The sequence below is a fragment of the Urocitellus parryii genome, chromosome 5 (assembly GCF_045843805.1).
Source record: "Urocitellus parryii isolate mUroPar1 chromosome 5, mUroPar1.hap1, whole genome shotgun sequence".
Classification (NCBI taxonomy): Eukaryota; Metazoa; Chordata; class Mammalia; order Rodentia; family Sciuridae; genus Urocitellus; species Urocitellus parryii.
Genome location: NC_135535.1, coordinates 33115744 through 33259922, shown reverse-complemented (window position 1 = coordinate 33259922; position 144179 = coordinate 33115744). Strand labels below are relative to the sequence as shown.

At 34.0% G+C, this 144179-nt stretch overlaps 2 protein-coding genes across 2 annotated transcripts; one reads left to right on the top strand and one right to left on the bottom strand.

Annotated features, from left to right (window-relative positions):
* Positions 1–35484: 35484 nt before the first annotated feature.
* Positions 35485–69740, bottom strand: Rassf9 (Ras association domain family member 9). The gene is made up of 2 exons (XM_026391423.2): positions 69694–69740; positions 35485–36745 (listed from the first exon to the last, which is right to left on the bottom strand). Exons 1-2 carry the CDS (start codon positions 69738–69740, stop codon positions 35485–35487), a joined length of 1308 nt encoding a protein of 435 aa, XP_026247208.1.
* A 22069-nt stretch (positions 69741–91809) lies between these two features.
* On the top strand, positions 91810–101205 carry Nts (neurotensin). Its single transcript, XM_026391434.2, has 4 exons — positions 91810–91882; positions 94087–94148; positions 97933–98157; positions 101053–101205. Exons 1-4 carry the CDS (start codon positions 91810–91812, stop codon positions 101203–101205), a joined length of 513 nt encoding a protein of 170 aa, XP_026247219.1.
* The last annotated feature ends 42974 nt before the right edge of the window (positions 101206–144179 follow it).

Genomic DNA, 144179 nt, shown 5'->3' with positions numbered 1-144179 from the left:
AAAAAAAAAAAAAAAAATCTTCCTTGGCCCTAGCTTTACATGCACTTTTCTGGCCAAACTGCAAGTTTTTAAAATTCTTTAGTTCTGCTTTCTAATCCCAATTCTCACAGTAAACTGCCAGCCATATCTATGCCACTGACTGAATGCTGTACTGCTTTGAATTTTTCTCTGCCAGATTACTTAGTTCATCACCTTTAAATTCAGCCTCAGTCTGAGGACATGGGCAAAATGTAGACAAGTTCTTTGCCAGAATGTTACACAGGTGATCTCTAGCACAACTCCCAATAGAGTTCTCATTTCTTCTGAAGCCTCATGAGCACAGGATGCATTCCAGTCAGTATTCTGGTCTGATCTTCTAACAGAATTTCCCATTAAGCTCCACTTACAACATTCTAAAGATATTCCAGCTTGCATCTCTAAACTTTTCAAAATTACTCCCTTACATACCAGTTTCTAATTCTTCTGAGCCACATGATTAGGTTAGTCATAGTGACTGGTATGTAGTCATTTCTTCATACCAATTTCTGTTTCAGCCAACTTTTGCATTGGTGTGACCTAAACAACTTAGTGAAGGAAAAGTTGATTTGGCATTTACAGTTTCAGAGGTCTTAGTCCATAGACAGCTAGCTCTATGGCTCTGGACCCAAGGTGAAGCAGCACATCAGTGGGGAAGGACCCATTGGATAATGACAGGGTCAGTAAGAAGAAAGAGAGAGAGAAAGATGAGGTGAAAGAGACACAGGGAAGGTGCACCTATCCAGGGCATGCCTCAGTGACCTACCTCTTCTAACTATGCCCCACCTGCCTAAAGTGTCCAGTCAGTCAGTCCTCTGAATTCAAACCACCTCTGAATATCCTTGCATTAACAGGAACTTTTGAAGGACATCTCATATCCAAACCATTAGAGAGACTCAATAAAAGTTAAGTTAAACAATAAAGAGCATTCAAACACTTATCACTAAGTGAGGTTCATGGAGAGAGTTCAGTGAATAAGAAATACAAAGTAATAACTCAGGAAAAGTATTATATAACACCCTGTGTATCCTCAACATATTACATGTGTCTACAATGAGACTCACCTTTTAGAGAGAAATGAATATAGTTTAGTCATTAGGTTCCAGTTAAATGGAGGTGAGAAATCACATTTACCTGCTCAGATGCAGGAAATTCAGAAACTGCAGACCTCAAAAAATGCTAGAGCAGGAAGGAGGCCATAAAGAGGAGATGTAAGGCCCTGGATTAGCATCTTTCAGACTCTCCAATCATATCAGTCACTCTTCGTCTGTGGCTAGGAATGAAAGGCAATGATTACAACTCCAGGGATTTCCCTTTAGATGGACAGAAACATCAGGATTGAACGTAATGTAGAATTTTTTTTTTCTTTTTTGGTAACTCTTAAGGCTGTGTTACCTGTGCATATTTTCCAAAAGAAATTTCTGCTAAAAACAATGAGAAATTTCTACATTTCTCTATAGTTCTCTTTGTTCAGTTTCTTCTTGAAAGAGTATACCATTTTTGATGCTGTTCTAGATCAAGATGCTCACTGTCTTTTATATAAAATATGAGGAACAGGTCAAGGCAGATAAGATTTTGATAAAAGGAAGCTAAATCTCAGCTACCCTAATGCGTCAGCAGCCTATGTGAAAGAAGAAGTTAGTATTAACAAGAAATGTGTTTATCTTAAAGTTATTTCACTCTGATAGCAGATAGAATGTTAACCTTTCCTTCATTTTATGGTTTGGAATGGGAATGTCTCCCAACACATAGAATGTCCCATGAGTTGAAGCCTTGGTCCCCATGAAATAATGTTCTGAGATGTGTTTTTTGTGAAGTGATTGAATCTCAAGGGCTTTAAGTTTATCAATGGTTTAATCCACTGAGGGATTCATTGTTAAATGAGAGGTTTTGGAAACTCTGAGGCGGAACCTAGTTGAAGGGAGTGAGACCTTGGGAGCATGTCCTTGGAGACCATATCTCGTCTCAGGCCCCTGCCTCTCTTATCTGCTTTGCTGATAACAAGAGGTAAGCAACTTTGCTTTGACACACCTTTCCACCATGATATACTGCTTCACCACAGACACGGAAACAATGGAGCTGGCTCACCTAGACTAAAACCTCTGAGACTGAGCCAAAAAAAAAAAAGAAGAAAAAAATTTTTTCCTCCTTGAAGTAGTTTTTCTCAGTGTCTTTGTCACATCAACAAAAAGCTGATTAACACACTTCATAACCACCTTACCAGCATAAAATCAGAAGAAACTGATAATTTTTTTTTTTCTCAACTCAGTAGAGGGAAGTGGGATGCAATCAGATAACTGAATGGCTTCCTCAGAGGAGAATTGGGCTGGGGATTCTCAGTCCTTCCAAACTTCCAATGCATAGCTGTGCTGTTTTCGTTAAACACCTGCAAAATATTGTTTCATGGGGAAAAATGTTAAGTCCACTCTCTTATAATAAAATGTTTGATTGTGATTTTTTTTTTTATTAAGATACCATTGTAGCCCTTCTACTGGCAATAGAGCTTCAGGTGGATCCAATATTGTATCTTCTTCTTTGAGTTCTTTCAGCAGTCCTATTAGCACCTGCCTTTATTTCAGGTTGTATCAGGAAAATTAGAGGAAACATCTTGTAAATAAGAAAGGACATTTATTTGGGTTTCATCCCAATATTCTACAGTGATTAGTTTTTATTGTTCATACGTAACAATGCGTTTAAAGTCTGATAAGTAATAATGATAATATGAAATAATGATAGTTAATAATTCAAAAGATTATAGGAGACAACTAGGAAATTGTCTCTTGCCACTTTTTACTATACTTAGTCTTTTGTCATTTTCATAATTTTTTCCTAATTTTTTTTTCACACACTCTTTGATAAATTCCCTTTTGGGAAGTTTGTTTCCTGTTTTCATGTACATTTTATCCTAATTTTCTTTTAAGTTGCTATAGCAAATTTATTATAACAGAAGGTAGGCAAGGATAGTTACTAACTTATGAAAATTTCATAAGGATTATAGAGTTGACACTTAGGGAAATATAATGATCCTACATGCACATGCATGTACTGAAAGAGCCTCAAAAACATTTTATCATGATTTTTTTAAAGTATAATTTATATTTTTTGTTTTGGAATGATTTCATATTAATGAGGATATCATATTTAGACAAAATGATAAAAATTATATTCAAATTTTTTCAAGTTGTTGAAAGTGTTTATGGCTAGATGGAAAGGATTACCAGACAATTCTTGGTTTTGCACTGTGTAATAGAAGGTCTACAAAGAATATAACAAGCAGTAATAGATTAACTTGTAAAGAATTAAATGTACAAAAATCAAAATATGTCAAATTGAATTATGTATATATTTGTGCTGTATACAGTTGTTGATATTAAATGATGTTCATTAGTTTTCATCAAATCTCCTCTCTTGCTATGGTTGCCTCTACTCTTTTGAAGTTATAGCAATGCCTGTAGAAGTTAGAATGGTTTCAAATCTGACTTATTCAAAGTGTTTAAAACAAATAGGATTTGTTTTATTTTCAAGTAACAATCCAGTGAGGTTGGTACAGCTCTTTAAAGAAACGAACAAGGGCCTCAACTCCCACAAGCTTCTTCCTCTATATGGGTAATTTCCCTACCAAGGCAACTCTGGGTATCTTTGACTAAGGTCCTTATAGTAAGAAAATAATATATCTGCTATTGTATTGTCATTCTACAGAAATGAGTTACAATTCCAACACTGCATAATAACTGTGCAGATTTCTACATTTATATTGCCTAAGATGTATGTGTAAAATATATGAAACAGGCAGATTTCAGGTTTATAAAAGGAGAGACTTTTATTCAGTAGCATACAGCAAAGACTCAAAATTGTGTGTTTTAAATTATCATTCCAGGTAATTCTGGTACAAATGTTTTGTAGATTACTGTTTAGAAAATACCAGTAAACTCTAGTAAAGGTCACTGAAGATTCTTTCCAATTTGGTGAGTGGAGTTCAGAAATAATTGGTATTTAGATTTATTAGAGCTTTTTCTTCAATTTCTTATAATTTTATTTTTTAACTCTCTCATAACATCTTTTCTCCTTTTTTTTCCTTCTGTTTTTATATTCACAACTCCATGATTCACCACAATCTCTGCCATTTCCAAAACCAACAAAAGTGATTGAATGGACTTTAATAATTGTTTTTTCATCTTTATTGATTCTTAGATAAGAATCATTGATTCCAGACATCAGTCTGTAACATATCTTGACAATGTTACTTATCATTAATTTTAATAACTTCAAATTATGTCTGAAAACAGCAATGCATTATGTTTCCAGTTTGAGAGCATGCATGCATAGTCTTCAGAGTTGCTGGGCAAAGAAACGCTCTCCCTACCCTCTACCACCCAACACACATTTTTTTCTTTCAACACACATCTTTCCTTTGATGTTGGTACTGATTTTAGAAAATACCATTTTCACTCTGTCATTGCGTAGATACATTAGTGTTCCATAAAGGATGTAGAGGGGATTAGGAGTTATAGAACACTATAAGTTGCTCTGTTTGTGACCCATATTCAGGAACATGCTGGAGCAGGCTCCTGCTGGCTGGGTAGAGCCAGTCATTGTATCTAGAGCCAACTGAGTGCTCAGTGGCATCAGGTTGATACTTAGAAATTGGTCATGATGGATACATTCTATACCACAGAAATTGGAACATGGTACAGATTAGGTTTTTTACTTGTTTGTTTTAGGTTTTTCTGTTTGTCAATTCCTATTTTGGTGAGCGAACAGATATGAATGTCAAGTTTACCCACATTTGCTGACCTTCAACCTTTTCATACAAGGTGCCTTTTTATTCCTGTTGCTACAGATTAGGAAGCTAATTAAGAACAATGCATCTTGTAGAGGAAATGAAGTCATTGTCTCTAATTCGCTGAGAATAATTTATAAATGTTCACTAAAATAAATACAACTGGGGTCCTTATTGGCTTAGGGGCATGGTTCTTGTCAAAAGTCAGTCTAGCAAAGGTAGAGAAGAAGAAAAAAGGAGAAGGGAAGGAGGGAAGGGTGGAACTAGATGACATCAATAAAAATCTAGACATGCTTTGTTTTAATTTTATTGCAAATTTTAAAACAAAGAAAAAAACAGGATTAGATTCTGAAGATCTGAAATAGAATCTTTCTTAATCAAATAAAGTGAAAATGAACAACATTTCTTAAATGCCATAACTAGTTTCCGGTAAAAAAAAAAAAATCCTGATTAAATTGAAACTATTTTCTCATCCTTCTCCAACAGATGAAATCAGGTATTTTTGAGGGACAGAACAACTATAGAGAATAAAGGTGTGGAATGACTCAGAAACACAGTGACTCAGAAAAGTGATTTACTATGTTCTATAGGATACATAGTTGAGATCATCACAGTGGAAAATATTGATTTGCTTATAAGAAAGTATAAAGTCAGAACTGAGTCAACCCTCAAAGAATACACCACTACAGAATGATGCCCTATAAAATCCTACAAAGACAAGCTGTGTTGTTAATCAGCCTCCACACAACCTAGTTTTGCAAGAAGCTCTTGGCTTATGCTAGAGTCAGCTATCCTTAAGTCAACAAGGTATATTAACAGTGAAGAAATATGTTTATAGTTGTTTTTGTTGGTGAGGATACCTTAGAATGCTGAAAGCAGGTTGCGTATTGCAAGATTGGAAGAACTACTAAATTAGCACTCCAAAAATAACAGTCTCATGTGATTGATAAATTACAACACATTGACTGTGGTTAAAAGCTTCTATTTAGTAAATCAATCTAGATACAAATGATATACCATGTAAGAAACTTTTAAAGAATTTCTCAACAGAGAACATGAGTTTAGAAAATAAACATTCCAGAAAGACATTGTAAAGAATTCAGCACCATCCCTTCCAAAACAACCTAACATTATTCACAGTTATTTTTCTGTGAATATTCAGTTGGATCAGATGCAATATTAATATATAACTTAGAAACAACACAAAGACTGAAATGAATATTTCATGAACCAGATAAGGTCAGTCAAAAGAATTTAATCACTTTGTATGTATACACAAATTAAATTATTTTAATTTTTTGTTCAAATCTGTCTCAGTATATATCTAGCTCCTTTCACTTTTATCTCTACACACCCAGCAAGAAATCTTTCATAATGTCAATATTATTATTATTATTATTATTTACTTTTTTGAGTGTGAGAGAGAGAGAGAATTTTTTAATATTTATTTTTTAGTTTTATCTGCAGACAAAACATCTTTGTATGTGGTGCTGAGGATTGAACCCGGGCCGCATGCATGCCAGGCAAGCGTGCTACCGCTTGAGCCACATCCCCAGCCCAATATTATTATTATTATTATTAACATCATCAAATGTACTTCTGAAGACTGATAAACTGGACTACTGAAAAAGCAGTGGAAAATTAGTCCATATTGTGCATTAAGTTTTATTCTTCATTCAACAGAAACCTAATCTTAAGTATAGAAGTAAAACTGCAGGACAAATTTCACATTAATTGGATGAAAATAACATAGGCATTAAGAAAGGCTCTAGGGCTTATAATACTGTTTAAATCTTGCTTTCTACTTCTCTCTGTATTTTGGCTACATTCTCTGTTACTAAAGACAATCTTTCTCATGTGGTAGAGAAAATGGGTAAAACAAGCACTGAGTATCCTTCCTGCACTGGGAACCCAGAGCTAGGAATAATTCATATTCATCCTTGCAAAAAAATAATGTTCTATCTTTGATTAAATTATATGCTCATCCTCTAAAACAATCACTGGACAGGATAATGAGGCAGGATAATGAGTCTTTTACCTTCTCCTAAATCTGGGAGTGGTTTGGATAAAATGATTGACAGATTCCCCCTATTACCAAAAAAAAAAAAAAAAGAAAGAAAAAGAAAGAAAAAGGAAGAAAAAAACTTTTCTCAAAGATAGAGGGTTAAAAGGAAGACAAAAAATCAAGAGATGCTAACTATACCGTTCAACAAATTATGCAGATATGATTTCTGGTATATTTAGCTTCCCCACAAAACCAGATATTTCATAGTTTTCTCCAATTCATACATAAATTGTTGGTGAATATAACAAGTTTTGTTTTCAACATGTTTCTTCTTCACATACATAATTCTAATTGCTTCATGAGTTTGAGTAGATTTCTCTCATTTGCAGCCGAGAAACCTAATTGATAAACTTTTTCATATTTAGTTCAATTCATTATAAATATTCCAAATGAGAAAAAATAAAGCAGGTCTGAGTTTTGATTAATTTCATTAAATCTTATTTTTTCATTTGTATTTATTTTAATCTCTTTGCCTTCCTCTTTTTGCTTCCAGCTTTTTGAGAGCAGCAATGCCCAAGATTAAGCATGCAAGGTTCTTACAGCACTGTTAGATGATGTATTGCTCAATTTTCTATCCAGTTGGTGAAAGAAAATCTGAGTACTATTAGCTTGGACTTTATTAGAAAATTCTGAGAAAAAGTGCTTTCTAGGAACATTTTGTCTTGGAAAATGAAGAAAGAATTTCATAATGTTTTACCAAGATGAGGTTGTAAAATTTCAGCTAGTCTTGGGAATTATTAGTCAGAGTCAGTTCTAAAATGAAAAAAAAATATATTGTTCTATGTATTGATAGTTCTTATAGTCAAACCAAATTTATCAATAAAGATGAAAGGAAGAGTTGGGAGCTAAATTATGGTTCAGTGTGGTAGAAAGAATAGTGGTATGAGGCAGACGTGGGGTTGGGCTCCAAATTTCTTAATAGGACACCTATAGCACAAGAGTTAAAATCAAGAATCAACAAATGGGACATATTCAAACTAAAAAGTTTTTTTCTCAGCAAGAGAAATAATGAGAGAGGTAAATAGGGAGCCTACATCCTGGGAACAAATTTTTACCCCTCACACTTCAGATAGAGCTCTAATCTCCAGAGTATTCAAAGAACTCAAAAAAATTAAACAACAAGAAAACAAATAACCCAATCAACAAATGGGCAAAGGATCTGAACAGACACTTCTCAGAGGAGGTTATACAATCAATCAACAAGTACACTCTAAGATACGATCTCACTCAAGTAAGAATGGCAGCCATTATGAAGTCAAACAATAGCAAGTGCTGGCGAGGATGTGGGGGAAAAAGTACACTTGTACGTTGCTGGTGGGACTGCAAATTGGTTCAGCCAATTTAGAAAGCAGTATGGAGATTCCATGGAAAGCTGGGAATGGAACCACCATTTGACCCAGCTATTCCCCTTCTCGGACTATACCCAAAAGACCCAAAGAGAGCATACTACAGGGACACAGCTACATCAATGTTCATAGCAGCACAATTCACAATAGCTAGACTGTGGAACCAACCTAGATGCCCTTTAATAGATGAATGGATAAAAAACTTGGCATTTATACACAATGGAATATTACTCAGCAATAAAAATTAACAAAATCATGGCATTTGCAGGGAAATAGATGGCATTAGAGCAGATTATGCTAAGTGAAGCTAGCCAATTCCTAAAAAACAAATGCCGAATGTCTTCTTTGATATAAGGGGGGTGACTCAAAACAGAGTAGGGAGGAAGAGCATGAGAAGAAGATTACCACTAAACATGGATGAGAGGTGGGTGGGAATGGGAGGGAGAAGGGGAATTGCACAGAAGATGGAAGGAGACCCTCATTGCTATACAAAATTACATATCTGATGGTGTGAGGGGGAAGGAAAAAAAGAGAGAGAGAAATGTGTCACAGTAGATTAGGTAGAGAGAGGTGATGGGAGGGGAGGGGAGTGGAGGGGGGATAGGAAGGGAAGCAGAATACAACAGACACTAGTATTGCTGTATGTATAAACGTGGCTGTATAACCAATGTGATCCTGCAACGTGTACACGTGGAAAAATAAGAATTCATACCCCATTTGAATCAAATGTATGATATGTCAAGATCATTGTATTGTCTTGAGCAACTAATAAAAAAAAAAAAACAACTCTGTGTTTTACTGTCCTATTCACCCCACCTCCAACAATCACATTTTCCAGAGGCATCCCATTGACATTTAGATTTCTTGTCTCTTATGTCTTCCTAGCTTATTCAGAGAAGTGGTAGCCCTGAGGATGATCTTTCAGGCTTATGCAATCTAGCCTGAAGTTTCCTCTCTGCCTGTCAACCACCAAGTCCTTTTAGCATTTTTCCAGCTACCCTCTCTTCCTTACTGTTGTGCAAGCACATTTTGCCTACAGTTCAGGTTATGCATCATTTATCTAGCTTTTCATCCCTCACAAGAGCAACTTAGAAAAGTTCATTTTGAACATGGTTCAGGGTTCAGTCCATGGTCAGCTGACTTCATTGCTCTGAGACCTAGAAAGACAAAAAATCCACCTCATTGTTGCTAGGAAGCAGAGAGGAAAGAGAGGGGGTGGGGAGGAGACACAGGACAAGATATCATCCCCAAGGGCACACCCTCAGTGACCCACATTCTTCAGTCATTTCCCACCTGTCTACAGTTACCACCAGTACACTAGTCCTTTCAAATTATTAGTTCAGCAAGTGGATTAATCCACTGATTAGTTTATAGCACTCATATCTAATGATTTCACTTTTTTTTCAAAATATAAATGTATTTTTATTACTGCAATTTGTTTTTTTTTTTTTAGTTACAGATGGTCCCAATACCTTTATTTATTTATTTTTATGTGGTACTGAGGATCAAACGCACCAGGCAAACACTCTATCACTGAGCCCCAACCCCAGCCCTCTGCAATTATATTTGTTCCTTTTTTTATCCTCTTTTTCCCAGAAATTTCTCACATTTTTCTTATTTGCCCCAAACAAAAAGATAAGAGTTTTCATTTAAACTCCATAGATGATTTTTAATGTAACCAATTATAAAAATAGGGGCTGGGGATATAGCCCAGTTGGTAGAGTGCTTGCTTGCATGCACAAGGCCAGCCTCCTCATAATCGCCCGAGTTGAAAGCTTCATTTCCTTTTTCTTTTTCACGAATAGCAAGTAAACCCCTGTCCTTCTCAGTTAGACCTAGAAATAAATATTAAGTGCTATATGTGAAAGTATAATGTTTTAAAGTTTAAATCCATGAATACTTTTATGCAGTGCTGGGGATCAAATCCAGAGACTCACACATACCAGGTAAGTGCTCTACCACAGAACTACCCCTGGCCACCAAGAGTGCTTATTCTAACTGAAGTAGAAACAGTAAATAAAATAAAAGGTTTCCTAAGCAGGATATTTTCCCTTTTTTAATTAGAAATTCAGCATTTTTGAGGATTTAAGGTGGTTTTTTTCGTTTGTTTTTGTTTTTGTTTTTATGGTGCTGGGGATTGAACCCAGGGCCTTGTGCATGATTTCACTTCTTCTAACACAGGAGCTTTGAGAGACTACTCATCTCCAAGCCATAACATGTACTTTCTCCCTCAGTTTGAAATGTTCTGTGCCCTATTATCTGCACAACTTGCTAATTTGCTTCCTTCAGGTATCTTATATAAATTTGGCCACACTCCTGTAAAATTCTTTGCTTTCTCATAGTAAACACCACCATCTAACACACTGAGTGTTCTGTTTATATTCTATCGCCATTCACTATGATATCCGCTATATGAGGACAGGGACAATATTTTGTTCACTGTCATGTCCTCAGAAATACATAGTCTCTCAAAAATAGATACTTCATGAAAGAATAGATATCTACGAGGAAAAAGTAAATGGAATAGTGGCATTTATGATTTACACTGTAGCAATCAAATATAATTGTTTAAAACTATTGTCATTAATCATTTTCATTTCAAACATTGTGGGCTTTATTTTAAATAAAGTAAATATGAGTATATTTATATTTCTTCTAGTTTGGTGACCTTGAGAAAGTATTCTTTCAATATGAAACTTCAGGTGAGACTCTAGCCCTAGCCAACATCTTGATTATACCCTTGTGAGAACTTCTGAAGTAGGAAACTCAGGTAAGCTGTTTCCGGGTTCCTGATTCACAAAAGCTGGGGAAAAATAAATTCATATTACTTTTATGCTGCTAAATTTTTGATTATTCGTTATACACAACAGATAACTAATATTGGTTATGAATTTATATGTACATAGAACTTGAAATAAATTTTTCTGATTTTCTCAGTTTCTGTTTTTTATTTTTATTTATTTTTTCCCCATGGTTGAGGACTGAACCCAGGGCCTTGTGCATGCTAGGCAAGTGCTCTGCCACTGAGCTAAATCCCCAACCTCTCTGATGTTTTCTAAAGACTTTTTTATTTACTTATTTTTGATTGTGTAGAATTTTATTAGCAAAATATAGTTTCTTCTAAAATAAAATGTTCTTAATTCTCAAAGGAATCATCACCCAGATCTGAGCTATCAAAAATTTCTAAAGCTTTTTCTTTTATTAATGTAAGGAGATGGTATAAAAAAATCCTATCATAAATTATATCTAAAGTTCAAACATGTTTTTTTTTTATTGTACTCCATTGGTGTCCACATGTTGTATTTTATTGTTTCTAAAAGAAGCTACTTTTCTGTAAAACTTTCCATTTTCAATGTCTCTTGGGGCCTTTTTTGACAGTTTATTCTACTTATTTTGGTTTTGACACATCTCTTAGATAATTCTTTGCCCACATAATCTCTCACTACCCCCTTATTTTTTCTGTCAATGTGATTCATATTATTTTTCTTTGATGTACTCAAAAAATTTTCCCCACAGCGATATGTGAATCTTTCCTCTTTTATTTAGCTAAAACCTTGTATTCCAAAGAAACAACGCCAAATATCATCAAAGTTTTAGTGATTACTGTTATATTTCAGCAACATTCAACTAATATGTTTGTGTCACAACACGACAGTAGACATTTCTAAAAACAAGACACATGAAGCATTGATCATGAGAAAGCCTTGGCCATAACTAAAACCAGTACAGGTTAGAGGTCAAAGCCAAGATGATCAATCTATAATTTCTCCAAACATCCATAACTGGAAGCAGGAGGTCAGTGGAAAGGGTACCTTTGTGTCAAATATATTATGTCCAGTTTTCAGCAAGTGAAGATTGAAAATAGAGAATCTTGTTATCTTTTTAAAATTTTTTAATTTGTTCTTTTTAGTTATACATGACAGTAGAATGTAGTTTAGCAAATTTATACATACATAGAGTATAACTTATCCTATTTTGGACCCCACTCTTGTATTTGTACATCAAGCAGAGTTACCTTGGTCATGAACTCAAATACAAGGCAGTTTCATCTTAGAAAGCAGATGTTTATTATGCCATTTTCTGCTATTGGTGAATAAATTAAATTTCTCTATAACCAAATGTTTATTGTAAACCTGGCCTGAATTATTCTTTTTTTTTTTAGATTAGTGAAAGAAAAATACTAAATTTCTTTCTCCTACCACTTAGTAATATGTCTCTAACTACAACCTGAAACTTAATTATGTATCTTCAATATAATGTAACTCAAAACTATCCATTATTTATTCTTGGAACTCCTTACCAGTAACTAAAAGGAAATAAGAAAAACAACTATGATTTATGCATTCCTGAACAACAAAAATGCTTCTTGTATTCCTTCATGTTACTTTCACCACAAGAACTAACCTTAAATTCAGCAGATATATTTTACTAGAAATGATTAATTTCCTCATTTTATTCATGGTCAACTGTTAGTTTAAGCTAAATGAAATAGCGGTTTTAAAAATTGAAAAATGTTTTAATAGCAATAATTCTAATATGGCTTAACCTAGCAGAATACCTGATTTCCAATTATCTTTTTTTTAAGAAATTTTAATCTTATTTGGTGTTTTTATTGATCTGAAATGTATATTTACTTCCCATATTGTTTTAATATCCATGGAACACCTTTGCATATGAGATTTTGTTTTTCCCAAACTCAATTATAATAACATTTTCAACATATCTCCAGAATTTTCACATCACAATATTATAGATAACAACTAACTTGCCTCTCAATCCAGGTGTGGGCTTACATAGGCAGCAGAATCATATTTCTATTTCAGTTGTCTATTCTTAATTACATATGAGCACATGAGTCAGTCTTTTAAAACCAGAACTGAACTTTCCTTGGTATCCATTGAACATGTGATCAAATTGATTTTTTTCAGTATTGCAAATATATAAGATAATTATAGAGTTAGAAGACAAACTTTGAACTGGGTATGGTGGCACATGCCTGTAAACTCAGCAGCTTAAAAAAACTGGGGGTTGGGCTTGGTGGTTCATGCCTATAATCCCAGTGGGTTGAGGAGGATCTTGAGTTCAAAGCCAGCCTCAGAAATGGTGAGGCCCTATGTAAACTTGTCTCTAAATAAAATACAAAAAATAGGGCTGGGGATGTGGTTCATTGGTTGAGTGTCCCTGAGATTAATCCTCAGTACCAATAAAAAAAAAAAAAAAAAAGGAAGAAAAGAAAAGGAGGCAAAAAGATCACAAGTCTGAAGCCAGACTTGGCAACTTAGATCTTATCTTGAAATAAAATTTCAAAAAGGACTGAGGATGTTCCCAGTGGTGAAGCATTTGATTAGCACATGTAAAGCCCTGGCTTTAATCCACAGGGCTTTAATTAAAAAAAAAAAAAAAAGGTGGGGAAATAAATTTGGAACATTAAAATTTAAAGCATCTAAGTAGAATACAGAAGAATGCAAAGTGTTAGCGCTAACTGAATCTAATGATGTTTCATTTAATTCCTTTAACAATACAAAACTTAGAACATATAAAAAACCAAATAAAAAATTAAAGTAAGTTTCTATGTAGAATACCTCTATTAATTATATATAATTTTTAGATTGTTTTGCTATATATTTATATAAATCTATACATGTACAGGCATCATATCTTGTATGGGGGTGTTGCATAGAAAAAGTATATAGTTAATGGCACTATTAACAATCTTTTCCTAAATTCTTGTTACTGTAGTAATCTTTATCATGCTTTTATCTATAAATGTTTCAAGGTAAGCACTACATAACAATTATTCTCTAATTTTTTTGAAATCTGATTATTGTATGTTTAGTTTTTGATAGTAAACAAATACATGCTTCAATTTATATAAAGTCAAAAATAAATAAGGCCAGAAAAAAATTCTAGACTAATTTCTTAATCAGAAAAAATAATGGCTGAACCTACAATTTAAATTGAACTATAACCCAAAATAGTTCATGAAATTCTATTTTGGTGGATATTTCTACATGTAACAGAAGAAAAGGAAGTTCAATAACAACAAATTTGAACATTTTTTATGTTCAGTGAAGCAGGTGTTGTTAGTTTTTATCATTATCTTGCGAGTATGAGCTTGTGTTAGTCAGCTTTCCATCTCTATGACAAAATGCTTGAGATAATCAGCTTATAAACATGAGAGATTTACTTTGATTCATGGTTTCAGAGGTTTTATTTGATGGTTACTTGTCCCTGTTGCAATGGACCTGTGGTGAGACCATAAATCATGGCAGAAGCCCATGGCGAAAGAGATTAGTCACTTCATGGTTGCTGGGGAGTGAAAGGAGGAAGAAGAGTGACTGGATTTCCAATATCATCTTCCAGGCATGCCTCCAAAGACCCAACTTCCTTCCAGAAGATTCCACTTTTTAAAAGTTCTACCATAACCCAGCAGTGTCACAGACTGGGTTTCAAGACTTTAACACATGGGCCTTTAGGAGACATTCAAGATCCAAATTAGAGTAGTGTTCTTATATGAGATATTCTTAAATCTTTTAATATGTTAACATTAATGTGCATTGTCAATATCTAATGTCAGAGAAAAGAATGACATTTTGGAAATTTTCGGCCATGAAAGACATGACTAGTATTTAAATGAGAAATTCTTGGCACATGCTTGTATAAAAATATTAAAAAAAAATTCTTGAATGCTTAGCCTGCTGTTTCTTGCAGTAGATTCTATTTAGTGGTCTATGTAGATCACATTAAGTCTTTTGTAGATTTTCTAACATCATAGCTTTATATGCCTTTAAACTTTTAAGCCTAGTGGCCTTTCCTCCCCTAATCATTAGTCCCTAAGGTATTTTGGCATGGATTTCTTAATCATAAACTTGGAATTTTTCTCTTTTATCATTTATTCTATCCTATGTCTTTCCCTTCTTTACTTAAATTAACAATTCCCAATTATTTCACATCTCAGTATTTCCGTGCACTTTCTTCTTTTCCCTACTTTGGATTTCTTTAATCAATATAACTGATTGAATCTCTATTAAGCATTTTTACAATATGCTTAATACTCCTATAGAATACTTCAGAATCTATAAAATTTTATGGTCTGTAGATTTTCCTCTATTTTCTATTTTCCTTGTCAGTTTCTAAATACTTGTTATTCAAACAGAAATCTTATTTCACAGTTATCCTATGCCCAACTTCGCTAAGCACAGAGCCTTATTGAAAGGTACGTCAAAACTATGCTAATGAGTTTATCATAAATTCTTCTCATAAGTCTTCACCAAGGCCCCCTGCTACTATGAAATCTCTGTGTGTGCTGTTGATAACATTACCAAACTTTGCACATAAACTTAGGTCTTCTTGAGTTTCCTGAAAGTGCTTATCCCACTTTGAAACAATAATAATCTTGATTTCTAAATTTCAGAGAATCCTAATTTTCCAAGAACAAAGCTTCTCTATTGTCAGGGCTAATCATTTGCCTGCATTTTGCATCTCATTGTTTCTTACATTCCCCAGGGTTTTTTTCATCAACCTTTCCTTTTATATACATCTCCAACCTTTCTGAACATTTGATCTTTTTTTCCCTTCATCTTAAACTGTGCACAGGTTTATCATAACATAAAATACCTAACTCCTTGGTTTTCTTTCTTCCCCACTCCCAGACCACTTCTTTTCCAAAGACGAGTTTCACATGAACTAATTCTCCTTTTCCAACATCGGTTCTCTCAATCCATGGCAATATGATCTTTGCCACATTCCTGAAAGTGATTCTTTCCTCAACAGTTAATTTACTTATCAGCACACCTGAAACCTTCTTTCAGTCCTCATACAAATTGTGTGTGAACAGTAGGCCCATTGAGTATCCTTTCCTACGTGACTTCTTATTTTATTGTTCTTGTTTGGCCTTTAAGATCTTGCAGTATCCAGTTTTCCCTACCTATCTGGGGCCTCATCTCTGTCTGCTTTGCTAACTCAGCACTTATTATGTCTATTTATTGACCCCACCAAGTGGTGATCTCACCCATCTGTATCTATGACTTCAAATCACATCCTCCATGGCAGTGCTGCCTCTCCTTGGCTGTGAGCTGGGAAGAATTATAAACTATTGATGACTAGATCTACTTCCAATGATTCAAACTTAATTGGTCTGAGTGTAGCCTAGATACTGGGATTCTAACCATCTTTGAAAAGTCTTTTTGAACAGACAAGGCACAAGGCTGCTGCTGGTGAATTTTCTCTTCATTAACAACTGATTTATCCATTTTAACAAGGCCCCGACATTGGTAAATTATAGTTTTTAATTTCTTATCTGTTCTTAATTATATAAAGTCTAAATCAATTTACAATTTTATATTTTTGGTCAATTTTTTTTTTTTTTGGTGGGGAGGGTTGTACTGGGGATTGAATTCAGGGGCACACAACCACTGAGCTATAACCTAAGCCCTATTTTATATATATATATTTAATTTCAAGACAGAGTCATGCGAATTTTCAAATAATTTTCTACACATAATTGTGCAGAAAGTTTCTCATATCTCTCTCTAATTCCAACTGTCACCACCTTTTAACAATCCTCATTGAGTCCCAGTTAGACTTTGGTAATATCATCCACTCATTATATTCTTCAGAATAACATTCTCAGAAAACAATTTGATCATTTTATTGCCTAATCAAATTAAATTCAAGTTCACGGACCTTTTCTTTTTCACCTTTCCCAAATCTGTTTACCCAAACTAGGCTTCTCAATTTTTTGCTCCTTCATTCATCTTTGTTTTCCTTTATAGTGATTTTTTTTTCTCTAAATCTAACTCCCCAAGACACTCAAAGTCCAAAATAAGCTCTTTAACATTATGAATTAAGTTTAAAATGTAGTGGTATTGTCATGGAACATTTGATGATTCTCTTTTGGCCTGAATTTTTTGTTTGTTTTAATCTAAAACGTTGAGATGATAATCTCTCATAGTTGTGAAATTGAAATGAGATAATGATTGCAAAATCCTTAGCTAAATAATATTAGATTCCTTTCCTAATTGATTCTTGCTTTCATGAAGGCTTCCTTAAATTTCTATCACGTTACATTTTATTATCATCACTCAGCTCTTTTATGGTTGTTTGTCTTGCCTCTTCAATAAGCTCTTAGAGAATACATTCCTGTCTTGAATCATACTTCTTTTGTGTCTACCAGTGTACTTAATGTGTATTATATTCATTGCAGGCTTATCAAATATTTGTTGTTTTCATGTTACTAAGTAAATTATGAAATCTCTACTAAAATAAAAACCAAAATCTTGCAAGTCTAAATTGTGAAGGATTTTATGGGTGCTTCTAATTTGTGGCAGAAATTGAAAGTAAAACAAAGACATGTAACTCTTAGTATTTGAAAAGAGAATGCAAAACAAAGAAAGGAAAAATAAATCAATGAAAAAAAATGGACAATTAAATGATTTTGAAAATTAAAATGTATGCATAGTATAGGAAAGCAGAGAATTTTTTTTTTCATGCCTATAATGTTAAACATATGGAAGTTCTTGGGGGGTAAAAAAAAAGAAATCTGTTGTGCCTGTAAAATGTAAGAAAATTGTCTTTAACTGTGTTTCATATGAGTTATTGTTATGATATCATGAATGGAGGAAGCTTTTTGAAAGTTTGGAAAGCTTCAAAGCAGTACTCCACTTAAGGTGACATCATAGGAATGTAGACAGTGATGATCACTTGCCTAGCATATATACAATTTTATGTTTTATCACCAGCAATGCAAAAACATTAATTAATGGCAATAATAATAATAAGGTCAGATTATCATAATATGTACATATTGTGCCAATGTGTTTTTCATATTGTACCAATGTGTTTTTCCCAGATTTAGAATGTTCAATTTACTGTTGCAATTTCCTTTTATTTTTCCTGTGTTTTGTTTTATTTTGCTTTTAAAAAACATCAACAAGAAAATCTCTTGTGTTGCTCTAAAAATAGCCAATGAGATAAGATTGTCCCATGTCAACCTAGGCCCACAGCTTATGTTTAAACATCAAAATGAAAAATACCATGTGATTCTACCTTTTATGATGGTGCATGCTAATTATGTTCAGTTAACTTGAAATTGAAATAGCTGTGCTTTCATTTTTTATTTGTTTCTGGTTGTGATTTAAAATTTAGAGTTTTGGAAGATGTTATCAAAATAAACTCTTGTTTTAAGCTTTTGGGGGGTGAAAAAAGCATGCAAAGGTCAGGTATTGTTTATTAGAAACATACAAATATGTCTCTCATACTATATCTATTTTACTGGACAAAGGACTTTTTCTAATTGTTGTTTCTCTTTGAAGTACACAATCTCCTCTAAATGTACAAAGAACCATCTTCTGGTCCAAGGTAACTGATTCCATTTTTTATAAGAATCTATTTTTGTGCGAATTCCTAGGGTACCAAAGCTAAAAGTCTTGCAGAAAATTTACCACAGTCTCAGCTAAAATAGTATTTTTCAAACCCACCAAAGATTATTGCTAAATCCAGGGAAGTAAAGTATTTTTATTCTCCAGTTTGGAAAACACGGATTGTTCCTGTGTCATGTAGCTGTTGGAGTCAGAATTTTCATAATATTTTCATGGAAGCTACCAGCAAAATCTGCAAGTCATGTTGATTTGAGGTTTTGGGGGAGGTTTGGACTCTTGATCAACACAGGTAATGGAAGTTTCCTTTGTACAAAGTGATTGGCTTCCCATTGAAACAGGAGAAATTTGTTTTGTAGTCTACACTCTCTGCTGGAAGTTTGCTATCAAACCAGTGTTTGAACATCTCAACTTGTAAAAGAGATTTTGCTATTTTCACATCCAATAGGATACATTAATGTGAAAAGAAAAGCAGCAAGTGATAGGGGCAGTGGAGGCCCCATAGCCAACTGCTACTGCCACTAATCTCTTGTTAGTTACGACTTTTTTGTTCTCCTATCATTTAGTTTACATGCTATTATCTATTCTCCTCCCCTCCCTTCTCTGCTGAATGAACTACCTGAAGTTCAGGCTTATCCAAGTTCTCTTCACCCATCCCTAGAGTTGTATGCTTTAACTTTCAGACTAAATCCCAAGATGTCTCTATCATAATTAGAGTACAGTCAACTTTTAATTATCTACTATAATGAGTTCTAATGGGACAACCTGAATAAACAAATAGGTTTAGAGATTTCACCCTGCATGAATGGTCCTATGGTGTCCCTTGGGAGTGGCAGAAAGGACAGGATGAGGGAAACAGGCAGGCTGACTCCACAGTGTGACTCATGCTGCATAGGGAGGCTTCACAGAGGACCTCTGGAACATGGCTGTATCACTCCCTTCTCAAAGATTTAATAACCGACAACCTAAAAGCCTCTAGCAACAAACATTTATTGATCAAATGAATGAATGAGATAATTTTCTTGATATGGTTCCAGAAGAGAGGGTTCTTCTACCATTGCCATCATTAAGCTTGGAGTAAATAATGTAATCACTGAGGAAACACTATGATAATAAAAACTCTTAACTAAGGAACCTACTTATTTAAATGTGATACATTCATGTTAGGAGCTTATAAATCATGGGTGACCCATACTGAGATATATTATCTGTGATACAAGAACAGACAACAATGAAACATTTAAAACTTAAAGTTAAATGAAATTATGTTTATATAAATGAAACCCAATACATAAAACATTCAAAAACTATTCCTCTTCTGCTCTTTTAAAAACAGCTGCTGATTTTCTTGTAGTAAATATATAGAAAAATGTGAACTATTCAGGAAGGTGAAAGGTACATATTTCCTAATTGTGCTATTGGTTACAAAATGACTGATGTAATATAAATTCAGTCGACATTTATTAAATACTTGTCAATTATTGCCATATTTCTAGTGAAGGAGAAAGGAAAGTCAGATAAACAAAGATAAACATGACACCCCACATTTTCATTAGTAAATTCTCTGGATAGTGTATGAATTATGGAAGGATTCAGTTGGTGGTTTAGGCACTTCTGAAGTTACAAGATACTTTTCTATCATTTCTGTTTCCTTGTCTTCCTCCCCACAAAAGAAGAAAACAACACTAAAAAAAAAAAATATTATAATTAAGCTGCATCTGAGTAGGATTTTTATTTATTTATTTATTTCAGAACTGGACCAGCAAGTGATCCAGTAGTACCAACACTGTGAGAATCTAATTTTCTAGAAATTACATGTGGAAAGAGAGATAAAAACATTGGGAGTTCAGGGATTGAAATCTTTATAACAATTCTACTATTATCTACCTATAAAACTTAAGCTGTGTGCAATTCTTTCTACTCTTGTAATTTGAGAGGTTTGAACTGCATGAATTCTTCAATTTCTCCCAGATCCAAGTGGAAAAGGTTACAATTAAAAAAAAAAAAAAAAAAGACAGGATTTTTTTGGGCAAATACCCAGATGTCAAAGGTTAAGGGGCCCTATGATGCGGAATGAGAGAATACCATAGAGTGAGTGAGGAGTCTAAGAAGATTCTGGGGGTATCCAATTTGGATAACTGATATCTGTTTAACAATTCTAGAGAAGTTAACTATTAATTCTCCCAAATACAGGCAAAAGGAGGAGAAAGCAGCAGAGCCTGGGTGATTTACATATGTAACATCTGAGCCTGATTGCCTGGGAAAGGTATAACTAATATTTTTTTTTTCTTTTTACCCCTGACTTGTATATTCTTGTTCAAGCCATCTACAGAAATTCCCCTGGCATGATGCATAAAAACTCATTACTCAGCATGGAGAAAACATACACTCTTCAAGCCTCATTTAATTTGTATCTACAAGGAATGATGAATACTCTTAAGCATGGCCTCTAATTATGAATGTAAGATAGTAGGGTAAAGCTTAACGCATTGACCACCCGTGAGCATAGCTGATGGCTGTATTTAGTGCAATGACATGGAGACAGAGACTGATAGGGCAGGTTTCCACTGTGATTCCAGGGTGATGGAGGCCTTCACAAAACACAAAGACTATTTAGAATGACACATCATTGCCTCAAGGCTTTGAGTATTCAACTCCTAAATCACACTCTAGTTTTATTATCATATATGGGAAGTTTCTTATTTATTTGTTTGTGTTGTATGAAAAATTGGAAATATTTTAAATTCAAGATGAGCAGAGAGTTTTATCTTTTAATTTAGAAACTCTTCATTTTTTAATCGTTGCATTCATATTTAATGTGGGACATGATAGCCATGTAATAATATTCCTACTGTTATATTAAATTAAATTTGGCCTAAATCTGTCTCTCTATGTAGCAGACTGTGACCTAATATTATTTGTAAATAAACTGAAATCTCTTTCAAGAGTATAATCTTGTAACCAGTAACTTTGATTTAGCCAATTACAGTAGCCGGCTTTCAACCAATCACAGACAGGAAACTGCTGAGTGTCTAAATAAGGCAAATCTTGAACTGTAAGGAATCAGGATATTTCTGTGTGTCAACTCTTTTACTGTATAAACACTGCTTGTCTCTACAGATCTAGGAGGTGCTTTCTTCGCCTGTGCATGGTGTCCTTTAATTCATGAATCCTTTCTTTGTTTAAATAAACACTGCTAAACCTAATTTGCCAAAAATGATCAATTAATAATATGAATGGGATTTTTATCATCTGAATGGCCAGCATGTTGATTGCTAAAATAATCTTTTCAAAACTGAAATATGATAAAAGTCACATCTGTTTTTTTTTTCCAACTATACTTTATCCAAAATGTAACTCCTTCCATGTCAAAGCTTAATCACAAATTATCTCCAATCCAGCTCAATAGAACTGAAGTAATATCAGAGGAAGATGAACAAATGTCCATGATAATTATGTATATATAATTTGAAAATTTTCAATAAATATTCTTAAATATTGTAGGTAACCTAATTAATATGTCAGAATTCATTTCTAAAGTGCATCTTGATTTAAATGTCACATGTGTCTTTCTAAAATTGTTTTGCCTTACTTTGAATAACCTGACTATCCCCATCATCTCTGGCCTTCTGGAATTATCTTTCATTCTGATAGTCAAATAAAAACACTTGAAGTCCTACTCTTATGTACTTTAGGGAATAAATGTATCTCCCCAATATTTCCTAGGATTATTAAATGTCAGGGAAATTCAATGCTTCTGTCCTTTTTGTTCCATGTTTATTTTCCTCTATTAGGTATCTTTGGAAGGTTTTCATTTGTCTTGTTTGAAATCACATTGGGAGAGTTTTGTTAACTTAAATTTACATCCTCACCTTGTTTGCCAAGTCTTTAACAAATATGCCTCTATGTGATACCAACCTACAGGTATTGCTTTATAGTATCCAGAATCACAAAGACTTGGAAAATATTAGTGTCTTGTAGTGTTCCAAACCACGTTCAAACAAATAACAAGTTACTTCACTGAGATAAGACAAATGTTCTTTGAGAAGAGAATATTCTGGGGTGTGTTTGAAAGCTCTGTTTACAAACAGTAGCAATGTATTTTGTTTGTATTTGGTGTTGAAGACAAACATATTTTTTAAAACATTGGTTTAATACTTTTTTGGAGTCTAATTTTTATATATTTATTTAAGACTAAAGTTTGTATTCATTTTAACTTTTTCATAGATTCTTATGAAACAATTTGTATTCACCAGTAATAGACAGGCATATTGCACAGAACATTCTGTAGCAGCATAAAAATAAGGACACAACAAGAGAAACTAAGAAACTTTTGTATATACATATACATATATTTTACCCCGAAACAGTAGAATTAAATTTATACCAAATGATTTAAATATTTTGTATGCTCATATGACAGTTATAACCTCCATACACTAAAAAAAGGAAAACACAACCCAGAAATTTTTATTTCTTTTTATACTAGTTACACATAGTAGTCAGGTTCATTCATACATTAATGGAATTTGATTTCAGTTCATATTACCCCTTTCCCTCCCCACATTTTCCTTTATCTCCTCTCCTCTCTTCCTTTTGCTCATCTATTGATTTATTTTTGATTTGTGAAATTCCATGTAGTATATTTATATATACACATAGCATGATTTTAAAAAAAATTCATTCCACATTTCCCCTCCTTTACTATCCTTCCTTTCAACCTCTCTATCTCCATATTCTACTGCAGTGATCTTCTGTGTGTCTTTATGATGCCCAGTCCTCCACTCCTCCTTTCCTTTATTTTGTTCTAGCTTCCATATAGGGGAAAACATTTGACCCTTGATTTTCTTGCTCAGGTTTATTTTACTTAGTATGATACTTTCCATTTCCATCCACTTACCAGCAAATGCCATAATTTCATTCTTCTTTATGGCTCAGTAAAACTCCATTGTGTATATATACCACAATTCCTTAATCTATTATCTATTGATGGGCATCTGAGCTGATTCCATAATTTGTCTATTGTGAATTGTGCTGCTATAACCATTAAGGTGGCTGTAACACTATAGCCCACTGATTTTAGTTCTTTTGAATAAAACTGAAGAATAAAACTGAAGAAGCATTCTTAGCTTTTTGAGGAATTTTCTTTGTGCTTTCCAGAGTGGTTATAATAGTCTGCAGTTCCACCAGCAATGTATCAGTGTATATTCTTCACCACATCCTTACCAGCACTTATTATTGTTTGTGTTCTTGATAATTGCCATTCTGACTGAAGGGTGATGAAATCTTATGATAGTGTTTATTTGCATTTTCATGATTGCTAGAGTTGTTGAACATATTCCATTTATATGTTGGCCATTTGTGTTTCTTCTTTTGAGAAATGTCTGTTTAGTTCTTTGTCTATTTATTGAATGGGTTATTATTTGTGGGGGGGGTGTTAAATTGTTAGTGCTCTTTATATATTCTGGATATTAACTCCCTGTCAGAGAAGCAGCTAGCAAAAATTTTCTCCCTTTCTCTCTGTTAACACTCGTGATTCCTTTGCTGAACAGAAGCTTTCTAATTTGATGGCAAGAATCAAATTATTGATTCTTGGTGGTATTTCTTGCACTGTAGGGGTCTTTTTGAGGAAGTTGGTGCCAATATCAAGATGATGAAGTGTTGAGCTTATAATTTCTTCCAGCAGTTGCAAGGATTCTGGTCTAATTTATACCTTTGATTCATTTGGACTGACTTTTCAGAACACAGTATTTTACAATGATTATAGTACACTGAACATGTCACCCATCCATTGGGTTCTCCCATGTTATTTTTGTTTCTCTGCTCATCATTTTATTTCCTTGGGTTTCTTTCTTCTCCGCTTTTTCTAGTGGATAGACATAGAATCATCTTCTTCATTCTCCAAAATATTATTAATACAATCTTAAGCACAGAAAAGATACTATTGAAATTTGAGGATAAAGTCATGTAAATGAATCTCAGAGAAGGAAAAATTCAATTCAAATGTCAGACCTCAAAATTCACTGGTAATTCCTCACAGGGAATCACGTGTTTAACATCACCTCCTGAGGCGGTGCGTATCATGGGATTATCTGTTCATCTTTGACAAAGTTTCTTTTTTTCCATTTTAACTTCCTTTCTTTAGAAATTTTCATTCTCTACTATGAGTGTACTTATACTCTGCATAAGTACCTAAACTAACCATCATAAAGCATTTGGATAAATTTTTACCTTTGCCTTTATAAAGTATTCCTTTGCATAGCAATTAATTTTTTCCTAGCTACATTTATATACTAAAAAAACCTTTTGAAACATTTTGTATGCCTCTGTTGGTAACTGGGGTCTTGATTCTGTCACTTGAAGTTATCTGTTATTGCAATAGTAAAATGTACAGTACTATGCTTATAATAATGCAGACTTGCTCAAAGCAGTTTTTAAGGAATAAAAGAAATGATACATGCTATGGTATTTTTAACCAATAATTATGTAACTTTATTTTTCTATGTTATATTAGAAGTTAAGGTCTAACTCTTTTAGTTAAGAATCATTGTGTTGCTCTCATTCACTTTTGAACATTTTTTATGACTACTTCATATGAACATAAAGTACTGACCTTCCTAATATATATTTATAAATGTGAATTCTTTATTTTGAGAAAAACATTGAATATAAAAAATCTGTACTTTTTTTTGCTCTATCTTCATTTCTTAACAGAATTAAGTTAAATATTATAAGAAATTATTTTTTCCTGAAAATTTCAGATTTTTCTTGGGGTGGGGGGGACTAGGAATTGAACTCAGGAACACTCAACCACTGAGCCACATCCCCAGTCCTATCATGTATTTTATTTAGAGACAGGGTCTCACTGAGTTGCTTAGTGCCTCATTTTTTGTTGAGGCTGGCTTTGAGCTTATAATCCTCTGGTCTCAGCCCCCCACGCAGCTGGGATTACAAGCGTGTGACACTGCATTCGGCACAAATATCAGATATTTTTGACAAATTGTCATTTGGTACCTGAGAGAGAGAGAGTTTTTAGGACACATAAATAATTCATACTAACCTCTCTTGATTTTGAAAATTCTCTCATCTATTCTGAGATACTTGGCAATTTCTACTGACTTTAGTTACATTGTCTGTTCTTTGCAAAGTAAATCCTTAATGATCAAATATAGTGCACATTTATGATAGCTTTTTTGGTCTTACAAAACTTTCAGTTGTTGATCCACATCAAATAGAAGCATGTCATTATCCTTTAAGAAAGTGTGCATGCATTGCTTACAAGACATGTACTATATTTCATCTCATAGCTCTATTTCTGTTGATTTTTCAACTCACAACCTTTTTCCTTCAATAATGAAACCCCACTGTATACCAAATGAGATGGTAGCTATTTTTCATGGTACATATCTTTTCTTTAAGCATTTCAAAAAGTCAGATTTTATTATCAGTTCAATTTTCCCATTGAGAAAATTCAAGCACAAAGTAGTTGAATAATTTAACTAAATCACGCAGATAACAATGACTGAAACCATGTTTGAACTGAGGTTTGTGAAGGGATCTGTCTTAGCTCTTTTGCAGAATAGGTCACATATAATTTGAGCCAACTAAAACAACACTTTCATACAGTTTATTTTCATTTTAGTGGTGTACTTGAGGAAAAGAGCATAAAGCACACAAAAATATTTGTAGTACTCACATGATAGCAGGTGTTCCCACAATGTCCTAATTTCATCTAAAAATGGCACCTTAGATTAAGCAGCATTTAACAAAAAGGCAACAAGTTTTCTATCCTTGACCATCCATAGACTCTAGAGAAATTTTGAATAGGTTTTTGTTCCCAGGTCACCTTTGACATAGGACCCTAAAATTTTCTGTCCCCTCCACCCAAGCCAATGAACTCTCTCAGTCTTCTTGGGAATACTTGTTTGTCACATCACTCATTTCAGTGTGGCAAATTCTTCAGTCACCAGCTCTGCTAGAATTAATAAGCCATACTCTTTGGTCTTTGCTTTAGAATCAATTGTGTGGCTATTTAAAAACACAGAAGCCAGGGCTGCAATCCAGACGTCCTGAATCATATTCTCCAGGGTGAAGTTCAGGAATCTTTATCTTTAACAGGGACCCTTTGTGGTTTGTTGTGGAGACAAGTTTAGAAATTCCCTCAGAAAGACTATGACTCAGGTTGACCTAAAATTTAAGTCTCTAACTCAGGACAGAGCTCTTCTTAATCTGTCCTACTTCTGAATGATAAATCCCAGTGAACATTATTAACTGCATCCCAAATAAAAGTGCTGTTCCTCAAAAGTATTTGACATTTATGTATTTTATAATCATTTATAAGATGATCTTAGGGTTGGTATATGGTGGTATCAACAAGAGATATATAGCTCTGTCATCCACCTTGGATTCTTTCTCTTCTAAATTAAAGATAATTTAGATTTTTAGTCAATGAGCTAAACTTGAAAAACAGAAAAGTAACTAACAACCACAATGTTTCTCACTTGTACTTACTAAAGTAGAAATGACTTCACATATGAAAAGTTGATGCTAATGAACAATAAAATCTGTTTTAATTTTGAAAAGCTACCAAATTTTCCTCATCTCTTTCCTGGGGTTTGGCAAATGCTACTTAGAAGAAAAAAAATGAAAAGATTTAAAATCGCAATGTGGAATAGAAAAAACTTAATTTCAAAGTGAACACCTAAGAGTACCTGTGTATATGTGCTATGTTATAAAAAAAATAGGAAGGGAAAGAGGTTGTGTTCATTCTGAATTCAATATGTGAGCAATACTTTACACATGGGTAGAAGTTTAACTTTTATTATTTACAATAATAATAGTCAACATTTAGAGAACAACTTTTGTGTTCTAGAAACTGTTCTATGTGCCTTGGTTACATGTCTCATTTTATTAACATTAATTGGCAAATATGAGGTATTTATCTCTGTTAGACACTGGAAAGATAAAATAAATAACGGGTTAATATCCTCCATTTCCCTTTGTAGGATAGCTTTTCTGTCCTGGAAATACAAATGATGTTCTTTTTTCCTGACGACCTTTGGCTTAGTACTCTAGAGCCTTCTAATTTTTTTCAAGCCAACCGGCTCTCTCAGTCACCTTGGGAACACTAACACATCCACAACTCTTGTCTGTGAAGGGTGATGGCAACACCCCTAAAGCCTACCCTAACTAATTTGGAAATAAATGAGATATAAAATGTTGGGAGAAGCAGAATTGTATTAACTCCCTCCTTCTCACTTATAGGGTATTCCACATAAGGATAAAATATGCTACACAAGGATAAAATAAAAAGAATAGAGATGTGAACAATAAGAAAATACCTAGTATTTGTTGTGCACATATCAAATCCACACAAAGTATTATCTAGGATAATTTAATTTATTCAACTTTTTCTTTCCTTCATTAAAATTATTTTATGGCTAAGAACCTGACTTCTAGATTCAAATGGCTTTCTTACAGCATTCAGTTTTGCAGATCCCTTGTCATTATTCGTCACTCTCTATCTATTTTAAACCTGTAAAAGTCTTAAAAGAGTCTCGGCAAAGAAATAAGAAAGGCAGAAGAAATTGTATGCAGGAAACATTATTTTTTTTGTGTGTGTGGTACCAGGGATTGAACTCTGGAGCACTTGAACAGTGAGCCACGTCTACAGCCATTTTTTGTATTTTATTTAGAGACAGGGTCTCATGAGTCACTTACCACCTTGCTTTTGCTGAGTCTGGCTTTGAACTTGCTATCCTCCTAATTCAGCCTCCTGAGCTCCTGGGATCATAGATGTGCACCACTTCACCTAGAACACATTGTTTTTAAATGATAAAGATTCTGTATTTTGAAGTATTTATGGTGAAAAATGAACATATTGTGTGCTAAATTATCACTTTAATATAAAATTTCTGAGTAAGAAATTATGCATTTCCAATTCCATATAGATTTGCTTCTTGCCATGGTGGTTTTTATTTTTCTGTAACACGTTTAATGTACTAAAATTCATTTATTTTAAAATACTTTTCTTTGTTGTGTGGTCCAGTAACCATCAGTAACATTTTAGTACTGGGTTTGTAACTTGCTATCATCTTTAAAGGTAAAATAAGTACTTTCACGTATATGTGTTTTCACAAATGTTGTGATATTTTCTTGCTATTTACTACCAACTATAGGAGTACTTATGAAAAGCTGTGAATTTGAAGGTCAGTGAGCTGTATCAGTATTCTCAAATTGCTTTCCATTGTGTTGTACTTGAAATTGGTATAATTGTTTCATTATTTAGTAAATATATTCAGTAGAATTGATCAAGTCAATGGATAATTAGACTACCTGAATTCCTCACAAATAGAGATAGTGAAAATTATTCTGTTAAAACCCTAACTTATTCTTAATCCCCATATTTATGTCCCATACCCTTAAATTATTACTGGATTTGACCTACCATGATATAAATTACTTTGTTTTATGTGGAATGTTCTGTACTTCTGTACTCAATGTAACAGCCTATTAATTAATTCTTTAATTAATTTTATTATTTAAATATAAGTGCTATTTTCTTTTAGCAATAATTGAACATCAATTTACTATTTCATCATTGCAAATGTACACTATTGGCTACTAATGGATGTTTGGGAAGTGAGTGAGAAAAGGCATTTTTGTTTGTCCCAGATCATGAGGGGTACAAGATGTTATTGACATATGGTATAAGGGGTCTAAGGGTGCTAAAATTTCTACAACTAATGAGAAAAGCTAGCATTGCAAAAACTTTCCCACTAAATTTTTTTTCTTATGTAAACATTCGTTTTGTAGCCATTTAATGTTATAGCTTGACCGATGATGCAATATTAACAGCTATTCTATTTTCATCTATCTTGTGGCTATTACAACATTACTAGTTATGCTTCACAGATTCTATCCTACACAGAGGACTTCTTTACATGCAGAATTTCTTTGATCTTATTTTTTTTGTCAGGAAAATGTGTGTTTTTCAGAGGTAAACAAGCATAGTTTGTTCAAAATTTCATAAAATTTTCTATTTTTTCCAGTTTATTTCTCTGGTGTGCATTAAATATCATAAAGGAGAAAGTCTGTATGTATGAAAGTAAAAGAGAGTAGTCCAAATTCCTTACATTCAGTGTAGTTGATCAATTCAATGGATCAAATAAATAAATAAATAAATATACACATACATATATATTTTACTGAAAATAACTTTGTCATTTATATATATATATATGTATATATACATATATATATATATATGTATATATATATATATATATATATATAGAGAGAGAGAGAGAGAGAGAGAGAGAGAGGATCCCATTTTTCCCATTTGCTGATATTTTCCCCAGGGCAGTACATTTTAGCATGGTGCCAAACTTCCAGAACTTCTTGCTACCCTCTAGTTGTGGTCTTATCAAATGTAGTTTTAATGTATGGGATTAAAGCAGGCAATCAACAGAGAATTGCCTCATGTAAGAGGAGTGAACTAGTTGCATCATCCAATAAGAAGAGAAAACCTCATTTATGACTGAAACCCCAAAGGTAAGAAACCTAAAAATCAAAACTCTAATAGTTTTGTCCAAGAACTAAATATGGAATAGCTTTCAATGTTACTGAGGAACAAACACAATAGACAACTTGGTGCAAAAGAAATAATATAGGGTTCTCAGATAATAAGTCTCAGCATCAAAGGAGGCAGTTCTCCCTAAAGGTAGCTATAAATGTAGAATGATTACAATTTAGAGTATCCACAGATTATTTTTGTATCTGCACAAGATGATTGCAAATATTGCAAAATCAAAGAGAGAAGAGCAATAGAAAAATATTGAAAAACAATAATAAGGATATATAAATAATTGTAATACTCTAAATATTAAAAGGATTATACATTCACAACAATTGAGACAATATAGTGCTAGAACATGAATATACAGATCAGCCAAATCAAGATAATGATGCAGAAGTCCCAGCCACAGATAAAACATGCAACAGAATTTGGTTCGCAAAATAGATGACATTTTAAAACAATGGTATAAACATATTCACTAAATGATGTGGGATAAATTTTAATCATATAAAAAATAAGTTATCTCCATTTTTGTCCTTTTATTCTAACCATTGTAAAAGATTTAATTTCAGATGGTTGCAAAATTTGCAATTACAAATAAATATACTATAAAAAGCAGGGGAGAAATTTATTTTTAAGATTATTTATGACATAGTGTAAAAGCCTTCGCAAGAATGACAAAAAAAAAAAAAAATGTACTCCCAGAGATTTGGGAGGCTGAGACAGGAGCATTGCAAGTTTGAAGCAAAACTCAGCAATCTAACAGGACCCTGTCTCAACATAAAAAAAATATGAAGGCCTGAAGATGTTACTTAGTAGTAAAGCACCCCTGGGTTCATCCCCAGTACTGAAAAACAAAACAAAAAGGATCATGAGTTATTAATCCATAAATTCAACTAATTCAACTATATGACTTAAATTTGGTTTGCATTAAAATATACAAGTAAACAAAACAAAGTGGGAATGAAGAGTACATTTTCAACTTAGGTCACAGAAAATTAATTTCCATAGTAATCGTCAATGTTTCTTAAAATTAAAAATGCATTTGTCACCAATTCAGCCAATATTTCTATATCTAGCAATCTAGTCTCTTAGAAATTCAATGACAGGGTAACATTATTTTTAATAGTAAAGATAGGAAATACTCTAAATGCCCATTGACATTTAGAGAACTAGTTAAATAAATTAGGTATTTTATGCAATAGGTCTGCAGGAAACTGCTGCCATCAAACAGAATAAGCAATCTCTATAGAACAATAGAGAACCATCCCCAGAACTGCCCCATATCAAAATGAGACAAGTGTTAAGTGAAAAGAGCAAGAAGCAGACAGTCTCTATAGTCAGCAACACTTTGTGAAAAAAGATAAAAATGTATGTATGTAAATACATAAAATTCATAAATAATAATTAACATTTGATATGCTTGAACCAGGAAACTTGGGTAACTAGGCCACAGAAGAGAGAGGTACTTTTTGTGATGCACTTTTTTTAATGTAATTTGAGTTTTACCCAAAAGTAAATACTTATATGCCATTATATACATAAATATATCTCTCTATATACCTATATGTATATAGATAAATGTATAGAATGTAATAGCTGCCTTCTATAAAAGGTGTATGATATGTCTACATAAGAATAGAATATTTGAATTCCTTATTTCCACAGAAATTGTCAATGTTTCTTAAAATTAAAAATGCATTTGCCACCATTTCAGCCAATATTTCTATATCAAGCAATCTAGCTATCATCTTAGAAATTCATTGACATTATGTATAATGGTAAAGATAGGAAACCATCTAAATGCCCCGTTGGCATTTAGAGAACTAGTTAAATAAATTATGATAATCACTGAAATTAAGGTAATCACTGATTTTTTTTCACTTTCTTATATTGTTTTAGTTAACTTTTTTGCTGCTGTGACCAAAAGACCTGGCAATAACAATTTTAGAGAAGAAATTTTACTTGAGGCTTATGGTGTCAGATGTTTCAGTCCATAGATAGTGGACGCCATTTCTTGGCACCTGTGGTGAGGCAGAACATCATGGTGGCAGGGGATGGAGGAATGTAGTTTAGAACATGGCAACCAGGAAGCACAGTGTGAGCTCTGCTCCCACAGACAAAATACAAACCCTGAAGGGACCTACCTCTTACAGCTATATCCTACCTTCCTACAGTTACCACCCAGCTAATTAATTCAAATGAATTAATGTATTGATTAGATTAAGGCTCTCATAACCGAAATATTTCACCTCCAAACTTTCTTGCAGTATCTCATATAGGAGCTTTTGGAGGACACTTTATATCTAAACCATAACAGACATGAACCTACCAATTACAAACTTAAAAATTATGATTCTCTATCCCAACCATTTTTGAATACAAAAATTAAATTTACATTAAGAAAATGAGTTGCTCATTTTGTTTTCACTATTGAGACTATATCGGCTCACTGATGCACACCTGTAATCCCAGTGGCTCCAGAGGCTGAAACAGGAGGATCATGAGTTCAAAGTCTAGCCTCAGCAAAAGCAAAGTGCTAAGCAACTCAGTGAGACCCTATTTCTAAATAAAATACAAAATAGGGCTGAGGAGTGGCTCAGTGGTTGAGTGTCCCTGAGTTTAATCCCTAGTACTATGACATTCTTTCATGACAGATTGGGACAATCACGTATGAAACCTATTTAGTTTTGTTATTTCTTGTTTGCTATATATTTATACCATAATGAAATAATAATCTTAAAATAAATTGTATGAGAGAGCTTAGCAATTATATAGTTAAAACTTTGCATCAAATTTATTTTTTATGTAGCAAATTAACACACCCCCAAAGAAATATCATGTGACAAGGTACAATTATTTCTTTTATTATTCTGGATCAGTAACAACTTGAAGAAATGATATATATTTTTATTTGTCCTATAATTTTTATTAATCAAGTCAGGCAATATGAAAAGAAATAACCTAATTTTTTTAAATCACATCAAAATTATAAAGTATTATTTTGTCACTAGAAAAACACATTTTAAATAGATAGCAGTAAATCTATTTTGAAAAATGGTAAAATGTAGCCTCAGAAATATATTTTGTTATATACAGAAGATGCTTAAATAAATATAAAAATAAAAAGTGAATTGAAAAATCAATAATTCTGCTTTTTACCAAGAGTTTTAAACATTGTTTACTGTAAAACATAGAACAATTGACCTTTAGAATGCACCACTGTACTTAACAATATAAAAGCAGAAGTTATTCTGTTTTTGAAATGAAATTATTTTTCCTGTTTTATTTCTTTTCAGAACCTCTTCTGAATTCAAGTAACTAGTGAGATTATATAAGGAGATAGGCAGTGTTCCTTTATTTTCTCACTAAACACAAGAGTAATCCAAAGGGATTACTTTCACTGTAAGAAAACAACTTTACAATGGGGTTATCACTTATAGTGATCTGAATTTAATCCCTAGCAGTGAACAATGAATATGTCAATAGTTTAACATTTTGTTTAATGATTTAATAGCTACTAGACAGGTAAAGTTTCCTTTCAAAGGTGATTTATTTGATTATTTCTTTAAAAAAAAAAAAAAAAAGCCCATGTTAGCATTATTACTTAGTGTTTATCACAATTTCCATGGAACCTAAATTCCTATCTTGTCAGCCAACTTCAAATACGGCCTACAAAAGCCTTGGTACAAGAAATAACAGATGTTCCTGAAAATTGTAACACTATGGAAATTCTAAATAATTTCTCAAAGTTGGGTGGAAAACTGAGGGAGGAAGGAATGAAAGAACAAGATAAGAGAATTTCAGCGATAGAATTGTTAAAAATCAAATTCTTTCAAATTTAAAAGTGGGAACAAAAGGAAAGAATACTGAGATAAAACCTGCACAACAGAATGAATAAAAGGGAAGAAATGGGAAACAATGGGAATCTTAACCAGTATCCACAAATTAGAACTACGTGAAATAACACTTCTACTTACATACTCTGACATGTAGGGCAAGGGTCAGCTAAAAAAAAATAAAATAAAATAAACTGCAGAAGGACTCAGTTAATAGTACAAAAAAAAACCGATAAAACTGTTTTGCATATGATTACCTCCCATGTTCACTGTCAGGGAGGAATGGAATCAGGAAAGGAGGAAGAAAGGCAGGCAGCAGGAGAGGAGAAGTGAGGAAGGAAAGAAGGACAGGAGGGAGAAATATATCTCTAATTAAAATCAGGCAACCAAATGTAGCCTGGCACTTAATGACTGTCAGTCAAGATAGAACCTAAAAAATCCATTCAATTCACGGATTTTTACTAGAATGCTTGGGATGGTGCTAGTGCTTTTTTAAATACCTAGCTTCTTTTAAGCACCTTAGATAAAGTACTACAAAGACAATTTTGTTGATAGTATACCAGAATAAGTCTTTTTATCACTCAAGTTTCCCTCTTTATGTTCAGAGACAAATGCTAATAATTTTGGTATACAGAACACTATTTTATCCATTTGAGGAAAACTGAATTTTATCACTTCAACTTTATTGCTTCAACTTAGGTAAATAGAGAATAAAGAAACAATACTATGACTCTTTGATTTCTTCTCTGACACATACATCACTCAAAGAATGAACACGTACAAAACATTGGTTTTATTATGAGACCTAGATTACCAGACAGCAAAAGCCAATGTATAACTCTTAGTATAAGTTTCTTTAGAAAAGTCGCTGTTTGTATGCAGAGCTTGGCCTGGCCTCATCTAGACCCGCTCTGATCCTCTGCCATGACTTTCACATGTCCCAAGAGCCACCTGTTGCATAGGGTTAAATAGATAGAAGGGTAGAGGAAATGGCAGACATGATATGCTGTAAAATCTAAATATTAAAAGAACTAAAATTTGAATTAATGCAGTTACAACGGAATAGCTGTTATATCATTCACAGATTTAAACATTCTAACTATAAAATGTTGAAAAAGATATTACAACACATTTTAATTTTACTTCTTCATGTGTACAGTTTCAATATTTTGTGTAATGTTGAGAATTGTTTTAGCATTTATATAATTCACTTTCTATAGAAGCTATAGGAGGTTATCAGATAATTCCCATTAAATCAGCTAGATCTGCTGCATTCCTAATAAATAGTTCACTACTTGAACCTATGATAATTAGAGGTACATTGGAAATCTTATACCAAAAACAAAAAAAAAAAAAAAACAATCTCACTAGTTTGTATTAATGACTGAATACCTTAACATGATTTATTCATTTTTAGTAGTTATATTTAAAATAGTTTCCACAAACATGAGCAGTATTAAAGCAAGTCAGAAAGAACCATTTGAATTATGTAGACAGCAGCAACACATCTCCTACAGTTGTTTCTGAGTCCTGACTGTGGTTGGAGCTGATGCCAGTGTCCGAGTCTGTGTCATTTGTATACGTGTTAAATGCCCTTTGAGTAAAGGGAGGAGCCTCCCCACTGCTGCTGGCAACCTCAGAATCCTTCCCTCTGTTTTCCTTTGACTGGCAGCCATCTTTGTTGCTAATGTGAAGCAAATTGAGTTCCTTGGCTAGGAGTTCATATTCTTTTGCTTTCATCTGAAGCAGTGAGTCACTGTATTTAATCTCTTTCTGGATGCCACTCAAATGAGAGTGGATTTTCAAACCGGCTTTCATGCTTTTCTCCAGATCACCCTTAACACTTTCTAAATTCGGGCTTTCCAGTTCACTAGCAGCTGCCCCTTCTGCATCTTCACCTATTTCGATGCAAACATTTTTTACCTCCTTTTCTATTTCAGCAGAGAGCTTATCAATGAGCACCCTGTAATATTTCAGTCGTTCTTCCAGCTGTACAATTCCATCCCTTTCACTCAGGTCTTCCAGAATCTGGCTTTCCTCATAGGGCGAGTCCAGCTTTTGCTCGACTTCACTGAAACTGGGCATGAGATACGCATCCTGAACATAATTTTCTCCATCATTTTCTACCCGATCAAGGTGGAACTTAGCTTCACACTTTTCAATTTCCAGATCCAGCTCTTTCATTCTCTGGACTTGCTGGTGAATAGTATGATCCTGGGAGATAATCAGATGAACTAATGTCTCCATATTTTCTCGGTCATGAGAAACTGTGTCCTGCTTAATTTTAGCCAGTTTCCGAAAAGTTTTTCTGACTATTCTTTTTTGTTTGTCTGGTGGCAATGTCTTCATGTAATTTGCTGGGCTGAGCTCCCACAGTTTCTCTGTGTTTTGCACTAATTTTGTCTCAGCTGTCCTCCACAAAGGAACGGGAAGAAAAGCATCAGCTTTAACCAAAACAAATTGCATATTAGGCTGCTCATCTCCCCATGCTTTCCAGAGCTTCAGGATTCTGGTTAGTGGAGGAAGAGCCCTTTCTGAGCCTCTCCACTTCTCTATGATGCAGTAGTCACTGGGCTTCCCCAGCAGAAATCGTTTATCTCCAAATGCCATCTCATGTTCCTCCAGCAGAGCCTGGATGACATCAGCAGAGGTGGTACGTTTAGTTAATCCACAGACAATCTTCTCTTCTTGGCAAACCCAAACCACAATTTCCTTCTCTTCTGAATCCATGTCTTTAGTTGGAGATCTGAAAGAAAAACAAAGTACCTTATATTTCTGTCATCACGTGTGTAAACTCACAAAGACAATCTAACATTAATACCCTTTCTAGATTTTGCACTTAATGAGAGATGCACTTTGAGGTCGTGACTACATAAAACTCAGAAGACTTAATCCCAGAAAAGAAGAACAAGAAGAAGAAAGGGGTGTGGGTTGGCACGGGGGCAGGAAGGAAAAGGGGAAAGGGAGGAGGAGGAAGAACATCACCAACAACTGTGGAAAGTATCTTCATTTTTTTTTAAAATGTCCTAATGGGTCATGGAAAGAGCAAATTATCAAGAAAGACAACTGAAGCTATGTTTATTTGTCTTTAGAAGTTAACCACAATATATCCACAGTCAGATTTGTTAGAGTTAAGGCAGTAATTGGAGAGGAGATAAATAAGAGGAAATAAAATGAACCCACTTTTGCTGAAGACTAAAAACTGAAGAAGGATCACAAAAACAGGAAGGAAGGAGATGATACTAGATGATATTGGATCATAAAATCAAAAACAGTCCAATATTGAAACCAGTGATTCTTTCATTCAGGGAGTGTTTATTATATGCCATTATGTGCCAGACATGTCTGCAGATACTGAATATATAGTAATACACAGAGGACAAGAGCACAGACATGGATATGTAACTAATATAGTATCAGATAGTGGTAAATGCTATGAAGAAAATTGACCAGGATGAAGGGATAGAAAATGTCTTGGAAGAACAAGAGCTCTACTTAGAGAGCTTAGGAGAGACTTCTCTATGGAGGTGACATTTAATTAGGAACATAAAGGAATTTATCAGAAACCTAAGGGAAGAATTCCAGGAAGAGACCACAGAAATAAGTGCATCTAGTTTTAATGGGAAGCCCGAAAAGTAGGACCTTGTGTATATTTTTCATGAATCTGGTTTCTGCTTGTTGAATGAACTATTTAAAAAAAAAGAAAAATAGAGGGAGGAAGGCTAAGTTGGAAGCTTATTGAAGCAGTCTAGGAGAAAGATAATGGTATCTTGGAGCAGAATTTTATCAATGCACATAGTAGGAAGGGGTCAGAGTTGGAACATACATATACATATTGTTTTGATAGTACTTTCTCTTATAAAAACTGGGAGAGGATGCATTAGTCTATTTTCTATTATCACAACAGAATACCTGAGGCAACCTACTTTATAAAAAAAAAAAAACAGAAGAGGTTATTTGGAGGTGTTTTGGAGGTGCAAGGTCTAGATACTGTATCTGTGTCTTGTTGACAGACTCGGAGATGGCACAGAACATCACATGGCAAGAGATGGCAAGCTTGCACATGTATGTGTATTCTCTCTCTCTCTTTTCTTATAAAGCCACTAAAATAAAATCATGGTAACTTGACCACAATGACTTTATTTAATCCTAATTACTTTCCAATGACTCATCTCTGGCATCATGAATGGAATCAGCTCGCATTTTCTTAATACAGTTAGCACATGTCATTGAGATTAACCTACTGCCTGAAGTTTTGGGGGACAAACCATATTCAAGTGACAATGCTGAGGAGAAAAATAGTTTTCTAGAGGGAAAAAGTTTCCTTTAGTAAGAGAGCAAGGAAGTGCCATGATTTCTAAGCCATTCTTATTGGAGAATTTTCAAGATCATATTTCCCATCGTGACTATAAATGAAACTGATTTTGTCTTTCATAATAGTTTTTGCTAAGAAACAAAAGAGATGAAATAAATTACACTCCAATATGATTTATGGTGACATAAAATTTTTTGAGTAGAAACTGTCTTCTTGTAAAAGTTAAGGCAAACTCATTTATTGCTTTATTTATATAATACCCTCAAAGCATATGAACTCCAGGAAGCACACACTGAGGATGATTTTCCTAGTTTCTAGAATTTTTTCACCACTAAGAATTTATAGGGCTTATATTTTAGTAGCAATAGTGACTGATCCTATGTTATCACATTTATTTTATTTTTAAAAAATTTTTTTAAAGCCAGAGAGAGAGAGAGAGAGAGAGAGAGAGAGATAATTTTTTAATATTAATTTTTTAGTTTTCAGCAGACACAACATCTTTGTTTGTATGTGGTGCTGAGGATCAAACCCAGGCCACATGCCAGGCCAGCGCGCTACTGCATGAGCCACATCCCCAGCCCATCACATTTATTTTAAATGAGCTAATTATTACACCTACTCCTGAGGTGAGAAAAATAAAGTGACTACTAAAGGGGGAAGAATAAATCAACAACACCAAGAAATATAAAAGATGAGGTCTAGCTCCTAATGAAGAGCATCCAGGAAAACTTAACCACTTTATAAGTTGTTACTCACAATCCACAGTGAGTTGTTAATGTTCTCTTATACAATGTTTTGCATTCAATGACTCAGAATGTGATGATAATCTATTCTGAAGTAAGTGTGATATTGGGACGATTCTTGTAATTCCTCATTTAATGATTCTTAACAGTAAAAAAAAATGAAGTTAAATTATTTTTTATGTTCTGAAAATAGTAAAATAGTACAAAAACATTACATTAAAATGTTCTAAACAAAATAAACATGTTTTCAAAGGAACTGATACCAACTACTATCTGTATTATGGCTACATTGCATAAATTAGCTCTAAGTAAATCCTCACTTTGATATATTTTAATCATTGTATGCAATATTCAAAATTACTATAAATGTTTTTTTACCATTTGATTAGGCATAAACTTATTTGGATGATTTGAAAAGCAGTACTCAAACTCTGTATTTACTGCATGTTAAATTCAAACTAATTTCATATGAACTTTTCATAAATAATAGTAAAATTAAATTAAAAATCGAGATTAAATATCAACCTTAGATAATGATGCTATTAGCTGTCTTGTTTAAACCAAAGACATCTTTATGCTATTTTTTAGTGCTTAGGGATAAACTCTTTAAAAAAGTCCTATTAAAATATACATCATTGAAGATTTTCACTATCAAATAGAAAGCATTTAAAATATTCTAGGCACTGTTCTCAGTTCTTGTATATATTAAGTTATTTAGTCACCACCATTCTGTATTATAGGTAATAACATTAATCTCATGTTACCTATTAGGAAACTCTGGGGATGTTAGCAACTTGCCTAAGGTCACACAGTAGTACTGGTGAGGATTAAAATTCAATCAAGAAAATAGGTTCCAGGGTCTACAGTCCTAACCAATATACTGTAAAAGCAAAATTATAAATGTAATGATTTATTTATGCACATGGATTTAATTGGAAAAAAAACTATTTTTTAAAAGAACTTTATCACATAAATTGTGACAGCAATGAAAGTGTCCCCTTAAAGTACTCAGCTGGTCAGGGAAGGACTTCTCCCAGTGGCCAGTCATGGAAGAATGTGTCCCTGAATATGTTGCCTTCTGTGCCTTTGAAAAACCATAATATTGTTCCTAAGCTGATTCTGTAATAAACTTTTTCTGAGTGGTCTTGACATCTTCTTTAGTTGAAGAATCTCTCATATATTCAAAAGTCCTTCCTGTTGTCTTCTCAGAGTAGTCTTCGTGTCTTGTTCTTTTCTATGGGAGGGGAGAAGGCCATCAGTTGTGGATCTATAGCTGTGGATGACACATGACTTAAATTCTTAACCCCCTGCACTAGAAATTTGAACCTTCAGCAGCAGTGACCTTTTGAATAGTAGAATAACAATATTTGTATATGTGGCAATTTCCTGGTACTTATTCCAATTAGGATGCTTCTGCTCTGTAAGGACCACATTTCTTTTATATCTTGCCTCCCCAAGAGGCCTGCTAGTTTTCAACTCCGGTAGATAAATAGCACTATGGTCATGATGCACAGTCAAGAAACATGTGATTAATTCCATGTTACATATGAGACAACTGATGCTTTTATTAAAAACCTCACAGTCTCATTGGCTCCAGATCTTTCTTTTTAACGTTTTTAGAAGTCTGTACAGAGTCCTCACATATTCAGGTCAGCTATTACTACATATTTTCTAGAATTTTTACAATGATCATTCAAACCAAATAATTTTCCAAACTTCTGTTATTTGAGGGAAGACATTTAAAAGTAATGACCATTCATTACAGAATTTAGGCAGTGAATCTCCCACAACTAGCATATGCTTCATCATGTCTAGAGTCTATTTTATAGCATGCTTAGGATTTTGAAAACTGTCGTTATTTTATAATATGGCTCTGACTTTCTGTCTATTTACTCAATAAATATTCTCTGAGCACCTCCTCTGTGGCTGGTACTGTCATGGGAAATGTGCACGATACAGACACATACGATTTATGGGACAGTATCTCTGGCATATTGTGGGAAACAGGGATATGGTTGGGAAGGTAACATTTCATTTAATTTCAGCTATAGTGCTAAGTTTCTTGTTATATTAGTGATGCTCTAATGCTAGACTGACAGGCTGGAGGCCTTCAGCATCAATTCATAAAGTAAAAAAAATCAATAAAAATATAAAAAGGAGAGAAAGTCTATATTATTCAAAATTAAGCTGATTTAGAAATAATAAATCACCACTGCTTTAAAGATATAATAGTTTTTATTTGATCACAGCCCCCAAGAAAACCTAATCATCTTGGGTGAGTAAAATAATTTAACATTAGAATTGGGAATAAATAAGATAGACGTTCCTTTCCCAACCTTTGAAAGTGTACTTCTAGTAAATGTAGTGACATCTACATGTAACAAAAGGTTAAAGATACAAACAAACCAGAAAAATTAGTTATTCATGTAATATAATGTAATAAACAGTTCTTATCCAATGGATTCAGATCTATTGCTTGAGACACATACCTTCTGATTTTAATGTAACATATATGAACATCATCCCTGTTTCACAGACGAGAGAACTGAGACAAGGAGTGACTAACAACTTGCCTAAAGTGACACAGTTAGGAAGCAGGAGCATTTCTTCCAGTTCTGGATTTGATGCTGGTCTAGTACTAATCCCTGAAAATATATTAGAATAACCTACCATCTTATAACAATTTCACAATTTATGAACAGATTACATGTCAATGGTTATTTTTAATTAATTAAATATATATTTTTCCTGTAGAATTACTATTTACCCAGCTATAATCAAAGTCCTGGTTTGAACACTTTTTGGTAAAATACAAGTATGCCTTCCTTTAACTGTACCATTCTTCTGTTTGAACATCTAGTCTAAAGCCAAGTATTCAAAGTCCCATGTATCTGAGTCTTTAATAGTGAGGGAACAGGGACAAGGAGATTGATGATAGATGCTGAGGTTACAATGGACAGTGGCTTTGGAAGGGGTCCTCTGTTGATACCCTGGGAAAGAGTAACCAAAAGGTGGACATCTTGTTGGGAGGTTATACAGAAATACAATAGCTATTTCCAAGTATAGGTTAGCTATAAGTTCACTGGTTTTAAAATAAAAGATTACATAGATTAAAGGATTCAAATGTAATACTTCTGTGTTACAGATTAAAAACATTAAAAATTGTATATGTATAAGAATAAAGTGACCATCGTACTCAAATTTAATTCACACCAGTTAAATTTGGAATTTTAGCTTAATTGAATAACTGTTCACTCCTGTGATCTGCAAATAGATATGAAATTTCATATGCCAAAATCCAGTCAGGTCATTGGTTTAAAAGTATAATACTTGCATTCCTAACATTTTATTATCCATGAAGTTTCTTGGATAAACTATATGGCTAGAAAGATTTCAATCAGTTATCTACATGATCACACAGAACAAGATAATTTACCAGATGTCTACGTTAAGCAGGCAAAAGTAACTAATAAATAACAATATTTATTTAAAATATTGCCTTGCATAATGTTAAGTAGTGCATCTTATATTTTGGTTTTAATTAACATACCATAATCAGTAAAATAACAAATTTTACAATGAAATTAATATTTTGAAAATTTGAAAAATATCATAGTTGTGTTTTGAATTAACTGTAACTAGCTTGTTTTTTCAAAAATGGCTAATAACAAAAAATTACACTTGTAGTCATATCTAAACTGATTCCCAGCAACACATAATTATTTCATGCAATTATCTTTTACTATGTTTTGGTAAATGAAAACTGAATTAAAAGTGATTTAAAATGTTATTCAACAGATTTTATTACAGATTCCAAACCCATTATCATAGAGGTATAATTATGTAGCAAAAATTAATGACATTTCTCATGCACATAATATTCTTATATATGTGTTTTAATACTATATTTAATGTGATAATATTAAACATGATTCTCAGAAATATTGTTTTGTAACAGCATATTTTTGTTGAATTTTATTTTAAATTTGTCTATAACCATAATTTTTTGAAATTATTAATATGTATACTGAAGAAAATAAAGATTCATCATTTTAATGAATATACTCTAATTTGTTGACTTCTTTCTCTCCTCAACATTCATGAGATTCATTTGTAAATATTTGCAAAAATAGTGAAAACAACCAAAATTGAAATGTAAATTTTAAATGTCATATTAACCACCATTAACAGACATTTTGAATTAAGTTAATTTTTCTAATCCCATGTACCAGGAACTGTAATACTGCAATGTGCATGTATTTCACTAATATTTCCTTAAAAGACTGCTGCAAATATCAAATAGAAAGAGTAAAAGAGCTTTGTCCATTGTAAAAATATATGGTATAAATATATATGTTTAACCACAATAACAAAATTACCAATATTATTACTTAGAGACAGGTGTTTTTGTATTCTTACTCAGTAGCCTTCTTGAACTCACAACAGTAGTTAACGATACTATTATACCAATATTTTCTAACCTATTCCATAATATTTTCTACCTTTTCAACCAATTTTTCTTTTGCATGTAAACTACCAATGTAACTCTGTATAGACATTTAAAATCATAAATATTTACTTTGTTTTACTTCCCAAAATATTTTGCTTCATAAATGAACCAAGCATGTTTTCCCATCTTTCATTGACTTGTAACTCTCTGATTATGATTATTTGTTCTAATATGCATACCTCCTTGAAAAGAGATGTATATACCTGATTACTCTTCTACCATTTCATTCTTCATGTGTTTTCTTTTTGGAATATCTTTCATAAAATTAAGTGGATATATACACTAAATGAAATCTTAACAACTTCTGTAAGCCCAATTTATGGTGGCTTTTCCATGTTCACTCTGAACTAATAGCATAAAACTGAATATGAGACTTTTTACATTGGTTTTATTATCATCAGGAGTTAAAAAATATTTCCTCCTTTAATAACTAATTTTAAGACTATACAAATCACTGGATGGAGTTAGCTTACAATTAAAAATGCAATGTTGTACAATTAATAGTCTTTCAATATATCATCCATTAAGTTATTAATATGCACAAAGCATTAGGGAATAAATTAACAATGTATATCTTGAAGTTTTTAAGATAAAAGGTATCAAGTTTTCATACTGCAATGCCAAATTGAAAATCTAACAAAATAGGTATTTATAGAAAAGGAATTCTGAATGAAGCCTAAGAAAATGAATATAAATGGATAAAATTCAGTCTTCTTCAGTCAGTTGTCCAGAGGAAAAAGGCATTGAAGTTACAATGCAAGAGAATCAATAAAAGAGCAACATTCCTTTCTTGTATAAGGTAGACATTGAAATTTAACTAAAATTTGAGGTATAAATGCAAGATAACTATTTCATAGTTATCCCATTTTCAAAAGACTAAGAATATTAAAAATAATTAGTTTCCAAAACATACTTCTCAAACTCTGTACTTTTTGTGTTGTTTTTGTCAGGTCCCCTGGTCACAGTAACGGAAAAGCTGACTAAAACATGCATGAGAAAAAAACTAATAATGGATTGCATTTTATAGATATGTATAAAAATATTCAGAACCCTGAATATATTAAAAAAAAAAACTACATTATCTATTCTTTCTTTCCTAAGCCAGCCTGGAAAATGAGATAGCAAATGCTACCATGCATAGGGATGATTCTCAGTGAAACACTTTCATTGTTAGACTCTGTAGAACAAGACTTCATGCTTGAGGACAGGGGATGGAGGTTGGTCAGTTGTAGAGTGCTTGCCTAGCATGCATAAGGCCCTGAGTTTGATCCTTAGTACATGAACATGCCCATATGTACACACACACACACACACACACACACACACTCACACACATACCACACACACACACACACACACACACAGACAGACTTCATGCTTGGAAATCAGAGTTAGAACTTTTACATGTTCACATATTGTGGTGTCTGTGCCAGGAAACTGTGATTGAGGCCTCCATGATTGGAAGAATTAAGTAGTGTGAAGCTTTGGAAGCATATCAGTCCTGGCCAGCTACACAGACAAGTCTGTTCTTCCATTACTATTACTATTACTATTACTATTACTATTACTATTACTATTACTTATTCTTTAAACTGAAGATGCTCTGTCATTCTCTACAAAGAGAGACTTAGCCCTCAAGGAGATATTTGGTAATGTGTAGGCATTTTCAGTTCTCAAGTCAGGCCTACAGGTATTGCTGGCATCTAATGGATAAAGGTCATTAATGTAGACAACCCACTCCATAACTTTTAAGCCTGAGGTGAGGAAGAATTTCTGAAACTTTCATAAACTTCCTGTCTTCTTGTTGTTTTTGTCAGATGCCCTGGTCACTGTAAAGAAAAAGCCGACTAAAACATGCATGAGAGAAAAATTAACAAGTAAAAGGGAAAATTTACAGATCTTAAATAGTTTAACATGAATGTTGATGAAAGCAGACATTTAATAAAATATACAAACTTTTTTTGTTGTTATTTTTCATTAAATAGCCAATTTTTATGGTTGTTACTATTGATCCAGCCCAATTGGACTCAGAGATGGTTCTAAGGAATATTGTTATTTACATTTCATTACTGTAAAAATACATACATCCAGAACAGGGCAATTTTTGTTCTAGAAAAACTCAGTTGACAGGATAGTAAATCTTCCTTCCTCACTAAGAAATAAAAACAGACCCAGAATAGAAGACAGAGACAAACCCACACCAATAGTCATCTTATTCTTGACAAAGTTGCCAAAAACATATATTAAAAAAAGACGGACTTTTAAACAATTGATTCTAGGGAAACTGGTTATCCATATTTAGAAGAATGAGAGGAAGCCCTTATCTCTCTGCATGAAATCCAATTCAAAATGGATCAAAGACCTAGGAATCAAACCAGAAACAATGCAACCTCTACAAGAAAATGTAGGGTGAACACTCCAACATATAGGCACATGCAATGAGTTTCTCAACAGGACACCTAAAGCTCTGAAAATAATGCCAAGAGTTAATAAATGGGATGGCATCAAATTAAAAGGCTTCTGCACTGCACAGGAAACAAATGTGTGAAGCGAGAACTCATAGAATGGGCAAAGGAACTAAACAGACGCTTCTTGAAATAAAAAAATACAAATGGCCAAGAAATATATGAAAATTGTTCAACATCATTAGCAATTAGGGAAATGCAACTCAAAACTACACTGAGTTTTCACCTCATTCTAGTCAGAATGGCAATCATCAAGAACACAAATAATAATAAATACTGAAGAGAATATGGGGGAAAGAAGAAACACTTTCACACTGTTGGTGGGATTATAAATTAGCACGACCACTGTGGAAATCAGTAAGAGGTTCCTTAAGAAACTAAGAATAAAACCACCATATGACCCAATTATACCACTCCTTGGTATTTGTCCTAAAGGGACAGAAGGATAGAAGGGACAAGAATTAAAATAATTAAAGAATTAATTTTTTATTGGTTCTTTTTAGTTATGCATAGCATTAGGATTCATTTTGACTAAATTATAAAAGCACAAAATATAATTTGTTCCAATTCAGTCCTCAGAACTTCCCCTTTTCCTCCTCTCCTTCCTGTTTCCTTTTCTCTCCTAAAGAACTAAATTTAATTAAAGAATTAAAATCATCATACCATAGTAATAAATGCATACCTATGTTCATAGCATCAGAATTCATAATAGTCAAACTATGGAACCAGCCTATGTATCCGTCAGTGGATGAATGAATAAAGAAAATTTGGGTTACATACACAATGGAGTTTTATTTAGCCATGAAGAAAACTGAAATTATGTCATTGGCAGGAAAAATGGAAGGAACTTGAGAACATTATGTTGAGCAAAACAAGCCAAAGTCAGAAGGTCAAGGGTCATGGGTTTTATCCCATATGTGGAAACTAGAGAGAAAAAAGGAAAAGAAATGTGGGTAGGAGGAATTCCACGAAAATTAAAGGAAGATCAGTAGAGTAGAAGAAAAGGATTATGGGTAACAGGAGGGAAAGGAAAGGGTAAATTCTGGGGAATGACACTGGCCAAATTATATTGTGATGTTTTGTGCATATATGAATGTATGTACAAACAAATCCCACCATTATGTACAAATATAATGCACCAACAAAAAATATGAGAAATATTAAAATTAAAAAATGTTAAAAAATAGATTGGGTGAAAAGACATGTGGATGATATTGTGTGATGGGAATGGACAAAGACACTAGTGAAATGCCAGGGTGGTGGTGTGAGTTGGATATTAGCAGAATGAATTATCATTGCATTTTTCTCTTACTCCTTCCTTGTTATCCATTCTGCTGTGGGTAGAAGGGACAAGAAAAGACTGGAGTTAAGAAGGCAGATTTCTAGGCACTCAGTATTTAAGGAAAGACAATACCTACAAGTTTTAGAGAACAGAAGAGAAATCCCAGAGACAACTGTGAGTAATAATAGAGAAATTAAAAATCTTCTCTCATTTATTCATTGCTGGGTGAGTTGTACACATGAACAACAGGACAGCTTTGTGATACACTTAGCAGTAAAACTACACAGAATATCACATTACCCTGCTTTGGTTGTTCAGAAGACAATCTGGAATCTAATACCATCTTAAAACCATTATGATTCACATGAACTGGGAAACAATTTTGTACACCTTCCCCCTCCTCCCCCCAAAATCTGGTGATTTGTGTCTTCTGATTGATAAAAGCAGAAGGTTACTAATAATCTACATTTTGTCAGCCTCTGATTAAGGTAATATAGTGTCACAGAATGGTTTTATCCTTGCATTAGAATATAAATAAATGCATTTCACAGCAAAGTCTCATCTCATAAGGAAATGAGAATTGCATTCCCAGTATGTTCTTAACTTATAATAAATTTCTTTAAAATTTTGAACTCAAGGATCAAAAGTGTGTTGTATATATACACATGGAGTTTTATTCAACCAGAGAAAAAAATAAAATTATGTGATTGGCATGAAAATAGATGGAACTTGAGAGTATTATATAAGCAAAATAAGCCAGACTCAAGACAGTCAAGGGTCAGTTTTTCTTTCATGTGAAAGCTAAAGTGAAAAAAAAAAGGGGGGACAAAATGGGAGAGTGACATGCAAATAGAAGGGAGACCAGAAACATAAATGATGGAGACCAGGAGAGAAAGGAGGCAAGAAAAATGAGAGGGGCTGGAGTTTGGTTCAGTGGTAGAGCACTTGCTGAGCATGTGTGAGGCACTGGGTTTGATTCTCAGCACCTCATATAAATAAGTTAATTAAATAAAGGTCCATCAACAACTAAACAAAATTTTTTTAAAAATTTAAAAAATAAAAAGAAGAGGTGCTAAGGCACCAAATTATGTTATATGTGTATATAAATATTACAATGAATCTCACTATTATGTAAAATATTAATGTACCAATTAAAAGTAAATTTAAAATTTTTGTCTCAATCTCATGTACTCCTTAGAAGATATAAGTTTATTTTACCATGTTATTACTATACAATTTGAAGTCTTAGCAAGGAACTAAAACAGAATTAGTACAACCTGAAGTCATTTATCAGTATCCATAGAGCTTGATTTCAAGACCCGTCCTTACAAGGAACCAAAATCTAAGGATGTCCAGGTTACCTATACACATCTTCCCATATAATTTGAATCATTTCTAGACCACTGGTAATATCTAATAAAATGCAACCATGTAAATGTCTGTTATGGTGTCTTGTTTGGAGAATAATGACATAAGACATAAGACATTTGTACATGTCAGTACAAATGCAAATCTTTTTCTGGTATTTTCAATTTATAGTTGACACCAGAAATGGGGAAACCTCACATGGAGAATTGAATGCATATTATTCATCTATGTGTTCTAATATTCTGATAAATGCAATGCAAAATAATTTTAATGACAAAAATAAAAAATTAAGGAATAATCTGATATAACAGGAAAAAGATTTTAAAGACTCAGAGCACTCATATTTTTTAAGAAGAATATAAATGACTATGACAGTTATGAAAACCCTTCCAAGACAGTCCCTTCTTCAAAATATCTCTCCAAAACAAATCACAAAGTCTCATGATGAATGAGGACAAGCTGACTGACCCCTTTAACACTTCACTGTACATAGAGATAATTTTAAAAACATGTCAGCAAATAATGTTTAGAATTTACTCCACAATGCCAGATTCAAAATGATAATATGAAGGAGAGCCATACAATAATAGACAAGGTCTGACTTCAGTGTATTTATTTCAGGCTCAAATGTGGTGATACTTTGTAGAAATTCACATTGCTTTAAGTAAATAATCTAATAAATTAAAGAGAATAGATGAGTTTGAGAAAAGAACAAGTTCACTAAATTATTTTTAAGCTCTATGCCTGAGGTTGTACAGTGGTATTGTAATTTACAAACCTAGCTGTATTTTAATTATGAAGTTTCAAGTGTTTAGGATGCCATAAATAATCAGTTATGATGCTGAAGAGTTAAATGAAATGTCACAGTTATTTTCAAACTGAAATACCAGATTTCTAAATTTGATAGTACATTTTTCTAAGAATCATAGTCTATAAAAATGCAATTACAATTAATCTAATAAACTAATTATAATTTCATTATTATTATATAAGAAATCAGTATATAATTGTGTAGAACATGACCAACTGGCTTCCCAATAAAAGGAAAGGATGATTTAAAAATAAACAAATTTAGAAATGAAATTGGTAAAGATTTATACTTAAATCTTTCATTTTTTAAAGAAAGTTTGTACATAAGTCAAAGTAATGGATATAAGTTAGTTTAACTCCAAATAAACTGTCCGTTTTTAATTATAGCATATGTATGAATTATTATAATTTGTTTCAATATTCAATTTTAATGGAACTTTAGTTTCACAAAATGTGCTTGAATACTCAGGATAAAAAAAAAGAAGGTTAAAAAAAAGATCTTGATATCCAGGGCATTTTTCTGTAGCTGGGAAGGGAAAAATAAGATGTTTAGAGAAAGAGATTTTAAAAGCTCAAGACTATGTTAAACACTGTAAGTAATGAGATACACTCTGAACAAATGTGTTATAAAAGATATGAAAAGATAAATAATAAATTGTATTAAATAAATAATCAAAAGACATAGAAGTTGACACAAATGGAACCACCATTTGACCCAGCTATCCCACTCCCAGGTTTATACCCAAAAGACTTAGAAACAGCATACTACAGGGACAGAGCCACATCAATGTTTATAGCAATACAATTGATAAGAGCTAAATAGTGGAACCAACCTAGATGCCCTTCAGTAGATGAATGGATAGGGAAAATTTGGTATATGTACACAATAGAACATAACTCAGCATTAAAAAAGAATAAAATCATGACATTTGCAGGTAAATGGATGGAGTTGGAGAATATAATTCTAAGTGAAGTAAGCCAAACCCAAAGAACCAAAGGCCCAATGCTTTCCTTGATATGAGGATGCTGACTCACGATGGCCATGAGGGGAGCATGGGAGGAATGGAGGAACTTTAGATAGGGCAAAGGGAAAGGAGGGGAAGGGAGGAGGCAAGATGGTAGGAATAATGGTGGAATGAGTTAGACATCATTACCCTAAGTACCTGTATGAAGACATGAATGGTGTGAAAATACTTTGTGTACAACCAGTAACTTGAAAAATTGTGCTCTATATGTGTAGTTGGAAATGAATTGCATTCAGCCATCATGTATAACAAATTAGAATAAATAAATAATAAAGAAAAGATAAGACGTTGTCTCAAAGCCCAACAGCTTTTTGTAGAAAGTCAGTCTGAGAGGTTCAAAGGATTTGACATGGAAGAAAGATGCTGGATTTGAACCATGTTTGTGAGGCAGACCTATTGAACTTGTGGGTTAATGTGCTTATTGTAGGCTTGGTAGTTGAGTAACAGGACCTAATAGTAACATGATGAGAGAAAAGAGCAGTGGAGGACAGATGAAAGGATATACTGAACAATAATAGCTCAAATTTTTTACATGCCCATTACATTGCCTGCCATTGTTGTATGTTTTTTCTACACATAAACTCAATCTTCATCACAATCCTATCTAATAGGTTCCTATTGTCAATCCTTTATACAGATTAGGAAAAATAAGCATAAGAGATTAAATTAAGTTTGGATAAATGAGTTAAACTGAACCAGACCATTGACGAATTCTCTATTAAGTCTATTATATATATTTCCTCTGCAAACAAAATAAATCCAAGTCAAGCATATGAGCTTTTTGGGAAAAAAAAAGACTGTGGCATCATAAGAAAAACTTAAAGCAATACATATCATCTACTTTGATATATTATAAATCCATGCAGATCAACTGTCAATGTAATATTGAAAGATTGGCTTTCTTGGCAATCAGGAGGCTCCTTCATTCATGGGATTCTGGTTTATTGAGTTTTTTTTTACTTCTTTAAGAAGTACCTATAAAATTACTTAGCAGTTTAATTTACTGTGAAACTAAAAAGATATGTAATGTACTTCAGATGGACTTTAACTACAGGGTTGGCAAACTATATGGACCTTTAATCATATCCAGCCCACAGTCTGTAAAGCTGAGCATTAAAAAAAATCTTACTCATTCTTAATGATACTTAATGTTAATCATAAAATTAATAAAACATGATTTTGGACAAGAAAATTCAAAGTAACTTATTTATCATAGCACCTAGTGAAATACTTATTTCCTTAATACTTTTTTTCATATACATGATGTTTTTATATCACAATATTAGTAATACCAACATTTAGTAGGTATTCTCTATGTCCTTTGCCTATTATAATTGATTTTCATGTTCTTTGTTCATTTAATCCTCATCACCCAAAATGAAGGATGTACTACAATTTTGTTATTTTATAGATCATTTCACACTTACTAATTTTATTTAAAATTTAAAGTATTAACTCTTTCCCCATGATATAAATGATTATTTACCATATCCTATTCAAGTATTAACTCTTCCCCATTATATAAATGATTATTTACCATATCATTTCTGCTATATAGACTGATTGTCATTTATTTTAAAATCATTTGAGGAAGATACTTATATTTGTAGGCTTCAGCTTTCTCATCTAAATAACACACAATTCACAGGACTATAATAAATATCAAATGAGATAATATACATGAAGGTCTTGTGTCAGTGATTCATACACAATTAGCACTCAGTAATTGCTAGTTCCTTTTCTGCTCCGGAAAGATGAAGACAAAGAAGTTCGTAGGCGGAGGAGAGAATGAGGAGAAAGAGGAGAAGGTGAATACGAAAAAGAGAAGAAGAAGGGAGAAAGGAGAGGGAGGAAGAAGGGAGGCGGGGATGGAGAAGGGGAAGGAGATGGAGAAGACCTTGTGGTTAAATAATATTTGTGAATACACCAGTAGCACGTTGTCTAGACATCTGAACACACAAAGCTAGTTTTGGAAACTAAATATTGGAAGACATAACTTGTTCAATCTGTTTTCCAGTTTTATTTAGACTAGTCAACTGCTATAAGTTTGTGAAAAATCAGTATTTTTTTCATTCAGATAAACTTAGAAAACATCTGGTTAAAAAGGGGTTAGCACACTATGGGCCTTTGATCCCATCCAGCCCATAGGCTGGCTTTGTATGGTCTAAGATCTAAGAATGTTGTTTTTGTTTTACATTTTTAAATGTTTTAAGATCAGTAGAAGAATATTTTATGACTTTCGAAGATCATATGATTAAATGTTAGTGTTCATAAAGTTTTATTGAAACAAAGTCATGAGCATTCATTTATGTACTGTCTGGTTATTTTTACTCTTCAAAGAAAATGTTGGGGAGTTGACAATGAGATCTTATGGCTCACAAATCCTAAAATATTTATCATCCAACTCTTCAGAAAAATGTTTGCCTATTTGTGAGTAAGCACAGTGAAATCCTTTACTTATTCTGAGAGCATTTAATATGCCAATGTTATCCTATCAAACTCCAAAATGATGAACAAGGACTCTAGTGTAGAATATTTCCTAGACTTATTTGACCTTCCTGGCACATTTCAGAAAATTCGTGGTCTGTGTATAATGTTTTCAACACACGAATTCAGTTATGTTTTTTACTATGTGAAATGAAATATGCCATGATTTTCTTCTTAATCCACTCTAGTAAGAAAATAATATTTCTCTTATATAAACAAAGTATTGAAAGGGTAAAGTTTCTAAGCTGGAAAGCTTGAATGTAAAAGATCAGGTATTATTAAGTTCCTCTGTTACACCCAGATTCCTGAGATAGTTAAAACAACGCCCTACTGGCCATTTAGACTAGGGCCCTGTGCAGTTCGTCACAGGGCCCGAACCAATCAGTTTGAATGTGTAGCCCGCTTACGAATGACCAATCACCCCCGCCTGACCTGTTCCCGCCAATGAATGTGCCAATCACGTCTCAGAGTTGTTGTTCAATTTCCCCGCGCCTCATGATGATTTGTTCTGATGTATGCAAAGCCCACTGCCCTCCCCAAAAAGTGTACTTAAGCTCTGCTTGACCTTTGCTCTGGGCCCCGGGCTGCTCTCCCTTCTTGAGTGAGCACGGGCCCCAGCGCACTGGAATGGATCCCCAATAAATCCCCTTTTGCCAATTGCATGGAGTAAGTCTCTTGTGTGGTCTCCCCCTCCGACGCTCTGCCGGACCCCTCTTATAGTATGACTATATAGAGGTCTCTAAAAATATGCTGATGAATTCTTCTACCAAAACCATCACAATCTTTAAAAAGACACACATTGATTGATAGTTCAGAAGAGTGTTCTGAATCTTTTTTAAGCTTGGTACCATCTATTTTTATTAGGTCGAAGGCATCAATGTTCCTTACTTGTTCCCAACCTTTAAAAGGGGCACTGACCACTTAATTCTATTTTAAGTGTGTTTCACAGTTTTCTGTACTTAAAAAAAAAAAATGACCATCACGATCACCTCAGGAAAATTGAAGTCATTATAAGTAAAGCAAATATGCTATCCATGAATTAGATGTAGAAATGTTAGCCTGGCACAGTGGCACACACCTATAATCCCAGCTGCTCAGGAGGCTGAGGCAGGAGGATAGCAAGTTCAAAGCCAGCCTCAGCAACTTAGCAAGGCCCCAAGCAACTTAGCAAAACCCCTCTCTCAAATCATAGAAAGAGCTGGAGATATGACTAAGTGGGTTAAGCATCCCTGGGTTAAATCCCCAGAAAAACAACAACAAAAAAAAGGTAGCAATGTTAAGTAACAATTTTGATTGGCCATTTTTTAAAAAAATTAGTTGTAAACATACACAATACCTTTATTTTTCTTATTTTTATGTGGTCCTGAGGATCCAACCCAGTGCTTCACATGTGTGAGGCATGCGCTTTGGCACTGAGCTAAAACCCCAGCTCTTGATTCCTTTTTTTTTTTTAATGCACACACACATACAGAATAAAATTTAATTAAGATCAGAGTTAATAAAGCAGACAAATAACATGGAAGTTCTGACACACAAACTAAGTCCATTTGATTTGACTCACAGTGCAGCAAATGCTCTCAACAGCAACATTTCTCGGATCACAGCAGTGCCAGTCTTAAGAAGAGGTAAACACAGAACCTTCACCCATTAATAATACAGATCTTTCTCTAGGTCACTAAGAAAATTCAAATCATCATTTTGATAGGTGAAGCATGAAAAGTAGTGCTAACAAATAGTTTTCTTCAAATACATACCCTTAATATTTTTCTTAAAGTATTTCCAAAATTGTTGCCCTTCAGAAAATCAATTTTTCTATGGAAAAAAAAATGGAACAGTAAAAAAAATTGATAAATAAGATGGTAAAAAATTATCCTGAAAATTAAAATTTGATGTGTGTGTGTGTGTTTGCCAGTTTCATGCTCTAGTAATGCCAGTCTAATTTTTTTAGGAAGTAAAAGCGTAAACCAGTCAAGCAGGATAAGAACAGCCCCAGACATTCCACAACCACAGAGTAGCTAAAGCACATAACTCCCATAAGCAGAGGAAGGGAAGGGAATGTGTAAAGAATGTGCATTAGAGACTCCTGGAGGTTAAGTAAACAAACTCTGGTTCAAATTCCGGAAATTGATTATAATCAAAATGTAAATATTTAACATGTAGTATTTACCAAATTGAATGCTGAGAAACTAATCTCATTGGAAATTCTACTGTTTACTTCTAAGTATTACCTGTGCCTATACCTGGCAAGTATGTAAAGTTTCCTTACTCATTTATGTTTTGTAGAGAGATATTTCATAAAACAAAGCATATCTATTAAAATAAATGTTATCATTAAATATTTCATTTAATGATAGCTATAGTTATTTCAACTATTAGCATTAGTTTTCCTTTGGACAGCCAAAACCATAATTGGTTTGCTTTCATAGTTGAAGATATTTCCTAATGACAGTGATTTTAAGCTTGTATCTGCCTGCAGCCACCTGCTCTTCACTTTTTAAATGAGCTCTGAGATTACAGGCATCTTTGAATAACACTGAAATAAACAGGAATTTGAATTATCCAGGAGAGCTGAGGGTGAGCTCCTTTATCCACGCTTTTCATTTTCTGAACACACTCTGTAAGGAACTGCAATACTTCTGGTTGGAAACTTCATCTAAAATAATCGGCCTTTCACATTAATCACAAATAAATATCCTAAAGAGTACTGCAAATTAATAATTGAGAGAATCAGAGTATGCCAGGACTTGTCATATCATTTTGTTAAGAAAAAGGAGAGATACTTGAAAACATTATACATAAGGAACACCAGGCACCTATATCAAAAGTATTGCATGTCCATTTTTCTTCCCTAGGTTTTAAACTCTTTAATATGATCTGAATCTTTCTGTCTCCGCTTCCTCTAGGACTTTGCTTCACAATTTATCCTTCCTTAAATTCCTTTTTATTTCCTACCTTTTGCTTTGAACCTTTAGCTTAACCACAAGTTCCCCTAAACATCTTTCCTTCACAAATTTAAATAGCAATCCATAGTCCTTGTCTCTTGTTGAACACTTTCTAGGGGCTCTTCAATCCATCACAAAGTGACCATTACCCAGCTTAACTCAAGGAGATACCTCACTTACAGTTATCAGGAACCTTCTAACCGCCAAACTCAACAGTCATTTTCAGAACTGATCTGACCTGATTTCTTTGTTACATGATGTGTTGTGACCCCTTCTTCCCATTCTTGTGGCCCTCTGATCCTTGTCTGAGAAAAGGTCACTCTTCTGCAATTCTTCCTTTACTTTACCATCTTCCTCTCCAGTTCCCAGATGGAACTTTCTTCATCCACATATTCAACAGGTTAAGTGTCATTCAAGACAAAATTCACGTGGCCATCAATTCTTTGTAGTTCCTCCCATCAAAAAAAAAAAAAAAAAGAGTCTATTTTTTTCACCACTTTATTAGAATTTGAGATTTTGATGACCAAAAGAATGTGGCAAAAGCAATGTTGTACAAATTCTGAAGCCCAAATTTCAAAAAAGTATAGCTTCTGCTTTCTCCCTTTGGGATCCTGTCCTGAGACTGCTGCTTGAAGAAAAAGCCTGCCATGAATGATCAGAGAGAGAGAGAGAGAGAGAGAGAGAGAGAGAGAGAGAGAGAGAGAGAGAGAGAAAGGAGATCTCAACTCCTCAGTTTTTCTACCCCCAACCAGCTGCTCCTGAGAGAGCCCAGGAAACCAGCAGAAAAACCACCCCTGCCAACCCACAGAGTCATGGAAAATATTGTTAATGCTTTAGGCAACTAAGTTTGGAGGTCTTTTTCCATGCTCAGAGTAGTAATGGATGCAGCTGCCATCCCCAAGGTTTGGGGCTAACTCATTTCTTCTCTTATCATACACATTCTTCTTGTTCAGTGTGATACCCACACCAATATCAACCAACTGGAGGATAGTTCGCAAGTCTAATTATTTTGGCCTTGAACTCCAGAACCATACTTCTAATTTCCTTTTTCATATCTATATAGTTGTATTTGCATAACCAGGGGGACTTCAAATTTGACACATCAAAACTAATTCATCACCTTCTGTCACATTCCAAACTATTTTATCTCTTGATTTTCTCTTACTGAATACAATCATGACGCCCTACCTCTGTCTCTCTCATCTGTCTTTAACAAGCAGGCACTATGTCTGTTTTATCCTAGTTATTAAATGTCCAAAATATCTGCCCTCATCACCTTCTTCACTATTGCAACTCAGACAATGGTTTTACTATATATTACGATAGTAAGCTATTACATATCACATTATTATAAAGTGTTGTCCACATCACATTTGTACCTTACAAGATTACTAGGCTGCTGTTCTTTTAAACTACAAATCTAGTTTTGTAATTTACTTGATTAAAATATGTAAATGAGGCTCAAGGCTTTCATTTTAAATCTTTCTCCTTTTCTTTCTTCCTTATTTTCACTTTCTTCTCCCCATTCCTAGGCTTTCTTCCATGATCTGACCTCTCCAATTTATAGCCAAGAATTCTTTACTATATACATGGAATGAGTCATTCCTACTGCCATGCAAATCTCTGACACATCTAGCATTTTGTCACATGTATCACCCTGTTGATGGCTAGATTGGATCAGCAGTGCTTATATTTTGACTATGGGCCTTTTGACAACCTGTTTCCTTGTCCTGAAATACTCTTTTTTTCTTCTTCTTATCCATCTGATTAACTCTTACTATGCTTCAAATGTTGCTTCTCCTAGGAAAATTCCCTGATTCCCTCTGAATAACCCCAATGCCCTGACCCCAGATGCAAATGGGAGCCCACTATGATGCTTCTGCAGAATCTAGTGCACCCTTTGCAACAGCAGAATTCTTTCTTTTTAATAGTTTTCCAGTCAGGTCCTGGACTGAATCTTTCATTTTGAAACCTAAAGGTTCAACATAATAGGTGTTAAGTCTTTCCTTCTTTCCTTCCTTCTTTCTTTCTTTCTTTCTTTCTTTCTTTCTTTCTTTCTTTCTTTCTTTCTTTCTTTTGTAATTTGGAAGAGGGTGACAGGAGGAAGGGAGTTTTAGAGAGGTAAATAAAAAAAAATTTTCTCAATATAGAAATCTAGATAATTAAAGTTTAAATCTACTCTGATTAGTCAAGGTCAAGTGGATCTAAAAAAAATAATACCTAGTTATAACTGGTCCTCCTACTGTTTTTGTAAATAAAGTTTTATCGAAACACAGCCATGCTCATTTCATTATGGATTGTCTATGGTTCTTTTCATAGGCAATGACAGAGTAAGTAGTGGAGTTGGTGACATTATTGCTAGCAAAACGTAAAATATTTATTATGTGATTTTAACCCCCCAAATTTTGAGAATTCTTGATTTTGATCATTTATCTGCACCAAAAACATCAATTTTATTTTTTAAATGATAAAACATTTTCTTGAACTTCAATATTTATAAAAGTATTCTATATGGGGTTTCTTAAGAGATAAAAAGGTAAAAATAACACAATCTTTACACAAAAAGAAACATAATTTAATGGAAGTTATGGTACTATGCAAAAGCAATTTCAACCAAAGGTAATAATTAAAGAATCATTAAAGGGAAGGCTGTTTCATGCTGATTGAGTGGGATTAAGACAGGATTAGTCAGCCTGAAGGCCCTGACTGGAAACCAGTGTGTTTTGCCCTTGAAGCCCCACTGCAGGTGTGGTGTGCTCCATATTAATCAGCCCCATATGGATATGAATAGGGACAGGAGTAGGCTGGGTGAATGGCAGTTTCACAGGCCCATCTCAGGTGCAGTGTGTCCAAACACCAGGTGTTTGGAGGTGGAATACTTGGAAACATTCAAGTGACACCTTGAATTTTTCACTCTTTACCTCAATGTTTTTCCCTTCCAAAATTTATCCTTGCCATTTGTTTTTCTGCTCTTCATGATGACACACTTATTACCTTCAGTTACTCAGAGTCAAAATTATAGTTATCATTGATCCATTTATTCATCCTGATTCTACCTCTGTCCATTAAGTTTTGAATTCTTATAAATTTTGCCTCCATGGTAACTCTTGTATCTAAATGTTTTCACTTTTTATATGAGACCTCTTTAACTAATCCCCTAACTGGCCTACTCATATTCTTTCTCTACTATATAAAAATTTTTTTTGCATATTTCATCTAGATAATTGTTTAAAAGGCTACATAATGATCATGTGATTTTCTTTTTCACAGCTCTTTAGGGCTTTTAGTGCAAAATAAAACAAGCAAAATAATGTTTGGCTTTCCAAAAAATACACTGATAAGAGTGTCAAACACTTTGTCTTTTTCCCTATTTTTTTTCCCTTTGTCTGCAATGTTCTTTTTTCCATCTTTTTGTATGCAAATCTTGCATCTCATTTAGGTCTAAATCCACTTATCTTTTTTGAAACTGCAGAGAGGTACTACTCTATCTTTATTGCCTAACATCCCAGTGCACCTGTATCTCTGGTCCTGAACTTCAATCAGCAATACTGTACTAAACACTTCCACTTAGATACTTAATAGGCAACTGAGAACAAGGCTGGAGTAGAATCATTAATTTCTCACACTTCTCCAAAAATCTGCTCTTATACTAATGTTCCCCTATCTAGAGTTGGCAAAATTCACAATTGCTCAAGTCAAAAACTTCAGATCATCCTTCATTTTTAATTTTTTCTCATTCATTAAAATTCCTGTTAAGTTCTCCTTCCAAAGTGGAATCCACCAATTTTGCCACTTTCTTTTCTGTTTTACGGTCATTCCACAAGGAGTCATTCTTTGCTTATAAAAAACTATTACAATAACTATCACAATAACTTCTAGATTGGATGTCTTGCTTCCTCTCTTGGTCTTATTGTAGTACTCCCCATATGGCAGCCAGGCTGAATTTTTTTAAAAAACAAAAGATCATATACTCTGCCAGCTAAAAACCCTTTGGTGGATTTCTCCTGAATTTAAAGTATAATCAATATTCCTTGTGTTTCACAAATACCTAAGTAACCTATGCACTCATCTAGGTCCTCAACTATCCCCGCTGTTCTTAGACCCCCTACTTGCTGCTCTTCTTTCCTTCCACAACTCCAAGTCCTATTCCATAGCCATGACTTTGCGCTTTCTGTTCCATCTGTCTAAAACAGTCTCATTCCAGAGCCTTAAAGCTGATTCCTTCTATTCATTTAAGTCTTAATTGAAAAGCCTTCTCTTCTCAGACCAGTTAGTACTCTTCATTATAGCACTCTGATTTTTCCTTCCTGGTAGCCATAATCACTATCTGAAAATTTTCATTAGTTTATAGTTTTTGTATTGTCTATCAACCACTGCTCTATATATTCCATGTTGGATTTATCACCAATGTTTTGTTATGCACCCCAAAATGTATTATTCACTTATTTTTTAGATTTTTTTTTTAGATTATTAGTCATAATCTTGAGCCATAACAAGGGAAATACATACAAATATATATAGTCGTATGCACGTACTTTTAAACATATATGTAGATCACAAATATAATAAAACAGGACAGCTCATAACTGTTTTCTTTTAGATGCTAAAACATATTTAAAACAATACAAAGTACACACAAACTAGGTAAAACATTATATTGTACGAGTCAGCATTTAACATAATCCTCTAAATTATAATTACAGTAAGTTTTCCTAATTAAAAGTAAAACTACTATGATCAAACTTTTTTAAAAAGTTAATTTTCTAAGTTTTGTGACCATTTCTAATATTTATAGGAAAATAATTGACTTTCTCTATGAGCACGCAGTAAAGAAATGAAGACAAATACTTTCCAGGCTTCCACTAGAATGTGCCACGCTTCCTGCACTATTAGTAAAGATGGAATCTCAAAGGTCCTCTATTGCTTCTGTTATGCTTTTTCCAATTGTGCACTCTTTTCTTCATCAGTGAATGAAGCTACTATGCCTCTACCCATGGAATTTATCCATGGTATTTCAATAACATCTCTCCTAGCTTCCAAGCAACTGTGAGGTCTTATTTGCCTAGCTAAAAATAAGGATCTTCAAGCTCCACTTCCGGGAGATTGCTCTTTCAAAACTAATGCTCTCCTAAGGGATGTCACATTTCCTCGGTTAACCGTAACTGCAGGGAATTCCAGTGCAATTGAAAGAGATCAGAGTAAGTAAACAGCACTTAAGTAACTAAAGATACCTGAGGTGGCTATAAAATATGTCCCATTCTTTGGGTGAGAACAACATCAACATGGGGAATATCAATAAGCTTCAAACACTAAACTTCTATCAAGCATGTACTATCATAGGTGGGCATAAAAATTTGCTGAAATGGGTCCACTATCTACATAAACAAAATTAAAATTCAAAAAACTCATAAAATAATCAAATATCTTAATTCCTTAGTCTGATAAACTGATGATTTAATATTTGAGAATAGAAGAGCAGTCCACTATAGTTGACTTCAAGCCCAACACCATTATATAAAGACATCCTTAATTTTCCCTAAACTCTTCCATTGTAACCTAATTTGTACAATATTGTTTTCTACCCAACCATGATTATGGACCCTTGCCAAACTGACCATACTGCTACCTGAATCCTAGGTTTTCTCTTTTGATAATCCTGTCTGAGTCAGTCTTAGCTCTCTGTGATTCAGCCCCCTCCTACATATTTTTGTGTATCTTATTGTGTTCCCTTCTCTTGTCCAAGCCTGTCACCTGTGGGTGTCTAATAAATGCTACCTAATTATTCACCCTTTATTTTTCTTTGCCTCCATTTACTCCTCTCTCCTAGACTTTGAGTTTGGAGTTAATCACTAACACTTAACACCTACTCTACAGAGGGGTAGCCTTTCAAATTCCAAGAGATTATATTCTCATTTTCTTAATTGTACTGTAAAGATTATGATTTTATCGACCTTGTCAAAGACCATTTCCCACAGAAGAGTGACTTTAAAAAAAAAAGTTTATGCATGAGCTGTTTAACTATAATGCTATTTTCTTCAATTAGGAGTTTAATCTCTTAGGAATGGAGTTATGTCTTTGCATGTCTGGTACAGTACCCATGACACAGTTTACCAATCCTAAAGAAATAAAATAACATTTTTATTTCCCATAAAACTCATACAATTATGTGGCTAAACTTACAACAGGGTTTAGCAAATACTAAACAGTGAACAGTTCTCACATATTATCATTGATGAACTAATTACATCTTTTTTAAAAAGGAAATAAGCATATTTTACTTTCACCATAATGCTAAATTTCTTGATAGAAGTTATGAGTCATTACACCATGTGTTTGATAAAGTAAAATTACAAAAAAATCTATTTTTCTGTTTGTAATTCCAATTTTTCTTTAGTTATCTTCAGAAAGAAAAATAATGGTACAAATAAAATTTAAGTCAACTCTGCAAAAGACATTTTAAAATCATAGAATCTTAGATATGAAGAGACTCTACCAAATATTTAAGTTCTCATTTTATAATATAAATATAAAACTAAATTATTTTAATAATTATCGTCTTTTTTATTAAAACACAAGTAATGTTTGTAACTATGATGTGCTATGTATTGTGTTATGTGTTGCAAAATTAGCTCAAAAGGGGTATGAAAATAAAACTAAAGAGCTATTGGAATTCAAGTATTTCATTAAAATCCAAAGAGAAATTTGTAGAGTACTTGTCAACTCACTTCTAATTATGTTCAAAAATGTATACTTTATCTTTATTACCTAAAGTTTAAAGGTATCAGTGGTGATACAGAAAGTCTAGTGAGTGAACATTAGTATTTCAAAGCCCCAAGTATCACAGTACAAGTAAATACTAGAACCTGAGATATATTTTATAGCATTTTGCATCAAACAGGACTGAATAAATAAATTAATATTTACTGAGCTTTTTATTATGTCCTAGGACTAAGCTAAGTCTTTCATACATAATCAGGTTTAATACAAACACTTAATGGTTTAGAAATAACTCTATTTATAAGATGAAGAAACTAAATCCTCAGTAGACCACAAGTAGACAGTGATTTAGAACATGAATTTGAATTTGAATCCTGGTTTTGTCACTTATTAATTACTGTACTGCTCTGTGTCACATTAGGGCACTGCTGCCTCACATGTAAGAATAGGGAAAATCATAGTACCCTCATGGCATTATTTAAAACATCCAATGGGGTGATTTATGTAAATCACAAAAACAAAATACATATTGTAAGAAATGCAGATTGAGATCTATTTACCATGAGGTCAATGAAGCTTAAGCCACCAGGGTCCTTTCATTTTCATAGTCACTTTCTACAGCCCCAAAAGTATTCAGAATTCTTTAAAAAATTGATACTTGTATATTCTTTTACTTAAAGAGCTCCCTCTCTACACACAAACATTGAAAAATGTGGGGTTCCCTTTGTATGTTATAATTATTGTTGTTATTGAATGAGAAAGATTAAATATACGCCCCAGGGCACACAACTAGTAGTGACATAGCTGGGTTAACCCTGAAGTCTAGGCTGACAGAGAGCTCAACTTCTTAGCCCAAAATTTTCTGCCTATTTCTAACACTTCCTTTGTCTCACAAATTGCAAAAATCTTGATAGAGAAAACATAAATGTTCCACCTGCAGCTGTAGTGGCCATGCACTGTCAAGCACCATTCTCACTCATACACACACATGGCTGCATTCAAGGTGCCTGAAATGAGGTAAGAGCATCACCAGACAAGAACTAGTCACATTTCTCTTGTTTGGATTTTTTTTTTCTTTTTTCTAATCAGAAACCCAGTAAAGTTTCCCATAGCATCTTTTTGTCAGATATCATATTCACTATTTGAAGGTAAGGAGTTGAGCCTGGAAAGAGAGATGATTAGAGGTCAAAATTGAAATTATGGATCCATCCTTGAATTTACCCATGCACTCATTCCATAAAAAGTTCACTGATCTACCACTTTGACTCAAGTACTATTTGGGGTCAGCTATATTTTGAGAGTATATGGTGAATTCTTTTATTCACTCAACAAGTATTTCTTAAGCACCTACTCACTGGTTATCTAGCAAGGAATAAGACAGGTAAGGTCCCTGTGCTCATTTACCTATACTTAATGAGTATTTTGTTTGTTTGTTTGTTTTGTGTGTGTTTGTTTTGGTACTGGGGATTGAACTCAGGGGCACTTAACCACTAAGCTACATCCCCAGCCCTTTTTTATAATTTCTTTAGAGACAGGGTCTCACTGAGTTGCTTAGTGCCTCTATAAGTTACTGAGGCTGATTTTGAACTCAGAATCCTCCTGCCTCTAACTCCCAAGCTGCTGGGATTACAGGTATGCTCCACTGTGCCCAGCAACTTAGTGAGAATTTTTTATAGGAATCTTATGTCACTTTATTTATAAAAACAGAGTGTATTCCAGATTTCAGATATAAACCTTTGAGGAAACTTTTCCATGTAGATCATTTAATACCCATTGAACATAAAACTTGTTTATTAAATACCTTACTGAAATCAACTCCAGTTAAATAGAATAATTACTTTGTACTGGGTGATCATCTTTATTAGTAATTGCTTCACAACAGATACAGGAACTTTCTCTAGCAAGTGTCATATTACAACTGGCTTCACAGTAAAGGAATCAAAATCTATTAAAAAATAGTAAATAAAGAGCTTCAAGACATCAACATTGTAACCTACCAATGTTGCATTTGAATGTCTTTAAAAACTCCATAAGCAACATAAGCAAGTACATATTAAAGAAGATTATAATATGTAAGTGTGTCAAACTTTTCCCTTTGACATATGAATTGCTCAGATATCCTGGTATCCATAAATACCTGAAAGAGATAGACACATACCCCTATTTCAACTTCTCTTATTTTCAGAACGAGAGAGACAGAGAGAGAGAGAGAGAGAGACCTGCATAACAATCAAACAACATCAAAACTTTCTAAGTTACAAAACATTTCCTAAATTATATTGTTAACCAGCTACAAACTTTTTGAAACTTGTTTCCAAAAAATCCACCTAAGAACTTCTTTCCTTGACAAGTGTTATGCATGGATATGGCACATAATACAACAAACATCTTATATAGTAGATTTTCTTCTGGCTTAGGTATTTTTAAGTGCAAGTCAAGTTTTAATCTGAAGCTCAATCTCATCCCCGCCAATGTTTTTAAAATAATTTTGCTAGGGATAAAACATTCCAGTCATCATTCACAATGGGTTTATCTGCTGCCAACTAACGACATAAATCACTAGGTATCATCAGGGGAAATATCTTTCAAGAAGTTCAGAGAAGTATGAATCTTTACATACTAAAATATCTGGCATTTCTCAATCCAGTTTTGGGAACACTTTAAATCTTTATTTGAAGCATATATGAAATAGTACATGATCATTTCTTTTTTGTGGAATTCATAAATTACCATACTTCTAATTATAGAGAGAAGAAATGCTTCTTGCCAAAACATTTATCCTAACCACAAAAGTTAATTCTTACTTCTGATGAAGCAGTCATTACATGATTTATTTATGGTGACATTATAATGTACCTGGATTAAGGGGGGGAAAAAACCTGGCCACATATGTTCAAATAGAGTCCAAAGCAAATATTAATGAAAACTTTATTCACTAATTATAAAACAATGCAACTGTAATACTTATTTCAAATGAAATGATTACAAGTACAGTTGGGGGGACTTTTAATTTGGGGTTGAAATTATGAGGACATCTGGTATAGCCAATGATAGACATATCCTAATGTTAAGGAGAAGCCAAGGAAAGACATGAGGTTAGTAAAGCAAAAACCTAGAGAAGCTGAAATAGTACTTAAGATTTATTATGGAGGCTTTTTTAAACCAGATTAAATATTTTTGTAGTCAGTAATCTTTTATCATGTTAAATCATCTATGTGAATTAATTTCAAATCTTGGACAAAAATATGAGACATTGTTTCACTACCATAATTTCCTCTTTCTAACAAAGATTGACAGAAGTTCTAACCAATTTTCTGTGCCCCTCCACCCAGCCATTTTTTAAGTGAAGACAAAGGAATCATGTCTCATCACCAAGTGCTCCAAAAAGCTTTATGGTTACATTAGTTTTCTTAACTTTAGGAAAAGTTTGTGATTGCTATTGAGACACATTAAATAGTGAGGGAATTGCTAACTTGAAAATATAATCTAACATAAAGACAATCACATTTGCAAATGGAATCTGTTTAAATAGCTAAATAGGTTAATACTCAATTCAATTACTGAATGTTCACATGAAAGTCAACTATCAAATTAATCTGTGCTTTATTATTTACTTCTTTGAATTTCAGGTAGGAAACAATGGCTGCTTGGTGACATACAATACAATTTCAGAAACTTGAATAGTTTGTTGAAAATGATATCTAGGTTTCCATCATTTTTATTCTTCTTGTTGAACAAAAGACTGAAATATACTGGTATATACCAAACTGTTCAGATTTCAGTGCCAGAATATTTTATTATTCCAGAACCGTAGTAAACAATCTATCTCCTAAGACCAAGAGACCCTCTTAAAACTGTATGCTTTCAATTAAACATTACTACAATTATAAAATATTAAGAGATTAGCCCTGATTATCAACATAAAAAATTTTAGGTTGGCTCCATGTCTTTTATTTATATGAAAGTTTGAAATAAAAAAATACTAAAAAGTTTATATGCCCAAATAGAATTATTTTGGGACCATGTATTATTTTCAACATATTTGGGGATCCAAAATTAGTCACCTGAAGATTATTTTCTCTAGTTTTAAATTAAATGCTTATTAAATTTATAATAAATTATCTGGTAAGGTAAGATTCACTGCATGTCCAAATTCATTTAATTATTAGACTATCTTTTTACATTTTAGATTATAGCAAGTGTCAATCAATCCTTCCTAAACAGTTTTATATAATGCCAGCTTGTATCACATGATGAATAAGCAATAAAATAATTACTATGTTCTAGTTTGAATACAAATTATAATTTTCATTTACAAAATTAAACAAACAACTATATTACAGGTTCTCTACATGCAGACACTGTCCTAGGCAGGAAAACACAGGTTTGTCTAGACAGATATGGACCCATATGTCTGCAAGCTTTTTAGTTTGTGTTTTCTAAGAGTTTTCATACCACTTCCTTCAAAGTATTATTTCCATCTTGTTTGTCTCTAAAACTCTTATGCGAAAAATTACAGAACTACCTCATGAGGAGATAGTTATAGTTCATGTTGAATCTTGAGGAATTAAATATTACTCTAAGAGTGAACAAAATAAAAAGACAAGCAAAAAATTCAGTAAACAAAATGCTATAATCTCAAATTCCCAATATTCCTTTTGTCAATGTGTGTTTTTCCTGCTGATAAATACAAAATATAAAGTGTTCTTTTCGTCAAGTTACATGTCACAAGAGTACAAATACATTACTCAAAATCTTCTTGGTGTTTTACAACAAATTATATATAATGGAATGCATTAGTACTTATCAAATAACTATTTTATCATCAGTTACACTTTTGATAAAAGAGTATATAACTCATCATTTAGAAAAAAAGTGTTTGGTTCTCTATATTGAAGGAGGCTTATTCAGTTATCATGGAATTGGTAATCGAAATGGATAAACTGAACCATGTAACTAATTTTGGTCTATAGTTCAACTTTGAGAAGACGAAAAAAAAAGACTTCATATATTACAACACTAAATATACTACTTCCATTTCAATATACCATAAGAATCGTTTGTTACTTAAGTTGAAATACTCATATATTTATGTTCTTGGCCATTGCTGTGGTTTGTATTTTTCTTACTGGTTAAAACAGTACATATCTACAAAAGATGCTAGCACTTATCAGAGCAGTTGAAGAATATCCACAATATTACTAACCACTCTTGCCAAAACACTTGCATTTGTTATAAAACATCACCTTCTGTTTTCTCAGAGAAACATATTCTATCTACCTTTTCATAATTTTACATAGAAAATGTCAGTTAAAAAAATGAGTACTCACCTTCTTTAATGATAGCTAGTTTTATGGGTAGAATGAATAGCTGGTGGGTGGCTACACTAATGTGATGAAAGTGGAGCATGTACTTTTTCTAAGGGAAAGTCACTGGGGAGCATGAAAAGTTTATCACATTGTTATCTGGCATACCAATGACAATTCATAAATTGCTTTACAAAAAAAAAAAAAAAAAACTCAAACAAAACTCTGTACACACAATTTTCCAGAAACAGAATTTGTTTTATAAAACAATACACTTTTTCAAAGTAACTATTTACATATCTTGATGGCATTTAAACAGATGTGAAAATAATTGTACAATAACAACACTACAGAAAAATCACCTAAAATAATATTTTGGTTGTGGCTCTTCTGGAATATTTTTTTAATACACTGTCACCATTAAAAAACAAACTAGGTTTTCATAACCACTATTAATTTTTAAAAAATACCCAAACTACTTTATTATAAAATATATAATAAAGCATTCTTATTTCATAAATAACATTTATATGATTGTGTTATTATCAAATAAAACTGGTTAAGAAAGTTTTACAGTATTTACTATGGCTATTTGAGTTTTTAAGGAAATTTAAATAATCAAGGGATTAATATATTTGGAAAGAGAAACAGAATTTTTAAATAAATTGTGTACAAAATAAAATATGAAGATTTATTTTAAAGTGTATCACTATATTGTCATGTAGATATTCACTTTAAAATAATTATATCATTTCCTACCATGTAATTGTATCCTTTTAAATTTACACTAAGCAAATTATGACAAGTACAGTCAGGCATGGTTGAGAGAAGCATATCAGCAAAGCCCCTGAGCCAAAACAAATATATTAAAAAATAAAGCCCATCTCTAAATTTCTCCTCACTTTTTTGGCATAAAAATGTAGTATTTGATTCATAATTAAACTGTTTAATAGGACCTAAATGTACATACTGACCCAAGAAAAGTGTGTGTGTGTGTGTGTGTGTGTGTGTGTGTGTGTGTGTCCGCGCTAACACTTGTTTTATGTACGCATTTATATCGTGGGCACTGCAGGCTTGAAATATCAAAGTAAATCAAAGTAAAATAGTAATACTAAGGACTAAGGAAAACAAGTGCTGGAATCCTTTTTTAAGTGCCTAATACCACCTAAACTTTTTGAAGATTTTCAAGAGAATCAGTTCACAAAAAGAAAACTTTCTCTACAGAGTATTTTCACTTGGGAACTTTCCAGGCTTCAAGAATGTCCCTCTCCCAAGGGGAACTAAAGCTTTGTTTCAGGATTTATATCAGCAGAAGTGTTTCTCATTCTAATAAGTGGCTATGAATTCTAGTTCTATCTTAAAACTTTAACCCTTTCTACAATATTCTACAGTTCAAGCCAAATGAAACTTGTCATCCTATTACCCTCAAATGTTCAGGGCAGCCCAGAGAAAATATTGAAGTTATTTGGGGGATCAAAAGACCAAAACGGAAAAAAGGGGAGTCAAAAACACTCACTCATTAGTTTTATGCTGATCACTGCAATCATCCATACTGGAAAAATATCCTTACCAGCTAGGTATTATACTAGATCTAAGACCCTAGGGTTTTGTACTACAAAGCAGTTTTGTTTTTTCTTTTTTTTTTAATCAGAAAGTAAATGCAACCAAACACACACACACACACACACACACACACACACACACACACACACACACGACTTTACCTGTTTTTATGCCGAGTTTTTAGCAAGTTTCTTCCAAAGGGAGCCATGGTCTGCCCGGCAAGGGAAAAACAAGGAGTGAATCTCAGTGATCTTGGGCTGGGGTGGGAGTATCTGGGTTTCTAGGGTGAAGGGAGGAGGTCTGGAAGCTTCCTCTTCACCTCCTCAGAAGTTCCTGGCTTTCAGCTCATTAGTAGTCGGCTGAGAGAGTTGCTGGAAGTTGTGCAACTGCTGCTTAACTTTGAACTGCGGGATTGTTGTGGCTGCTGCACCTCTGGAGACCTGCCCAGCTCCAGCCTCAAGAAGGCGTTTGGAAGCAGGAAAAGAGAGGAGAGAGAAGAGGGGAAGGGAGGGGAACTCTATTGTGTTCTGTAGTTATTTGCAGACTAGCTAAACTTTAAGAACTGCCAACCCCACAGGCATGGTAATACCCATGGAATGGGAATTTCACTCGATTTGGAAACACCCTTCCCCCGCTTTCCACACCCAACCACACAAGGTGAACACACATAAAAGATTTAAAAGTAAATACCCCCACCTCCCAGCCAGCTTCCGTCCGTGAAATGTAATCTGATAGAGGCAAGCAGGAGTGAGGGCCAAAAACTTCTTTGCCTATCCACCCGATGCAAAAATCCCCTGCCCTGGTGCCAGTAAAGCAAGTTCAAGTGCAGTGGAGCTGGAGAATGAATCCCAGTGGACTGACAGACCACTTGGGATTTTTAACTCCTGAGTTCATGATCACAGGAGTTCCTTCAACTCCACTTCTCTCTAGTTCATCTTCCAAAGGCTGATAAACCAAAGGGCACAGGGCTGAGGGGTCTTAGCAAGGCCACAGACACCCTCTGGAGGGTTCCCTCTGACTGGGCATTACATCAACCGCTGCCTGATTTGGGCATTTAATGGGCTTTTAGTTTTAGGTTCCTGGGAGTTTGAGGAAAAGCGAACTATTGGGGTTTCTCAAATGGAAAAAGTGAGAGAGAACTTCAAGGAACTCATGTAGGCAGTGCAGGTGGAGGAGCACGGGCTTCACCTGGTTCTTAGGAGCTCGAACCTCTGGGAAGCCAGAGCAGAACCGGCCAGCACTGGGTGCCAGAGGCCCCGCGCAGAGCGGATCAGGAGCCCTGGACAGCGATGCCGTGGGAAAGCCTTGTCTAGCCGCAAGCCCTGGAGAGTTTTCCCAGGACTTTTCTTCGAGTTCTCCGCCCCCGCCCCCACACCGCCTACCCCTGCCCCCCACCTCCTCTCCCAGCCTGGCCACGCTTCTGATCAAGGGCTTCTGGAGCTGATGGTGAGGAAGCGAGGGGTGGAAACCCAGGGACCGGGATCCTTTGCATCACTCTCAGGCTGGTGAGGCTCTCAGATCTTGCAAAGCACATAAATGGCTCACACTTTCTTTGGGAGCCCTCCCCACCACTATCCCCAATAACAGAAACGAAATGTGACCTCAAAACAGTTTATAGTTCTTACTACCCACTGATTCAAGCAGGAGTCTACAGTGCTCAGAAAAATATATTTTTTCATAATTTATCTATCTATCTATCTATCTATCTGTGTATCTATCTAGATACACAGATAGATAGATATCTCCAAGTAGTTCCGAGTAAAAGAAATTACAATAGCGAATGTTGTAATTCAGTTATGTTTTTATATTCCCAGCAGAATAAGTTAATTATACATACATACTTTAAGATGACCTATAGTCAATGGTACCAGAGAGAACCTTTACAATAATAGAAATAGCAATCACATATTTTATGCTTATATATATGAGCATGTTAAGCAAACAAAGGCATTTTACATGTCATATACATGTGTATGTATACATATATACATATGTATAATACTCTTTATGTGCAACAAAAAAAAACCCACATAATCCTGGCTATACTGTTGTTTCAATTCTACATTTAATTCTGCTAGAACATTAGAAAAAAATGACTTAAGCTATTGTGGAAGTTTGCCCAGCTACTCTTAAGTTGTTCAAAATATAATCCCCTAAAGCTATACTATTTACTTATGAATATAAGTGTTGCAGTCACTAGTTTGCAAAGAATTTTACATTTGCAAATATCCTTATGTTTCCCTGGTTTCTGTTCTCCACCCTAATTAATGCATTTACGTATGTATGTGTATTGCATTTTTCAATAAAAGAGTTTTAATGTAGAAAGAGGAAACAGCATTACATCTTTATTAGCATAATCTTAGGTTGAGTTTCAACTTATCACAAATGATGTTCATTTAGGGTGTTGTTATCCCTTGCATAAAATATCCTATAAATTCTTTTCATGACCATCTCTTTGATGTTTAAGAACTAAATACAGAGGAGTTTATACACATTAAATTTATGTACTCTTTATTGTACATATTATGCCTCAATAAAGCAGGGGAAAAACACAAAGGGTTATTGTCCTTCAGATATTAAAGTCAGAAAGAAATGGAAAGCATGGACACTAATTCCTAAATAGAAAAGTAAGCAAGCAACAATTTCAAAAGAAAATAATAAAACCATGCTTTTAAAAGTCACATTTCACCAGTAATCATACTATATAATTAAATTGAAATTAGATTTTATTTTAAATCAAACAGATTGGCTGAATTTGAAAAAGATTATGCTCATCTCTGTCATTATGACGGTCAGAATATTATACTCTGCATAACAAGTATAAATTGGCATTTCATTTTTTAGAAAAAAATTGACTACATATAGCAATAACCTCAAAATATTCAAATTTTTTCTAAGCTTTTCTCTCAACAATTTTTGCCAAAGAAATAATCTATTTTATTAAAAGGCCTATATTCATAGATATCCATTTAAAAACTATGAAATAATTCATAGAAAGGGCTGATAGTATTCGCCTAAATACTAAGTATTTTTCTAGAGGTAGAGGGTGTTAAGAAAAATTATATGAAACTTGAAAATAAGGTAAATAAAAGACTGCCTGTCCTTTCAATGATATAGTGGAGTATTGTCTAACAATTCATCTCAGAAATTATCCAACACTCTAGAATAATACATTTTTTAAACTATTTATTGAATGATGTTAAGTTGTAAAACAAACAACCTTTTGTTCAATGAATAAGTTACAAATGGTTTTTTGTTGGGGAGCAATATGTATAGTTTTTGTGCAGTAAGAAAGATGACCCAAAATGTTTGGTTTTATTTTCATGTATAATATCAACTGATTTCATAATATGTAAAAATTTTATCTCAGCATTCTATCTTCATTATCTTACTATAATATCTCCTTTGTACCAGCTTTACAGTTGTTGGATCCTTCCTTAATAAGTTAATTTTTTGACACTTTTCTACTATATATTTGCATAAATTTCATACATGTCAGCTTTTTGGAAATTGCACTTTGAAAACTATGAGAATATTTCCATCCTTTATGAGCCAATAGGAAGTCTTTCTAAAATGATAATGATTATTCAACTATATAATCCCTACATTCCCTAAAACAAAATGTTTTTAAACGGGTTTGATGATAGAATATGGTTAGAATGTCCTTTTGCTCATCTCTGAGTATGAAGTTCATCCAAAGAGATAGAAAATATATATTCCTTTACATATTTAGCTTAACATTTCAAAAATCAAAATGGAAGACAATAAATGACACTTAATAATGAAAAATGAACAATTTCCTTGATTAAATGAAGACTGTTTATTCTGTAGTTGAATTGGTATCAAAAATGAAATAATGTTAAAACATATTCTGACAGAAAATCCTTTAGAAGGACATACTGCCAAGAAAATAAATGTTTAATTCTTAGACTAGTTCATTTTTTAGAGCATAGTTGTAACCTCTGTTCATATTAAGAATTGACTCCCTTTCTGACAACTAAATTTCAAAATTATTTGACCCAATCTTATGCATACACAACATAGCACACAATCTTAGCTCTCACCAATTACATCATCATTTCATCCTCCTCCTTCTCTAATACATTATAAAACTAATCTTTTAAAAACACCCCTCCTGGTTACCATTGGTTGAAATGGGGAGATGTAAAACAAAGTACACAAAGCAGTCATTACATAGGTGTAGAGGTCTAATGTATAGCATGAGGTCTATAGTCAGTGTATTATGTTTAGGACTTTGCTACGAGTAGATTACATCTGCTCCTGCCACAGACGGAGAAATGGGTAACTATGTGAGATGATATGCATGTTATTTGTCCCACTTTAGAAATTGTTTTATTATATGTGTGTTAGGTGGTAGCTAGCAATGAGCAGTGAAATGCATGGCAAGGTCACAAGTGTTCTTTCAATTACTTTAGGGTCTTCTTTAAAGTAGATGAGAAAGCAAAGGATGGTAGCTAATTTGTAGAAAATAAACAGAAGTAAAGGAGCTAATGAGAAAATATGTCAAAAGCAAAGGATTAATGGGACTCACTCTTAACAAGGACTATTGATGTTGATGTGAAGTTAGGCATTATGGCTATAGGTGTCTCCAATTGTCTGGGAGGGAAGATTCCTTTAGTAGCACAGGCACACTAAGGTAACATCTGAGCAGTTACTGACCCCAGTGCCCACATTAACATGGGATTGACTTGTAGATGAAGCCGCCCACCCCACTAAATAGGATGGCCACTATGACAGTTCTGCAAAGAACCAACTATGCTCAAAAACTCCACCACCCAATGTGAAGGAGGAGTTGAATACCTGATTGGCAAAGAGTACAGAAGGTGGTCCCAAGTTCTTGTGGTAAACACCAAACAGTAATACATTTGGAGACAGCATTGTTTCCTTTGCCTTTCTGTGCTCTGAGATGGCCCACTAGAGAGTGCTCTCTGCTTGAGCCTCCCTTTGCTATTTTTACTTTCACCTCATTTTCTCTTTCACTTATGATAAGTTCTCTTGCATGACTTTTGGTGTCTGACTTTAAATTTTATTTAATCAGAACACAAGACACGAGGTTTGGTGGTTTAGCTCCCTGCTTCGCTATAACATGTGTATCTTATGTTGTCTACATACATATACATGATAAAAATATTAAAATGTCATTTTTTGTTCCCATATAAAATCCTTTTAGGTTTTTTTCCAAATTAAGTTAAAAAGTAGTCTGGTATTCAAGGTTCTTCATTATATGGGTCTGATTTTGACTGTGGCGTGTACTACATCACTAAAAAAAAAAAAATAGTGGCACATATAGAACAGGAGTTAAAAGCAGGAGTACTGAAGCTATGTGGATGAAGGTCCACATCAGAGCTCTGTCATTTCCTAGTAGAGACCTTGGGTAGTTATTTATCCTTCCTTCGGAGCTTCAATTTTCTTATCTGAGAAAGGCAGAAAGTAACAATATGAATCTTCCCTTTTTCATTAAATGGTTAAGAGGACCTTTTTTTTTTTTTTTTTAAATCTGTCTTATGTAGATATGATGTATTCTTCTTACTAATTTCCTCTCCACATTTTAATGACTAAATTGGTTTACTAGTATATTTATCATGGGCATCTGTATTGGTAGGAGCCAGTTTTCCCCAGGGCCTGCATAAAAAAGAACAGCAGAGCTGCGACTCTGAGTCTTGGATTACATATGGTTACTTGACCGTGAGCCAGTTTGTCCCCAATTATGTAGTAATCTGTCAGGAAATAACAAGCTAAATAGTTTGTTAAAATCAATCGGTCTATCTGACTTACTCAAAATCCCATTTCCAATCAAAAGAGAACTCAGAAATCAGAGCTGGCAAGAACCCTGGGTCCAAAATTTGTATGCAAATCTTTGAGCAATCAGATGTTACAAAAGGAACAAACAGTGTTGTCTATATCAGAAGGTAGGAAAAAAAAAACGAAAGTTAGTGGTGAATGAATACTTCAGCTGAATCCAGAGCTCCTGGTGCTGCTGCTACTACGATCTACAATGAGTATCTAACTTTTTCAGTTCCTTCTTATCTTAAATTTTCTCATGGTAAGAGAAACTGTGTCTAAAACTTGTGATGGATGTGACTTTTAACAAAAACTTTTTAAATACTGTCTGTGTCCTGAGCTGTGAAATAACCCAAGAGATTTTAAGCATGGGAAAAATGAAGAACTTGAGCTGTCTGAGTAAAGCCCAGAAACAGAGATGCCATTTCAGCTCTAGGATTCTATGGTAGCAGTGTTCTTTTGATTCTCCATAAAGGTTTAGAATGACACTCCTAAGCTTTGTAGGACTTACATAGCCAGTGTGTCTAATTACTCATGCAGCTTCAATAGGCACTTCCATTAAAAAAGCTTCTAATTAATTAAACTCAGGATTCGAATAGCTGACTGGCTGGGTGTTGGTCAGATACCTGTGTCCTAAATAAAAGGCCAAATTTCTTCACTTAGTAGACATGGCTGTTATTAACTCTAATGAGATAAAAATGACAAATCCATATAAGGCTGGCTTCTGCTAGGTTGCTCAACTACAAAGAAAGTTTTGAAAGCTGCGAAACAGAGATACTTAATAAAATTAAATATGGGCATACAAGTATATAGATACCTCTAAATATGCATTCACCTTTTGTAGTAAGTAATATTATTATGTCATGTTGTGTTTTACACAAGGCATTTCTATATGTGATATCTTATTTGATCCTGGTATGTCAGCAGGAAAGAAAATTTTATCAGAATTTTATGGTTGAGAAAATTGATGTTGAGAGCCATGTGATGAATGAATAATTACTCAAAGAAAAGTCAGAGCCAAATTAGAACCAGTGGTGATTTTGCAGTTGGTAAGACACATAGATATATTCCATGTAATTTCTTCATTATGTAAATAAAGGATGTGGGGCCCAGAGATACATGTAAGTTCTTCAAGGACATGTGTTAGCATAGATTAGAACCAAGAACAGACCTGGCTGACTGCATTCATAAATCAGTTATAGTTTATTTTGAATTGAAATATAAAATAGAACAATATAAAAAACTACAGACTAAAGTAGACTTTAGTATTTATCCCTGCAAGGCCTCATGTTTCTACCAAAACTCTGAATCCAGAAGGGAACAAATTAATTTCAAAATTTGACACAGTAATGGGTTTAGAATACAACTCTCCTGGGGCTGTCCTCTTTTTTTTTTAAAAAAATTATATAACTCTCTAGGCTCAATTCATTTGTGATATTCAAATACCTGAGGTTCAAATCTCACCACTACTTCATAGTTTCTAAGGAAACAATATATTTTTAATTAATGTCAAGAAATTTGACATGTAATAATCTCATGTAATAATCTCATGATTACATCAAGCTAATTAATATTCACCATATTCACCTATAATTTTTATAATCAGAATTGAAATTTACTGTTATTGTGAAATTATAATCTTTTGGTTAAAAATAGTGTTAATTAAAATGTTTATGAAACCATAAAGGACTATTTAATTTTTCTTGAACACATAGAATTCTTGTAGAGATGTGTGGTATTTTATTACTAGAAATATATTTTTCTTAGTTTGTTTTATTGAAGACTAATTTTATGATTCAGGACTCTCCTTTAATAAATATAGATGCATATAGAAAGCTAAAGAGATTCCATAGATTTTCAGTCAGGATATTAAACACTATTTTAAGTAGTTCAAACTGAGAGAAATTTGCTGCACAGAATCAGAAACAAGGGTACTGGAAAGAATGTGTTGGAAGCTAGAATCTATACAGTGCAGAAATAATCCAAACATTCTTCAATTCTGGACATTTAAAAGTATTACAAAGTATTACAACCAGGACCTGTGATGCACACCTGTAATCCCAGCAGCTTGGGAGGCTGAGGCAGGAGAATTACAAATTCAAAACAAGCCTCAGCAAAATTGAGGTGCTAAGCAATTCAGTGAGACCATGTCTCTAAATAAAAATTAGAAATAGGGCTGGGAATGTGGCTCAGTGATGGAGTGCCCCTGAGTTCAATCCCTGGTACCTTCCTCCCCAACAAAAAGTATTACAAAGGATTGATATTTATTGGTTTAAAACTCTAGGGGTTGCTTCTATTATTAACACACAAAAAAGTAGAACTTTACATGGAGTTTTCTTTTTTGGAATGCATTATGCAATTTGGAATTTGAAATAGGAATCTTCAGGAATTTGAAGAAAGTGTGTAATGACAAATAATGATTGTTAACAAATGTTAAAGTAATTAAATTATTATTGTTAATAAGATGCAAACAGAATCTTAGTGAATTTGATGGGAAATCATTATTCTTCACCATTTATGTTTGATTCATGTTTAAAAGACACATTGACTTGAGCTTAATTTATTCTTTAATACAAAAAATACTCAGTGAATATCTAGAATATGTGAGGCAATGAATTAAAAGACTGCTATTCAAAGAAGAAAAGGCATAAATCTGACTTGCAAAATCACGGTATGAGTGGGAAAAAACAATTATAATATAAAATATCATTCTCTGAATCAAGCTATGTATAAAGTATAGCAGTGAGGAAGGGAGAGGGAGAAGAAATTAAACCTATCAAAGAGGGTTAAGGAAAATCACATCATTAGAAGTCATTGCCATTTTATAGATGTTAGCAATCATGTATCACATCACCTTTGAAAAACTTTTCTTTGATTTTTTTGTAGGTTTGGAGAGTAAGTATGTTTGGAGTTGTTTCCCTTTTTAAACTTGTTAAAATATTTTGTGGATGCAATCCAAATTCACCACTATACCAGGTTTCTTATGATATGGAGAACATATTAGCTTCATGTGTATCAAAGCACTTAATACCATTGTTATGGACTGGATTGAGTTCTGGTGAAAATCAACATGAAGCCCTAACCCCCAGTGTGACTACATTTGGAGAAAACAGACTTCAGGCAGTAATTATAGCTAAATGAAATCATAGGGATGAGTCTCTGATCAGATAGGGCTCTTATCTCTATGAAAAGAGGAACAGACACATGAATTCTCTTGCTCACCACTCTGACACAGATGAAAGTCCATGTAAGGACACAACCAGATGACTGCCTTCTATCTACAAGCCAGGAAGAGCGCCAGCATCACATACTGAAATTTTTAAACACTGTGATCATGGACTTCTAGCTTCCAGTACTCTAAGGAATTCTTTTGTTTTAGCTACTCTGTTGTGATATTTTCTCATTATAGCCCAGGCAGAGTAATACACCACCAATATGCAGCAGATGAACTTGGGCTGAGAAGTACCTTGGAGAAAGACACCAAAGTACTTTTTAACCTTTGGGAAAAGAAAAGAAAAGAAAAAAAAAAAGACTGACTGGCTTCTATTTTGCTCTGGGGGAAGTTATGAAGTTATACTGTGAACAACCCTCTGGAGAGGAAAAAATGGTGAGAAACTGATGTCAGTGAATACCTTTAAAAAAAAAAAAAAGCTAGCTAAAGTCCTTTATGTTCCTGAAAAAAATTGAACAAGTTTGTAATCAGATAATCAGATTTAAAATCCTTCTAAGAAGTTCTGGGTCTCAGATACACCTTCCCTTTGAGTTTCACTGTTATAGAATTGTGTAATAAATAGAAGTATCCTGCTAGACTGAAAAAAAATATATATACTTACTAAAGATAATTCACATCACCTTTGTAAAAAATTTTTGATTGATATTTAGTAGGTTTGGATGCTAAGAAAACTACGAGAATTCAAAGGTTCACAGCAGGACTCCACAGATTTTATATATATATTATTGTAGATGGACACAGGACTTTTATTTTATTTTATTTTATTTTATTTTATTTTATTGAGGCAGGTTCTTGCTGAGTTGCTGAGGATCTCACTAAGTTACTGAGGCTGGCCTTGAACTTGTGATCCTTCTGTCTTAGTCTCCCGAGTATCTCAGATTACAAACTGTTGCTCTGTGCCTGGCAAAATCTGAAAGTTTTGAGCATTATGTTGTTACAAAAAAATTTAGGAATTCTGGAGCTTTTCAGATTTCAGCTTATCAGACTAAGGATACTCAATTCGTGTTACAATTAGGCTCACTAAATATCAAAGAAAGACAAATAAAACAACAAAAACAAGCTCTTCTTAAACATTAATTTTTCACATTTTAAAAATGTAATAATATCCAGCATTTTCCAGTGTATATATTATTGATGAATATTGAGTTGAAAAATCCCTGTTTAGGAAACATACTGTCTTAAAAAATTTAAAGCACATATGTACTTCAATGCTGAACTTAATGCTTCTGCTAAATGAACAAAAAGTGTACTTTTGCATTATTTTGTGCAATGGTAAGAAAGAAATTATCTAGCAAGCACTCATTATATGTCAGGCATTTTCTTAACGCTTATAGGAGACTATTAGATCGACTCATTTTTAAATCACTATTTTATAAATAAGGGATTCTGGGAACAGGGAGGAGCATTTCCTTGAGGTCACAAATCTGCTGGGTGGCTGAACAGAGATTTAAAGCTGTGCTCTTAACAATTATAGTAGGCTGCCTCTAAAAATATATATATATATATATAAAATTTATAATAATCTAATCTTATATATATCTTGGAATCATGGATTGAACCCAGGGGTGCTTAACCACTGAGCCAAATCCCTAGCCATTTTTTACTTTTTATTTTGAGACTGGGTCTTGCTAACTTGCTTAGAGCCTCACTAAGTTGCTGAGACTGACTTTGAACTTGTGATTCTCCTGCCTCAGCTTATCAAGTCACTGGGATGACAGACCTACAACACTGTGCCCAGCTAAATAATACTTTGAATGTCTTTAATATGATAATTATTAAATAAATAATGTATTCCAATTATAGACTACTTGATATGAAGATTTAATAACAGTTTAGACCTATGGACAATTTAATGAAGTGATAGAAGTTGTTATTTTTCTGCAAATAAAACTATGTATCAAGAGTTGCTAACTGAAATGTCTGACAGGATAAAGCAAGTAATGCAAATGAATATGCAGACCTGGATAGCTTTTGCAGATTGTCTCTATGTGGAATGGATCTATTATTTCTAAAGATTCTTTTTTTAAAGAAAACCCCTAAAAATCAGATTTTTTTAAAAACATGTGAAAACTTGATACATCAAATGAGTGGCATCAATTTACATTCCTTGAAATGGTAAAACCAAATTTAACATTTTTGAATGTGGACCACCTACTGTGGTCTGGGCCAATATCTCCTTATAAATTAATAACTAAGGAGAGTTGTTCAAAGACACCTGACAAACTTCACTGACATGATAGACAGCATTATCATATCTAAAGAAATAATGCCTTAGTCAAAGAGGCATTTGTCAGCTAGAGAAGCCTAGAAAAGTGAAGAAAAAGAGGAGATCTATCCAAGCAATCTCAATGGAAGTATCGTCCATCCTAAGAGTCATACTGGACTATTCATATGCTCCAAGAAGAATGGTTGGGAACAAGACTCTTTTTTTTAATATTTATTTTTTAGTTGTAGTTAGATGCAGTACCTTTATTTTATTTTTATGTGGTGCTGAGGATCAAACCCAGAGTCTCACACCTGCTAGGCAAGCACTCTAATCTACCACTGAGCCACAACTCCAGCCCCTGGGAACAGAACTCTTGAGTAGGACTCTTGTAGATTGTTCACACTCCCTCTCCACTTGAAATGCAGGTGTATAATTATACCTAATAGAGATATTTTAAGAAACTAATGGCTCAATAAATATTGGCTATTATGATGGGGAAGATAAAGCATTAGGAAATTACCAGGGCCTTGTGCTAAAAACCCTTCTTATCATATAACGGTCTTGGTGCTGATTTCATTCTCACAAAACAATTTCTGATTATAAAAAAACAGTAAAAGAAAAGAATGTCCTGACCTAATGGTGTGAAAGCAGACACTGGGGGTTAAATATCTTAGTATAAATTAAGAAATTCCTATTATTTTTTTTATTTTTAAATGACAGATAAAATTTTGTGTATTCACTTCATAAAAACATACTGTTTGAGAGTATACATACATTGGGAGATGGTTAATCTAGTTAATAAGCATCTGCATTACTGCACATAGTTATCATATATATGGTGAGGACATGTTACATCTGCTCTTTCAGCATTTTTCAAAAATATCATGTTACTTACTATAGTCACCATGTTGTACAGTAGCTTTCTTGAACTTATTATTCCTCATTGTAATTTTATATGCTTTGATCAGCATCTCCCAATACTACTCCCAATCCTGTAACTGCCATTCCACACATTTCTGTGAGTGATATTAACTGTTTTAGATGACACATATGAGTGAGCTTATGTAGTGAGTTTACGCAACATAATGATGTCCAGTTCCATCCATATTGCTGCAAGTGAATGACTTCATACTTTTTATGACTGAATAGCATTCCGTTTTGTATATACTTCACATTTTCTTTATCTATTAAACAGTTGATGTATATTTAGTTTGTTCCCATTTCTTGTAAATAGTTCTATTGGAGTGCAGATACCTCTTCAACCTACTGATTTCATTTTGTTTGAATGTATCCACTAGCAGAATTGCTGGGTCATGTGATAGTCTTTTTTAAGTTTTTGGTTATGGTTTTCCATAATGAGTGTGCTAATTTACATTCCCTACAACAAAAGCATGCAAGGGTTCCCTTTTTTCCACATCCTTCCAGCACTTATTATCTTTGATCTTTTAATGTTAAAAGTGCTATCTCATTGTGATTTTGATTTTCCTGATGATTTGTGATGGTTGGTAGAATTCCATAGCAAACTATCAGGTTCTGGGCTTTTCTTTGTTGGGAGATTTTTTTTTTTTTTTAGTATTGATTCAATTTAATTAATCATTATTTGTACAAATGTTTTATCTCTTTCTCTTTAGTCTTTGTAGGTTTTTGTATTCCTAGGAATTTGTCCATTTCTCCTAGGCTCTCTAATTTTTTGATGTATCATTGTTCATAGTAGTATAATGTCCTCTGTATTACTGTGGGATCATTTATAATGACTCATTTTTATTTCATTTTAGTATCTGAATCTTCTCTCTTTTTTGCCCTTAAACTCATTATAAGTTTGTTGATTTGTTTGTGTATATTTAAAAAAAAATTTTCTATTTTTCTAGTCTATATTCCATTTATTTCTGCTCTGATCTTTATTTTTTATCTTTCTTTCCTTCTGCTAGTTTTGAGCTTAGTTTGCTCTTTTTCTCTCTCTCTCTTTTTTTTTTTTGTGTGTGTGTGGTATAATGTTAAGTTAATTATTTGGGATCTTCCTTTTTTTGATCTAACTGTGTATTGCTGTGTTTTACACTTAGAAATGCTTTTCCTGTATGTCATAAGATTCCTTAGCCTTTGTCTTCATTTTTGTTAATCTCAATATTTTACAAATTTCTTTTTTAAATGACTTCTTTGGTCCATTTATTGTTAAATAGCATGTTATTTAATTAACATGCAATTTTTTATTTTCCAAAATTTCCCCTATTATTGATTTCTAGTTTCATAAAATTGTGGCTAGAAAATATCTTTGATATTATTTCAATCTGGAAGATATTCTTAAATGAATGATAATGAAAATGCAACTTAGAAATTCCAGTTGAAAACAACTATAACTATGATCTGGTAGAAATTTATTGATGTAAAGGTTAATATTGAATAAAAAGAAAAGGTTTGTAATCCATGTTCTAAGTCTAACCTAAAGAAGAAGAAGAAAGAACAATAATTTCAAATCAAAAACATTGAGGAGATAAATAATAATGATAAGAGTGAAACCAATAAAATAGATAAGAAATGATGGAGAAAATGAAGAAATACAAAAGTTGTTATTTTGAAAAGATGAATAAAACTGATATATTCCTAGCAAAATTGATCAAGAAAATAAAAGGAAAACATAACAATATCATCAATAAAAAGAGAATGTTCTCTAAGTCCTACAGAATTGCAGAAAATTGAAAAATATAAACAAATACATGTTAGCTAACATAAGGAAATCATTAATAAACACTAATCACTCCAATAATGAATACTTACTGGGACAGCATCTCAAACTGGTAATTTTGACTAAATTGTCAAAATTAGTAGAGAGTTTCATAGAATGGTCACACTGAAATACAAGTATTAAACTTTTAAACTATACATCTTTTAAACTATTCATTACTCATGTCTTAAGTAATTTGTGGCATACCTTTACAACTTGTTTACCAACAAGGACAAAAACCATTCTCTAATTCTCCCCCCAAAACTAAAAGATCTTATGTTCCAGGTTTCTGTTTCTTTTTTTTTTTTTTATTAGTTGCTCATGACAATACAATGATCTTGACATATCATACATTTGATTCAAATGGGGTATGAATTCTCATTTTTCCAAGTGTACAGGTTGCAGAATCACATTGGTTATATGGCCATGTATATACATACATCAATACTAGTGTACATGGAGAAAGAACATCTAAAGTTTAGTAGCAAGGAGAGGGCTGTCTTGAATCAGACTAAAGTGGGACTTGTTGCCTGCCTGGGTCTTATAAGTTTCTGAGTATGATTCTATGACTTATAAACATGTTCTTCTGATTTCATAGCCAAAGAGGACAAAGAAGAAAGAAGATAATGAAGTAAAAGGTTATCTTAGATACATGATACAGAGGCCAAAAGACCTTTGTTTACTGGAAGATAGACAGCAACAGAACTTTTATGCCAAAAGCAAGATATTGCCTAGAATAAATACAACAAAGACAGACTTGTCCTAAAGGAAAGCCCCTTTTATGGTGACTAATACTTTTTGGATGTGTTCTAACTTGTTGTAAGAATGTTAGGTTAATACTACAAAAACTCACGAAGAATAAATTAAATTCTCAAAATAACGTTCTTCCCTTGGGAAGAGATGTGAGATCAGACCTATGCAGTCAGAATCAATCTGATTTAGAGTTGGGAGGTGAAGGAAATTTATAACGCACTTAAATTATGTGGACTATGTTTCTTTCTCTGGAATATGAAAGTATCAGACTAGTTTCATTAATTTCTTTTTAGTTTTAGTACCCTAGAAATAAATGGATTATAGCATTAAAAATGTAGACTAAGTCAAGAGTTCCTGTCTGCTCTTTCCATCCTATACATACTAGTGCCTCCACCTAGAGTACAAACTGAGAAATGTTCTCCTTCCCAGGCCACTAGCTTCCAGTCCCCTTGGACAGCAACCTCACTCTCTCGCTGATTATTCTTTCCACACTTTCTAATATTGCACCTCAGTTAAAACAATACAGCCATACAGAGGCCACATAGATTCCCCATAGTCCATATAATAAAAAGGATTCTGATGAATGATCTTAATATTTATTTAAGATGTATAACACACTAAGCCTGCAAAGGGAGAAAAACATTGTTTAAATGATAAATTAGAATAAAAATCATGTCTGAGTTTTCACTAAATGTACTTTTAAGTAAAAAGTACTAGCCTTTTATTTGATATAATGTTTCTGGCAGCATATTAATATAATCTTTTTTTGAATTGCTAATTGGATATGGTTTTAATGTCAAAGATTAGCTGTTGCTTTGAAATGAATGTATTTTCAGTCCTATCTACTCAACATAATAAGTCCACTTTTCCTTTTCAACTCTCTAATCTCTCTTTTTTAAAATATATACATTGGGAATATAATCCTGTGAACACTGTGTGCTATTGTACATGAAGTCAAATTAACCTGGCATAGGGCCTATCATACTGTTATAAAGCAGCTTTCAATAAATGAACTTCAGGGTGAAGAGTTAGATTATTCTTAGGTCTGTTATAGGAGTTCTTTCTAGGCTGAAAATGCCATCCTGCTCTCTTCACCATCTGTGAGAGCTTGCTGGTACTATTCTTTCTGTACAAATCGGAAGCACTGACATTGCTGTTAACATGATCATACATCCACTTACTCTCAATGACATCTCATGAAATGTCAATTGCAGTTTAAAACAATATTCAAGACTCTTTGAAGGAAAGCATTCTCTCATACTGTCTCATTTGGCTAGGAATCACTTTAAAAGGAGATTTGCTTCCTGGGTTTAATAATTCACAGATTGAAGAATAAAAATGTCTTTATGACAGGTGAGAGGGAGATAGCTATCCTAAAACTACTAAGAAGGACTGTATTCAATTTTTTTAATTCATGCAATTATCAATATTTATTGAATACCTACTACATAGAAGCATTATGTTCTGAAAACTTAAGGAAGCAGGACAAAAAGTTACCTGCTTTTACTTATAAAATGCAAGAGTAAAAATTAATACCGTCAGAGATTCAATGGAGTAGCAATAGAGTGGGTTTCAAATAGAAAGCTGTATCAGCTATTTCCCAAAAATTCTGTATAACTACTCAAACAATCAGTTACTCATAGTTAGTCATTTAAGCCTGTCTGTATGGCTGTGTTAGCCTGGGTAACCCTGCTGTAAACTCAAGGATGTCTGCCTTACTGTGCTGGTTTGCAAGTCAGGTGGGAATGCTCTGCTTCCATAAGTTTCTACTCAGGTTGGAATAAAGTTCTTCTCCTGGCAATGGCAGAACAAGAAGGCAAGCATTATGCATCAAGCACATACACAGTCTTTGTTTTCCTTATATGTGCTGACATCCCATGGACCAAAGCAAGTCCCATAACCAAATTCAAGGTCAAAGAGTAAGGAAATATATTCCATCCACTCCAGGAAGAGGCAGGGAAGGCATATTTGCCAAACAGTACTTGAATCAGTGTTCATTGAAGACCTCTGAGAAAAAAAGCTTGACATGTTTGAAGAAAACCAAAAGGCAAATGTGCTTGAAACATAGGGACTGAAGGGGAGAATGATGGGATACGATGGCACAGAAATAGACTAGTGAGACAGCTGTTGTCAGGGAATGGTTCTAAGTATAAATTAAAACCTTCAGTGTTTTAAAAAGATTGATAAAAACTTAACTACTGGGGCCACTGTGTGGCGACAGCATTGAAAGGGATCAAGACTACTTTAAGGAGAGTATTTGGGTGATGTCACTGCAGCTCAGGGAAAAGATGCTGGTAACATGAAGCTGGGTGATGAAAGTGAAGTATGAGAACACAGTTGGATTTGGAATATATTTTGATAACAGATTTGCACCTCCACAGGTTCTTGATAGCTTGAAAGTGGTAGCAGGGGCTGGGGAAGAGAAAAAAAACAACTGTAACTGGATCCCAGTATTGTGATATTTGCCACTTAGTAAATCCTGGTTACAATAATTGAACTAGAGGAGGGAGGGTATTTTTAGAAACTTGTTTAGATAAATCAAAAGTTTCACTGTGGACAGTAAGTTAATCCCATGACATTCCAAGTAGAGCCCCCCAAGGATGGGATTAAATACACACTTTGGGTAATCAGAGACTCAAATTGGGGAATTATGAGGACAACAATAACAACAATGGGTTTTAAACTCATTGAACTCATCAAGATCACTGAGAAATGACCATCAATTAAAAAAAAATAGAATAAAGAAATATAATATAAAATCACCATGTTGTAAATTCAACATTTAATATGATCTTAACAAAAAGTGCTTCACTGAGGGCTGGAGTTTAAGCTTAGTGGTAAAATGCTTATCCAGTTTGCCCAAGCCCCTGGGTTTGATCCCTAACACTGCAAACTACATAAAATGAAAATGAAACAAAAAACCCCACAAACATAAAATGTCACATTTCATTGAATCTACTATTGCTAAATGGTAGCTTAAGTACATCTGTTTAGTTTGGAGCAGTGCAGGTAAAACAGAAATCTTCTTAGACTTTATAACAAATTTTAAAAATGGGGAAGTTAGAGAAATGATTTTCTTTCAAAAAAATCTCATCTCATTTCTTAGTTTGGATAATTACACTAATTTTTAAACCTAAAAACATAAAAGGAGATGATTGTCAGGAACATTTTTTTTCCCTGTGATGCTTTTATTTTAGTCTTATGCAGAAAGGAAGCCAAGAATGAGAATGATTACCTGAGCATTATCCATAGGTAGTGGGTGATGAGTTTGTGGGTGTCTTTATTTTCTAAGATATGTGAAACACAGTTATGGGTGAAATAAGCAATACGGCTGTATGGAATATCCTTAGTTAAATATGGTGATTCATTAACATGTGGGTCCCAAGCAGGGAATGTATTGCAATTAGAATTTAAGTTGCAAAATATTCATTGACTACAGAAATCCACTATCAATTTTTCCAAGTTAATTGTCTATGAGGATGCAAGAACAGAGACAGGAAGAACCAAAAGGAAACAAGCTGGGAATTTGTAGAGATTATAGATAAACTGTGGTTATACTTAGACTGGGAAATCGAACATTTGGTTTCCATTTACCTAAGTCTCCAAGGTCTGAATTATACACATTTAGTGTATAATATCGTATGTGTGGGTGTGGGTGTGTGCATGCACATATCTATCTGTATATCTAGAAAATGGTCTTTAATTGAAGAGAAAAATCAATTTGGCTTACAAAGAGTTTGACATCCTTGTTTGTTCAGATGAATCAGAATTGTAGCTTCAAACCAGGGATTCACTTAGAGAAATAGAGTAAACCCATAATTTATCCTAAACATTCTACTGATAAATGCACATGATCCCAGGGTGATCTTCACAAATGATGTTTTAGAGTTGATTTTTCAATTCAGGGAGGGAAAGAGTGACCAAGAAAAAGCTGAGAAACTGGATAACTCAAAAGGCTTGTGTAAAATAAGAAGATTAATGATAACACAGGAGTTCTGAGAGATATAGATGAAAGAAATGATAAAAACTGAAACATGACCCATCATATATCTAAAATAATTAACATTTTAATTCAGTTTAGTAGTATGTTTTGAGCATTTATGGAGTGTAAACCTTGGAAGAAATACAGTGGGTCCCTTTCTTTCAATGGTTCACCATAAACAGTATGAGCAAACTACTGATGAGCATTTAGCAGAAACTAGGTAAAGTAGAAATGGATAAAAATATTTTCAGGATTTGAACACAAAGGTTTGTTTTGAATAGAACATAAAATATATCAGCTTTACTTTTTGATATGCTGGGGATTCAACTCAGGGGTGCTCTACCGCTGAGCTACAACCCCAGCCTTTATATTTCTATTTTGGTTCAAGATCTTGCTAAGTTGCCCAGACTGGCCTCCAACTTGCAATCCTCTTGCCTCAATCCTCATCCTGAGTAGCTGGGATTATAGGTGTGCACCACTGCTCCTGATGAAGATAGTCTTTTAAAAAAAAGTAAGAGATAACATCACAGAGGGGTAGACAGAATGGTCAAAGGGAGACAGACCACAGATTCCTGATAGTAGAAATGCCACAGGACAAGCCATAGACAATTTAGGTGTGTGTAAGAGGGACCAGGGAGCTCTAATGAGGTGAGTAAATCTCCAAAGATGGTGGAAGGATCACATGGAATGGAAGGAGTGCCATTCATCAAGCAATTCTGGAGCTTCCCCATCTCCAAATTAAATAAGCTTATAGATAACATCTTCTAATTTGTCAATTCTTCAGGGATCTCCATTGATTTTTTTTAGCCAGTATTTAATAAATATCTGACAAATCACAGTAGAAACTTAGAAACCCACATACTGTAGAAATCTTGAAATCGACAAGTACCCAGATAAGTTGCATCCTCTTGAAACTAATGACCTCACACTGGAAGATAAACACAGGAAGATCTTTAAATGACAGTGCTAACATTCTTTATTATTACTTTAAAAACTTAATAAAAATTAGAAGAATTTCAGGTGAAAAGTGTTCAGAATAAAAATAGTCCAATCATCTCTACAGAAAGATGCCTAAAGTCCTGAATTCATCATTTTTAGGATACTTTTTAAATGTCAATATCCACACTTAATCTCCTTTCCTAAAAAAAATAAAAAATAAAAAGAAAGAAAGAAAGAAAGAAAGAAAGAAAGAAAGAAAGAAAGAAAAGAAAATGTCTAATTGGTTGTTCTGTAGCTTGAAGATACTAGGGCTAAAAAGGAAAAGGGTGGCCTATTTTAAAAATACCTATTAGAGGTCAGATATTGTTTATCTACATCATAACTTTAACAGAAAAAAATAGGTATCTTTTTTTCCCCAAAATAAAATTGCATATAAAATCTGTTTAGTTTTTAATTATTTGTTATTAGTTAATATATATTCTCCAATTCTTTCAGATTTGTCATATATGTAAAAAAATTTTCTCACATTAACAACTAATAGTCATGTTGTGTACATAAAATGAATTTCCATCATTCCTTCTCTCTTGTTTCCTAATTAATTAGAAATAATTTTGTCAGCATTTCCCTGAGCTTCACTTAGTGAAGAATCACTTGAGGAAAATAGGAATCACACTTCCTTTTTACTATTAGACTGTTATCACACATTTTAAAAAAGTATTCTTTGCATTTGCAATTCAAAAGCAGGGAGAACTAATTTAAATACTATGCAAAGTATATAATTTATGGATTTCTTCATCAAAGTGGCTTTAAGGATTCTATCAAAAAGATACTTTATATAATAAGGGAATAGTAAACACAGTGCTCAGAACAAGTGAAAATAAAAAGGCTTTTAAACTTCCACTGTGCCCCCTAATGGTAGGAAAGAAAAAAATCTAGACATAGGTTTTATGTTTCTTTTCCAGTTAATTATTCTTTATAGAAAACTCCCTCCAGGTCAGTAGTTTTCAATATGTGTTTTATACAAGTTAAAATATAGAAAGTAATAAAAACACTAGCTATTGTTAAATTTCATGTCATTAAATTTTAGGAATGATTCCTTGCTATTTGAAATAATCATTAGATGTTTGGGATTAATTCCTTTTCTAAGGTTTAATATAAAAATGAAGCAGTTAATCTCATAATATATATTGTACAATATAAGTCAACTCTATGGGAATCAATTCATATCTTCCTCTCAGTTATGTCTGCATTATTGTTTAAAAATCAAACAAATCAGACACTTTTAACTTTATTCACATCCCAAATAGCAGTGTTTGTTCAACTCATTCCATGGATCCTCATTATTTAGAATTTGCCTTTCAGTGATAGAAATCTCTAATGCAAGAAGAAAGCTTCATTTCAAAAGACAATTTGAACAATTTTCTTTTGATAACCCAGAGAAGGGAATAAGTATCATTTAAGTTCACCAAATACATGAAGATTCTTAGAAATGTGACTCTGGGTGGGGGAGGGTGGATATATAGACTTTTCTTCTTTCTGAAAGTACAGTATCCTTTTTGGGGAGGGGGTAAAAGGAAGACTACATCAGGGAAATAAATTTGATGCAATGGTGAAACATAATAAGAAAAGGAATATTAAAAGAATGAGAAATAGAAGAAGGAATGAATCCGAAATGAGCTGATCAATGCAAATACCAAAAGAATAAAGAATCAGGAAAAATATTAATAATAGTGATACACATTTCCACCTTCTAACACATGAACAATTTATAGCTTCATTTTATAAACATGAAATTGGTTTTCTACAACATTGAACCACAAGTCAACATATATAATTCATCCATTATCTCAGTTACTTGTAATAAAAACTTTACAGTTTAACAGGAAATCATTTCTATTCCTTGGAGCCACTATTCTTTCTTCTTTACTGATTTTCTTCCTTTTCTCTAAACTCTTTGACTTAATCTCTATATTATAATTGATTCTCTGATGACCTTCCTTTTTCTTTTAGCCTGTACTATCTAAAACTTATATTTATTTTGAAACCACAAAACATTTGCTCAGAAGTTTAGGCTATACAAAAAATACTCTAATTCTTTTAGGAACTTCCAAACCAAAGAAACCCTTGATTTCCTGTATTCATCCTGGACACATTACTTAAATACTAGAAATAATAGACTTTATGTTTCACAAAATCAGAATGACAAATTCCTGGAGTGGGAACATGAAAGAAAATGGGGAGGGGTAGGGAGAAGGGGTGCTGGGGTTCTTTTCCAGGATGCTGTATATGGCAGTGCTTTTGGATGACTCCTTCTGTGCGTCAGAAATCCGGAGCAATAGCAGCAATTAGGGAATATCGTCACTTACAGTCAAGGTTCAGAAGTGGGGAAGAGATGAGGGACAAAGGAAAAAGGGAGGAGGAAGTGGGGGGGGGAGAAAGAGAGGGATAGAAATGAGGACAGGAACACCCCTAATCCCTGTACAGTCATGACATCATCCTCCTGCTTAAATATATATAGGGAATGGCCAGAGCATCTCTTATAGTTCTCTCACTTTCAGAGTCAGCTGAAGGCTAGAGAAAGCTCCACAGAAAGCCTTTCAGTGTCTGACTTCTGTGGACTTGGCTTGAGAGAAGGCTGAGAGAGATGATGGCAGGCATGAAAATCCACCTGGTGTGCATGATACTCCTGGCTTGCAGCTCCTGGAGTCTGTGCTCAGGTAAGCCGAACAGCATTTCACAAAACCCTTCAGTGATTTCTTTGCAATGTGTTGCTACTTATGTTAATGTATCCAGGGAGAAGAGTTTTTCCTCTTTATTCAGGATTTGCCTTTTCATTGATAAAACTGTGAATATCATCTTATTCTGTCTTTCTGTGTATAAGAAAAGAGATTTATTTTTCCCTTTTTAAAATCTGCAAAGCAATAAAAAAGATTTAAGGTAACACAGCATGCCCCCTCTGTCATACAATGATGAGAGAAAAACAAACAAATGAACAAAACTTTGAATTAGGTTGGGCATTATATAATGAGAAGTACAGGAAAAGTGACTGTCGATGTGCAAGCTCATCATTAAAACTCATTCCATTCAAAATGCTTTATTCTGATCATCAGAAATTCTCCTGGAAAGTGGTGTCTTCCCCTCACTTATCTTTGTAATTGACTTCAATTAATTTTTTTAAAAAGTCACTGTGTTAGGCTAAAACAAAATAAAATTTGATGAATAAGTAAATAGAGCATTATTTGCAAAAAAAATATTTCTAGAAAATATAAAATCCTCCAAGTCCTTTATAAAAAATATATATTTTATGGTATATTTATATGATACAGCATGCTATTCATATAATTGCTTTTAATTGCATGTCATTTAAGTTGATGCAAAACATAATTGGAAAATTGGTATTCTAATGTTAATGGAAATATTTAGTTTTAGAGTGTTTTACATATGACAGTTAAGTAGAAGGCATATATTATCAAATATTTATAAATAACATATCTTGAGAATAAGTTTTAAATTTAAAGCAGTAACATGAAAGATTATAATGATTACAATATGCTTCAACTAATGCTTGAAAAATAATTGAATAATCACATTAAAGTGAAAAGGAGAAAAATACATTAAAATCATTTAACCTGCTTTTATAGCTTTGATACCTCATATGTAACATTGATGTTCAATTCAAACTCATGATTTTTAAGCATAAAAGTAAGATCTATTAGAACATAAAAATTAATTTATACAAAGCTTTCTTTTATTAATAATTAAAAAATAATTTTGCAAAATTTTATGAGAAAAATACCAACTTTTCTACAATTGTGATTTTATCTAACACATGAGATTAAAGGTATAATTAGACTATGTAGAAAAAAAATAATTGAACATTGTGTCTATTAACTTGAAGTTGCTTGCTGTCATAAACCTAAATTTACAGGGGTTTGGTGAACAGTGTTCATAAATGAATAGTAGAATTTGTCTTTCCTTTTCAAAAGCATATTGCATCTTTAACAAATTGAGTTAAAAGTTCTCTGGTATAATTTAGTTCCTAGATATGAGTTTTAAGAATGGATTCTCTAAGTGTGATACTTACTTTTTATAAAAGTACAGCGTAAAAGGAAGATAGAGCCACTTTTAATATATGCCTTGTTTTATCACAAAAGGCCACTAAGTATGAACTGTCATGTTACTATGGTGTTCTACAACTTGTTATTATTACTTGTAAAATTTTCAAAGTTTTTATTTTCCATAGTATGTTCATAAGTAGAAACTTAGGATATTCTAAAAAATTCAAATTCATTTTCAACACAACTTTACATATGTTTTTGGACAGATCCACTTTTTCCTTACTCATCTTGATAAAACTGTAAAGTAATCATAATTCAAATTCTTGTTTAAAGTAGAAAACAATTCTTTCAAGGAGTGTTTTGTAAAATGACATCTCATGTGAAATAAATCTCAGTATCTTTTCTATCCTAAAGTTATCAGTCATCAATTCCCTTTGGTTTTGTGTTGAAAAAGTCTCTTCTACTCATATTTTCATTATGTTGATTATGAAATATCAATATACATACTTTCTATATGTGTGAACTATTGCTGGTAAAAATAAGCTACTCCAGCATATTTGATGAAATTCATGTTATACCATACAATAAAAAATGTTACTGAGATTCAGAGATTAAACAGCTACAAATCACAAATAATCATGGCTTATTTTCTTAGAAGTGTTTCTATTCTTCTAGTCTCCTGCTAGCCTAAAATTAAATTATCATTCATTTATTCTGAATATATTTTTTAAAGAAAATAAATGCATAAAAAGACACTAAGCCTCTAAGACTAAATTTTAAGATTAATTTAAAATATGTAGGTTAAGTTATAATTATATAGTGCTTGATTACATAGTAAACATATGGTTTTGATTTTTTCTCAGATTCTGAAGAGGAAATGAAAGCATTAGAAGCAGATTTATTGACCAATATACATACATCAAAGGTAGCTTTCTTTTCTTTAACTTGGGGGTGAAGAATATATAAATTTTCACTGTACGTATGGTGTCCTTTTCTTACAGTAATAACTTCCCATCAAGACTGAAAAGTTCCTTGGGAGGCATTTCCTTTTGGGGTAAACTTTGAGTTCTAAGAAGTTAAGGGTGTTAATGTGACAGGGAAAGAAACTACAGTAACTCAATCAGCATTATGCAACTTTTACTAAGTAGCCACATGTGATTTATGTGGTCATGTAAATGTATTTAAGAAACTGACTTCCATTCTTAGTGCATCATGTATGATGAAAGGTATATTGGCCTCTAGTGTAGCACTTAAATGAACTTTTCACCTTTTTTATTACATTGTAGAAAATAAAATAGGTTTCCTAAATTGAAAATGACAGAGTATGACAACCTGTGAAGGAAATGTGCTAAAGAGGAAATAGTACTAGACAGGCAAACAGTAGCCTTGAGGTCTACTCCTGAAATTGTGACTTACAAACTATTTGATCTTAAACAGTTCAGTTGAGTAGCCTGGATTTTCCTTTGTTTCCTTTTTATTAAATGCAGTGATTGAAGCTTACGATCATCTAGAAATTTATAGTTCTGTAATGTTTTCAAAAGTTATAAGCTGTACTCTTTATTGTATAGCAACATTTAAATTGTCCCTGTAATGGAAGAGTTATCTGTACCTGATAATTGTTTTTATTAAACCAAGTAAAACCTTGTATCCTGACCCTTATTAATCCTTTCCTGGGATGTTAAAAGCAAATTTTCTAGTTCTCAACCTTTACCTAGAAAGAAAAAAAAACTCAACTAGAATATTTCTGATAATCATGCTACCATACTACATTGATAACTCAGAGTTAGTCAACCAATGGGTATCTAAATATGTGGTCAGGGCATAGGTTTCCAATCAAAAGATTTCTTCTGTAGGAAAAATTTCCAGCTGAGGCAATCACTTGGTACCATGATAATTATAGCAATGCTGTACCAAAGTTGAAGAGACTATAACCATGATGGTATCAAGTTAATGTTTTACTAACTCAAGTATTTAACCTTATGATAATAGACCCTTTGCTACCATTTATTCAGAATCACAGTAGCTTTATGCTTTCTCCTACACAAAAGTAGGACAATAACTGAAATCATTAGCCTGTTTTGAAAAATAGATTAGATTTCAATGCCTGGTGAAATGTTATAGATTTTATTTCTCAAATTTCAAGTCTACATTAGCACAGAAAGGTCCTAAATAATCCCCCGAAATATGATATAGTTTGGGGAGTGGGAGCTATTTAACCTATGTGAGAGTAGAGTTGTGATTATTTTTCTGACCAAGATATTATAAAGATAAACTAATCCTAGTATATGGACTGATTTAATTTTTTCTCTTAAGAGAAATGCACTGTAAACATATAGGATAAATAATTTTTTCCCATTTCTCTCTTAAATTCATTAAGTGGAAAAAAGTTGAACTTCAATGCCTCTTTTTACTCAAGAGATAGAGTCTAAGATAAGTAGGTCACAGAATTTTAATTGTTCCAATTTCATTGCTTATTTCTTACTTTTATAAAATTATTTTATCATTTATTTATAAGAAAGGTTATTCAATCATTTATGCTGTGTTTATAGCACTATGCAAGTGAGAACTCTCGATTTGCAACCATTTTAAACAAATTGCTACATTTAAACATTGGATAAGAATAGTATTTGATGTTGGTATGAATACAACTCTATTATTAAATTCTCTAGAAAGCTTTAGTTTTTCTTTTTTCTACTTCATAAGTAAGATAAGTGAGCATTTTCAATTTTATAGTAAAGTTGTTTAGATATTGGAATATTATTGCTGAAATACACCTAGGCAATAGAAAGTGAAGAGAGATTCTAATGGAAAAGAAATGGAATGTAGAGAAGAATTTTCTTCTTCTCATAAACAGTTGTCTTTATTATCAATGCTAGTGTTTTGATATAGTCTTATTAAGAAAGAGAACCTGATATAGTATATCTTTAGACTATCAAAAAGCTAATTGAATATTGTAATTTACTGTGATCAAACTCAATACCTTTCATATACAAGGTGTTCAAAAGATGCTTATTAATTAACAATTGGAATGCAGGATTTGTTAATAAACTCATATTTCATGTTCAAATGTAAAAACTTTGAAACTCCATGACAGACAGATGACTTTGATTATTTTCAATTTGGTGAAGTCTTTCAATTTATCCATCTGCTTGATTCATCTGAGTTCAGTGAAAAACAGGTAGTGACAGTTCATCATACCACATAGGTCACATTTAATACAGGAAAGAAATTTGAGAAGCATCATGAGCAATATTAGAAAGTTAGACCTTTGTAGTTCAAAGCTTCTACAAATATGTTTCCAAATACATGTCCCTTGGTTGTCCTTTGGTCAAGATGCTTCTTCCTGCTGTGCTTCCTCAGTGGGACAGGGGCTTGGTGACTTTTTACTTTATGTATTCTGCTTAGTAATAGATATTTGCTTACTGACATCTTTCCAGATTTATAAAAGCAAATTCGTTTATGTGTTTTCATGGTAATTTGTTTTTCTTCATATTTAATCAAAAATGATATTTATCATTTGGCTATAATATGTCAAGAAAGGTTATAACTAGATTTGCATCCAGTTTTCCCCATAGCTAACTGTTTAAAAGTATTTGAACTGCTACTTTTGTTGTATGCTACTTACTCATTTGTACCCGATTCAGTTTTTCAACACTGCCTTCTCTTCTGGTAGGTTTCATGTTTATTGCTATTCTATTACTCTATCCCATTGATTACTCAGCTTTAAAATGCATTTTAATAATGGGCATGGTAAGACTTTCCTTATTACTATTTAATTTTTCTAAATCTTCTATTACTATTAAATTTTTCTAAATCTTCATGGTTATTCTTGACACAGTCATCCTTTGAATTTACCTCCTTTTGCCAAATCCTCATACAACTTCTAGTCTCCCCACATTTTTTCCAGTTGAGACATTGATTTGCAAATTGCATTATATTTCAATAGTAATTCAGAGAAAATGGTTACCTGATATTGTTATCAAGCCTGTCCATCATGTCTTTGTCATAATTTAACTCTGTAGCTTTTATAAGTCCTTCAGGAAAAATTTACACTTTCCTTTATCTGTGCTCTTACAAATTTTTGCTAATTTTTAATTAATTTGTAATAGGTTCTCCTATTTCTTTACATGTTTCCTTATTGGTTACTCTTGACATTGAAGAATAGCTGATTATATTAATTATAGTTTCTGACAAAATATTATTAGAAAAAAAAGACAATTTCAGAAAATATTAAAATTTGCAGATAACTTGGTCAGTTGTGGTACTGGCCATGACAACTATTAATGTGTGAAATATTCAATGACCTCACATTATTGTGATTGTCAAAATTTATTAATAAAAATTTATTCCATGCTTCCTTTCACATTAAGCTGAAATATAACAGAGAATAGTATTTTTGAAATTTGAATTTTTTCATCTGATTATATACACACATATTTATAGATTTCTACTGTTATTTTCTTTCTTAATTTGCTCTGGAAATATGTGCATCTGTATGTGTGTATTACTTCATCCCATTCTATTACATAGGTAATATGAGGTACTGGCACCATGCAACTTTGTGACATGAAGGTACTCAATTGATAGTACAATATTTAGTAATAGAGTAACTATTAGACTCTAAAGTATAATTGTGTAACACAACAGAAGTTCATGTATTTATTTGTATAAGTTTGATTGCAATATCTTTTCTTTTTTCTATATTTCAGATCAGTAAAGCAAGTGTTCCTTCATGGAAAATGACCCTGCTAAATGTTTGCAGTTTTATAAATAACTTCAACGGCCAAACTGAGGAAACAGGAGAGGTTCATGAGGAAGAGCTTGTTACAAGACGAAAACTTCCTGTTGTTCTAGATGGCTTTAGCCTTGAAGCAATGCTGACAATCTACCAGCTCCAAAAAATCTGTCACAGCCGAGCCTTTCAACACTGGGAGGTAAAATGAAAACAAAATATGAGTATAATTATATTTATACTAGTTAGCTTTCATTTGTATTGATTTTTATATCCTGGCCAGATCATAACCGGAAGACTTACAAATGTTAAAGAAGAATAAACCATGTGTTGAGGTCAACATTGCTTCAGATCTTCAAAGTGTCCTTCAAATATTTGGAGTTTAGCAAAAACAGTTTTTCTTCAATCTTAAAAAGAAGGATATATCTTTAGGCAGATTTGATCCATATGCTTTTACTGTGCATAAATGGAAGGCATACTTAGGCAATCTTTGTTGGTGGTGGTACTGGTGGCATGTCTAAGAAATTTAAGAAACTCAAAATGTTTTCTTAAAAACACATGTATGTGTATATATCTATAAACAAACACTGAACACAAAAAGTGTCCAAATAAAATGGGAATAAAGACACAAAATGTTCCTTTTGAATACATTAGTCAAATAAAAATATATTTGCATAAGTAAAAGTATAAAATCAGGATCTGTATCTCTTTTATTCCAGTTTTATTTGGAACTCCCAGGTTTGTCTGTTCATAAGGGGTTTGGGGAGCTTTTGTATTTGAATATGTTAGGTAAATAAATTTGTTTAGTTTATAAAAATATATATAAAATAGGAATCTATATCTGCATCATTCTGGTTTTAAGAACCATTATGGTCTGTGCTTATTTATAGATAAACACATGTGACTTTGTAAGTGTATCTATCTTCCTATTATAATTGAGTGGCGGATTTCAGGTATTTTGAGCAGCTGAATTTGGTCTATCACAGACAAAATAGCCAATTGCCATAATACAGATTTAAAACAAAGGACTAGACTGGTGACTTCCTGACTTTGGTTTACAAATATTAATTTGTTTGCAAAATTTTAAAAGTGCTTTAATAATGAAATTGGACTTGTATTTAGTTAATGTCCAGAGCTAGCCATTTAGAACCAGAAGATAGTTTGAAAGTAACTTAAACTTCTTTCTTGGATTTGCATAATCTAAATGTATAGCATTAAATCTGTGAAGGAACAGAGTAATAAAACTAGTCAAAACATTCTACATTCATCAAAGTTATGTTCATCCATATTTCAGTGTAGCTGCCAATTAAATATTCTGAAACAATGTCAACAATTTTTTTTCTTTGGACAGGCAACTTAAATGCCAACATTTAAGCTACCATCACTTAGGTATAACCACAATTATCTTCAATTCCCTACATATTAATTATAGTTCCACCTCTTCTCTCCTACTGAATAAATAAGCAAACATGAGAGCATTAAAGGAAAAATTATTTGTAAAATTTAATAGTTTGACAATTATTAAAGATAATGTTTTGGAGCTCGGGTTGTAGCTCAGTGGTAGAGTGCTTACCTAGCACATATGAGGCCCTGGGTTTGATCCTCAGCACCACATAAAGATAAATAAATAAAATAAAGGTATTATATCCATCTACAACAACAAATTTTTTAAAAGATAATGTATTGCAAACACTTTATGATTTTTTGACTTAATTGATATAAGTTGCTGTAAAAGATAAATTAGAGTTTTGGAAACATGAAAAAATATTGAGGTTAAAGAAGAGAAGAGATAAATATATGCTTTTAAAAAAGGAATATTTAACAATTTTCTCAACAGGAGAAACATTTTTTTCAGATAAACCTCCATGAAAAATTTGCTTAATTTTATGTACTGAGTTTACACCAACATCGAAGATCTGAGGGTGCCTTCCTTGCTGTTATAACTAACTTGTGACTGTGTGCCATGGAGATGCCTACAGGAAAGGCAAATACAAGCAGAATAGCTAGTGTTTATTCTAACCAGTAAACGAAAAGATGCTTTCCAGATGAAAAGCCAAAAAAATTAGTTTTAATTTTACTTGCTGTACTATTCATTCTTTAATTTTAATTCTGGCTAAATAGTTTATTCTTCAAAATATTGTTTAGGTCAATAAAACTTGAAAATACAAATCTAAACATGGGGAAATGTCAATTATATGTTATTTATCCAGAAAAAAAAAACCTGAATAAACTATTATTCAGACAAGTCAGTGCACATAAGATTGGAACTTTTGCTATTTTAAATGTTTGAGTGATTTAAAAATAAAATTATAATGTCATTCTGAGTATAGTACAAGTAATTACAGACTATGCACAGAGAAACCAAAGATTAAGGAACTAGATTGTCTGACAGTAGCTGGTTTTCCTTCTCTGAAACTGAATAGCTGTGGGTTGAAATAAAATACATGAGGATATGATGTTATGCATGTTCATTATAATTTAAATGTCAGTATTAGTTATAGTGACCTCGAAGTTTAGAAAATAACCATAACTAAAGAGATCTGAGTTAAACAGAGCTTTCCTAAATGCTGATGTATATAACAACTAAGGCAGAGCAGGCATTCTTGTATGACTAAGAAGTAAATTTTAGAATGGCCTTCAAGTCACCTTGGAAATTGACTTAATTGAATATAAAATCCTGTTAACTTTTCAGTTAAAGTTGATTTACCAGATTCAAAACTATTTTTGTTGTGACAAATGATGTGTTTCATACAATTTTGGTCTCCTCATCGTAAATTTAAGCACGAAAAGTATTCAAGTGTGTATTTGGTGTGTTCTCTTCTCTGGAGAGATTAGTGTTAGGCCTCTAAATGTACAGAGATTTTTACAGAGATCTCCTGTGTTTACAGCCCAATAAACTAGGAAGGACACAGAACAGAGAATCAGAAAGATCAGGTTAGGTCCCATCTCGGGCATTTGACAGTCATATATCCTTTAATAAAACAATTTCTTTGATGTTACATGTTTTGCTCCAGACAGAAAATAGGATAAAATATACAAAAATGCTCCAAAATAGAGATTTTGTGCATATAAGTTTCATTTATGTCCTATTTTTCAGATAATTCAGGAAGACATTCTTGATAATGGAAATGAAAAAAATGAGAAGGAAGAAGTCATAAAGAGAAAAATTCCTTACATTCTGAAAAGACAACTGTATGAGAATAAACCAAGAAGACCCTACATACTTAAAAGGGGTTCTTACTACTACTGAGGAGATATACATTTTCTTTACATTTGATTGTGATTTATCATCCTTGTTTGAATACTAATTATATATGTGTGAAAATGTGACAAAATATGCTTATTTTGACTCTTCCACAATTGTGGTTTTTTGGGTGTGATTTTTCTGCATACATATAAATTGGACTAAATGTTTTCAAATAAATCTACATCTTGAGCATGATGTGTTATGTATAATTGGAATAAACAGTTATCACGTTACATATAGCGTGTTTTGTAGTTTTGCAAAACACATTATGGGTTGTTTAAACAGTCAAAAAGTTTGACATTTTATGTGAAATTATGAGAAATTCTAACAAAGTAGGACAGCAAAGTCTAGCCTATATTATCATTAATACAAAACAAAGTAATGGCACATCTTCTGTTATTTGACTGAGTATTTTATCAAATTGAGAGGAATACTTTCTTTTTTCAAGACTCACTCATGTATCTCATATATAAGGATAGTTATTGTGGGCCCATCAGAAAGACTGATTAGTGGCCTGTTGTTAATTTTGCCTGCTGTAGTGAATGGTTTTCAAGTGAAATTTTGTCTGTTCAATGAATTTGATAGCTAATAAAAAGACAATAAGCCATCAAAATTATATGCTTCTCTGCAGATTACTTCCATTGGAAGAGTTAGTTTTTATTGACTTTTTCCCAATTTTCACATTTTGACCCAGGACATGTCACCTTTATTTTTTAGTTTACGGAGTTATCTGTGTGACTAATATTTTTTTCTCTTTTGGGAGGCATATTTGAGCCAAAAGCTATACTTCAAAAATTCCTCTTGCATAGCCTTTACATTTCATCATGAATAGTGAATTTCAGAGTCTCTCTTACCGAGGTCTGTCTAGGAAGACCTCTTCTTATAGAATTGTAGCCTCATCATTGTCATCTCTGAATGGTGAAATCAGGGCTTAAGTTGTTATACATTCTTTAGAAATCCAGTTCTTTTGATGAGATTATCTTTCTCCTTGGTTTAATCCACTCACACAGTATGATTTAAGAGCAGCTACAGCTGGCTGGTATTTTCTCATAAAACCCTTACTTTTCACAACCTGTGTCCCACTATCTTTTGACATCTCATCAAATTCAATATCAGTAAACACCCAAGAGATCAACTATAAGGAAACTACTTCATATTGATTAAGATTGTGTTCTCTGTAGTTAGGTTGCTCAGATTCAGCTCATCTGCTCACTAGCAACCTTGGATAACTTATTTAACATCTGGGTTTCTTTATTGTACAATGTGGATAATGAGAGGGATTGGAAGGATTGAATGTACTGACATGTATACATAAAATGCTTAGAATTGTCCCTGAAATTGTACTAAATTTAGTAGTTATAATTAATAACAGTTTCTGTTAAGGAAACAGCCATCACAAAACATATTTCCTTCTTTACTTCATTAGCCAACAATAGTTCAGCCCTTCTAGATCATACATTGTCATCAAAATTCTGTTTTAAGCCAATATTTAACATCTTCCATCTCTTACACCCTTTCTGATTTGCTTTGGAACTCATAGTCATCGCTTCCCAAACAGCCTTCTCCGCTGTTAACTGATTTTTCCTTCACATTGCACAATATAGGGTTTGGAAGTGAGATGTGTGTTATGGAAAATTCCATACCATTTTTTCTTTCCAATTCAAAATCTATTATTTAAATTAAAGAGCATAAGACAATTCCATCTACTATATTTTGAACAGCTATTCTCCCTAGTTACTTGCTTTATGCACTATCCTTTAGGATGTGCATACATGTAGAAGATCCATCTAGATATCTCCCTTCTCGGTTTTTGAACATCTTTATTTATAATAAATATTTACCACTCCATCTCAACCAATCACTTCCATGGTCATTACATAGAACTTTTCACTGCTAATATTGTCAGTTCTTCCAAAATCTCAACTTTATGCCTTCTGTTCTATAATTATCATCTTTTCTTTCCAGTTCACATACACCTAGTACTTGCATTTACAATTATGATGCAGTCCAATCAATTAAACCAAACTCTTTTTGTTTTTTACCTTCTAATAATGCCTCAAGTTTCATTTTATTTGGCTCGGATTTTACGTTCCAAAAGTGAAATCACTCTTACCCTTAACTCCCTGCCCTATCTCAATTGAGCATGTCAAAAGACAACTGGTTAAACACAAATTTCTCCTGATTCTAACCTCACCTGGAAGGTTTAATATACTTGGAGAAAAGTGCCTAACCTTGCTGAACTAACACCTAAATTTTTTGTTTACAGCTCTCAAGCCCTTATTTATATCCAGAATTTTTTCTACACTTTCCTAATAATTTTTGCACCTTATTCTCACTGATGTTTGTTTCAAGTCTTCTCTTCTTTCTCCTCCTTTCCTTATAATGACTTTCTAACTATTTTACCAAGTTTTTTTTAAAGAAGAAAATTGAATCATTCCTCTCTCTTTCAACTATAACAACAAACCTGTGTCTATCCCCTGCTCTCTTCCTCCCCTTCCATTTCATTGAGGAAATACCCTTCTCTTCTCAGGGTAATTTCTTTACTTCCCCATCTCAGTAAATGGTCTAAAACCTTGTTCAGGTTAAAACACTAGAAATCATTCTTAACTCCTTTCTTTATCAGATACCCTCCATGTAGTTCCATTAAGAAGTTTGCTGACTTTGTATTCAAACTACACCTCAAATTTATGTACTTTTTGCCACATCCACAGGTAACTAAGTCATTTTCCCCCTGGAAATTATCATCCATTCACATGGCATAGCACCATTTTTAAAAGAAGTCATAAATTTGATACCTCTCTCCAAATCCCAGAATGGGTATCCAACTTCTGGTTCACCATGTGAGAAGCTTAGATGTCTCCTCCCCATCCCATCAACAATAAAGAGATGAACAAACTGAAAAATGAATGAATCTTTAGATCCATAAGAGAAGTCATGGGGCAAACCACTGTCCCTGAAATTAGAGAGTGAAGCAGGTAAGTACAGTAATTCCAAGTTAATGAAATGGAAATTCCCAAGTACTAATGTTTATTTGAACCATTATCTGAGTAGGAGGTCTGAAATAATAAGAAAATCCCTGGAGGTTCACTGTGAATATGTCTGGGAGGAAAAAAAATACAGGGTGACCCAGTCCTCAGAAGGCCCTCATGCTTTTTGAATTACACCTAGGTTAGTTCAACCTATTTTATACAGTGAATACTGGGGAAACTCCTATTTTTTTTCTGAGAGGGATAAGGAAAAAGGAATCATTTAAAAATATACCTGAGTATTTCGTTATTTTTTAAAAAAAGGTCTGTCTTCAGTAGAAACTATTTAACTATAGCATAACTTGTTAGGATTTTATCAGAGTCTCACTGACCTTGAGGAAGGTGGTGGGAACAGGTGAGCCATGAGTAGTGGGAACATGGAGATTACAGGGTTAATTCTATAGATTGAGCCTATGTGCTTCTACTCAACAATTTTTTAGAGAAACAATTTACACGAGGTCATCCTGGCCCTTTTGTGATTTAAGATAATAGCCCACAATAAACAACATGTTATTCTCAGGACTAAGAGATATCTACCCAAGATTTCTCCTTTGATAAGAGGAAGACAAATTGCCCTCTTCTCAGACTACCACAAAATCTATTTTTAAAAAAATATTCGTTGGGGTTGTGGCTCAGCAGAAGAGCACTCACCTAGCACGTACGAGGTGTTGGGTTCTATCCTCAGCACCACATGAAAATATATAAATAAAATAAAGGTATTGTATCCAACTACAACAATAACAACAACAAAAAAAAATTAAAAAAAAACACAAGTTGCAGATAAAACCAGTCAACACAAAGATGAACAAAGTTGCTATGATTATAACCAACAAAGTCCTTGGCATATTATTTAATTTTATTGTAGTTATACATTCTTACCCTCCACCCAATAGATTTTGCTTAGACCCTCATGAGTAAGACATGTGCAATAGACATTTAGAAGTCTGCCACAATCCAACTGTCAATCAAGAAGTAGGAGCAATGCTTGAATGCCCTTTAACTCCAATAAACACTAGGACACAAAGAAGGCAGCTGTTGATTTCCTATGTGAAATGACTTACTTTCTCCCTTGAGAGTGTCTTTTTTCTCTTCTTTCTCATCTAATACATTTTGCCATACTTGTACTAGGCCTTGTGTCTTGCTTGAGCAACTTTTCTCTTACAAAGACCCAAGAGATGAGAAACCTAGCTTCTGATAACAAAGAGAAATACCCCAATGCAGCTCTCTATCACCATTCTGTTCTGATTAAGACAGTGCAGGGGGTGAATGCAGAAGCATGTGTGATGTTTACAATACAGAGATACAGCATCACTAAAAGAACAAAACCTAATTAAAGGCCTATATTATGCACTTTCTCACACACACTCCCCTCATTCCTCAGCACCACAAAAATCAAGGAATTCTTAAAACAATTTCTTTTACTTAGTATATCACGTTGGGCTACCAAGAAAAGATTATAAAGCATACTAAGAGGTTTTATAAAAGAAAAAAAAAAAACAAAAAACAACAACTTAAAGAAACAGAGCAAATATTTGAACTTGACTCAGAGCTGGTCAGGTTGTTGAATTAAGAGACCAGGGTTCTGATATTTAAAATGTTCTATTAGTCTGACCAAAACACTTGAAAAGAACAACTTAAAAGAGGAAAAAGCTTGTTTTGGACTCAAAGTTTCAGAGGTTCAGTCCATGATTGGCTGATTTCATTGTTTTGGGCCTGAAGTAAGACAGAATAAAAAAGGGTATGGTGGCGGAAAGCTGCTTAGCTAATGGCTGCCAGGAAGCAGAGAGAGTAAGAAAGGAGCCAGGGACAAGCTGCATTCAGGGAACTCCTTCCTCCAGACATGCTTCACCTGCCTACAATGCCCACCCACAATTAATCCAGCAAATAGATTAACCCACTGATGAGGTTATAGCTCCTAATCTAATCATTTCACTTTTAATATTTCCACATTGTCCAACACATAAACTGTTGGGGAGACACCTTATATCCAAACCTTAACAAATTCTGTCAAAGTTAGGAACTGAAATGTCCCCCAAAAGGTCATGTGTTGAATGTTTGAAACTTAAGTCAGCAATATTCATCAAGTCAGCAATGAATATGATGAACTTTAGCAATGAATATCATGAACTTTCATCATATTCAGTTGCCCAGAAGTGTTTGGGGGATGTCCTGATCATGAGGGCTCTACCTTCCTGAACGGATTAACCCAATGATGAATCCATAATCTGAATTGTTATTGGGAGTTAGCAGAATGTGGGACCCAGTTGAAGTGATCTGGTCCTTGCAGGTGTGCCCTTGGGGACTATATCTAACTTCTACCCCTTCTCACCTTCTCTCTTCCCTTCCCAACCACATGAGGTGAGTAGCTTTGCTCTGTCACATCCTTCCTACTTATGAGGCTGTGTCTTATCTCAGGCCCAAAACAATGGAGTTGGCTGACCTTAGCCTGAAACTTCTAAATCTGTGATCCAAAAGAAATCTTTCTTCCCCCAAGTTGATTTGCTAAAAATTTTTGTCACAGTGACAAAAAGTTGACTTACAGAAAATTAATACAAGTAATGGGATAGTTGCTATGATTATAACCAACCATGTGGTTCAGAAATGTCATAACTAGTTTGTGGAAGAAATTTGAAAATGCAGTCTAGAGAACCACTAGAATTTTATAAGCAGAGTTTAATGGATGATTTTGGTGTGAGCTCAGCCACCTGAATGATGTTAGGAATGCAGAGAATCAAGACTGTGCTCGTGAAGTGTCAAGTGGGAACTGAAATAGACACCAATCCTGACACATTCTGGTGAAGAACATACTTATATTTTGTTTGTCTATGTCCTGAGATTTTTGTGTAAGACTGAATTTTAAGGTGATTTTAATGAATTTGATAGAGGAAATTTCAAGGTAGCCCAGCATTCAGAGAGTGGCATGGTTATTGCTGGAAGCATTTAACTAGATTTAGAGTGAGAATCAAGAGCAAGAAGCAGAGTAAAAAAATTGGTCCAAAAAGTACACGTAAAATCAGGGCCAAGAAAGATGTGATTGCACATAACAAGCCAAGTATTTTACACTAAAACAATCGGATAGATGCTTTGAGGGCATCTCTGGAAATAGGAAGGACTCACTCATTAATGGTATAACATTTAAGCTCCCTGGAAAGACTGGCCTTTTAGAGCAGAGCACCCTGAACTTACATGGATGACTAAGAAGATGTATCCTCAGGATCACTTTCATCATATTCAGTTGTCCAGCCACTCAGAGACCACCAAAATCATGTCCTAAGGGTATCCGGATACTGGCCTTGCTGGTGTTAGGTAGCCTTTGTGTCATTCAGGCAATACTGGTTTTATAGATATAAATATATGAAAGAGTTTGGCATCATATAGGTTTCAAAGGAAATCTAAGAGGCTAGGCAATATGTGGCAGGGTCAGAACCTCTGTAGTCAGCCCTTGAGAGGGTAATACATGAAGCTGTGAGAATAAAATTGAAGCTGCAGTGGAGACCCCAGGAAGTTAGAGTTGCCAGAAACATGGAAGTCTGCTGTGAAAAGCTACAGGCAGTAACCAGAGACAGATAGAGGCCATGTGACCTGCAATAGGCAGGGCTAAAAAGGCAGCTTTCTCTCCAAGAACTCTGGTGCTCACATCTTGACACAACCTGCACTGATTACTGGACATGGAATTACAGAACTTCATGTTTGTCCTGCTGGGTTTCACTCTTGCTTTTGTTCCATCCTTCACTTCTGTTTCAATCAGCTTTGCGTTGCCATAACCTAAGGAACTGGCAAAATCAACTTAGAGAGAAAAAAGTTATTTTGGCTTGTGGTTTCAGAGGTTCAATCCATGATCAACTGACCCCATAGCTCTGAGTCTGAGATGAGCAGAATATCATGGTAGAAGAGTGTGACTGAGGAAAGCAGCTTCGGACATGACAACTAGGAAGCAGAGAGAAAGCTCTGCTCACTGGGGACAAAATATATATCTCAGAGTCATGCCCCCAGTGACCTACTTCCTTCAGCCAAACCCTACCTGCCTACATTTACCATCTAGTTCATTCATATCAGTGGATTAATCCACCAATTTCGTTACAACTCTCATAATCTAATCATTTTAACTCTAAATATTCTTGCATTGTCTCACACAATGAGTTTTTGGAGATACTTCATGTCTAAATCATAACACTTTCCATGCCCCCCTACTTTTTTACATGACAGTAGAATGCATTTTGACTCATTGTACACAAATGGAGCACAACTTATCATTCCTCTGGCTGTACATGGTGCAGAGTCACATTAATAGTGTAATCTACACTTATATAGGGTGATGTCGATTTCATTCAATTGTTCTTCCTATCCCCACAGCCCCAACAGCCCCACCTGTCCCCTAAATCCCCTCTGCACAATCCAGAATTTTTCATTCCTCCCTCCTATTTCTCTCTTTTAATATGGCAATGTTTACCCTGTTATGTTGTATGTTGGAAAAATGTAACTTGCTTCTTGTCTTTTATAGGGTCTCACAGCTAAGTTTTGCTTTGAGTCTGAGAGAAGAATTGAGATTGGACTTTGAAAGCAATGCTAGAACTGTTGAGACACTAGGAACTCGTGGAGATGAACTGAATGCATTTTATATTATGAGACGGTCATGAACATTTGGGGACCAGCAGCAGAATATTATAGTTTGAATCTGGAATTCCCCCAAAGACTCATATGTTGAAAGTTTGGTACCCAAATCAACAATGTTCAAAATTGGTGTTTTGGGGAAGTGATTAAATCATGAAAACTCTTAGTCTCTTCAATGGATTAATACTATGATGGATTCATAATCTGAATTTTTATTGTACTATTGGAAAGTAGTAGAATCTTTAGAAGGTAAGACCTAGCTGAAGTGAATGTGTCCTTAGAGATGTGTCCTTGGGGACTATATCTGGTTTTGAGTGACTTCCTCCCACTTCTTCCTTTCCCAACCACTATGAAATGAACAGCTTTGTTCTGCAACACCCTCCCACTCTGTCTCACCTCAGGTCCAAATCAATGGAGCTGACTGACCTTAGATTGAAACCTCTGAATCTGTGATCCAAACTAAATCTTCCTTCCTCTAAGTTGATTTTCTAAGGTGTTTCATCACAGTTATGAAAATCTGAGCAACACAAATACCTATGATAAATATATTATGAATTTGAATGGATAAAGTAGACAAAATGCAAGAATAGATGGGCAATATAATCAGAGAGATGGAAATTCTAGGAAGCAAAAATAAATACTGAAAATTATGACATAACAGAAATGAAGAATTTCTTTGATGGGCTCATTAATAGATTAGATGTTACTAAGGAATGGACCTATGAGTGGAATATGTATGAGGAAAACTTCCAAACCTTACAAAGAAAAAGAACAAAGACCTTTTCTTAAAATAAAAAAAGGAAAATAAAACAAGAGTAGAACATTCATAAATTGTGGGGCAACTATAAAAGTTATAATACATGAACAGTGGAGTGGGAACACTTCAAACAGAAGACGAAATATTTGAAGTGAGTAATTGAAAATGTCCCGAAATTATTATCACACTTGAAACCACAGATCCAAGATTATCAGAAAATACAAGAAGTACACACATCAGAAAAATTTTAACTTAGCATTTCACTTTCAAACTTGAAAATCAGATTTTAAAAAATTCAAAAGGATCCAAAGGAAGAAAACTTCCTTCCATGGAGGAGCAAAAATAAGAATTGCATCTGAAATCTCCTCAGAAACTTTGTAAACAAGAATTGAGTGAAGTGAAATATTTTAAATGTTGGGAGAAAGAAAATAACCACCAGCCAAGAACACTCTACTTTGTGAAATTATTATTTAAAAGTGAAGGAGAAACCCTACTGATAATAAAAATTACTGGCTAAGTTCCCCTATCTAAAATGCTTGGAACCAGAAAAAAAAAAAAAAACAAATTTGAACCTATCTGTACAAAATACAGTGATAGAGAATACAAAATAGAAAGTTTCCCTTTCTGGTACACTTGTACATTGCTGGTGGGACTGCAAATTGGTGCGGCCAATTTGGAAAGCAGTATGGAGATTCCTGGGAAAGCTGGGAATGGAACCACATTTGACCCAGCTATTCCCCTTCTTAGACTATTCCCTAAAGACCTTAAAAGAGCATACTTTAGGGATACTGCTACATCTATGTTCATAGCAGCACAATTTACAATAGCTAGAATGTGGAACCAACCTAGATGCCCTTCAATAGATGAATGGATAAAAAAATGTGGCATTTATACACAATGGAGAATTACTCAGCACTAAAAAATGACAAAATCATGGCATTTGCAGGGAAATGGAAGGCATTAGAGCAGATTATGCTAGGTGAAGCTAGCCAATCCCTAAAAAACAAATGCAAAATGTCTTCTTTGATATAAGGAGAGCAACTAAGAACAGAGCAGGGAGGAAGAGCATAAGAAAAAGATTAACATTAAACAGAGACATGAGGTGGGAGGGAAAGGGAGAGAGAAGGGAAATTGCATGGAAATGGAAGGAGACCCTCATTATTATACAAAATTAGATATAAGAGGAAGTGAGGGGAAAGGGAAAAAAATCAAGGGAGAGAAATGAATTACAGTAGATGGGGTAGAGAGAGAAGATGGGAGGGGAGGGGAGGGGAGGGTGGATAGTAGAGGATAGGAAAGGCAGCAGAATACAACAGACACTAGTATGGAAGTATGTAAAAACGTCGATGTGTAACCGATGTGATTCTGCAATCTGTATACGGGGTAAAAATGGGAGTTCATAAACTACTTGAATCAAATGTATGAAATATGATATGTCAAGAGCTTTGTAATGTTTTGAACAACCAATAATAAAAAAAAAAAGAAAGAAAGTTAGAGCTCAGGAAAAAAAAAAGAAATAAAGACCTTCTCAAATACACAAAATTTGAGGAAATTTTTGCTACTAGACTCCCTTTATAAGAAGTGGTAAAAGTTTATTGACACAGAAAAACAAATAAAATAGTTCAGAAACTCAGCTCTACAAAAGTATAGCATGTGAGAGTGAATAAATATACATGAATAAAAACACATTATTTTCTTATGGTTAATTGAAATATCAGACAAACTTTGTTCCAAATCATAATAGTAACAAAGAATTCGAATGTGTGTATATGTCTATTTACATACAGTTATCACTTCATACTGACATTTCAGTCAATGGTGGGACACATACACAACAGTGACCCTGAAATATTATATCACCTAGTAATTTCATTGCACTCTTTGTTTATGTAAGTATACTTTATACTTTTTCCAGAGTGATAAAATTCCCTAAAATGCATTTCTTTCAACATCGTGCTGTCATTAAATGATAACATGTATATGTATATAGTATACACATACATATTTGTAACGTGAGTATATATTTGCATGCTTTTATATGCTTATGTATAATTTTTGAAATGAATGACATCAGTGATACACAGGGTGTGAAGGAGAAATTAGGATTATTTTGGTATTACAAAGTACACACACCACACATGAAGCAATATGGTTCTGTTTTAAAAATGGAGTTGGATTAATTGTAAATATATATTGCAAACTCTAAAGCAACCAATAAAAATAGAGTTAAAAAGGTCACAACTCATATACTAAAACTGAGAGCCAATACAATCATATAAAATGTTCAATTAAAACTAAAAACAGAAAGTAAAGACGTTGAACATAAACATACAAAGAACAGGCTGAAAATAGAAAATGGTAAAATATATGGAAAATATTAACAACTACATTAGTAATGACTTTGGTCTGAATGCATCAATTGAAAACCAAATATTTTAAAAGTGGATCAATAAACAGGACCCAACTAGAAGAAATATGTTTTAAATATAAAGACACATAGATAAAGAGCAATTGGTAGAGAAAGATATTACATCTTAACACAAATAGAAATAAGGCAAGAGTAGCTATAGCAATTTCAGACAGAGCAAAGTTCAGAGCAGGTAAAGTGGACAGGGCAAAGATAGAATAATAAAGGGATCAATGCCCTTAGAAGACATAAAACTCCAGGTGTGTGTGTCTAAAAAAAAGAGGGTCAAAATATTGAAAAAAAAACCTGATAGAACTGCAAGGAGAATAAGAAAAATCTGCAATTATTAATAGAGAAGTCAACATCCTTCCATCAGAAATGGACATATGCTGCAGGCTGAAAATCAGTGAGAGCATATTTAAACTCAACCATATATAATTAATATGGAGAGAGTATTTTATCTATCACAGCAGAAAAGATATTCTTATTAAACTCACCTAAAACATTTATCAATGTAGATTACATTCTGGATCAAAAGACACATCTTAACAAATTTAAAATAATGGATCATAATGGAGTTACACTAAAAATATTAGATTCCCTGGAATTAAACTGAAAATAACAATAGATAGATAGCTGGAAAATCCCTCAGTAAATGTAACACTTCTAAGTAATACATGGGTCAGGAAGAAATCACTAGGGAAATTTAAATATATTTTGAATTAAATAAAAACAAAACACAATTATCAAAATTTGTGGGATGTAGCACAAAACATTGCCTACAGACAAATTTATAGCACTGAATGCATATATTGGAAAAGAATAAGGATCTATAATTGATCATCTAAATTTTCATATTAATAAACTAGGAGATTTTGACAACATGGCGGCGAAGGGACTGCATCACCCCAGGGCGCCGCGTCACTAAGTGGGAGAAAGACGATGCAAAACGGCTGAAGGATATCTTTGGAAAGTTCAAGTGAAATTGAGGTGCTCCAGAATCTAGTGGACAGATTTCCATCGTGCGAAGTTCGGCTCTGAGAGCTCCATTTCCCCGCACGGAGGGTCGCATAGCCTGACAGGCGATCGCCCCGCGGCTGGAGTCTGTGGCGCACGCCGGGGAGCGGCAGGGTGCCGGAGCGGGGAACAGCGATACGGATCCGGGGGGGCTCCCGCCTGTGGTACATCGGAGCCCTTAGCGCTGAGTTCCGGCTTTGAAACAGAGGAGAGAAGAGGCCCAGTTTGGCTCCAAACACCGGTCGGACCACAGTGGAGGACAGCAGCCGCCATTTCGGAGAGATGATGTAATCATCCCCGTGTTCTACTGATCTCAGCCCATTCAACTACGAACAGGTGATATCAGGCTGGTATTTGCCTGCGTCTAGCAGACAGATTTCTTGCTCAGGCTCGGGGCGGGGGTTCTTGTGGAGAATACTCCTAGAGGCTCGTGCCTGGCAAGGCGTGCGCCGGGCACTGAGCAGCTGGATTCGGGTTCCCGGGGCTAACCTGGCCCAGGTCTGAGGAAACTGCGGAGACTGCCGGCGGAGGCCAGCTCCAAGTGGAGCGTGCGCTGAGCTTGGGGCGACTGGGTTCTGACTCCCGGAACAGCTTTGGCCTGGGGCTGGGAAACCCGTGGGGTCGCTCCCTGGAGCCAGCTCCCAGCGGAGAGTGTATCAGATCGGAGAGGCGGGGTTCCGGCTACCTAAGCTGCTTTGGCCCAAGGCTAGGGAACCGGCGGTGACTGCTTCTCAATCAGGGTCCAGCGGGGTGTTGTAGGGACAGAGTGGATCTTCCTCCTGCGCCCAGAGCAGTCCAAGTGACCCGCCGGCGTGGTGCCATGACACCCCAAACGCAGCTGGGGCTGAAGAGAGCAGCCGCCCACGCATAGAATAGGACCAGCGATTCCGCAGCGCAGCAGCCAAGTAACCTCATTTGGAGTAGGGGCTGTGCGGAGCTGCCATCCGAGCAAGCAGGGCAGGCAGACCTGCCGCCAACTGGCAAGACAGGCCAGGTAGCTTGCCAGCGGGGTGGACACGTAACACCGAGGCAGTCGCGTCACACTGGTTGGAGTGGGGGTGGAGCAGGGTCGCCGCCCGGGTCCGGAGGGGGCTCAGCGACCCGTTGGAGAGGTAGTTAGGTACCCCCATTGGGAGTGGGGGCTGTGCAGAACTGCGACCCACCGGCCTAGAGGTCTGCCAGCGCGGTAGACTCGTCACACCAATTGGAGCGGGGGGGCCCAGCTGAGCCGCCACCCACATCCAGATCAGGACCAACGATCCCAGGGCGTGGTAGTTAAGTTACCACAATTGGAGTGGGGGCAGAGCAAAGCCACCACCCGTGCCCGCAGCGGGGGCAGACCTGCGACCGATCAGCGGGGTAGACAGACCACCATAATTAGAGGAGGAGCACAGCCAATACCCGCCCTGCAAGGGAGACTTCCCAACTATACAAGAGCAACATAAATAAATAGGGGGTAAATTTCAAAAACACAACAGTGGCACCAAGCAGAAAGAAACGTCAGCAGTATGAAAAGACAAGGAAAGAAAGGACCACAAGCAATGCAGGTCAACTCAACTTTAGAAGAGGTAATAGCTGCAACAGATGGAATGTCAGATAAAGACATCAGGATTTATATGCTTCAGATGATCTGGAGTCTCAAGGAAGACATGAGACAGCAAAATCAGACAATGAAAGATCACATTGACAAACAAATCCAGGAAGTAAAAGATCAATTTCACAGGGAGATAGAGGTAATAAAAAACAAACAAATAGAAATTCTAGAAATGCAGGAAGCTATAAACCAACTTAAAAACTCAATTGAGAATACTACCAGCAGAGTAGATCACTTAGAAGAGAGAACATCAGACAATGAAGACAAAGTATTTCAACTGGAAAAGAACATAGACAGCTCAGCAAGTCTGCTAAGAAACCATGAGCAGAACATCCAAGAATTATGGGATAATATCAAAAGACCAAATTTAAGAGTCATTGGGATACAGGAAGGCACAGAGCTCCAAACCAAAGGAATAAAAAGTCTTTTCAGTGAAATAATACGAGAAAACTTCCCAGACTTGAAGAATGAGACAGAATCCCAAATCCTAGAAGCCTACAGGACGCCGAATGTGCAAAATCTTAAGAGATCCACACCTAGACACATTATAATGAAAATGTCCAACATACAGAATAAGGAGAGAATTTTAAAAGCTGCAAGAGAAAGAAAGCAGATTACATTTAGGGGTAAACCAATCAGGATAACAGCTGATCTCTCAACACAGACTCTGAAAGCTAGAAGATCCTGGAATAACATATTTCAAACACTGAAAGAAAATGGGTTCCAACCAAGAATCGTGTATCCGGCGAAATTAAGCTTCAGATTAGAAGATGAAATTAAAACCTTCCACGATAAACAAAAGTTAAAAGAATTCGCAGCTAGAAAACCATCTCTTCAAAAAATCCTTGGCAAAACATTACAGGAAGAGGAAATGGAAAATAACTTTGAAAACCAACAATGGGAGGTAGGACAGTAAAGGGGGGAAAGTAGTCAAAGAGGATAACAAATCAGGTTTAGTAACATCAATAAACAAATATGGATAGAAGAACAAACCATATCTCAATAAGAACCCTAAATGTTAATGGCTTAAACTCACCAATTAAGAGACACAGGCTAGTAGAATGGATCAAAAAACAAGACCCAACAATATGCTGTCTACAGGAGACGCATTTGATAGGAAAAGATATACATAGACTGAAGGTGAAAGGTTGGGAAAAATCATATCACTCATATGGACCACGGAAACAAGCAGGAGTGTCCATACTCATATCTAATAAAATAGATTTCAAGCCAAAGCTAATCAAAAGGGATATAGAAGGACACTTCATACTGCTCAAGGGAACCATACACCAACAAGACATAACAATCATAAATATATATGCCCCAAATAATGGTGCAGCTGTGTTCATCAAGCAAACTCTTCTCAAGTTCAAGAGTCTAATAGACCAACATACAATAATCATGGGAGACTTCAACACACCTCTCTCACCACTGGACAGATCTTCCAAACAAAAGTTAAATAAGGAAACTATAGAACTCAATAACACAATTAATAACCTAGACTTAATTGACATATATAGACTATACCACCCAACATCAAGTAGCTACACTTTTTTCTCAGCAGCACATGGAACCTTCTCAAAAATAGACCATATACTATGTCACAGGGCAACTCTTAGACAATACAAAGGGGTAGAGATAATACCATGCATCTTATCTGATCATAATGGAATGAAACTGAAAATCAATGATAAAAGAAGAAAGGAAAAATCAAGCATCACCTGGAGAATGAACAACAGGTTGCTGAGTGATCAATGGGTTTTAGAAGACATCAAGGAGGAAATTAAAAAATTCCTAGAGCTAAATGAAAACACAGACACAACATATCGGAATCTATGGGACACATTGAAAGCAGTTCTAAGAGGAAAATTCATTGCTTGGAGTTCATTCCTCAAAAAAAGAAAAAACCAACAAATAAATGATCTCATACTTCATCTCAAAATCCTAGAAAAAGAAGAGCAAAACAACAGCAAAAGAAGTAGAAGGCAAGAAATAATTAAAATCAGAGCTGAAATTAATGAAATTGAAACAAAAGAAACAATTGAAAAAATTGACAAAACTAAAAGCTGGTTCTTTGAAAAAATAAATAAAGTTGACAGACCCTTAGCCATGCTAACGAAGAGAAGAAGAGAGAGAACCCAAATTACTAGCATACGGGATGAAAAAGGCAATATCACAACAGACACTTCAGAAATACAGAAGATAATCAGAAATTACTTTGAATCCTTATACTCCAATAAAATAGAAGATACTGAAGGCATAGATAAATTCCTTGAGTCCTATGATCTGCCCAGATTGAGCCAGGAGGATATAGACAACCTAAACAGACCAATAACAATAGAGGAAATAGAAGAAACCATCAAAAGACTACCAACTAAGAAAAGCCCAGGACCGGATGGGTATACAGCAGAGTTTTACAAAACCTTTAAAGAGGAACTAACACCAATACTTTTCAAGCTATTTCAGGAAATAGAAAAAGAGGGAGAACTTCCAAATTCATTCTACGAGGCCAACATCACCCTGATTCCGAAACCAGACAAAGACACGTCAAAGAAGGAAAACTACAGACCAATATCTCTAATGAACCTTGACGCAAAAATCCTCAATAAAATTCTGGCGAATCGGATTCAAATACATATCAAAAAAATTATACATCATGATCAAGTAGGATTCATCCCTGGGATGCAAGGCTGGTTTAATATACGGAAATCAATAAATGTTATTCACCACATCAACAGACTTAAAAATAAGAACCATATGATCATCTCAATAGATGCAGAAAAAGCATTCGACAAAGTACAGCATCCCTTTATGTTCAAAACGCTAGAAAAATTAGGGATAACAGGATCATACCTCAACATTGTAAAAGCAATCTATGATAAGCCACAGGCCAGCATCATTCTGAATGGAGAAAAATTGAAGGCATTCCCTCTAAGATCTGGTACAAGACAGGGATGCCCTCTCTCACCACTTCTGTTCAACATAGTCCTCGAAACACTGGCTAGAGCAATTAGACAGACAAAAGAAATTAAAGGCATAAAAATAGGAAAAGAAGAACTTAAATTATCACTATTTGCAGATGATATGATTCTATACCTCGCAGACCCAAAAGGGTCTACAAAGAAGCTATTAGAGCTAATAAATGAATTCAGCAAAGTGGCAGGATATAAGATCAACACGCATAAATCAAAGGCATTCCTGTATATCAGCGACAAATCCTCTGAAACGGAAATGAGGACAACTACTCCATTCACAATATCCCCCCAAAAAATAAAATACTTGGGAATCAACCTAACAAAAGAGGTGAAAGATTTATACAATGAAAATTACAGAACCCTAAAGAAAGACATAGAAGAAGACCTTAGAAGATGGAAAAATATACCCTGCTCATGGATAGGCAGAACTAACATCATCAAAATGGCGATATTACCAAAAGTTCTCTATAAGTTCAATGCAATGCCAATCAAAATCCCAACAGCATATCTTGTAGAAATAGATAAAAGAATCATGAAATTCATATGGAATAATAAAAGACCCAGAATAGCAAAAACAATACTAAGCAGGAAGTGTGAATCAGGCGGTATAGCGATACCAGACTTCAAACTATACTACAGAGCAATAGTAACAAAAACAGCATGGTACTGGTACCAAAACAGGCGGGTGGACCAATGGTACAGAATAGAGGACACAGTAACCAATCCACAAAACTACAACTATCTTATATTTGATAAAGGGGCTAAAAGCATGCAATGGAGGAAGGATAGCATCTTCAACAAATGGTGCTGGGAAAACTGGAAATCCATTTGCACCAAAATGAATCTGAATCCCTATCTCTCGCCGTGCACAAAAGTTAACTCAAAATGGATCAAGGAGCTTGATATTAAATCAGAGACACGGCATCTGATAGAAGAAAAAGTTGGTTATGATCTACACGCTGTGGGATCGGGCTCCAAATTCCTCAATAGGACACCCATAGCGCTAGAGTTAACAAATAGAATCAACAAATGGGACTTACTCAAACTAAAAAGTTTTTTCTCAGCAAAAGAAACAATAAGAGAGATAAACAGGGAGCCTACATCCTGGGAACAAATCTTTACTCCACACACTTCAGATAGAGCCCTAATAACCAGAATATACAAAGAACTCAAAAAATTAGACAATAAGATAACAAATAACCCAATCAATAAATGGGCCAAGGACCTGAACAGACACTTCTCAGAGGAGGACATACAATCAATCAACAAGTACATGAAAAAATGCTCACCATCGCTAGCAGTCAGAGAAATGCAAATCAAAACTACCCTAAGATACCATCTCACTCCAGTAAGTCTGGCAGCCATTAGGAAGTCAAACAACAATAAGTGCTGGAGAGGATGCGGGGAAAAGGGCACTCTTGTTCATTGCTGGTGGGACTGCAAATTGGTGCAGCCAATTTGGAAAGCAGTATGGAGATTTCTCGGAAAGCTGGGAATGGAACCACCATTTGACCCAGCTATTCCCCTTCTCGGTCTATTCCCTAAAGCCCTAACAAGAGCATGCTACAGGGACACTGCTACATCGATGTTCATAGCAGCTCAATTCACGATAGCAAGACTGTGGAACCAGCCTAGATGCCCTTCAATAGATGAATGGATAAAAAAAATGTGGCATTTATACACTATGGAGTATTATTCTGCATTAAAAAATGACAAAATCATAGAATTTGGAGGGAAATGGATGGCATTAGAGCAGATTATGCTAAGTGAAGCTAGTCAATCTTTAAAAAACAAATACCAAATGACTCCTTTGATATAAGGGGAGTTAACAAGGACAGGGTAGGGACGAAGAGCTTGAGAAGAATATTTACATTAAACAGGGATGAGAGGTGGGAGGGAAAGGGAGTGAGAAGGGAAAGTGCATGGAAATGGAAGGCGATCCTCAGGGTTATACAAAATGTCATATAAGAGGAATGGAGGGGTAAGACAAGATAATACAAATGGAAGAAATGATTTACAGTAAAAGGGGTAGAGAGAGAAAAGGGGAGGGGGGGAGGGGAGGGAAGGGGAGGGGAGGGGGGATAGTAGAGAATAGGACAGACAGCAGAATACATCAGACACTAGAAAGGCAATATGTCAATCAATGGAAGGGTAACTGATGTGATACAGCAATTTGTATACGGGGTAAAAGGGGGAGTTCATAATCCACTTGAATCAACCCGTGTAATATGATGTATTAAGAACTATGTAATGTTATGAACGACCAATAAAAAAAAAAAAAAAAAAAAAAAGAAACTAGGAAAACGATAAACTAAATCCAAAATAAGTAGAAGAAAAGAAATAATTTAAAAATTAGAGCATAAATAGAAAAGAATATTATTATCAAGGTATCAGTTCGCCTAAACATTATCTGAAATTTAAATGTAATCCAGTAGAAATCTCAACAAGTTATTTAATGTATACAGACATTCTGTAAAGTTTAAATTTGAAGACAAAATACTCAGAATATACAAACAATATCTAAAGGAGGGAACAAATTTAGAGGGCTGACATTCTCTTACCTTAAGATTTATTATACAGATATATTAATCAAGACAGTGTGGACTTGGAAAAACAAACAAACAAATCAGTGGAACACAACAGAGTGCATAAACAGATCACAGAAATCAAAGTCCATTGATCTTTGACAAAGGTGCAAAGGCAAATGATGGAGAAGAGATAATCTTTCCAACGAGTGGTAGTGTTGCAACAAACAAAGAATTTTTAAAAATCAAGAGAGAGACCCTGCATGCCCCTCACCAAAAATAATGTAAGATGAATCAAAAACCAAAATATAAAACACATAACTATAGAACTTCTAGAAGATGATATAAGATTAAATCTAGATGACTTTGGATTGACAATGAATTTTAAATACATTATTAAAGGAATAAAATGTGAAATAGGCAGCCAAATAATGGGTAAGCAGTTTTCATTACAATTAAAATTATCTGCTCCATGTTTTTGAGGTTCATCAAAGTTATATCATTTCACTCCTTTTTATGTCTAAGTAATATACCATTGTGAGTATATGTGTATGTATGTGTGCTAATATCACAATTTTTTTATTCATTCATCCATGGATGGACATTTGAGTTGTTTCCACCTTTTGGTTATTGTGAACATTCATGTACAAATATTGATTGCTGTTTTCAATTTTTTGGGGGGAGTCATCTACCTGCTATGTTATATGGTATTTTTTAACTATTAAGGTATAATTAACTTACAACAAAGTTTACCAATTGTATATATATATATATATATATATATATATATATATATATATATCTGCTCCATGAATTGTTAAGAGAATGACAAGTACAGAGTGGGAGAAAATATTTGCAAAAGACATAGCTGATAAAAAACTTGCATCCAAAATATACAAAGAATGCTTAAAACTCAACAAGAAAACAAACAACCCTACAAAATGGGCCAAGAATCTTATCACTTCACCAAAGACAGATGACAAATAAGCATATGAAAAGATGTTCCACAGCTTAAGTCATTATGGAAATGCAAACTAAAAGAACAATGAGAGATGCCACTTCAAACCTATTAAAATGACCAGAATCCAAGTGCAGGCAATATCAAATGCAGGTGAGGATGTGGAACAGCAGCTTATTCACTGCTAATGGGAATGCAAAATTGTACAGCCACTTTGAAAGAGTTTGATGACTTCTTGAAAAACTAAATACAAGCTTGCCATATGATCTAAGGATCATATTTTTTTTAAAAAATCAAAAATTTGAAAACTTATGCCCACATAAAAAACTGTACACAGCTATTTATAGCAGCTTTATTCATAATTGCCAAAACCCCAAATGTTTAACCCTGGGTTAACAGATAAATAGTCTTTGGTACATCCAGACAATAGACTATCACTCAATGCTAAAAATGAATTATATAGCCATAAAAAAACTAGAGAAAATCTAAATCCATGCTGCTAAATAAGTGAAATAAGCCAATCTGAAAAAGTTGCCTACTGTGAGATTCTAACTCCATAATATTCTGTAAAAGGCAATACCAGAAAGATTAAAAAGATCAGTGTTTGTCAGAACTTTTGGTAGGAGGAATGTTTAAATAGGCTAAGTCAGGAAGGTATTTCCGTCAATGAAAATCCCATGTATGATAATATAACTGTGGACACGTCATACATTTGTTCAAGTGCACAGCATGTACAACACCAGGAATGGACTCTATTGTAAACTGTGGACTTTGGGGGTTGATGTATCAGTTTAGATTCATGAGTTGTAATAAATACACCATTCTGGTGGGGATTTTATTTATTAATGGAGAAGGCAATGTATATTTGAGGGAAAGGGTTATATAAGGAATTTCTGCACCTTCCTCTTAATTTTGCTTTGAACCTACAACTACTGTGAAAATAAAGTGTATTTTAAAAACTCACAATGGTATTTGATTGCTTTCCGAATAAAACACAAATTCTGTCTTAGAAGGCCTTAAATGCTCTGGAATTTACCTACTTCAATATTCATTTCCATTAATTCTATATTCACACTGGCCTTGTTATTCCTTTAATGTTGCTGATTTGTTTCTGCTTCAGAGCTTTTGCAGTTGCTGAAACCCCCTTTCTGGAGCCCTCTTCTGGCAGAAAATCCTTTTTGTAAGTATATAAAACACCCAGCTAGTGACTACATTATCCACATCCCTTTCCACCCAGAGTTGCTAAGGAATTGGAACAAATGAATATGGAGTGAAAGGTTGTGTACAAGTTGTCTGTCTTTTATAACTAAAGAAAAATCTTAGTCCTTGAACTTTTTTCCTTGTTTTTGTCTTGAACATGGATTTATTTATTTTAACCACACAATGCCAGTCTTTAGAGGGTGGCACTGATTGACAGATTGGACCCACTTAACAACCTTGTACAAGGAGCAAACCTGCCTCACTAGCTTGGACTGACCAGACCAGGACTTGAAAGAGAAAACACATTTCTAACTGATTTATGGCTCTATATTTTTTTCAGCCTCACTGTCATAACATCTCAGCCATTATTTTAGCTGTTATGCCTTCTTCCAGGCCCTCTCATGGTTTATCTTTACATATCTTTTAGGTTTCTGCCAAATGATCTTTGTACAACATAGCCTTTTTAACCACCCCATCTTAAATAGCCTTTATTTCTGAGTCCATATCTATTCATTCACTTATTTATTTTCATTTCATATTTGAAAGGAGAAAAAGAGAGAAAAAAAAAACAGTCTCTGATAGCTAGAGGCTGGAAGATGGCCTGTCACCATCAGCTAGGCCATGGTTAAACTTCATAAAACTGAATTATCAGACAGAGTCACTGTCACCATCATGGTCAAAGCATAAACAAAACAACTCTGTAAGAATGAATCATGTCTTAGCAGAAACAAAAACAAGAACACTGCAAACCAAAACAATAATCCAACATCCTCTTTGCCCACCTAGATTTGAGTGTTGCTTTTTTAATAATGACAATCTTAACTCTGCTCCATTCTTCTCATTTTCTGGATAAAGACTGTCATAATACTCAATTGCTATACTTTGGACGTTGAAAGACTGCCAAAGGTCCACGTGGTAAAGGTTTGAACCTAGTGGTGTTATTAGGAGATAATGGAACTGTTAGGAGGTGGGACCTGGTAGATAGTCCTCAGGTCTTTGCAGTATTGCCTCAAGGGGGATTAGGTGACCTTTGTCCCTTCCTTGTTTTCTTTGCTTTGTGGCATCAGGTGTAGCACACATTCTACCATATACTCTCTGCCACTGCCATGTGGTACCTCCACTCCATCAGAAACCCAAAGGTCCACCTGATCTTGGACTGGAAACTTTAGAATTACAATCCAAAATAAGCTTCATCTCTTTATAAGTTAATTATCTCAGGTATTTTGCTACTTAATGTGACTCTGACTACTGATACCCAATCAAAGAATTGTCCGCACTTTTTGAAAATATCCAAGTCAGAGCAAACCATACTTCTCTGAACACCTGCAAATAATTTAATACAGTCAAAAACTTATAAAATGCACCTGCTTATCTTCAAAGCCCTACACTGAAATGTCAACAAAATTCTAATTCCATTTTACATTTTTAGACATGTAAAATAACAAGTATGGAAATCATTTAACAACTGAAAAGGTTAGTAACTATTCATTTCCATTGATTTGCATATGAAACCATAATTTAGCTTTTTATTGAATGCCAAAAAAAACAAGATTCTTTAAAACAAAAGCCATCTACTTTCCCCAAAGTATGAATACTTTGTTTTACTAAAAATAACATAAAATTGCACTGTCTGACCCTCTGTAATCTTTTTGCTATTTGTAAAATATAACAAGTAGTATTATAAAATACATCTCTTTCAAAATCGTGGCTTTTAAAATATTTTCAAAAATTGGAATACTCTTACCTTTCTTTTATTTCCTTTTAGGATATGCCTTGCAAATAAACAAACTTGATCCTCCTAAAAAACTACCAGATCACCATAGAATACAAAACACATGTAAACACCTGGGTTGACACTAGGGTAAATTGGAAAGAAGTGTCATGACCGCCCAGCAGATACAGCCCTGTGCCCAGGGACACAGCCAAGCTATCTTTTAATGGTTGTGGTCAAGATTTTACCTCTTATCTGCCCTCTTTATGGAAAACCCTTGAGCAGAACACATCTTATACAAATAGAGACACTGACACTGGCCAACCTAAAGAATTGAAAAGTGATTATAAACTCAAATTTCAACCAGATACTAATTTCAATCTTTACTTACATTAGCAGGAGAGAGAAAGAAAGAGAGAGGGAGAGAGAGAGAGAGAGAGAGAGAGAGAGAGAGAGAGAGAGAGAGAGCATTCTGTAAGTCTGATGTTTAGTATTTAAAAAATATCAACTTATTTTTTACTGAAATGACAAAAAAGATTTTAGGAAAGAACCTTAATTCCAATTCGCTATATGCTAAGCTATGATTATTTTGGGAAATCAAAATCAGTCCTGAGCAAAACAACAAATAAACAATTTTTTCCTTGTTTCCTTCCCCCATTGATTTTTCATCATTTTTTCCTTTTCTGGGTGATAAGTTTATCATAAGGACCTCATACCTTTTCAATCCCCAAAGTGAATTTATTAACATGAATATTTATTAACATGAATTTCCCCAAAGTGAATTTATTAACAGGAATGTTTATTAACATGAATTTAATTACTTCCTATTGGAATTAAATCTTTATTTTTTTTTCTTTTTAGTTGTAGATGGACACAATACCTTCATTTTTATGTGGTGATGAGGATCAAACCCAATGCCTCACACATGATAGGCAAGTGATCTACAACTGAGCTATAGCCCTAGCCTTGGAATCAAATCTTAATCTGCAGGAAAGAATCACTTCTTTCAAAATCATTCATAGAAAGTAGAGGAATTTTAGAACAAACTTTCCTTGTTTATTGATTTATCCAACAAATATTTCCTGAACTAATGCTGTAGACTAGTTGTTGAGGGTAGTGCTGTGAATAAAACTACATCCAGGACAGGGAACTTGTAACCTCTTGTACACTGGGCTCCTTCCCCTACCTTTTAGGTTTTGATTTCTCTTACCTCTTGTTGATTCTGCATTACAGGTCCCCAGATGAACAATTCCTTCTGAATTAGCTTTACTGGTAATTGCCATGTTCAATTTAGTGGCCAGAGAGGAGGAAGATTCATGACTGTTTCTGTATAACATATTTAACTTTGTCTCAGACACAGTGTGGTGCAGAAAAGTAAAGTGGCATGTATTAGGGTTGCACAGCTAATTTATTATACAGGTAGGGTGAGAAGCAAAGTCTATTTATTCCTTCGTGTACATACTTTCCTCACTTAGAAAGGCCTTCTGATGCAAATAAATCTGGTGCATTACAAATTATCAAACTACTGTGCCAAGTTGAGCTGACTTAAAAATGGAGAGCAAAAGTCCAAATTTGGGGCACAGAACTTAAACAAGAATTTCTGTTATTGTGAAACACAGACTCTAAACTAAGTCACTCTTAAATGAAGGTTGGTTTCTCCTCCTGAGTTAAAAAATACACATTCTATGACTCTCTTACAGACTTAATAAATCAGGATTTCTGAGAGTAAAGCTTGACCCTTTTATTAAAAAATAAGCTACTACTTATTAAAAAATAAGCTACTACTTATTAAAAAATAAGCTACTACTCCAGCAATTTGAATAGCTATTAGCTGTTTTCAGAGATCTGTGTTTAATTTGCATAGATAATCTGTGTATTAAGTTCAAAGCTAAAAAAAGAACCAGTATTGACTCATCTAGGGAAACAAATAAAGAAAACTTAAATTTATTTAACTTTTTAACTATGTTATAAAAAGGAATATATGAAAGCATGGGAATCCTGAAATTGCTCAGTAAAGTTTTATTATTTTACCCTCCATTATTACTCACAAGCAGAAACATAATGATAATGGAATAAAGACTATTTTGTGTTTTTAAAAAACTTCATTGTTTAAGATTAGTTGAAATGTATATTAAAACTAAGATAAAGATAAAGAGATTTCTCATGTATGTCCTTCTTCTATACAAGCAACGATCATTATTAACATCCCACTACAGAATGTTATATTGTGTAACTGATGAATCCAAAAGTCTTTATCATCCAAAGAAGTAGTTGGGTTTCACTCTTGGTGTTGTATATTCTGTGTGTTTTGATAAATATAATGGCATGTATCCATCATGATGTTATATACAGTATTTTCATTGTCCTAAAAATCTGTGCTCTACCTGTTCAACCCTCTTCTCACTCCAAACCAGGCAACTGCTGAACTATTGTCTCCATAGTTGTCCCTTTTCTAAGAATGTCAGAGTGTTGTATCACACAAGTTTCCTTATTTCAGTTACCCATAAGAATTTGTTTCCTGCATATCTTTTGATAGCAAGTAGCTCATTTCTTTTTAGTAATGAGTAATATTTTACCTGTATATACCACAACTTATTTGACCATTCACTTACTGAAGGACATCTTGGTTCTTTCCAAGTTTATTCTGCATTGACAAATTTCAGTTTCTTTGGGTAAATATCAAGGGGCATGATTGCTCGGTCATATGGCTTCAGAGTATGTTTAGAGGCTATATCATTTTGCATTCTCATCAGCAATAAATGAGAATTTTTCTTGCTCCATATTCTAGTGGGAATTTGTTGTACAGTTTTGTATTTTTGACTCATCTCCTCTGATTTCTTACACCACAAATCCTTTATCCAGCACTGAGATGATAAGTCAGCAAATTTCTTCCTAGAATTGATTTTACAGTTTGGGTTTGATGGTTGTTAATGGTATAGAAGTACTCTTGAATCAGAGAAATTTGATATAATGAACCATTTTGATATTTTATTCCACAGGCTCAGAATAGTACAAGGTTTTTTTCAAGATGTGTTTGCTTCTGAGACTTAAAACTATAGACAATCACCTGAATATGCAATATGCTCTGAGTTTGTTTAAATATAAAAACATATCTGAATAAGCTACCTGACTTCTAGTACTGCACATACAAACATTTATCATATGACTGTCTCTCCATTTCCTGTTCCCATTTTCAAAATCTGAGCATTTACAGTGATCTATATGCTCTTTGTTCAATGCATCTTCTCATGCCACTTCTTCTGCTAAACATTATTTTCTTATCTAATTGATAATGTTCATTTTCTTGCAGCTAAGATGAAATGTCAGTACTTGAAAGTATTTCTCATCTATAATTCACCATCCACACCTCAGTTAGGTCCACCTTTTGGCTCTGAAATAATATCTTACTCTTTTAGAAAATGAACTATTAGAAAAATTCATTGCATGATATAGTAATAGACTGTATGCTTCTCTGAAGATACTTTGAACTTTTTAAAGTTAGATATTATACCTTGTTCATTTCTGCATTTTTTGCACAGTTTTGGCATATAGTATGGACTCATGGAAATATTTATTGAATAAATAAATCATTGTTTATCTGAGGTGGACAACAATTGCAGTCACTCACTCTCTCACTAGTCCCTTTTGGATAAATGTCCAAAAAGATGCCCTCTATAAAGAACCATATCTTCCCTTTGTAGACTCAGCTGTATAATCCCCTATGAGATTCCTCTATGTAGCAATTCTTACATTCCTACTTCATAATGTTGATGGAAGTCTCCCCCTAAATTGGGTGCCATTAGCATCTTATGAAAGTAGCGACATCAAGAATCATCAGACACTAGAATGGCAATATGTAAATCAATGGAAATGTAATTGATGTAACTGATGTGATTCAGCAATCTGTATACGGGGTAAAAATGGGAGTTCATAACCCTTTTGAATCAAACTGTGAAATATATCAAATTAGATGCAATGTTTTGAACTACCAGCAATAAAAAAAAAGAATTTACTGATCAATTCAGTTTGTGATAACAAACATATGTAACGAGGTTGTAGAGGATAAACTTCTCTAGCTCTATGATATCCATCCAGGAGACACCCCAAACTTAATCTCTTATAAAGCCCAGGTATCCTGGTGCACAAATTTGTTCCCTCTACTGGGCACTGCTACTCTGACAAGTACCAATTCAAACCAGTTTTCCTCTGCCTAAAAACGACAGCCTAAATGCAGTTAAGGTTTCTGTGACAGAAAATCTTTCAGTGCTTTCAAGCATTTCACAAACTCTTGCATCTGATTTTTACCTTGTTCTAATTTAAATTACTTAAGACAGTTATCGGGCATTCAATATATGGACTTTCACTTTAGGAGAACAATCCACATGGTACTGAAATACTAGCAGCTGGAAATATGTTACAAATGAATCCAAACAAGAGCTTTGCTCTCAGCAGGGTTATGGAAGAAAATAAGTGAAGGAATTTAAATCATTTCTAGCAAGATTATTAGTAGTAACTTTTAAAGGACATGTGAATTCATATAATGCATGGTAGCAGTTACCCGGGGACAGCTTAATTGAATACAAGGCATTTAATATTTGCAAGGAAAGACTTCATGTCCCTGAATTTAAATTCAGTGTCAAAATGTCCTCACTGTCATGCCTGTAGAGCTAATTCCTGTGCACTTAAGAACTTTTCTAGTAAACAGAGCCTGCTGTTTAACAGTCTTTAGGGAAGCAATCTAAGTCATTTGCTATTCCTCACCAATTTTTAATCAAGAGAAAGCTGCCTGCAGACAGAGCAGTTTAGACATCTTCAATTTATGTCTTCCTGAAATGTCATCCTGATAGCTAAAATGTGCCCAGATGAAACTGATGAAGAGCTGCCAAAATATTTTCAGGAAATTCTGGGACATGATCATGCAGACACCAGGGAGAGTTCCAAGGCTGGGTTAGTTTTCTAAGAGCATCAGACTTTTGAGTTTAAATCTTGAAGTTTTTTTTTTCTTTTATTTTTTCATTTTTGCAGTTTCTCTGATCTCCATTTCATCAAGACAAAAAATGGGATATAGCTATTAAAATTAATTTCATGGAAAAAAAACACTTGTCTCTGAAAGTCACTGTTAAGAGAATCTCAGGTCTTCAGGGTCAGGAAAATTTGGGGTCAGGGGATTTTTTTACTTTGGACTTCCTCAAAGTTACATTTCACAAGCAAAAAATTGGAGAAAATTTTATTTAACTAAATATCTGTCTTATTTAATAATGGGGAACATAGTAGTGATTGCCTATGACTTCATAAAATTTGAACTGGAAAGAAACAAATGTGTGATGCAGTTACAGTGTAATGTAAACAGAAGACCACTGATCTGCATGAGAACAAGAAACAGATCGGGATTGTTTAAAACAGATGCTAAGATTATTTTAAAAACATACTTCCCTTTCCTTACTGGATAGATTATTCTAAAGAGAAGCACAAAGTTCTCAATCAAAATTGAAGATTTAACACTTGACGTCACTTTTTCTTCTGAAGTATTCTCCATATGGACTCATTTATTTCCTACCATATATGACTGTCAGGTCTATCAGTGAAGTGTTTTTCTTCAATCTGGTGAAAATAATAATAAGAAAAAATCATTTATGTATATTTGCAGTCAAATTCATGAATGTGAGTGATAGGCAGGTGTTACTGCTTTTTCTTTGGTACAATTTTTTTCAGCCTCACAATTAATGTAATGAGTCAGTTGTAGGATCAAAAACCTAACTTCTTAATTTCTGTGTGCAGATAGTACTCTATAATCTTGAGATTTATTTATTTATTTATGGAGCTTAAAAGTAAAATAATACTTGTGCTGTAGAAAAAAAAATAATTTCATGGTTTTAATTATTAAATAGTTCTTGGGAACCTATTCTCTGAGGCATGGTGAACACTGGGATAAAGCCATGCTTCTTATTATAAGTAAATAATACCTTTCCAAATTACATGTTGTGTTCATACGACTACATTTGGACCAGTGGTTAGAAAAGAACATTTTGTGACAACTTCTTAGAATCTCTGTGCACAGGTTGCTGACAAAAACTCTTTGTACTTTGGTTTGCTATTTCCTCCATCCTGTCTCTGGAAACACAGGTACCATCTTGGTCATAATGTCTAGGGAAGCAAACAAAGTATGACTCAACAGTGACCCAGAAGGACCTTGTGTTCCTGAGGTTCAAAACCAACTTACTAGCCCTGGGGGATATACCTCTGGATTTTTACATTAAGATGAAACAAACATTTCTGTTTTGTGAAGGTACTGGTACATTTAAGGTATTCATTCTGTTTATATATTCAGAATCATGATCAAATCAACTTCTAATCTCCTGTTGCCTTATAAATTCTTCACCAAGTAGACCACAAATAATTTCTCCAGGAAGTTATCTCGCACAACAACCAAAGCAACTAAAATGTAAAGTGAAATAAATTACTAATTATGCAGCATGAACAGAAAGAAAACATGACAAAGACATTTTGAAACATGGAAGATTGAAAAAATGGAAATTTATGCAGAAATATTTGAACCGACATTTGAGAATTTAAAGTAAGTTTAAGGATTTCCAAACAGAATAAATAAAATGATAATTAAAAATTATAGGTGAAATTTTAAACACAAAGAGACAATCTTAGAAAAGCAAAGCATTATATTTCCACAAAATCAACTCACCTACAAAGGAAAGTCAAATAGACTAAATTTTCAATAACGACAAGAGAAGTTAGAAAATAGTATCTAATGTCTTCCATGTGCCAAGAGACACAACTAGAATTAGATTTCTATGCCCAAAAATAATCTTTCAAAATAGGCACAAAATAACAACTTCTTTAGAGGATTTGATATCATAAAAATTATTTTAGAAAAATTCCATTAAAAAGGTTTGCAATAAAGGAGTAGTGAGTAAAGATATTGATAAATCTAAATATAAATTAAATCACTAATAATCACATTAATGAGAATAAAATAGCACTTTAAGGGATTAAAAAAAAACCTTCATAAAATAATACTGGAAATACTCGTCAGCACTATCATATTAGAAATATAAGTACAGAAAACTAAATTATTCAAGGTCCTTAAATTAATTAAGATAATAGCAATACAATGAAAAATGTATGACTTTATTTAATAAAATATCAAACTAATAGGTACAGAGTGGGTAGCTTCATAACTGGAAAAAGAAATGAGGGAAAGACAGAATAAAAGGAGAGAATCAGTTCAGTAAATTCTGAAGGTGGCTTAAAAAGGAAAAAAAAGGGGGGGGGGAACAGGAAATGTAAAATAATTTAGTCATTGGTGCCTTCTTGGATCCATGATTGGAAGTGTTTGTGAAACCTCTTCCCTGGAGAAAGAGCTTATAAAATTTATCAATAATTTTTAAAATATTAAAAAATATTGAATACCTACACAAATTGATCAAAGATATTTTAATATTGAATGGGATTTATTCAGCACATTTCTACTCACTGGGAGTTTTATTGCCTTGTTCACCAATGAGGTGATGGCTGGAAGTTCTTCTAGGAGGGACTTCTCTACTCATGCAACACTATCCAAGCACTGCCCAATGAATGTCCTGTATGTCATTGCCCTCTGTGGTCCTGTCTCTCTCTTGATCATCTCCCAAAGCCTCTCAATATAGAGCACTGAAGAAGTTTAGAACTAGAGTTGTAGGATTTGAGAAAAATCCTAATAGATGCTACTGAGAAGCATAGAAGTAGATGAGAAAACCTAAGAGGACTGAACGTAATGAAAAAAAGATAACCGAAGATGGAAATGTTAAGCACAAATATATAAAAGCACATAGAAAAGGAGATAGTGAATGAAAGTGAAGAGGAATAGTAGAAACACCAGTAATTGGTATTGTGTGTGCAAAATAAGAGAAGAGGTAATTCTAAGAAGAAGACAATCAGAGAGCTTTAAAAGTCCCACCTTTTTCCCCCTTTTAAGCCATTCATGTTTTTAGTGGAGATTTCACTCACTGATAGAGTAGATTGAGTAAAAAATGAAGTAGAGAAGTGTGAGATGTGAGAAAGTAGGATTGTCAGCCAAAAGTTCAGCTGTCATATATTGGATACTTAATAGGTGCCAAGTACTGTACTAATAACTTTTATAATCATAATTACTTAATTTATCAAAATCATTCCATGGGGGCTGGAGATGTGGCTCAAGCAGTAGCGCGCCTGCCTGGCATGCGTGCGGCCCTGGTTCGATCCTCAGCACCACATACAAAGATGTTGTGTCCGCCAAAAACTAAAAAATAAATATTAAAAAATTCTCTCTCTCTCTCTCTCCCCCCCCACACACACTCTCTCTTTAAAACAAAACAAAACAAACAAACAAACAAACAAAAACACTCCATGAATTGCCTGAGAAAAATGAGACAGAGATTAGGTAAACTTTTCAGGTTAACATTTATGGTTAGTTGTAGAACCTGGATTCAACACAGGCTGACCGCTAGACATGAATTTGTCTATGAATTTGTCCAGGAAGGGGATATGAAGCTTTGACCCCATCCACTTCCAGCTAAAGTTACATTCCTTTATGCTAAGAATAATAGGTTTGCATGTAGTTGACATGTAGTCAACTGATCATTAAATGTGCTATGTGTTATCTTTATTCTACATTATAAGCTAGGTGATGCAGACATTATAGTTAGCTAATCAGATGCAGGAACTGTCCTGATAGACTTACTGAGAACAGGAGACAACAATAATCTCAGCACAACACTTAAAATGAACTATAAACTGTAATTTATACCAGGCAAATAATCAAACAGTGTTGTAAGGGCTTATAACAGAGAGTAACAAAACAGATTTGATAATTTAGCAGAGATGTGATAAATTATTTGACAAATCATATATAATATAATGTATATAGTAATATTTATTATATACAAGTCATATAAGTTAAGTATGACATGGAAATGAACAGATGGAAAGTAGAAAGGAGGAGGAGAAAATTTTTCAGTTAGAGAGAACAGCATTTTAGCATCCCCAAAGCAGAAAGAAATAAGACCTATTCATGGTGCTGAAAGTATACAGAAAAAATAGGATGGCAAAAGAGACTCAGATCTAAAATTTCTTGTTGGTTAAAGCAGAGTTCTGTTTCTTAATCACAAAAATAATTAGTGCAATGAGGTAAGGGTAGGTGTGGTTTTTCAAATCTGCATTTAAAAATATTTCTAACTGTAGATAGGTGAAAAGATAAGAAAAGGTCCATGGACAATCAGGGTTTTTATAATATTCCAGGTCAGAGATCATATGAAGACAGATGATAATGGGCTGTTTTGGAAACGAAGACAGCAATCTTGGTGTTTGGATAAGGCATGTTCACAATGACTCCTAAGATTCCAAGTTATGCAGTCGACAGTTCCCTGACAAAGTAAGGAATACTAAATATGATGATGTTGTTTGATTTTGTATTTGTGTTTCGTGGTGGTTGTTTCTTCATTTAGGTGGATAGATGTGTTCATTTCCTAAGACTGTCAGAGCAAAGTGTCACAGTTTGAATGGCTTGAACCACAGAGTTTATGGTCTCATTCTTGGAGGCTTAAATTCCATTATCAAGGTATAGGTAGGGTTGGCTTCTTCTAAGGACTGAAGGAAGAATGTGTTTGTGCATTTCTTCCAACTTCTGGCAGTTTGCAGAAGGAATCTTTTCCATTCTTCTTCTTTAGAAGTGACAACCTGATCTCTTCTTTAATTTTCGTGTGGCATTTAGTGTGTGTGTGTGTATGTGTGTCTGTGTTCAAATTTCCCTCTATTTATAAAGACACTAGTCATATTGGATTAAGGGTCTGTCCTATTCTGTTAAAACCTCACTGTAACTAATTACATCTACAAAGACCTAATTCCAAATGATTTCACATTTTGAGTTACTGGAGGTTGAGGCTTCAATACATGATTTTTAGAGGGATATAATAGCAGGGAGAAATTTACTACTTCCGGAATTGACACTGATTCATATTGAATTTCAGATGTTTGTGCCATACTTTGATAATCCCAAATGTGAACTGTTTGATAAATGGTGGGATATATAGTAGATAGTGCTTAAATCAGAGATCAAGGTGGAGGTGCAAATTCTAAAATTAAGAATAACAGTCATATGTTACCATATGCATTGCAGATATTAGGTAGAAACATAATAAAGAGAACTTAAGACTGTACATTGAGCTTTAAAGAAGAAAAATGATTAGAATTGCTTACAAGCATAATTCTTCAACTCTTTAAGGATATACAAAAAGTATAGTATGGAAGACAGAAACGTGAAACTCATGAATTAAAGAAACATTAGAACATTATCACATGTCAGAACAAACAGGAAGGTATTATAGTCTGAACTTCACCCTACTATATTGTCACATTATTCTCTCTTATTATGATACTAATTTAAAAATCCATTTTCTACATAAAGTGTGTACATATTACTGTGCCATATAATTAGAGTTATGGAGGTGAAAATTTGGAAATGAAGTTATTTTGAATAGAAAAAAATGTAAAAAGCTTTAAGTTGGAAAATTGCTGGTTATGCAAAACTAATTTTATTTCTACCAATCACCAAAGACCTTTTCACTCTTAGTTGTTTTCCATCCTAGTTTGGAAAATAATATAATAAATAGACATGCTGAGACCAGAGTCAGAATCTCTATGTACTTATGGACAAATATATATATGAGACATTTATATGAACTACAAAGAAGCATGACAACTTCAATAAATAAAATCCATGATTTGATAGAAGGAGCCTGTTTGAATCCTGTTTTTCCCCCTCTCAAGCAAACCAAAACAGTCTTTGAAATAAGAATATAGTTCTACTTGGATCCTTCAGCTAGAGGGAAAGATGAAAAGTGCCCAGAACACTGTCATCTGCTTCTTTGAAAGGAATCTCTTCATCTCTTTGTGTCAGGCTACACTGCAACCTAGGTCATTTCTCTGCTTTTGGCAATAGGTGATTTCTGAGAAGCACTTATTGGAGCAATCAGCCAGCATGCTGCTTCCATCCAGAGGAGTAGTCAGTGATGTTGCAAAACCACCCCTTCCATCACTGTAATTAAAAGCTGGAACAAACAGCTCCTAGAAGCATCTTGCCTCTGCAAGGAGGTCATCCTCCTTAAGAATGAAAAAAGTAGAATCACACATTCAAGGGAATGATCCAGCCTATGGGCCAGAAAGGTGGCCATGAATATGTAAGGGAAAAAGACTGTGATTTTATAAAGGAGTGGGAATATTTATGCCAATTTGAGAGTAGAGGAAGAAAAGGACTTTTCTACTTTCTTTCTATAGTTTAGTGACCAAAAGTGAGACAAGTTCAATTCTGCTGTATCAAAAGAAAAATTGAATGAAATGTGAAATTTGGTAGTTTTTGCAGATATTTTTTTCCCAAAAAATACGAACAGGTGATCCAATTTTTACCTCTAGGTTGGAATGGCCTGACAAATATCAAGTTAATGGACATTAGTTATATTTACATGATAGCAAAATACATATGTGAAAAATGAAACATTGTCCATGTGTTTTTATCCAGGGTTTAAAGAAATCCAGTAAAAAATATTGAAAAAAAATATATATATACACACACACATACACACACATTTATTATATTTCCTGGTATATTGGTGCTCAAATATTTACATGTGATACTAATTATTTGAATTTTAATGGTTTTTAAAAAAACAACTGGTTTCCTTGATGGAATAGTAATAGTCCTACCCAGCCTGTTGGTCACTGCTTTAAGACATTGCATATAACCATTGTACATGTTTGGGAACTGCTCATCACATTGTATGTTTAATGTAACATCACAAGTTTGATGCCTGGTCATGAGCATAAGCAATAGTTTATGATTGGGGATAGAAATCTATTATACCTTGAACACAGATATAAAATACAGAAGATAGCTCTTGCAAAAATAAGTTTTTTGTAAAACCTATAAAAGAATTATGCGCATATTTCATAGAATGTGTTTAAGAATGCGAGAGGCTTGAAAATCCCCAATCTCAGTTTTCAGTGACCTGAGGGAGCTCTTCCAGGGAAGGCAGAATATCATTACCAGTTACACCACTGTATCTCCTATGAAGAATTTGAAACCTGGGAAGCCATTTTTGCCATACAGTCCCACAGTCTGATAACTCCTGTATCCTTTTCTGAGTCTGCTGTAATTTCCTTGGGATTTATTTTGTCAGACTGCTTGTTTTTGGCAAGCTTCTGACCCATTGCCCTGAAAAAAAAATTTTGTTGATGCAAAATTTAGCGATGTTCTGTGCTGGAAGCCACCCGTGAAATGTGCATGGACTAGATTAGTATTGAAGCCATTGAGTGGGAAGATCTGGTATCTGGGAACTCACAGCAGCACTCCAGCTGGTGAGAAGACCCATACATGTCAACTCCCACCCAGCTCTGTCAAATGTCCCATGCCAACACCGGAGATGGGCATTACCCACGAAGAGCCAAACAGCCTGGCTGCCTCCACTGTATTCTGTTTTTCATGAAGAAGCAAGCACTGAGTCGAGACTCCTCCCACACTGAAACCTTATGCCTACCAATCTCCTTTGATCTGTACTGCCATAAATAAAGCAAGTGGGGCTCCATTCTTTGTTAGAAGCTGCAACCCTTTGGTCAGCTTGGCCCGTTGCTGCCACAGCTCTCAAACTATATTTCTGTGTCCTGTGGTTATTTCATAGTACTATTTTCTTAGCTTTTATTTCTCAGCCAGCCCATCTCCCCTAAGAGGAACCCTTTCCCTCACCCATGTAGGATGTGTGCAAGAGTTCTGATCTCAGCAAAGTGAAACAATTTACTCGAGGATCATTAATAGCCCTTAATAAACTAATATACTTTGAATGTCATTCAATATAAGATGCAGTATTTCTTAAACTAGTTAAACCCGGAACTCCCTTTAATGACATATTTCTTGAAAATGTTCATGTGTGCATTTGGAAAATATCATCTGCCAAAACATTATATTATTTTTTGCACTCTTGTTATATTCAAATACTGTTATAGATACCAGGAACACAAGAACAAGGTTTGCTCTGATGGCATTTCTTTTCTAGATTTAAGAACAGAGATAATAATAAAGAAAAAAAGGAGTTAACAATAGAATTTTACTTGATAAGTAGATTTACAAAAAAACATTAAATAATATGGAAAATTATGGGGGCAACTTTAGGTTGGGTTGTCAAATCCTTAGACAAAAAAAAATCTCCTTCCTGGAGTTAAAATTTTAAGTTTAAAAACCTCATTATTTAAATTAAATTTTAATATGTTTTTCTAAATCTTTGGAAAAGTGATTTCTCAATTTCTCTTTTCCATAGTGAATGCAAAAAGACTAACAAATGAGGATAAATGTATTTTTTTATCCCTGATTTCTTCTGCTGTCCATTTTTCATTCAATAGCATATTATTTCATCTCCAGATGTTGGAGTAGCTTCTATTTTTATTTTATTATTGATTTCTAATTTCATTCCATTATGATCTGATAGAATATGAAGTATTATCTCTATTTTTTTTGATTTGCCAAGAGTTCCTTTGTGGCCTAAGATAGGATCTATTTTAGATAAGGATCCATGTGCTGCCAAGAATAAAGTGTATTCTGTCCTTGATGGATGCAATATTCTACACATGTCTATTAAGTCTAAATTATTAATTGTATTCATCTATTCAATAGCTTCTTTATTTAGTATTTTTTGGGAGTATCTATCTAGTGATGAGAGAGGCATGTTAAAGTCCCTCAGTATTATAATGTTGTAGTTTATTTGATTCTTGAAATTGGGAAGGGTTTGTTTGATGTACATAAGTGATCCACTTTTTAGAGAATAAATATTTACCATTGTTGTCTTGTTGCTATACAATTCCCTTAAGCAGTATAAAATGATCTTCTTAGTCCCTCCTGATTAACTTTGGCTTGAAGTCCACTTTATCTGATATGAGAATAGAAACCCTTGATTGTTTAAGGGATCTATGTGAATGATATGCTTTTTCCCATCCCTTTACCTTCAGTTTGTTGAGGTCTTTGTCTATGTGGTGAGTCTCTTGGAGACAGCATATCATTGGTTCTCATTTTTTAGTTTAATCTCTCATTCTATGTCTTTTGATTGATGAGTTTAGGCCATTTGCATTCAATGTTATTATTGAGATATAATTTTTATTCCATATAACTTTGATTTATTTAGTGTTTTTCATTTGAATTAGATTCTCCTTTGATTGACTATTCCTCTACTGTAGCTCCTCCCTTTACTGCATTTCACTTTTTTAAAATTTCTTCTTCATGGAATATTTTATTGAGTATGTTTTTTAGTGCAGTTTTTCTAGTTGTGCATTCTTTTAACTTTTGTTTGTAGTGGAAGGTTTTTATTTCATCATCAATTCTGAAGCTTAATTTTGCCAGGTATAGTATTCTTGACTGTCATCTATTTTTTAACTTGGTGTATATTACTTCAAGACCTCCTAGCTTTGAGGTTGTAGGTTGAGAAATCAGGTGAGATCAGGATTGATATAACTCTAAATGTTATGTATCACTTTTCTCTGACAGCCTTTAATATTCTATTCTTATTCTGTAAGGCATTTTCATAATGCTATGCCTTGATGTGAATCTGTTGTAATTTTGTATATTTAGGGTCTTATAAGCCTCCTGTATTTAGTTTTCCTTTTCATTCTTAAAATTTAGAAAATTTTCTAATATGATTTTATTGAAAAGATTGTGCATTCCTTTGTATCTCTGAGCTGTCACCAATCCTGAAAAATCTTATATTTGGTCTTTTTATGTTATAACATATTTCTGGGAAATTCTGTTCATGGTTTCTTAACATCTTTTCTCCATGGTCAACTGATTTCTAGATTATAGTTTTGTCGTCATTACCTAAAACTCTATTTTCAGTTTTGTCTTCATTACCTAAAGCTCTATTTTCAAGTGGTATAATGTATCAGTGATCCTTTAAATTGAATTTTTAATTTGTTTGATTGATTTTTTCATTTTGAGGGTTTCTGACTGATTCTTCTTCAGCATCTCTCTCTCCTTGTTAAAATAGTATTTTATTTCTTGTATTCTTTCTCTGATTTTATTTCTTACATCATCTTTTACATTGTAGATCAGTTTAACCATGAACTTTCTGAGTTTTATCTCTGACCTTTCCTCCACTGTTGTGTCTATAGAGTCTACTGTTGAGGTGGTTTGGGTTATTTGGGATAGTTCAATCCCTTGATTTTTCATATTGTTTATGTGTCTAATCATCTATCTGGATGGATCTGATTCTGTAGAATTTGTATCTTATAGGTTTACAGAATCCCTCTATGTTACTAGTACCTCACAGATTGGGGTGCACAGCACAATCATAGCAATAATATATGCAAACAATATATAGCAGTAGAATAAGTCCTTAATTCGTATTTTGGCATCTAGCATTAATTGGTATGATATGTAGGGATAGTATGATCAGCAATTTCCATCAGTAGAAACAGTACATAATCATGTATTATGTCTGGCTTAAAATCAAACACTAGGTGTTATCTATTCCTTCTGCTGTATTAATTATTGCTGTGACATTGGTGTTAGGATTAGATGTTCTATACCTCAACTAGTATAAAGAAGTGTTAAGTATAGTCAAATCACATAAAGCAGAAGAAATAGGAGAGTGGAAAAGTGTTTGAAATTTCAAAGGGTGAGTAGGGCAGATGCAGTGGTAACTTAGGATATGTTGTTAGTTTGAAAAGGGACAAAAAGAAGAAGAATATAAAGAAGGAGAGAGAGAATGGAATTTGGGTGTCAGGAATATAGAAATGAGAGAGGGAGATAGAGTAGTGATAAATATCATACAAAACACAATTAAAATAACCTAATCATAAACCATAACCCACAAAATACAGAGCATATGAAAATAATACCTTCAAAACAAAACAAAGCAAACAAACTAGAAAATAAAGAAAGAGAGAAAAAGGAAAGAAATAAGAACAAAAGAAAAACAAGGCAAAAAGTGAGATGAGAGAAACAAATATGAATATGTGTAAGAGTCCTTGAATCAGGCTGCACGTATTCAAGTAAAACAAGAATCCAATATGGAAACACAAAATCAAAAGGCTGAACAGAACTATTGCCCCAACAAAAAAAACCACCACCACCACCACCACCACAAAATCTTGGTGAAATGTTAAGAAATTAAAGAGTTGTATTCTCTATTGTGGACAAAATAATAAGGCTGAACTCATGGTGCACACCTATAATCCCCGTGGCTCTGAAAGCTGATGCAGGAGGATCCCAAGTTCAAAGCTATCCCCAGCAAAAGCAAGGTGCTAAGCAAGTCAGTGAGATCCTGTCTCTAAATAAAATACAAAGTCTGGGGATGTGGCTTAGTGATGGAATGCCCCTGAGTTCAATTGTCAGTACATCCCCCAGAAGAAAAGTCAGTGAGTGTGTACGTTCACTGTGCCTGTCTGGTGTTCTTTCTGTTTCTTCCTGAAGTATGATCTTAGCTTGTGGGTGTGGGCCATGGGTTATGTGTTCTTTCTGTTATTGTGTTGCTCATTATGTTGAAGGTTGGGGTTAAATTTCCTTTCCTAATATCCCTTCTTGAGAGATTAGTGTGGGCTGACTCTGCTGCAAACTTGGAGGTGATGTGGCATCCAGGGGAGGTTGGGTTGCAGGGAAGCAGCAAAGTAGCTGACCACATCCTGGTGGCAGGTACATCTGGGCCTAGCACTGGATCCTGGGGGGCTGGTGAGGGGAGGCTCTATGCTGGACCAGGCAGGTCTTAAGGTGAAGTTGTGTGGGAGGCGCAGCCAGGTCAGGGGCCCAGCTGGTCTGTGCCGGGTAAATCAAGAACAGGCTTTGAGACCTGTAGGCCGACCACAAAGCTGTGAGGGATGGGCCACATCAGGGGCCAGGGTGGGGTTGGGAGACCAGGAAGCCAGAGGACCATGTTGCATGCTGGACGGATGCCAGACCTGGTGGGTACCTGCGGGTGCTGGACTGGGGAGGGAGTTGGGAACCAGCTGATGCCAGGACATGGTGAGTACCAGCCTGAGTGGGTACCAGACCTGCTGGCTGAGTGAGCCAAGAACAAAATGCCCTCACACTCTCTTCTATCCTTCCAACCCACTGTAGCTGGCCCTATTGGTCCCTGTAGGCCTTAGGACTCACAGGGCTGGGGAGAGCCTGGCTCTCTCCAGCCTCTCTAACCTGTATTACCCTGGGTGAAAGGCTCCCAGTTTCTAACTTTCCACAGGTTTTCTAGGCTCAGACAGGCTCATGCAGACCTGGTTGCAAACTCTTGGATCTGTGTTTCCAGTTTCTTCAAGTTCTGGATATGCTGTAGTCCCAAGATGGTTCTGCATTAGATTTTGAATGAAGAAAATCTGAGTCCTCCAAATTTGTCTTATTCAAGGTTATTTTGGGTATTTCATATCCTCTGATATTGCATATGAATTTTTGTGTGGATTTTTCTATTTTATAGTAAACATTGAGATATTGATAGGAATTTCAATAGGGATTTCAATTGAATCTATAGATCACTTTTGGGTAGTATTGATATCTTAACCTTATCATGTCTTCTAACCCACAAATATGGAATAGCTTTCACTTATTCATGTTTTCTTTAAGATCTATCAGAAATAGTTTATAGTTTTTATTGTACACTTTTAAATATCCTTTGTTAAGTATTTTATTCTTTTTTGTACCATTGCAAATAGAATTGTCTTCTTAATTTGCTTTTCAGATTGTTCATTATTCTTGCATAGAACTACAACTATTTCTCTGAGTTGATTTTTTTATTGATTGTTCAAAACATTACAGAGCTTATGATATATCATCTTTCATACATTTGACTCAATTGGGTTTTGAACTCCCATTTTTACCCCCAAATACAGATTGCAGAATCACACTCACATTTTTACATAATGGCATATTAGTGACTGTTGTATTCTGCTACCATTCTGAGTTCATTTTTTTATCATGCTATCTTTCTGATTGTTTTTATTAGCTTTAAATGTGTGTGGGTGGGTGCATGAAGCCATCCATCCATGGATTACATGAGGGTATTCTCTTGGTATGGTAGCCAGGGAAATTTACATTTGTCATTGTGAACTATCTGTGGCTCTCTCACAACAATAGATTGCCCAATACATCTAACTTTTATCTCTACTCTTCTAGGAAGATACCTCACAGTAACTCTGGAGATGGGAGTAACCTGTTGGGAACTGAACAGCCCACCTTTAACCTTTTCGGGTGAAGCACATTCTAGGAAGGCTTTTGATGTTTCCTGAAAGAAATAATGCAGGCGTGGGATCCATTTTGCCCTTTAGTCTAGAAGTTCAATCAATCCGCCTGATGGCTTGTCCATCCTGCCCCCGATTTTGAAATTATTTTCTATGTCCTGTGTTTTCTTCATCATTCCATTTTTCTTAGCTTTTACTTCTCAGCCAGTGCATTCCACTGAGGGGAACCCCATTTCCACCACCTTCAAGGGATGTCTTCTAACCCACAAATATGGAATAGCTTTCACTTATTCATGTTTTCTTTGATATCTATCAGAAATAGTTATAGTTTTATTGTACATTTTAAAAATCTACTTTGTTAAGTATTTTATTCTTTTTTATACCATTGCAAATAGAATTGTCTTCTTAATTTGCTTTTCAGATTGTTCATTATTCTTGCAGGAGATGGGGGTGTGTTTATAATCTTTAGGGTTCTTTCTATATAAAATTATATCTTTTGCAAAAGAATGCAGAGATGTGTCTATTTATCCTGAGTATGTCTATTTTCTTCAATAATTTTATAGTACTGAAAATGAATAAAATGAATACTTATGGGAATTTTAAAGAGATAATAAGTAAATAGAGGTAGCTTAATGAATGTTGATGGAACTATGTTTGTATTTAAACATCTCTACTATAAGTTAAAGAGCTTGATGTCAGCATGTTAAAAGCTCTGATTCCTGAAAGGTGGGGTTGATTTTGATTCTTCAGTTGGCTGTTGCTGAGGCCTTATAACTCCTGGGGCCTGGTTCATTGGCATTTTGGAAAATCTCCAAGATACTTCTTTGGTATAAACAAAGTTGAGTTAAAAGAAATTACACTTAATGTGTAGAGACTACAAATTTCCTGATCTTACCAGAAAAGAGAACCTACAAACTATCTTAACACATTCTAGTGTTCTTTCTTATAACAGTTTATATTCTGTTTTAAAGTTACTATTATTACAACCTTCTGTTTCAATTGTGCATTGTCAAATAATCTCATATTCCACTATATAAGACATGTGGTTTTTCTTACTCATGTCATGATTTTCATGGCACAGATGGAAAGGAAACAGATTCAACCATAAGACAGCTAATAGGATCTGATTCATGGGTTAATGATAAATTTGAGAGAAACAAAAAAATTAAATTCATAAAATTGTATGAGTAAAACCCATTCTAGAGCCTTTTGAAAGCTGTTCTTTATATTTTGCATTATGTTGCCACCTAATGGTTGCAACTGATATGAAAAACAAAGGTATTGTAACATCTTGATGTCAGAAAGCCTTGTAGTCAAAAAAAATGCTTGTCTAAAGATTTAAAAACCAGAAGATTGGCTTAACACCTAAAACTATGAAATACTAGGGGAAAAAAGTCAGGAAACACTTTGGGACACTGGAAAGTGCAACGATATTTTGGACAAAGCTATAAAAGCACAGGAAACAAAAAATATATAGACAGATGGAATTATACCAAACCTAAAAACTGCTGCACAGGAAAGGAACAATCAACAAAGTGAACAGAAAACCTACAGAGTAAGAGAAAATATTTGCAAACTATATATATATAGTTTTAACCAAAAATGTTAATAACAACAAACCAAATATATCAATGAAAAATGGGCAATAGATAGAATGCTCTGATTTAGATATTAGGTATTGCCCAAAAGTTTATGTGTGAAACAATGCAAGAAAGTTCAGAGGTGAAATGACTGGGTTATAAGAACAATAACATAATCAGTGTATTGATCTTCTGATAAAGATTAATTTGGTGGTAACTGCAGGCCGATAGCCCATGGCTGGTGGAGGTGGGTCATTTGGGTAATGCCTTTGGGGTATATATTTTTTCTTTGTTGATTGGGGCTCTCTCACTCCACTTTTTGGTGGCCATATTCTGACCTGTTTTACTTCACCACATTTTTCTTTCCTGACATCTTGCCTCATCTTTGTCC

Coding starts and splice junctions, on each gene's coding strand:
- Rassf9 (XM_026391423.2), bottom strand. CDS start 69,740: ATGGCTCCCTTTGGAAGAAACTTGCTAAAAACTCGGCATAAAAACAG. Junction 36,746..69,693: donor AAAACTCGGCATAAAAACAG/GTAAAGTCGTGT, acceptor TTTTTCTTTCAG/ATCTCCAACTAAAGACATGG.
- Nts (XM_026391434.2), top strand. CDS start 91,810: ATGATGGCAGGCATGAAAATCCACCTGGTGTGCATGATACTCCTGGCT. Junction 91,883..94,086: donor CTCCTGGAGTCTGTGCTCAG/GTAAGCCGAACA, acceptor ATTTTTTCTCAG/ATTCTGAAGAGGAAATGAAA. Junction 98,158..101,052: donor GAGCCTTTCAACACTGGGAG/GTAAAATGAAAA, acceptor CCTATTTTTCAG/ATAATTCAGGAAGACATTCT.